The 144,179-nt window shown below is 43.4% G+C and overlaps 1 protein-coding gene across 1 annotated transcript; it reads left to right on the forward strand.

Annotated features, from left to right (window-relative positions):
- Positions 1-3,034: 3,034 nt before the first annotated feature.
- On the forward strand, positions 3,035-64,876 carry PIP4K2C (phosphatidylinositol-5-phosphate 4-kinase type 2 gamma). Its single transcript, XM_040425750.1, has 10 exons — positions 3,035-3,379; positions 11,437-11,534; positions 30,261-30,357; positions 37,220-37,366; positions 50,261-50,407; positions 53,463-53,501; positions 57,430-57,543; positions 61,136-61,385; positions 61,541-61,644; positions 64,582-64,876. The coding sequence occupies exons 1-10, from the start codon at positions 3,035-3,037 to the stop codon at positions 64,660-64,662; spliced, it is 1,422 nt and encodes a 473-aa protein (XP_040281684.1). The 3' UTR covers positions 64,663-64,876.
- Positions 64,877-144,179: the final 79,303 nt, after the last annotated feature.

Consider the following 144,179-nt stretch of genomic DNA (forward strand, 5'->3'; position numbering starts at 1 on the left):
CATCCTTTTCTTCCCCCAACGTATAGGTTAAACATAGGGCAAAAACAGGACTTAAGCAACCCAAAACAATAGTCACAAAACCATCTATTGGGGGTCATTCACTAATGCAAAACTGATGTAAAAAAAAAGTATTTTATGATGAGGTGCGCGCCTTGTCATAAATTATGCACATCCTCTGGGATAGCAGGGGGAATCAAAGAACGGTGTAAAACAACAGTCTTTGAAAATGTCCCCCATTGTGTGGTATTTTTTACAAAATCTACAAGGAAGTTCCTGATGGATCCTCTAAGTACAGATGTGCCCGAAACCTAACATGAACTTCTGTGCATGTAATCAGTCCCCCCATCAGTCAGAGCACATGGGGTGGGGGGGGGGCTTCTAGAAAAGGACTGAGAAAACGATCACTTGCCATCTAATCCCCTCTGCGCCGCATTACACTGTTTTATTAACTCCACGACCCAGAGATTTACCAGCATCCAGATCAGATTAGTTGCACCAAACACACAGACATCAGGAAAGTCTCCATGTTACACTGTCCTCCTGTCCATAAGGTATCTAAGTGTAAAACCTGCGGAGTGCTTCCCTAGCGATACCAGTTACAAGCTGCAGCAATGGTGACGATCCCTAGAGAGAAAACCTGACAGATAGAGGAGATTTCCGTAATTCAGAAAAGACAATTCTTTCACTATTGCCATAAACCATCGTCTTCAATTAGTTTTACAGGGCAAACTGGGCTGTTGCATAGGGCCGCGCATTTCGGGGCAGCAATGAAAGGAGAGGAAGGATATTTCACTGCTTTGTAGTTATTTGCTTCTCCATAACGGCTCATTCATTACACTGGCTCACACATAATGCCGGGGCAGCATTTTATATTAAAATCAACTGGGAAAAAATAGTTTTATTAAACAAAAAGCAAAACTTAAAATATGATCAAACCATTTGCAACGGGCCGCCACCGCCTAGGGCCCTCTATATAGCGTCCCAGGTTTAGTAGGAATGCAGAGTGGTGTGATGCGGCCTAAATGTCTCTTTATGTGTGTCACGGTGCTCCTACCTGGATACGGCTGGACCCCAGGCATTGGCTCTGAAGCAAGAAATAGGGGGAATAATTGAGGAATTTGAAAGACCTTGTATGTAGTTGAACAGCAGCTTTACTTTGCATAAACATTCTCCAAAACGGTTTCCAGACTTTGTCTTGGTTCCAACAGTCTTTAGCATTAAACTGGCAGGCAATGTCACAGGAATCAAGATAGAGCGGAGGTGCACCCCTTGAGCTGCCACCCGATCCTCTGTCCCTGCCTACTTGCACCACCCGCCCTAGGTGACGGAGCGCAACTGGGCGACAGTCCCTAACCTACTAAGTGCAAGCAGAGGGAAAGAGACAGCAGGGAAGAGGACAGCCACTGAGAAGTTACAATAAGCGGACAAGAGGTAGACCAAAAACGGAAGACGAGGCGGGTCAACTAGCCGAGGTCAGTCCAGGAGGTCACGTCAGAACAAGGGAAGAGGCAAAGACAAATCCGTAAACAAGCTGTCAAAATCCGAGAGGTAGCGTCCAGGTACAGGGAGCAGGCAGAAGAGGTGTCAAGAGGCGGATTGAGGTTCAATTCCAGAGGTAGCTTAATAACAATAAAGTACACAGCCTATAGGACGAAAATCACAGGCAACCTGTAGCCAGCAGGCCGTCTGTATTTATAGTGGGGAGTGAGGGTCATGTGACGTGGCCAGCGTCACATGACCGACAGACAGACAGACAAATCGAGTACCGAGTGATCAGCTCGGCGCTCAAGGCAGACCTAGGAGCAGGGAGCCTCCCAGCTAGCAAAGCCGCCCTGGGAACGAGGCCAAACACAGATCCTCGCTCCCGAAGCTAAGCAGCAGGTCTGCGGCTGATGGGAGACCGAGTGCGCCTTTGGCACCCCGTTACAGGCAAACTCGACTCTGCTACATCTGTTCCTCTCTGGCTTTGCTGTGCTGACTGTATGACTTTGCTTCTTCTGTATGCTGCACTTCTCTTTGTATGGTCTGTCTCTAGATTAGGCCAGGTAACTTGGCTCCTAAGGCTCAAAGCTTTGACCTCCATGGCCAGCAGAGCTGAGGGTGCTCTGGCTAGCTTGGGCACATTCAGCAGAGACATGCCCCTGCACACCTGTCCTGTAGCAGGGGGTAAACTAGATTAACTAGAAACTGGTCCCCACCCTTCCTGCAGGAAGTGGGACTAGCCCAATTCTCCACAGAGAGGGGTTAGAATGGAATGTTCCATTCTACCTAAGATAGCTCTGCCTTGTTTGCTGCCACCTGCTGGTGAACCAGGCACATTACATGAACACAACAGTTGCAAACAGATTAGGAATGCACATTGTGGAGGACCTGGAATAAATGCATAAGATGACATTATATTAGACCAATAAAGACAGTAGCAGGGTGCAGGAGTGGCAACACCACTCGGGGGTGTTACACATTGGCGTATTACAGTACCAGCAAAGTGTATGAGATTACACTAATCTCTTGTACACTTTGTGGATTTTTTCCGTCCGGAAAATTGACTTGCATTGCGGATTTCAAATGAAATAGCATGTCAATTATAGTTGCGGTTTTTAGCTGCGGATTTCAAGATTGTGTTAAATCCGCAACAAAAACCGCGGACAGACATTGCAATTTTTGTTGCAGAAATCCTCACAGAAATCTGCATGGATCTTATGTGCGTTCACCCACACCTGTGTGCAGGTGGCCTAGTTGTGAAGCACTGTGGGTTTTGTCGTATGTACATCTGTGGCAAATCTGCAGGGTATCTGTTCCGTGTAAACTTTTCCCTAAACTCCCGTTCACCCTATAACATCTGGGGACTGCACAGCCGCCATGTATAAGCATAGTAGGGCATTTCAAAAGCAAGGGTCAAAAGTCTGTAGAACAACCACATGAGAATGTGACATAACATTGCCCTCAGTCAAGATGGTTTCCGCGGTATGACATTCCAGCAAGGATAAAATCTCCATGGTGACGCGGGAGCGCCGAGCGCGCGGTCACGTGACCGATGAGCCGGCTGGGTGGAGGTGGGGAGCTATTGCGCAGCCGCGCCCGGAGCCCAGGTGTGTTAGAAGGGGCGGAGAGAGCCAGCGGCCCGGGCGGGCGGGGGAGCACCCGCTTGGGACAGCCGAAGAAAAAGAAGAGAAGGTTCGGGGGTCGTGGTCGCTGGCAACACCGAGAAGCTGCCATGTCTTCCAGCGGGGCGCCCGCTACTTCTGCCGCTGTCAGCATTCTGTCCACCTCTACAGCCAAGACTAAGACGAAGAAGAAGCACTTCGTGCAGCAGAAAGTGAAGGTGTTCCGGGCCAGCCACCCGCTCGTCAGTGTCTTCATGTGGGGAGTCAATCACTCGGTGAGGCCCGGCCTGCTGGGCACCTGTAGAGCAGCGAGCGCCCCCCGCAGGGTGACAGGCGGACTGCACCTACACACATCCGGCTGCAACCTGCTGCTCCCCCTAGTTGTAGAACTACAAGTCCCAGGTGTCAGTGCAGGCCGACAGTGGTGTCTGGTGATACAGCAAGTGTGCATGTGTGACATAGTGCAGTGTGTGTGTGTATATATATATATCTATATACAGGGGCTAATGTAAGGTGAGGGCGGCTGTGCCCTGGCTTACCATAGTGCACCCCGCTATATGGTTATGTAGTCATAGTACAGTGCACCCCGCTATATGGTTATGTAGTCATAGTACAGTGCACCCCGCTATATGGTTATGTAGTCATAGTACAGTGCACCCCGCTATATGGTTATGTAGTCATAGTACAGTGCACCCCGCTATATGGTTATGTAGTCATAGTACAGTGCACCCCGCTATATGGTTATGTAGTCATAGTACAGTGCACCCCGCTATATAGTTATGTAGTCATAGTACAGTGCACCCCGCTATATAGTTATGTAGTCATAGTACAGTGTACCCCGCTATATAGTTATGTAGTCATAGTACAGTGCACCCCGCTATATGGTTATGTAGTCATAGTACAGTGCACCCCGCTATATGGTTATGTAGTCATAGTATAGTGCACCCCGCTATATAGTTATGTAGTCATAGTACAGTGCACCCCGCTATAGTTATGTAGTCATAGTACAGTGCACCCCGCTATATAGTTATGTAGTCATAGTACAGTGCACCCCGCTATATAGTTATGTAGTCATAGTACAGTGCACCCCGCTATATAGTTATGTAGTCATAGTACAGTGCACCCCGCTATATGGTTATGTAGTCATAGTACAGTGCACCCCGCTATATAGTTATGTAGTCATAGTACAGTGCACCCCGCTATATAGTTATGTAGTCATAGTACAGTGCACCCCGCTATATGGTTATGTAGTCATAGTACAGTGCACCCCGCTATATAGTTATGTAGTCATAGTACAGTGCACCCCGCTATATGGTTATGTAGTCATAGTACAGTGCACCCCGCTATATAGTTATGTAGTCATAGTACAGTGCACCCCGCTATATGGTTATGTAGTCATAGTACAGTGCACCCCGCTATATGGTTATGTAGTCATAGTACAGTGCACCCCGCTATATTGGGAGCCTAGTCTGTATAGGTGCTGCTCAGTTCTCGATCTATAAGTAGCTCTGCAGCAGGAAAGGACAAATCCACTATAGATTATTATTTCATGCACTTCAATACATAATACAGGACACGCTACGGCCCATTCTAGGATTTGGGCCGAAGCAGTTGAAGAAGACTAGGATGAGCTGAAACGCGTCCTGTATTCTGTATTGAAACCTATGAAATAAAAATCTATCAAGAATATACCACAGCTGCTGGGAACGTTCTAAATATTGGGTACCTAGTCTGTGCACCCCGTTATCTTATGGAGAACCTTGTCATAGTATAGTGAACCCGGTTATATGACAATCCTGTTCATACTATAGAGCCCCTATTATATGGAAAACGTAGTCATACTATAGTATTATATGGGGGACTCCTTCATTGTATAATGCACCCCATTATATGGAGGCGTAGTCATAGTATGCCCAGTTATATGGGCGACCCATTCATAGTATAGTGATAGAGCCACCCATTATATGTAGGTGTAGTCATAGTATGCCCGGTTAGTCAGAGCACACGGTTCTCATATTATAAATCTTGTCATAATATAGTACACCTCATTACATTGTAAATCTATATAATATAGCTTCAGATATACAGTAGCATACTATATAGTGGCTTTTGGGTAGTAAAATTGGTTGTACCATGGTGCTTTGGGGGCATTGCAGCTGTTTGTATCACGTCGCTGGGGGTGGGGAGGTGTACCTGGTTGTACCGTGGAGGCTCAGGGGTTGGCGTATCTGATTGTATTGTGGAGACTTCTGGGGCAGTGTACCTGGTTGTGCCGTGGAGGCTCTGGGGGCGGTGTACCTGGTTGTGTCGTGGGGGCTCTGGGGGACGGTACCTGGTTGTGCCGTGGAGGCTCTGGGGGACGGTGTACCTGGTTGTGCCGTGGAGGCTCTGGGGGCGGTGTACCTGGTTGTGGCGTGGAGGCTCTGGGGGCGGTGTACCTGGTTGTGGCGTGGAGGCTCTGGGGGCGGTGTACCTGGTTGTGGCGTGGAGGCTCTGGGGGCGGTGTACCTGGTTGTGGCGTGGAGGCTCTGGGGGCGGTGTACCTGGTTGTGGCGTGGAGGCTCTGGGGGCGGTGTACCTGGTTGTGGCGTGGAGGCTCTGGGGGCGGTGTACCTGGTTGTGCCGTGGAGGCTCTGGGGGCGGTATGTGATGTTATACAGAATTTGATATACCGGATGCTAATTGGATGAGTTAAGAAGATTCTTCCCTCCTGCGAGGTCAGGGGCCCGGGCTGCTCACAGCATGGTCAGGTGGCAGTACCCCGGTTGTACAGCACACTGTCTGCAGCTGGTACTTCTCTTGTCTGTTACGGAGGCCGTTGGGCACTAGGCTTGGCAGGTGCCCTTTGCTTAGTATCCTGTATTTCTGTTCTGATATTGCCCGGCTGGTGGCCTCTGTTACTCAAGGTTACAGGACAATCTCTGGGTCAACCATCTACATTTTTCCAATGGCTGTTTCACAGTAAACGTTCATTCACTGGAAATAATCACTTCACCGAGCCGCAGGGGGGTTACTGATGGGGAAGGGGGGCGCAGGGATGCATAGCTGGCAGTCAGTGATCCGGTCACTTCCTGACATGGGCCTACTTGTATGTGTACAGCTTCCCTCTCAGTTTTGTCTGGTTCAGTGGTGCCTGGGCCAGCTCGTCAGTGTAAATCCTCAATCACACGTCAGTGTGCTATAAGAGTTCTCCACAGACTACACACATTAAAATGAATGGGGCCGTGTGCTGTCACACATCAGTGTTGTAACACGGATGCATCAGGCCCATTATAGTCTATGGGTCCATGAAAACCACTGATTTCACGGATCATTAGGAAAAGATGCTTTGAAAATGATTTTAAAGCTGTGCAGTTTTCAGTGAAACACGGATAACACAGACAGCAAAAAACGGACATACGGACCCTTCATGGATGTATCACTGACCACTTTCTCACAGATTTGGACACGGACGTGTGAATGAGGCTTATCTTAGTGCCTGCTCTTGTTACAGTCGTGCAGATAATCTCTTCCTTTGCCAGCCATTAGCATCATCGGTCTAAATGCTTGGACGTTTTCCCGGCTACCAATGGTTGGCTCCATAAAGACCACTTACCACCTGCCCACCACCACCCGGGGAGCCAGAAACATGTAGAATGCTATATAATCTTACGTAGGTTCGCCTCGGTGCTGTACCCGGTGGCATAAGCTGGAAACCTCCCAGTGAAAAATGGGCGATGTGTAAGTTTAGGGGGTTCACTTGGCAGTCCTAATCTTTCCTACTTCCTGCCGGCTCCTAGATTTCTCACTCCATAAGGCTACATGCACATCCTTTTTAAATTTATTTATTATATTTTTTTTTTGCGGATCCATTTTAACAATGCCTAAAACGGACAAGAATAGGACATGTTCTATTTTTTTGCGGGGCTACGGAACGGACCTACTGATGCAGACATCACACGCTGTGCTGTCTGCATTTTTTGCGGACCCATTGAAATGAATAGGTCCGCATTCCTATCCGAAAAAAAACCCGGAACGGACACGGAAACAAACAACGTTCGTGTGCATGTAGCCTAACATGGCGTTACGTTATCCACCCAGAGACTCCTTTATGTTACTGCTCTGCAGACTTGTCATACGCTTTGTATATCGTTTACTCCTTTTCAGGATCTCTACGTCTTGTGGCTGATTGATTTAAAGTGATTTCATTTTTATAACTAATATTGATATAACTTATAATATAATAACTGATATTTGAAGTCCTAGCAGGACCCTCTAACAAAGGCCTGTGTGGCATGTGGATGTCATAGATGAGGGGACCCCACCTAGGCAGAGCCTCTAACAAGGAGAAGCTTGTTGAGGTCATTTATTTGGTGTTTTTTGCCACAACTTGCAAATTTGTTGCACAATTGTCAGTAGGGAAACATGTACATAAGTTTGTCTCTCTTCGAGCCTAGGGTCACCAGATCTGGGTGCTAATAACACCTTCATAGTGGGCATTGAACGCAACTGATCTGAGAGGGGAACAGGGGCCTGTAAGAAATTCTTTAATACATGATCATTTCATTTTCATCACAGGCACTTCATCAGGACAGTAATTGTGGGAATTTTTTATAAACTTTCCTTCACATCTTACGTTTCGAAACACCTCCCTAAATTCTTCAGAATTTTCCAGCAGATGTGGAGTTTGCTTTGGCTGTTAATTCTCTATGCAGCAGTGCCGGGTTTTCTTTTTTAGAAAAGACAAAGAGAAATGAATAGGAAGGAATGCAGGTGGGAATTGACGGAAATCTTTACCTCCCTTTTTGGTTCTGTTGGGGTGACAACCCGCATAGCACAGCCCAGTAATGCACAAACTATGCATAAAAGGTAAAACCAACGAGATCTTCTAGATAAAGACCATACATGTTATACTGTTGTTGGTCAATTTTATTAGGGTCAGACTGCCATCAAATGTTCTGTATAGGGTGTCCTGCCTTAACCTGTAACCGGCATTTTGTGTATAGAGCTGAGGACATTGGCTCCTAGATGGCCGCTAGCACATCCGCAATACCTGTCCCTGACTCATCTCACGTACTGGACTCATCTCAGGTTAACTTGCATATGTATCAAATCAGGTTTTTTTATACAATAAAAGCACACAGAGAGCTACGTATAGGGAACTGGGTATTGGGGATGTGCTAGCGGCCATCTAGCAACCCATGTCCTCAGCTCTATACACAAAATCCCAGTGACAGGTTCCCTTTAAAGATGCACCAAATTTGTGAAACATTGTGCACCATTTAATAAAACTACAAAACTGACCTATCCACCTATCCTCAAAGTCGGTCACCAAAATCTGATCAATAGGGGTCAAACACCCATCACTCTAGCCAAGCAGCTGTTTGAAGAGGCTGCAGCCCTCCAGTGAGCACTGCAGGCTCCTCGCAGCTTACCTAGCACACCTCTGTCCATTGAATAGCAGCTGTGCTTCGTATTGTAGCTCAGGCACATTCACTGCAGTTTGTTTAAACTGATGATCTATCCAGAGGATAGATCATCCGCATCTGATCGGCAGGGGTCCGACACCCGGGACCCCCGCCGATCAGCTGTATGAGAAGGCAGCGGCGCTCCAGGAGAGCCGCGGCCTTCTCACTGTTTACCACAGGCCCAGTGACGTCACGACTAGTATAAACTGGCCTGGGCGGGGCTAAGCTCCATTCAAGTGAACAGAGCTTAGCCGCGCCCAGGCCAGTTGATACTAGTCGTGACGTCACTGGGCCTGTGGTAAACTGTGAGAAGGCTGCGGCGCTCCTGGAGCGGGGGTCCCAGGTGTCGGACCCCCGCCGATCAAATGCTGATCCCCTTTAAATGAAACTGATCTGCGCCTAGACTGATAAACGAGATGTCACAGGCCTTGGTTCTGGAGCGCTGCACCTTATTTAAACTGCTGATCGGTGGGGGTTCCAGGCGTCAGACCCCCACCCTTCAGATATTGATGACCTATCCTGAGGATAAGCCATCCGTATTACACAACGCAAGACCCCTTTAAGGACACGGCCATATTTCACCTTAAGGACCAGGCCATTTTTTGCAAATCTGACCAGTATCACTTTGTGTGAATAACTTTAAAACGCTTTTACTTATCCAGGCCATTCTGAGATAGTTTTTTCGTCACATATTGTACTTAATAACACTGGTAAAATGGAGTCAAAAAATTAATGTTTATTTATAAAAAGAATAAATACCAAATTTACAAAAAATTTGGAAAAATTAGCAAATTTCCAAGTTTCAATTTCTCTACTTCTATAATACATAGTAATACCTCCAAAAATAGTTATTAATTTACATTCCCCATATGTCTACTTTATGTTTGCATAATTTTGGGAATGCAATTTTATTTTGTGGGATGTTACAAGGCTTAGAAGTTTAGAAGCAAATCTTGAAATTTTTCAGAAAATTTCTAAAACCCTCTTTTTCAGGACCAGTTCAGGTCTTAAGTCACTTTGTGAGGCTTACATAATAGAAACCACCCAAACTACACCCCTCAAGGTATTCAAAACTGATTTTACAAACGTTGTTAACCCTTTAGGTGTTCCACAAGAATTAATGGAAAATAGAAATAAAATTTAACTTTTTTGGCATTTTCCATTTTAATAATTAGTTTCCAGTTTCAAAGCAAGGGTTAACAGCCAAACAAAACTCAATATTTATGGCCCTGATTCTGTAGTTTACAGAAACACCCCATATGTGGTCGTAAACTGCTGTACGGGCACACGGCAATGCGCAGAAGGAAAGGAATGCTATACGGTTTTTGGAAGGTAAATTTTGCTGGATGGGTTTTTGACACCATGTCCCATTTGAAGCCCACCTGATGCACCCCTAGAGTAGAAACTCCAAAAAAGTGACCCCATTTTGGAAACTACGGGATAAGGTGGCAATTTTGTTGGTACTATTTTGGGGTACATATGATTTTTGGTTGCTCTATATTACACTTTGTGAAGCAAGGTAACAAGAAATAGCTGTTTTGGCACAGTTTTTATTTTTTGTTATTTACAACATTCATCTGACAGGTTAGATCAGGTGGTATTTTTATAGAGCAGGTTATTACGGACGCAGCGATACCTAATATGTCTACTTTTTTTTATTTTATTTATGTAAGTTTTACTTTTACATAATTTCATTTTTGAAACAAAAAAAATCATGTTTTAGTGTCTCCATAGTCCGAGAGCCATAGTTTTTTCAGTTTTTGGGCGATTATCTTGGGTAGGGTATGATTTTTGCGGGATGGGATGACTGTTTGGCACTATTTTGGGGTGCGTATGACTTTTTGATTGCTTGCTATTACACTTTTTGTGATGTAAGGTGACAAAAAATGGCTTTTTTTTTTTACACCTTTTTATTTTTTTACGTTATTCACCTGAGGGGTTAGGTTATGTAATATTTTTATAGAGCAGGTTATTACGGACACGGCGATGCCTAATATGTGTAGTGCATTTTTTTTTATTTATTTTTTTTAATCAGTGATAAATGTTTTTATTTTTACATTTTTTTTTTTTTTTTTTTTTTTTTTTTAACCAGACCCACTTGGTTCTTGAAGATCTAGTGGGTCTGATGTCTGTATAATATAGTACAGTACACTATATAGTGTACTGTACTGTATTTTCACTTTACAAAGTCTGAGAAGTCTGCCTTTAGCAGAAGTCTGATCAGCACCATGGACAACCGGAAGCATTTGAAGGCGTCCGTTTGCCATGGTAACCATCACCCGCTGCCACAACAGAGCAGCGGGTGATGGGGACGGAGGGGGGCCCCCTCCCTCTGTGATCCTGTCAAGAATCGGGGGCTGAAAAGGCACAGCAGCCCCTGATGGGAGAGGGAGGGAGCTCCCTCCCTGTTAACTCCTTCCATACAACTCCTTCCCTACGGACCGCAGCATGGAAGGGGTTAAATGGCGATAGCACAGATGTCAGCCATTTCAAGCAGAGTGTCAGCAATGTGCTGACACTCTGCTTGCTAACCGCTCGGCCATCCTGGAAATGAGAGGGGGCGGGCGGACCGCGAGGATCAGAAACTTCTGACAGCGCTGCAAACTGCAGGTCTGAATTGACCTGCAGTTTGCAGCAATCGCCGCTACGGGGGTGATCGTAAATACACATGGCGTACCGGTACATCGTGTGTCCTTAAGTACCAGGACATCATGACGTACCGGTACATCATAAGTCCCTAGGAGGTTAAAAATCCCCCACATGGTAACCCCCCCAATATTTATTTTCTACAGATTTATTAATCAAACTAAAATTGAATCCCTGAGTGGTTCCATTTTAGACGGTTATCTTCACTGCTGCTGACACATGTCTGTATTGTTTTTCAGGTCAATGAGCTCAGTCATGTTCCTGTTCCCGTGATGCTTTTACCAGATGATTTTAAGGCGAACTCCAAAATTAAGGTCACTAATCACCTCTTTAACAGGTTGGTTGAAAATGCCGCAGTTGTCATGTGCTTTGAAGTATATTTGCTTTTCCACTTGGTTGCAGTAGATGACCAGCACTTGTCATATTTATCATGTTTTAATCAGAGATGATCCTAGACGGCTGTTGGATCTAAGAGCTGCTTTGGACCTGTTCAGCCTGTGCTAATATTTGAAGAGCAAAAGCAACTTTAACTATTTCCAGAAGTACAAATACTGTATATTGCCACACAAACCTCTGCTGTTTTCCAGGAACGTGCTGTAGTGGCACAAAACTCATGTAAAAGGGGTCGTCCACCTGTTAAAGGATGGCTTAGCCTCCGGATAGGCCATTACTAGCTGATTGGCCGGGGTCCAACACCCCTCACCCCTGTCAATCATCTCTTTGGCAATAGCTCCAGCACTAGAAGCAGACAACCTTATTATGAATTGAGCTGCTAACTGCAGCATTGTCCCCATCAACTGCTTCCAGCTCTGCAGTGACAAGCTTGGTCCTCTACAAAGTTGGAGCTGTCTGCTGCAAGAGCTATTGCCCAACAGTTCATTGGCCGGAGTGATGATCTATCCTGAGGGTATGCCATTACCTAATAAAAGGTGCACAACACCCTTAACCACCTCCCATCTGCCCGTTGACTATAAACGTCTGGGAGGTGGATCTCTATCTCTGGATGGACGTTCCCAGGTGTCCCTGCTTTCTAGATCGCTGTATACACAGCGCTGTGCGCTTCCTGTCCCGGCCTGGCGGTCATGTGACCGCCGGGGCCGGGAGACTGAAGGAGCTGTCGGATCTTCTACAGACCGATCAGCCCTGCACTAAAGCTGTACGGTGTTGTATAGTGCTGTATAGCCTCTCTGGGGGGTGTATTTCCCCTGTAACTGGGGCTACTATGTCAGCCCCAGTCACAGGAGAAATCAATAGTGGGGGGTGAAAAAAAGTGAAGTTAAATGTCCCCCAGAGGTCTTGTATGACCTTATGGGGGACGCAAAGTGTCAAATAAAAAAAATAAAAAAGTGTTAAAATAAAAAAAAAGGTTTAAAAAATTCCCCAAGTAAGGAATTAAAAAAAATATTAAAGATGGGAAAAAAATAAGTAAAATAAACATATTTGGTATTGCCGCGTCCGTGACGGTCGGCTCTCTAAATATATCTCATGATCGACCCAGTCCGATAAACGCCATAAAAAAGAAATTTGAAACTGTCAAAAAAAGCCATTTTTGTCACCTTACATTACAAAAAGTGCAACACCAAGTGATCAAAAAATGAGTCCCTACATAAGAAAATTGCTCAATAAATAAAAAAAAATAGCTCTCAGAACATGGACACATTAAAACATAATTTCTTTTGTTTAAAAAATGCTATTATTGTGCCAAAGTAAAAAAAATAAAAAAGTATACATATTAGGTATCGCCTCATCTGTAAGAACCAGCTCTATTAAAATATCACATGACCTAACCCCTTGGGTGAACACTGTAAAAAAACTAATTAAAAACTGCCAAAAAAGCCAATTTTTTTGTCACCTAACATCACATAAAGTGCAACACCAAGCGATCAAAAAGCCGTATGCTCCCCAAAATAGTACCAATCAAACTGTCACCTCATCCCACAAAAAATAAGACCCTAACTAAGACAATTGGTCAAAAAATAAAAAAAATATGGCTCTCAGATTATGGAGACACTAAAACATCATTTTTTTTTGTTTCAAAAATGCTATTGTGTAAAACATAAATAAATAAGAAAAAGTATACATATTAGGTATCGCCACGTCCATAACAATCTGCTCTATAAAAATGTCACATGACCTAACCCCTCAGGTGAACACTGTAAAAATAAATAAAAACTGTGCTAAAAGAACCAGTTAAAGTGTTATAATGAATGATTAAAAAATCATATGTACCTAAAAATGGTACCAATTAAAACATCAACTCTTCCTGCAAAAAACGAGCCCCTGCACAAGACGATCGGCATAAAAATATGGCGTTCAGAATATGGAGACACAAAAACATAATTTTTTTTCAAAAATATTTTATTATGTAAAACTGAAACAAACAAAGTAGACATATTTGATATCATTGCGTCCATAACAACCTGCTCTATAAAAATAGCACATGATCTAACCTGTCAGATGAATGTTGTAAAAAATAAAAACCGTGCTAAAACAGCCATTTTTTGGTTACCTTGCCTCACAAAAAACTTAATATAGAGCAATTAAAAATCATATGTACTCCAAAATAGTACCAATAAGGCTACTTTCACACGAGCGTTCGGAGCGGATCCGTCTGTTTCATCAGACGGATCCGCTCCGATAATGCAGACGTTTGCATCCGTTCAGAACGGATCCGTCTGCATTATAACTTAGAAAATTTTCTAAGTCAGAAAGTAGCCTGAGCGGATCCGTTCAGACTTTACATTGAAAGTCAATGGGGAACGGATCCGCTTGAAGATTGAGCCATATTGTGTCATCTTCAAGCGGATCCGTCCCCATTGACTTACATTGTAAGTGTGGACGGATCCGCTCGCCTCCGCACGGCCAGGCGGACACCCGAACGCTGCAAGCAGCGTTCAGGTGTCCGCTCACTGAGCGGAGGCTGAGCGCTGGCAGGCGGATGCATTCTCAGCGGATCCGCCTCCACTGAGAATGCATTAGGGCCAGACGGATGCGTTCGGGGCCGCTCGTGAGCCCCTTCAAACGGAGCGCACGAGCGGACACCCGAACGCTCGTGTGAAAGTAGCCTTAAACTGGCACCTTATCCCCTAGTTTCCAAAATGGGGTCACTTTTTGGGAGTTTCTACTGTAAGGATGCATCAGGGGGGCTTAAAATGGGACATGGCATCTAAAAACCAGTTAAGCAAAAACTGCCTTCCAAAAACCATATGGCTCTCCTTTTCTTCTGCGCCCTGCCGTGTGCCCTTACATCAGTTTACGACCACATGTGGGGTGTTTCTGTAAACCGCAGAATCTGGGTAATAAATATTGAGTTTTGTTTGGCTGTTAACCCTCGAGGTGTTAAAAAATATTAATGGATTATAATGGAAAATCTGCCCAAAAAAGTTTCATCTCAATTTTCCTTTAATTCTTGTTGAACACCTAAAGGGTTAACAAAGTTTGTAAAATCAGTTTTAAGTAACTTGAGGGGTGTAGTTTCTACAATGGGGTCATTTATGGGGGGTATCCACTATGTAAGCCCCACAAAGTGACTTCAGACCTGAACTGGTCCTTAAAATGTGGGTTTTGGCAATTTTCTTAAAAATTTTAAGAATTGCTACTACTCATCTGGGACTGTGCTGTCGTCTGTTAAAAACATAAGCCACAGCTCTGAGGTGTACAAAGCCTAAAGACTGGCTTACATGACCTGATAGTCTGGCCAATTATCGGGAAAGATAACATTCTAAAGTTGCCGCAGATCACCCAATGAATGAGCAAAACGGTTGACACCTCAATCATCGTTTCTAAGCAGCAGATTGTCCAGTGTGAATTTATAGGAGGACACGTGATGGCAGCAGCCATCGCTCGTCCCTATACAGTGGAGGTGATTGCTCTATGTATATGCAGTTCTTCATTTCCACTGAGGACCATGCAGTTATAGGGAACAAACGCTTCCTTCCCCGTAATTGTCTGCTCGTCAGCACAGTGTTAAATGCGACTTAAGTCAATGCCAGGCATCTGCTTGGTAAAGCGATAATAGTAGGAACTGATGCTGAATGGCCAGTGTACTTTATTCTGATTTATGGAGCATCTGCCCAGGAGCTAAGTTTCAGTATGGAGATTTTGTTAAAAAAATATGATTTCATATTGGAAGAGCTGATCAGCCTGTCTTTTTGTTGTTCGTTCACAGCTCAGTGGAAAGTCCAGGAATACTTTACTTATCATTCTGTTGTCTGCCAAGATGTCTCTTCCAAAAATGTTAGGAATCCAGAAGCAGGGTTCATGATCTGAAACGCCAGTTATACACACACTGACAAGTGGATGTACCAGTCTATCCTGAGATTTCCATGACTGGCTCTTGTCCTTTTATTTCCTATGTAAAGTAACACTATTCACAGGGTCTTAGATGCATTATTATGTGGCAGCACATGTCAGACTGCATTAACAGAGTACTGAAAATATTTAGGTATATTTGCATACATTGGCAATCAAAATATAGCCCTTGGGATAATCGCTAGTGATGAGCGGCAGGGGTCATATTCAAATTCGCGATATTTCGCAAATATTTTGTAGAATATTCGTCGAATATTCGCGAATTCTATAATTCTTTTTTTTTTTTTTTTTTTTTTTACTCGAAAAATCGGAAAGGTAATGATTGTGTAATATGCGAATTTTCGGATTCAAATTTTTATTGCGAATTTTTCAACTTACAACTATTAGACAAAGAAGATTATAGCACTATATTAGCTAAATTGCTCTATTCGATTTTTTTCGAATATTCTCTATATTGCAAATTAACAGGTTGTGGGTAGCTTATTTCATTTGGTTTAAAACTTAACATTTAATTATGTCAATCATAAAAAGATAGGCCCTTAAATAGACACTTAAGAAAAGAATATATCTGTAACCACTGGTTACACTAGTCTCCTGAAAAAATAGACTGAGACGGGAAGGAACCATAAACAGGGATAGCGTAAGGAATAGATAGGGTGAAGGGTACGTGAGTACCAAGACAGAGGGACACACTGCTGGGACTATACCCTAGATGTCCCTAATCTGTCTAAGTCACACCACTATCTAATGCAAAATACCTGCATTCGCCCTCCCTAATGATGGACTGCCCAGCTTGGCCCGATAGAGCAATTCATTTCATCACAGGACCATCTATTCTGTCTATCGGGTATGGGCACAAAAGTTGGCAAAAAGGACGTAGTGATTGGATTCCAGGTAGGATGGCAATGCCGTTGTAAGGGATCGCAGAACCTGGTCAATATCAACCACAAACAGATGGTAATAATCAGAATAGATACAGTGTCCCGACGCGTTTCCTCAGTGATGTCTGATTCATCAGGGGACAAAATTATATATAAGAGGCTCCCTGATATAAGGGTACCTCTTCCAACCAAAGCACGTGACACAGGATGGTATCTAGTTCAAAGTCTTGAGTCCTGTGTAGACCCCGACTATATACCAACCACCCAAAGACCAATGTCCTCTCCCACCAGCCCAGGAACAAATTAGCATACGACGGGGAGTTCATGTGCCCCGTCGTATGCTAATTTGTTCCTGGGCTGGTGGGAGAGGACATTGGTCTTTGGTGACACTCCCAACATACACACCCCATGCATCGTTACTTGGGCAAGGTTTATTGACGATGTCTTTGTTGTCTGGAAAGGGGGAGAGCAAGATTTCTGTGATTTCGTTAAAAATCTAAACGTGAATGACATCAACATGAGATTTACTTCAGTCTTTGAGAAGGACACCCTACCCTTTCTTGATATATTGATCTCAAGAGACAAGGAAGACACGCTACAAACAAGCACTTTTAGGAAACCCACCTCCACCAACTCACTCCTACATTGGAGTATGGCTCGTATTTAGCACTGTACAGATCACTAACCTATGCTGGGGGTTACAACTAGCATGGATCTGTTACACTGCAAACGAAATTGACACCTTGACTCATTGTGATTTATATGTAATCTTATATGTGGTGTATTCACTATACTTGGATTTAAGTCACAGCAGTCTATGTATCTTTATAACCGCTGTGATTAAGTGACACAGGATTGCTCTTGACTCACTATCCGGATTGTGACATATAACCGGATGGTGGTTGGTATATAGTCGGGGTCTACACAGGACTCAAGACTTTGAACTAGATACCATCCTGTGTCACGTGCTTTGGTTGGAAGAGGTACCCTTATATCAGGGAGCCTCTTATATATAATTTTGTCCCCTGATGAATCAGACATCACTGAGGAAACGCGTCGGGACACTATCTATTCTGATTATTACCATCTGTTTGTGGTTTATATTGACCAGGTTCTGCGATCCCTTACAACGGCATTGCCATCCTACCTGGAATCGAATCACTACGTCCTTTTTGCCAACTTTTGTGCCCATACTCGATAGAGCAATTCATTTCATCACAGGACCATCTATTCTGTCTATCGGGCCAAGCTGGGCAGTCCATCATTAGGGAGGGCGAATGCAGGTATTTTGCATTAGATAGTGGTGTGACTTAGACAGATTAGGGACATCTAGGGTATAGTCCCAGCAGTGTGTCCCTCTGTCTTGGTACTCACGTACCCTTCACCCTATCTATTCCTTACGCTATCCCTGTTTATGGTTCCTTCCCGTCTCCGTCTATTTTTTCAGGAGACTAGTGTAACCAGTGGTTACAGATATATTCTTTTCTTAAGTGTCTATTTAAGGGCCTATCTTTTTATGATTGACATAATTAAATGTTAAGTTTTAAACCAAATGAAATAAGCTACCCACAACCTGTTAATTTGTTCTAGATCAAAAGGGTTTAGCTCGCTATTTAGTGATTGTAGCCTGACCCGCTGAAATACGGTTCTGTAAACTATATTCTCTATATTGCTATAACTTAGTTTTTTCGAATATTCGTAATATTTTAAAAAAAGAATATATAGCAATATAGCGAATATTCAAAAAAAAAACGAATATAGAGCAAAATTCGCAAACACTACTACTCCTAAAGTCAAGTATATTGCAGCCTTCTTATTGGCCCACAAGCTAGAAGCAGTGAGGGATCATGTGTACTGATAAAAAATATTCGTGATCAACACTAATAATCACCACATGAGAAATGTCATTTGCTGAAGTGAGACAACCCCTTTAAGGGATACTTCTAACAAAAAAAGACTTGCCATAGGTCCCGAAACTTTTTGGCAATTAGCCATGTTCAGCCATGCATTTGCCCTGCAGAAGAAATGTAGTATTACATGGTTGTCATTCAGATGAATCGTCATGCATATCATACAGGGATGGCTCTAGTGTGCCAGAGTGGAAGCCACTCCTACAGAGACAGGAAGCCCCCTCTATGATGTGCATATGCCCTAAGAGTTGTCTTCATGAACTGACCACTTTAAGCAGTCCGTGGATGTAATGATCTAATGATTTTACATTACTTGCAAATAATTTACGTCTATGGTACGAAAATCGTCGTTTCAAACAGTAGAGGCCCGCGGATAATGTCCGCGACTGGCAATAATGCCGATCGCAGTCATTTAAGCCTTTAGATGCCGTGAGCAAGTGCGACCACGACATCTAAATAGGCGATCAGGGATGTCGGTCATTCTAATACGCTGAGTCTCTCTGAAGAGACTCAGCGTATTAGAACTGCAGTTCCTATGTTGGGCAGGATATCTGCAAAATCAACTTATACTGTCATTAAATGGGAATACAGTGGAAGTTCTCATCAATCTGAGCACTGTATTTTGTAGCCTCTTAGAGGGGCTATAAAAGTTTTTTTTTTGTTAAATATATTAAAATATAAAAGTTTTAATAGCCCCCTTTCCCTAGTTTAAAAAAATGTAAAACATTAACAAAAATTTTTTTAACATCATGGGCATCACCGTATCCAAAACTGTCCATTCTATAAAAATATTTATCCCATATAGGGAATGGTGTAATTGAAAAAAAGTATCAAAATCGCCACTTCACCATTTTTTCATCTCTTCTCTTACCCCAAAGAATTTAATAAAATGTGATCCAAAAGTCACACACTCCAAAATACACTGCTCAAAAAAATAAAGGGAACACTTAAACAACACAATGTAACTCCAAGTCAATCACACTTCTGTGAAATCAAACTGTCCACTTAGGAAGCAACACTGAGTGACAATCAATTTCACATGCTGTTGTGCAAATGGGATAGACAACAGGTGGAAATTATAGGCAATTAGCAAGACACCCCCAATAAAGGAGTGGTTCTGCAGGCGGTAACCACAGACCACTTCTCAATTCCTATGCTTCCTGGCTGATGTTTTGGTCACTTTTGAATGCTTGCGGTGCTTTCACTCTAGTGGTAGCATGAGACGGAGTCTACAACCCACACAAGTGGCTCAGGTAGTGCAGCTTATCCAGGATGGCACATCAATGCGAGCTGTGGCAAGAAGGTTTGCTGTGTCTGTCAGCGTAGTGTCCAGAGCATGGAGGCGCTACCAGGAGACAGGCCAGTACATCAGGAGACGTGGAGGAGGCCGGAGGAGGGCAACAACCCAGCAGCAGGACTGCTACCTCCGCCTTTGTGCAAGGAGGAGCACTGCCAGAGCCCTGCAAAATGACCTCCAGCAGGCCTCAAATGTGCATGTGTCTGCTCAAACGGTCAGAAACAGACTCCATGAGGGTGATATGAGGGCCCGACGTCCACAGGTTGGGGTTGTGCTTACAGCCCAACACCGTGCAGGACGTTTGGCATTTGCCAGAGAACACCAAGATTGGCAAATTCGCCACTGGCGCCCTGTGCTCTTCACAGATGAAAGCAGGTTCACACTGAGCACATGTGACAGATGTGGGAGTCTGGAGACGCCGCGGAGAACGTTCTGCTGCCTGCAACATCCTCCAGCATGACCGGTTTGGCATTGGGTCAGTAATGGTGTGGGTGGCATTTCTTTGGAGGGCCGCACAGCCCTCCATGTGCTCGCCAGAGGTAGCCTGACTGCCATTAGGTACCGAGATGAGATCCTCAGACCCCTTGTGAGACCATATGCTGGTGCGGTTGGCCCTGGGTTCCTCCTAATGCAAGACAATGCTAGACCTCATGTGGCTGGAGTGTGTCAGCAGTTCCTGCAAGACGAAGGCATTGATGCTGTGGACTGGCCCGCCCCTTCCCCAGACCTGAATCCAATTGAGCACATCTGGGACATCATGTCTCCCTCTATCCACCAACGTCACGTTGCACCACAGACTGTCCAGGAGTTGGCAGATGCTTTAGTCCAGGTCTGGGAGGAGATCCCTCAGGAGACTGTCCGCCACCTCATCTGGAGCATGCACAGGCGTTGTCGGGAGGTCATACAGGCACGTGGAGGCCACACACACTACTGAGCCTCAATTTGACTTGTTTTAAGGACATTACATCAAAGTTGGATCAGCCTGTAGTGTTTTTTTCCACTTTAATTTTGAGTGTGACTCCAAATCCAGACCTCCATGGGTTGAAAAATTTGATTTCCATTTTTTTATTTTTGTGTGATTTTGTTGTCGGCACATTCAACTATGTAAAGAACAAAGTATTTCAGAAGAATATTTAATTCAGATCTAGGATGTGTTATTTTTGTGTTCCCTTTATTTTTTTGAGCAGTGTGTATGTGTGTGTGTATATGTATGTATATGTGTATATATATGTGTGTATATATATATAATAATCACAGCACAATGTGCTGCGGTGTATTTATTTATTCTGGATTCGACACAGTGGTAGAGTGTTGACATCGCTGGCACCCAGTACTTGTTACAAGGTGTGCTGCCCTGAACTCTCGAAAAATTAGAACATTGTGCAAAGTTAATTTATTTCAGTAATCCAACTTAAAAGGTGTAACTAACATACAGTCCTGATCAAAAGTTTAAGACCACTTGAAAAATGGCTAAAAATCATATTTAGCATGGCTGGATCTTAACAAGGTTCCAAGTAGAGCTTCAACATGCAACAAGAAGAAATGGGAGTGAGACAAAACATTTTTTGAGCATTTAATTTAATGAAAACAACGAATAAACTGAAACAGGCTGTTTTTCAGCTGATCAAAAGGTTATGACCACACCTCCAAAAAAAAAACTAGACCTCTGCCCCCCCCCCCCCCAAAACAGAAATCCAACTTCCAAACGTGAACTCGGTAATGAGTAGCTCCGCCGTTATTGTTTATCACTTCAAAAATTTGTTTCGGCATGCTTGATGCAAGCGTTTCCATGAGGCGAGTGGGAACATTTCTCCAAGTGGTGAAGACGGCCGCACGAAGGCCATCTACTGTCTGGAACTGTTGTCCATTTTTGTAAACTTCCCTTGCCATCCATCCCCAAAGATTCTCAATTGGATTTAGATCAGGGGAACGCGCAGGATGGGCCAAAAGAGTGATGTTATTCTCCTGGAAGAAGTCCCTTGTCCTGCGGGCATTGTGTACTGTAGCATTGTCCTGTTGAAAAACCCAGTCATTACCACACAGACGAGGGCCCTCGGTCATAAAGAATGCTCTCTGCAACATCTGGACATAGCCAGCGGCCGTTTGACGCCCCTGCACTTCCTGAAGCTCCATTGTTCCACTGAAGGAAAAAGCACCACAGACCATTATGGCGCCCCCTCCACTGTGGCGCGTAGAAAACCTCTCAGGTGGGATCTTCTTGTCATGCCAGTAACGTTGGAAACCATCAAGGTAAAAAAAATTCTCAGAGAATAAAACTTTCTTCCACCTTTTTGAATGTCCCATGTTTGGTGCTCTCTTGCAAAGTCTAAACGAGCAGTTCTGTGGTGTTCAAGGAGACGAGGTCTTTGAAGACGTTTTTTGTTTTTGAAGCCCTTCAGTCTCAGATGCAGTCTGATGGTTATGGGGCTGCAGTCAGCACCAGTAAGGGCCTTAATTTGGGTTTGAGGATCGTCCAGTGTCTTGACGGACAGCCAATTGGATCCTCCGGCTCAGTGCTGATGAAATTATTTTGGGTCTTCCACTTGACTTTTTTTTGTTCCTTAACCCTCAGGATCATTTAAGAAATTCCAAATGACTGTCTTACTGCGTCCCACCTCAGCAGAGATGGCGCGCTGTGAGAGACCCTACTAATGCAGTTCAACAACCCGACCACGTTCAAAAAGGGGGGGGGGGGAGGGGTTTGCCTTTGCCATCACAACGTGTGACTACCTGACAGAAAATGACAATGAATCCACATCTTTGCACAGATTTGGCCTTTTTAAAGGCATGTGGTCCTAAAATTTGGATCAGCTGAAAAACAGCCTGTTTCAGTTTAATCGTTATTTTCAATTAATTGAATGCTCGAAAAATGTTTTCTCACTCTCATTTCTTCTTGTTGCATGTTGAAGTTCTACTTGGAACCTTGTTAAGATCCAGCCATATGATTTTTTTGCCATTTTTGATGTGGTCTTAAACTTTTGATCAGGACTGTATGAGATACTCATTACATGCAAAGCGAGAGATTTCAAGCCTTTATTTGTTATAGTTTGGATGATTATGGTTTATAGCTTATGAAACCCCAAATTCGCAATTTTGAGGTACCCTTTGCTCAGGGGATATGGATTAATTAGCTGACTAGAGTGTGACACTTTGAGCCTAGAATATTGAACCTTTTTCACAAAATTCTAATTTTAAGCCGCATTAATGCGATTCCTTTTTAATTTGCATTACTGAAATAAATGGACTTTTGCACGATATTCTAATTTTTCGAGTTTCTCGCGTGTGTGTGTGTGTGTGTGTGTGTATGTATATGTGTGTGTGTGTGTGTATATATATATATATATATATATATATATATATATATATATATATATATATATATATATATATACACACATTTTTTTTTTGTATTTTTCAAAGTTTATCTTTTCAGTCTTAAAACACAACGAAAACCTACACATATGTGGTATCGTTGTAATCATACTTACCCAGAGAATGAAGAGCATAGGTCATTTTTTCCGCATAGAAAACACCATAGGGAAAAAAAAACATAAAACTGGCTTAAAGGGTAACTGTCATGTTTTCATCATAAAAATCAATTTTAGCATGTGTTACTGCTGCAGCATTATGCATAAAGCAATCTTTAGTTTCTTCACATACCACTGTTTTCCTTGAGTTTTTCCCTTAGTTATGGCTGTTTAAACACTTACTATGTGAGGACCTTCTCAAGATGGCTCCTCTGCCAGTTCTGAGGCCAAAACTGCTTTCCCTGTTTTGATAACAGCGTCTAATATACCTGCTACCTGGTCCTCTGGTGGACCCCTTTGTTTGGATCGACCACCAGAGGACACAGGCAGCTCAGTAATATGTTGCACCAAGCACCACTACACTACACCCCCCCCCCCCCCCCCCTGTCACTTATTAACCCCTTATTCACCCTTGATCACCCCTGATCACCCCATATAGACTCCCTGATTACCCCCCTGTCATTGATTACCCCCCTGTCATTGATCACCCCCCTGTAAAGCTCCATTCAGATGTCCGCATGATTTTTACGGATCCACTGATAGATGGATCGGATCCGCAAAACGCATACAGACATCTGAATGGAGCCTTACAGGGGCGTGATCAATGACTGTGGTGATCACCCCATATAGACTCCCTGATCACCCCCCTGTCATTGATTACCCCCCTGTAAGATCCATTCAGATGTCCGCATGATTTTTACGGATCCACTGATAGATGGATCGGATCCGCAAAACGCATACGGACGTCTGAATAAAGCCTTACAGGGGCGTGATCAATGACTGTGGTGATTACCCCCCCTGTCATTGATTACCCCCCCTGTCATTGATTACCCCCCCTGTCATTGATTACCCCCCCTGTCATTGATTACCCCCCCTGTCATTGATTACCCCCCCCTGTCATTGATTACCCCCCCCCCTGTCATTGATTTACCCCCCCCCTGTCATTGATTTACCCCCCCCCCTGTCATTGATTTACCCCCCCCCCTGTCATTGATTTACCCCCCCCCCTGTCATTGATTTACCCCCCCCCTGTCATTGATTTACCCCCCCCCCCCCCCCCCCCGTCATTGATTACCCCCCCCCTGTCATTGATTACCCCCCCCTGTCATTGATTACCCCCCCCCCCCTGTCATTGATCACCCCCTGTCAGGCTGCATTCAGATGTCCGTTTGATTTTTACGGATCCACGGATACATGGATCGGATCCGCAAAACACATACGGACATCTGAATGGAGCTTTATAGGGGGATGATCAATGACAGGGGGTGATCACCCCATATAGACTCCCTGATCACCCCCCTGTCATTGATCACCCCTCTGTAAGGCTCCATTCAGACATTTTTTTGGCCCAAGTTAGCGGAAATTATTTTTTTTTTCTTACAAAGTCTCATATTCCACTAACTTGTGTCAAAAAATAAAATCTCACATGAACTCGCCATACCCCTCACGGAATCCAAATGCGTAAAAATTTTTAGACATTTATATTCCAGACTTCTTCTCACGCTTTAGGGCCCCTAGAATGCCAGGGCAGTATAAATACCCCACATGTGACCCCATTTCGGAAAGAAGACACCCCCAGGTATTCTGTGAGGGGCATATTGAGTCCATGAAAGATTGAAATTTTTGTCCCAAGTTAGCGGAAAGGGAGACTTTGTGAGAAAAAAATAAATAAAATCAATTTCCGCTAACTTGTGCCAAAAAAAAAAAATTTCTATGAACTCGCCATGCCCCTCATTGAATACCTTGGGGTGTCTTCTTTCCAAAATGGGGTCACATGTGGGGTATTTATACTGCCCTGGCATTCTAGGGGCCCTAAAGCGTGAGAAGAAGTCTGGGATCCAAATGTCTAAAAATGCCCTCATAAAAGGAATGTGGGCCCCTTTGCGCATCTAGGCTGCAAAAAAGTGTCACACATCTGGTATCTCCGTACTCAGGAGAAGTTGGGGAATGTGTTTTGGGGTGTCATTTTACATATACCCATGCTGGGTGAGAGAAATATCTTGGCAAAAGACAACTTTTCCCATTTTTTTATACAAAGTTGGCATTTGACCAAGATATTTATCTCACCCAGCATGGGTATATGTAAAATGACACCCCAAAACACATTGCCCAACTTCTCCTGAATACGGAGATACCAGATGTGTGAGACTTTTTTTGCAGCCTAGGTGGGCAAAGGGGCCCATATTCCAAAGAGCACCTTTCGGATTTCACTGGTCATTTTTTACAGAATTTGATTTCAAACTCCTTACCACACATTTGGGCCCCTAGAATGCCAGTATAACTACCCCACAAGTGACCCCATTTTGGAAAGAAGACACCCCAAGGTATTCGCTGATGGGCATAGTGAGTTCATGGAAGTTTTTATTTTTTGTCACAAGTTAGTGGAATATGAGACTTTGTAAGAAAAAAAAATAAAAAATCATCATTTTCCGCTAACTTGTGACAAAAAATAAAAAGTTCTATGAACTCACTATGCCCATCAGCGAATACCTTAGGGTGTCTACTTTCAGAGCAACCAAATATAGAGCAACCAAAAATCATATATACCCTAAAATAGTACCAACAAAACTGCCACCTTATCCCGTAATTTCAAAAATGGGGTAACTTTTTTGGAGTTTCTACTTTAGGGGTGCATCAAGGGAGTCTTCAAATGTGACATGGCAGCTTAAAATTTTCCCAGTGAAATCTGCCCTCCAAAAACCATATGGCGTTACTTTCCTTCTGCGCCCTGCCGTGTGCCCGTACAGCAGTTTATGACCACATTATGGGGTGTTTATGTAAACTACAGAATCGGGGCAATAAATATTGAGTTTTGTTTGGCTGTTAACCCTTGCTTTGTTAGCGAAAAAAAATGGTTAAAATGGAAAATCTGCCAAAAAAGTGAAATTCTGAAATGTTATCTCCATTGTCTATTAATTCTTATGGAACACCTAAAGGGTTAATAAAGTTTGTAAAATCAGTTTTGAATACCTCAAGTGTAGTAGTTTCTAAAATTGGGTCATTTTTGGGTGGTTTCTATCATGTAAGCCTCACAAAGTGACTTCAGACGTAAACTGGTCCTTTAAAAAGTGGGTTTTGGAAATTTTCAAAAAAATTTCAAGATTTGCTTCTAAGCCTTCTAGCGTCCCCAAAAAATAAAATGGCATTCACAAAATTTTTGTGGAAACTTGACATGTCACTTTGTGTGGTGATAACTTTGTAATGCTTTTACTTATCCAAACCATTCTGAGATTGTTTTCTCGCGATACATTGTACTTCATGATAGTGAGAAATTTTAGTAAAAAATCCAAAATTTACAGAAAATTTGGAATTATTTGCAATTTACCTTACATTCCCCATATGTCCACTTTCATGTTTGCATCATTTTGTAAATGTAATTTTATTTTTTTGGATCTTATAAGGCTTAGAATTTTAGAAGCAAATTTTTACGAAAATTTCCAAAACCCTTTTCTTTTTTTTCTTTTTTTTTAGGATGCCTTCAGTTATGAAGTCACTTTGTGGGGCTTACATAGTGGAAACCACCCATAAATGACCCCATTGTAGAAACTACTCCCCTTAAGTTATTCAATTCAGATTTTTACAAACTTTTTTTAACCCTTTAGGTGTTCCACAAGAATTAAAAGGAAAAGGAGATGGCATTTTTAAATTTAACTTTTTTGGCAGATTCATTTTTTATTTTTTTTCCTGTAACACATCAAGGGTTAACAGCCAAAAAAAACAGTTTACGGAAACAGCCAATATGTGGTTGTAAACTGTTCTACTGGAACACGGCAGGGGGCAGAAGGAAAGGAATGCCATATCGATTTTGGAGGGCAGATTTCACTGGAATAATTTTAAATTGCCATATGACATTTAAAGACCCCTGATGCCCCCCTACAGTAGAAACTCCCAAAAAGTTACCCCATTTTTGAAAATTATAGGGTATGGTGACACTTTTATTGGTACCATTTTGTGGTATATATCACTTTTGATTGCTCTATATCGTGCTTTTTGTGAGGCAAGGTAACCAAAAAATGGCTGTTCTGGCAGTTTTTATTTTTTGTTTTTTTACGGTGTTCACCTGACAGGTTAGATCATGTGCTATTTTTAAAGAGCATGTTGTTATGGAGGCGACTATATCGGATATGTCTACTTTTATTTTTCTTTTGTTTCAGTTTTACATAATAAAGCATTTTTGAAAACAAAAATCATGTTTTTGTTTCTCCTTTTTCTGAAAGCCATATTATTTTTTGTAGGGGCTCCAGATTTTGCGGAATGAGGTAACTGTTTGGTACTATTTTGGGGTACATACTACTTTTTGATCGTTTGGTATGATATATATATATATATTATATATTATATATTATAATTATATATATAATTTTTTTTTTTTTTTTTTTTTTTTACGGTGTTCACCGGACGGGTTAGCTCTTGTGATATTTTTATAGAGCAGGTTGTTACAATTTTTTTTATGTCTCTTTTTTTATGGGGAATGTGCTTTTTTTTTTTTTTTTTTTTTTTTTTTTTTATCCCACTAAAGTACTTCAACATTTCAGGGCCTGATCCCTGTTTCAATACAGCACAATACGTCTGTATTGTGCTGTATTGAACTGTCAGTGCCTTACGCTCGAAGACGCTGACAGTTGCCTAGGAGACCCAGCCATGGGGCTGGATCCCCTGGGCTTCCGTAGCTGGCAGTCCCAATGCCTGTTCAAGGCATCGGGGGAGCCATAGCAACAATCAGGTCCCCGTCACCGCAGCACGGGGACCCGATGGGCATGTACAAGCTGCCACAAACCCCCTGCATGCTGCGGTCAGCGTGACCGCAACATACAGGGGGTTAATCCAACGTCATAGGTGTTTTCACCTATGCTGGCGAATACAGCAGGGGCCCGGCTGTCAGTATCAGTTGGGCCCCTGCTGCTGATCGCGGCAGCGCATGTGGGGTAGCCGGTTAACGTTAGGACGAGCATTCTCGTCCTAGGTCAGCAACCTGTTAATAGTGTTATTTCTAGTGATAGAAACACTTTAAATAAATTTTTCCTGTAACACAGCAAGGGTTAACAGCCAAACAAACCTCAGTATTTATGTAAACTGCAGAATCGGGTTAATAAACACCCCATATGTGGTCAAAAATTTCCTCATGGGCACACCACAGGGCTCAGAAGGAAAGGAGCGCAATATTGTTTTTGGAGGGCATGTTTTGCTGGAATGGTTTTCAGGTGCCATGTCACAAGAGACCCTGAGGTACCCCCATAAAGAAAACCCCCAAAAAGTGACCCCATTTTGGAAACTACACCCCTCAAGGAATTGATCAAGGGGTGAAATGAATGTTTTGACCTAATACGTGTTTCATAGAATTTAGAAAAACTTGGCTGTGAAAATGTTAAATTACATTTAGTTCAAATAAAATGTTGCTTTAGCCCCAAATTTTTCAACGGGTGCAACAGCTTGGTTCTACTCATGTCTAGATGCTTTCAGCGATGAGGGCTGCCCACACTTCAGTAAGTGTCAGCATCTGGAAATCCTCTAAGGGTCCATTGAATTCACACATTAAATATTTTACATGTATTCTGGAACAGGTTTTGTGCAGAAATCAGCATAAAATCTGCTAACATTCAGCATCCTATGAATGTGAATGCAGTTTCCCTAATCCTATGTATATGCTATGGAAAATCTCTTCACAGATTTTTGTCTGGACAACACTAAGAAAAAGAGTAATGCCAGGTTTACCAGGGGGTAAGGAGCTGATTATCGGGATAAAAGCTTTCCTTCCTGACAACTGGCTGCTCGTTCAGTGGAGGTGAAGCTGTGTATTTACATGCGCGGATCGCCTCCACAGTATGAGGACGAGGGATCGCTATAGATATGGCTCGTACTGCTGTATGGTTTCTGGGCAGCAGATCACTGTTTAGACAGCACGAGCAGCTGCCCAGAAACTATAATTTAGGCTACTTTCACACTAGCATTCGGGTGTCCGCTTGTGAGCTCCGTTTGAAGGGGCTCACAAGCGGCCCCGAACGGATCCGTCCAGCCCTAATGCATTCTGAGTGGACGCAGATCCGCTCAGAATGCATCAGTCTGGCAGGGTTCAGCCTCCGCTCCGCTCAGCAAGCGGACACCCGAACGCTGCTTGCAGCTTTCGGGTGTCCGCCTGGCCGTGCGGAGACAAGCGGATCCGTCCAGACTTACAATGTAAGTCAATGGGGACGGATCCGTTTGAAGATGACACCATATGGCTCAATCTTCAAACGGATCTGTCCCCCATTGACTTTCAATGTAAAGTCTGGACGGATCCGTTCAGGCTACTTTCACACTTAGAATTTTTTTTTAACTATAATGCAGACGGATCCGTTCTGAACGGTAGTGTGAAAGTAGCCTTAGGTGCCTGCAGGAACAACCGTTTCACCCAATGAGCAAGCATTTTGCAGCACCTTTAGACGAGCAGATTGTCGGAAATGTGTATTTACTGGCACGTTTGTCCCCGATAATCTGCTTAACAATCAGCCCTTGTAAACCCGACAGCGCTTGCTAGTTATTCCCGCAGATTCAGTATTGGGAAAGTCTGCAGACTAGCTCCAGTTACTGGGACTGCTCCTCATGCAGATCTGCAGCACAAAGCAGAGGCTCGGCTGTACTAATCCTAAAGTAGGCGTAACCTTAGATAGGCCGTCTAGACCTGCACCAGATTTATCACAGGGGCTCTGGCTGGGGGATAAATGTGGTGCAGGAATAGACACTTTTCTCTGACTACCAGCTGCAGTTTGGCTTACTTTGAGACAGATTTTACACCAGATTTGACGCTAACAGATGTATTTTAGGCCCTGCCCCTTTCTCGTGAGGCCTCCCCCTGGTCAAGCATGTCAGAAAAAAGGAGAAACCCTAGATGCGCCAATTTGCACCACTTTTTAGTTCGATTTTTGGAGCAGACCCATTAGTAACTCTGGGCCACAGTGTCGTCATCCTGTAGTAATACTTGTATATGTAATATGCAGATCTGACGCATGAACAGGCATAACTTGGCTGTGCAGTAGTTTAGTTGTGCATATTTGCTGCTTTGTCTTGTAGTAGGATTTCATATGTAATGAGAAAATTAGAATCTGCATTTCCTCGGTTGTTTGACTTTGCCGACTATCTTTTTGTATTCTTATATTTCAGGGAGAATTTACCTAGTCACTTCAAGTTTAAAGAGTACTGTCCACAAGTTTTCCGAAATCTCCGAGAGCGTTTTGTAATAGATGACATTGACTATCAGGTAAGCTGATTAAAATTCCCACATCTCTCATTATATAAACCAGGGAATTTGCTATAGAGGTAAGTTTTTATTGCAAAATACATTTGCAACTTGAATGGCAAAAAAAAATAAACGTACCACGTAATTATTACGTCACATTTCATAAGTGTCCCTAAAGCATCATTGGGAGGTAACACTTCCTGTTTTGTTAGGTTCATTTCTCAGTAGGCGCACAATCAAAATGGTTGTGCAGGGGTTTTACATTAAAGGGCTATCCTCAGGATAGGCCATTAATATCTGATCAGTGGGGGTCTGACACCCGGCACCTCCGCCGATCAGCTGTTTGAAGAGGTGGCCGATGTGTAATCAATATAAAAGCCCTGCACAACCCCTTTAACATCTCAAGATTAGAATGTCTGGTAAAGATCCCTTTACATGGGACGACAGAGCAGCAGATTATCGGCAAGGAAGCGTTCCTTCCTGACCATCTGCTGCTTGCTAGCGGAGGAGACTGCTGCATTTGCGTATGGGGAGGAGCGATTGCTAAAGCTGAGCTCTGGTTACTATAGGCAACAAGCCCACCTTTTACTTTTCGACTGTTTTAATCAGGCACCTCCATCTTTTTCTGATGCAGCTTTCAATGCCCATGTGGTTACTGTAAAGCAAGCCTCTGACCTGCACTTCGCAGAGCAGGAGATCTGGCAAGATGGCTGCCCCCATAATGATGTCAAGAAATTAGAATTAAAAAAATTATAATCACAAAAGAAAGATTTGACGAAGAATTTGTATTTCAGGATATAGTTTTAATTGGTAAAAAAATAAATAAAATAGGGGATGCATTCCCTTGAAGGAGTCCCTTGGGATTTCTTAGTGTTTTCTTGGTCTTGGTTCGGGGAGTGTGGAGATAAGATGACCTTGCTGCAATTCCAAAGAATGAAAAAAAAGAAAAACTCCATTTTCCCACAGCAGCTATGCTCAGCTTCCCCAAAGTATATGTATGTATAAGTATTATTATTATTTTCTTTTTATAAACCTGGTAAGTGTTGTAGGTAGTCGAAAAGAATTTAAAAGGACACTGCAGTAGTTAAAGGGGTCGTCCGTCGATGTGGGGCAAACCCTGTATAAGCTCCTTTGTGAGTCTGAAAAGGCGGAGTTCATAGCTGGTAGGGATAAAGTTCTTCATGGGGTTTATGTTCTCATTGAGTTTTAAAGATGACTAAAGCTGGATGCCAAGTAGTTTATATTCATGAGACTCTTACTTTTTTGGAAAATAATCCATAAAATCCTCCTTTTATTAAAGCAAATCTGCTTATTGCTGTGTAATGAAAAGTCTGAACTCCTAAAGGCTGCAATGTGAGAGATGCCGACTTCTGAGGACGAATACAATTTGTACATATCCTACCGCAATAGTAATCCATGTGCAGTCATATAGTGTATGCCGCCTCTGTATTATTCAGGGTGGGATGACTCCCCTTGTTGTGACCCTCTCCTCATCTCCACTGGTTAATATAGGAAGTTTCTTATTTTGCGTTGGCACGAAATCCCTTTGATCTCCCATTATAGCTGACAGACTAGGCCACATTCATAGGGAGCTGTGCAACTGTTCAGTCCTCCTCTGATAATGATAGAGCACTGGAGACGTGAGCACCCATTATGAAACATTAACCCCTTCACTGGCCTAGCTCCACGTCTTTTAGGGAATCGCTGTCCACATCTGCTTTTACCATGCAGCACACTATATAATGAAAATTGTGGGACGTAATTTATATCACCTTGATAAACTGCCAAGGAAGCAGCATTTTGTCCTGTCAGGTATCCAGGAAATCAACACCAGTGTGCCATATTTATCCAAAGTTTTATCGTCTGGATCAGTGGTGGTCAGCCTGACATTGTGGGGTGCGACAGTGTGGCATCTAATCCGGCCAGGGCTGTGCATTGCATCTCATTTTTCTTACACACTTGCATTTATGACCAGCGACTGTTGGAAAAATATACGTGAAAAGAAAACCAGTCACAACCATATAAAATCCCATCTATACACTGCGTGCAGAATTATTAGGCAAATGAGTATTTTGACCACATCATCCTCTTTATGCATGTTGTCTTACTCCAAGCTGTATAGGCTCGAAAGCCTACTACCAATTAAGCATATTAGGTGATGTGCATCTCTGTAATGAGAAGGGGTGTGGTCTAATGACATCAACACCCTATATTAGGTGTGCTTAATTATTAGGCAACTTCCTTTCCTTTGGCAAAATGGGTCAAAAGAAGGACAGGCTCAGAAAAGTCAAAAATAGTGAGATATCTTGCAGAGGGATGCAGCACTCTTAAAATTGCAAAGCTTCTGAAGCGTGATCATCGAACAATCAAGCATTTCATTCAAAATAGTCAACAGGGTCACAAAAAGCGTGTGGAAAAACCAAGGCGCAAAATAACTGCCCATGAACTGAGAAAAGTCAAGCGTGCAGCTGCCAAGATGCCACTTGCCACCAGTTTGGCCATATTTCAGAGCTGCAACATCACTGGAGTGCCCAAAAGCACAAGGTGTGCAATACTCAGAGACATGGCCAAGGTAAGAAAGGCTGAAAGACGACCACCACTGAACAAGACACACAAGCTGAAACGTCAAGACTGGGCCAAGAAATATCTCAAGACTGATTTTTCTAAGGTTTTATGGACTGATAAAATGAGAGTGAGTCTTGATGGGCCAGATGGATGGGCCCGTGGCTGGATTGGTAAAGGGCAGAGAGCTCCAGTCCGACTCAGACGCCAGCAAGGTGGAGGTGGAGTACTGGTTTGGGCTGGTATCATCAAAGATGAGCTTGTTGGGCCTTTTCGGGTTGAGGATGGAGTCAAGCTCAACTCCCAGTCCTACTGCCAGTTTCTGGAAGACACCTTCTTCAAGCAGTGGTACAGGAAGAAGTCTGCATCCTTCAAGAAAAACATGATTTTCATGCAGGACAATGCTCCATCACACGCGTCCAAGTACTCCACAGCGTGGCTGGCAAGAAAGGGTATAAAAGAAGAAAATCTAATGACATGGCCTCCTTGTTCACCTGATCTGAACCCCATTGAGAACCTGTGGTCCATCATCAAATGTGAGATTTACAAGGAGGGAAAACAGTACACCTCTCTGAACAGTGTCTGGGAGGCTGTGGTTGCTGCTGCACGCAATGTTGATGGTGAACAGATCAAAACACTGACAGAATCCATGGATGGCAGGCTTTTGAGTGTCCTTGCAAAGAAAGGTGGCTATATTGGTCACTGATTTGTTTTTGAATGTCAGAAATGTATATTTGTGAATGTTGAGATGTTATATTGGTTTCACTGGTAAAAATAAATAATTGAAATGGGTATATATTTGTTTTTTGTTAAGTTGCCTAATAATTATGCACAGTAATAGTCACCTGCACACACAGATATCCCCCTAAAATAGCTAAAACTAAAAACAAACTAAAAACTACTTCCAAAAATATTCAGCTTTGATATTAATGAGTTTTTTGGGTTCATTGAGAACATGGTTGTTGTTCAATAATAAAATTAATCCTCAAAAATACAACTTGCCTAATAATTCTGCACTCCCTGTAGATACCTAAACGTCCAGCGCTTTGGGCCCCTAGACCTGCATTGTGTCTGGCTCCTGTGTGCCTATTTATTGGGGTGATATATGACCGTCTTTCTTTGATTCTGACGGGAACGAGGCCCAGGTCTGGGGCTGCTCCGCTCACTTTCTACAATTGAATAGTGAGAGTAGTGATACTAAGATGGGGCTCTTTTTATAGGGGTTGTCTCACTTCAGTAAATGGCATTTATGTCGATAAAGTTAATACAAGGCACTTACTAACGTATTGTGATTGTCCATATTGCCTCCTTTACTGTCTTGACTCATTTTTCAATCACATTATACACTGCTTGTTTCTATGGTTATGACCACCCTGCAGTCCAGCAGCGGTGGTCGTGCTTACACACTGTAGGAAAAAGTGCTGGCCTCTGTGGTTTGCGGGAGTGCGCATAGGCTGGCGCTTTTTCCTATAGTGTGCAGGCACGACCACCGCTGCTGGATTGCAAGGTGGTCATAACCATGGAAACAAGCAGTGTATAATGTGATGGAAAATGAGTCAAGCCAGTAAAGGAAGCAATATGGACAATCACAATACATTAGTAAGTGTCTTGTATTAACTTTATCTACATAAATGCCATTTACTGAAGTGAGACGACCTCCTTTTAAAGGAAATGTGTTACTATCTGATTTTAACTGGCAGATAAAGTTTTTGGTGACACATCTCCTCCTTTTTTCTTATCTGTTTTTACAGATTTATTCTGTTTCCTGAACATGGGGGCGGCCATCTTGCCTGAGCTGTCCTTAACAGCATTTAGAAAGCATTAAGAAAATTGCTTTACGGCAGCCCCATGGTCCATAGACACAATGGTCAGGAGGGGACTTCATTGACTTCTATGGGAGAGTATTGTAGGCATGCTCTGTGACCCGTGCAGAGGGCATTGTACAAGGAAGGAATAGAAAAGCTTTGACAATCACCTATTGCAAGTGGTAGATCCTGTCTTATGTCATTCTAATCCTGCCTGTAGTGATATCACCTCTGTGCATAGATAGATAAGCAGATGACTGCAGTAATGTGATCTGTACAGACCAAGAAGCGGCACCTATTATTTGGATTAGTGGCTTACTTTGTTTTTTGTTTAAATTTAGAAATTGACAAAATTTTAAAATAACATCATGAAAAATTATTTAAACAAGGTCATGTTACCAGTGGGGTTCCACAGGGATCTGTACTGGGACCGATTTTGTTTAATATCTTCATAAGTGATATTGCAAAAGGCCTCGCTGGTAAGGTTTGTCTTTTTGCTGATGACACAAAGATATGTAACAGGGTTGATGTTCCTGGAGGGAAACGCCAAATGGAAAAGGATTTAGGAAAACTAGAAGAATGGTCAGAACTCTCGAAACTGAAATTTAATGTGGATAAGTGCAAGATAATGCACCTGGGGCGTAAAAACCCAAGGGCAGAATATAGAATATTTGACACAGTCCTGACCTCAGTATCTGAGGAAAGGGATTTAGGAGTAATTATTTCAGAAGACTTAAAGGTGGGAAGACAATGTAATAGAGCAGCACGAAATGCCAGCAGAATGCTTGGATGTATAGGGAGAGGTATAAGCAGTAGAAAGAGTGAAGTGCTTATGCCGCTGTACAGAACACTGGTGAGACCTCACTTGGAGTATTGTGCGCAGTACTGGAGGCCATATCTCCAGAAGGATATAGATACTCTAGAGAGAGTTCAGAGAAGAGCTACTAAACTAGTACATGGATTGCAGGATAAAACCTACCAGGAAAGGTTAAAGGACCTTAATATGTATAGCTTGGAAGAAAGAAGAGACAGAGGGGATATGATAGAAACTTTTAAATACATAAAGGGAATCAACTCGGTAAAGGAAGAGAGCATATTTAAAAGAAGAAAAACTACCACAAGAGGACACAGTTTTAAATTAGAGGGGCAAAGGTTTAAAAGTAATATAAGGAAGTATTACTTTACTGAGAGAGTAGTGGATGCATGGAATAGCCTTCCTGCAGAAGTGGTAGCTGCAAATACAGTGAAGGGGTTTAAGCATGCATGGGATAGGCATAAGGCCATCCTTTATATAAGATAGGGTCGGGGGCTATCCATAGTATTCAGTATATTGGGCAGACTAGATGGGCCAAATGGTTCTTATCTGCCGACACATTCTATGTTTCTATGTTTCTATGTTAAACATGAAAACAGTAGGTCAATTCTTATGAAACCGTATTTGTCATCTTGTAACCTATTTGGCTCATGTAATGTTCCTAATCGGGATATTAGCATGTCAAGGATGCCTAGTGATAGAAATGTAAACCTCTTTACTTGATGGTTATCATGTATATAGGGGTATTCCCATCTGAAAAGGTATTTTCTGCTACTTGATCTGGAGAACAGAGGAGCAGAGGGCCCTCCAGCATTTCATTTACTGCGGCACGGATCCATTCAGTTGATAGCAGCTTGTGTCTTAAAGTGTCACTGTTCAGAGCAGGAGCTGATGCCGTTACTAGTGCTGTTGCCCCTTCGTTCTAGGTTTGATGGGAGTCCCTTGAATCATATCTCCAATGATCAGACAGTAGTAACCTATTCTAGCAGTAGGCCATCACTTTCTGTAGTTATGTCTCTGTAAAAGTGGCTGTTTTTTTACATGAAGCGTTGTCCAGGATTCTCCTTTGCAAAATCGAAAACTATCAGTTAGATTACAATGTCCAGTTTTTATCTTCTTACGCTGTGCCAATTATAGGGGTTATGAAATTGCAAAGTTAACATTTTGAAATAAAATGCCATTTTTTTATGATGAGGTATGCTGGCCGTACCAGTCCCTAGTTGGTTACAGAAGCACCCCCACAAAAATGTTTATTCTGACCTATTAGAAAGGTACATTATGTAAACTGTGGTGAAGGTAATTTTTCCAATGACTATTTGTGAGTTATAACCTTCCTTCTGATCCTCAGCTGTGTCATGTGACCAACATTCTGACCCTCCAAATAACACAGCATCTTATTTGTGGATAGGAAGCCAGTTTCCCTATACATTCCTATAGGAATGAAAAAGAGAAGTAACTGACTTTCTGTCCTGTGTCAGTTGGAGATCAGTGTTGGTCACATGACACGGCTGAGGATTAGAAGGGAGGTTATAAATCACAAATAGTCACTGGTGAGAAGATTACATTCACTATAGTTTACATTATGAACATTTATAATAGAAATAATTTTATTGGAGTGCTTCTTTAACATTGACTACCATGTGGCCCCTCTTTTGTACATTATTACAAGTACTCTACAGCTGATCTCTAAACCTTATTTTAGCTCTCTCTGACACGTAGTTCCCCATACACTGAAAATGAAGCTCATGATGGACGGTTTCTTCTGTCTTATGACAAGACTTTGGCAGTGAAGGAGATCTCCAGTGAAGATGTGGCCAATATGCACAGTATCCTTTCTGACTACCATCAAGTAAGTAACACTGAAAATGTAAAGGGAGTCTGTCTGTAAATTATCACACAACTTGTACAGCCTCTGATGATGACTGGCACATGCGCAGTGAAGTTGTTGACCAGAGCAGGAAGCATACTAGGCATGCACTAGGCCGAGAACGAACGGCGCATGCTTGAGATTTCAGTTGGGATACCGGTGACTTTGAAGAAGGCGGGCGCTGTCAGTCCAGACAAAGGGGGAGGCACTGGGCAGGGGTTACAAGCAAAACCTGGAGCACTTGCAACATGATTTGTGTACCAGATTACAGTTAATTTTCTTGGCAGTAAAGCTACGTACAGCCACAGTTACAGTATGTGTCGACGGGTTTATATGTCCCCTCCCAAGCCTTAGGAGTTATTTGGTAGGCATAATTAATCTGACACTCAATTTAACATGGAACATACTGGTACTGCTGTCTGATCCATTGATATTCTGTGTTGTGGCAGCATAGGTAGGACGGCATATATATGTTTCTGTGGTTTAATTTATGTAAAAAGCTATCTAAAGGATAACTGTCATATTTCTATTTTATTTGCTAGTATATTAGAGCTAGGCATACATACCTGAGTTAGTCTGTCAATGATTGCTAAAAGATCTGTAATTACCTTATAGCTTAACAGCTTTCATTAATGTCTCCTGTCCCTTTCCACTGCTCCATTAAAAGACCGTTGCTAGGGCTCCTCTGTCTCAGGCTAGGAAGACAAAGGGGCGGTCCTTCACACTGCATGCCTGCATTAGGCTTCAGAGTGAGGAGGCGTGTCTCTCAGTAATCCAATCTGATTGGCTGGCAGGAAGCTGCTCGCTACAGAAAGTGTGTATTGGAAGTGAGAGAGAGCAGTTTTGGCCTCTGAGAACTGGCAGAGGAGCCATCTTAACCACCTCAGCCCCTATAGCTTAAACACCCTTAATGACCAGGCCACTTTTTACACTTCTGACCTACACTACTTTCACGGTTTATTGCTCGGTCATGCAACTTACCACCCAAATGAATTTAACCTCCTTTTCTTTTCACTAATAGAGCTTTCATTTGGTTGTATTTCATTGCTGCTGACATTTTAACTTTTTTTGTTATTAATCGAAATTTAACGATTTTTTTGCAAAAAAATGACATTTTTCACTTTCAGTTGTAAAATTTTGCAAAAAAAACGACATCCATATATAAATTTTTCTCTAAATTTATTGTTCTACATGTCTTTGATAAAAAAAAAAAATGTTTGGGTAAAAAAAAAAATGGTTTGGGTAAAAGTTATAGCGTTTACAAACTATGGTACAAAAATGTGAATTTCCGCTTTTTGAAGCAGCTCTGACTTTCTGAGCACCTGTCATGTTTCCTGATGTTCTACAATGCCCAGACAGTACAAACACCCCACAAATGACTCCATTTCGGAAAGTAGACACCCTAAGGTATTCGCTGATGGGCATAGTGAGTTCATAGAACTTTTTATTTTTTGTCACAAGTTAGTGGAAAATTATTATTTTTTTTTTATTTTTTTTTCTTACAAAGTGTCATATTCCACTAACTTGTGACAAAAAATAAAAACTTCAGCGAATACCTTGGGGTGTCTTCTTTCCAAAATGGGGTCACTTGTGGGGTCGTTATACTGCCCTGGCATTCTAGGGGCCCAAATGTGTGTTAAGTAGTTTGAAAACAAAATGTGTAAAAAATGACCGGTGAAATCCGAAAGGTGCTCTTTGGAATGTGGGCCCCTTTGCCCACCTAGGCTGCAAAAAAGTGTCACACATCTGGTATCTCCGTACTCAGGAGCAGTTGGGCAATGTGTTTTGGGGTGTCATTTTACATATACCCATGCTGGGTGAGAGAAATATCTTGGCAAAAAACAACTTTTCCCATTTTTTTATACAAAGTTGGCATTTGACCAAGATATTTATCTCACCCAGCATGGGTATATGTAAAATGACACCCCAAAACACATTGCCCAACTTCTCCTGAGTACGGAGATACCACATGTGTGACACTTTTTTGCAGCCTAGGTGGGCAAAGGGGCCCACATTCCAAAGAGCACCTTTCGGATTTCACCGGCCATTTTTTACAGATTTTGATTTCAAACTACTTACCACACATTTGGGCCCCTAGAATGCCAGGGCAGTATAACTACCCCACAAGTGACCCCATTTTGGAAAGAAGACACCCCAAGGTATTCGCTGATGGGCATAGTGAGTTCATAGAAGTTTTTATTTTTTGTCACAAGTTAGTGGAATATGAGACTTTGTAAGAAAAAAAAATCTAAAAAAAAATCATAATTTTCCTCTAACTTGTGACAAAAAATATAAAATCCTAGGAACTCTCCATGCCCCTCACGGAATACCTTGGGGTGTCTTCTTTCCAAAATGGGGTCACTTGTGGGGTAGTTATACTGCCCTGGCATTTTCCAGGGGCCCTAATGTGTGGTAAGTAGGTAAATGACCTGTGAAATTCTAAAGGTACTCTTTGGAATGTGGGCCCCTTTGCCCACCTAGGCTGCAAAAAAGTGTCACACACGTGGTATCGCCGTATTCAGGAGAAGTTGGGCAATGTGTTTTGGGGTGTCTTTTTACATATACTCATGCTGGGTGAGAGAAATATCTCGGCAAAAGACAACTTTTCCCATTTTTTATACAAAGTTGGCATTTGACCAAGATATTTATCTCACCCAGCATGGGTATATGTAAAATGACACCCCAAAACACATTGCCCAACTTCTCCTGAGTACGGCGATTTCAGATGTGTGACACTTTTTTGCAGCCTAGATGCGCAAAGGGGCCCACATTCCTTTTTATGAGGGCATTTTTAGACATTTGGATCCCAGACTTCTTCTCACGCTTTAGGGCCCCTAAAATGCCAGGGCAGTATAAATACCCCACATGTGACCCTATTTTGGAAAGAAGACACACCAAGGTATTCAATGAGGGGCATGGCGAGTTCATAGAAAAAAAAAATTTTTGGGCACAAGTTAGCGGAATTTTTTTTTTTCTTTTTTTTTTTCTCACAAAGTCTCCCTTTCCGCTAACTTGGGACAAAAATTTCAATCTTTCATGGACTCAATATGCCCCTCACGGAATACCTGGGGGTGTCTTCTTTCCGAAATGGGGTCACATGTGGGGTATTTATACTGCCCTGGCATTCTAGGGGCCCTAAAGCGTGAGAAGAAGTCTGGAATATAAATGTCTAAAAATTTTACGCATTTGGATTCCGTGAGGGGTATGGTGAGTTCATGTGAGATTTTATTTTTTGACACAAGTTAGTGGAATATGAGACTTTGTAAGAAAAAAAATAATAATTTCCGCTAACTTGGGCCAAAAAAATGTCTGGAGCCTTACAGGGGGGTGATCAATGACAGGGGGGGGATCAGGGAGTCTATATGATCACCCCCCTGTCATTGATCACCCACCTATAAGGCTCCATTCAGACGTCCGCATGTGTTTTGCGGATCCGATTCATGTATCAGTGGATCCGTAAAAATCATGCGGACGTCTGAATGGAGCCTTACAGGTGAGTGATCAATGAAAGGGGGGTGATCAATGACAGGGGGGTGATCAGGGAGTCTATATGGGGTGATCACCCCCGTCATTGATCACCCCCCTGTAAGGCACCATTCAGACGTCCGCATGATTTTTACGGATCCGATCCATGTATCAGTGGATCCGTAAAAATCATGCGGACGTCTGAATGGAGCCTTACAGGGGAGTGATCAATGAAAGGGGGGTGATCAATGACAGGGGGGTGATCAGGGAGTCTATATGGGGTGATCACCCCCGTCATTGATCACCCCCCTGTAAGGCTCCATTCAGACGTCCGCATGATTTTTACGGATCCGATCCATGTATCAGTGGATCCGTAAAAATCATGCGGACGTCTGAATGGAGCCTTACAGGGGGGTGATCAATGACAGGGGGGGGGGGGGTGATCAATGACAGGGGGGTGATCAGGGAGATCATATGGGTCAGGGGTGATCAGTGGTTCATAAGGGGTTAATAAGTGACAGGGGGGTGTAGTGTAGTGGTGTTTGGTGCTACTTTACTGAGCTACCTGTGTCCTCTGGTGGTCGATCCAAGCAAAAGGGACCACCAGAGGACCAGGTAGCAGGTATATTAGACGCTGTTATCAAAACAGCGTCTAATATACCTGTTAGGGGTTAAAAAAATCGCATCTCCAGCCTACCAGCGAACGATCGCCGCTGGCAGGCTGGAGATCCACTCTCTTACCTTCCGATCCTGTGAACGCGCGCGCCTGTGTGCGCGCGTTCACAGGAAATCTTGCGTCTCGTGAGATGACGCATATATGCGTGACTCTGCGCCAGGCTGCCGCCTCCGGAACGCGATCCTGCGTTAGGCGGTCCGGAGGCGGTTAAGAAGGTCCTCATGTAGTAATTGTTTAAACAGCCGTAACTACGGGAAAAACTCAAGGAAAACGATAGTGTGTGAAGAAACTAAAGATTACTTTATGCATAATGCTGCTGCATCAGTAACATGCAAAAATTTTATTTTTTGATTTAAAACAGGTTGTTCCCTGTGATTACATGTTTTAAACGTAGCCTTTAATCTAATTTAAACATAAAATAACAAACTCCGTCTCCCACAGACACACCTAGAAAAGAACAAAAAAAAGAAAAGATATATCCTTCATGACATAGGAGATAATACTGCAATCGTCCAATGACACGGGTCAGTGATAGACGGGGTGGACAGTCATGGAGTCTGATCTGGCCCTAGGCTGGATAGCCCTGCCTAAGAACGGAATAGCCACCCTGATAAGGACGATCCCGTGTTCTGGAACCTCCTTGTGAGACCTAAATAGATCCTATAATCCAGGTGGGTCCCTACTGCGGGGCCTGCTCTAGGTACACAGAACACAACAAAAAAACCAAATATAGATTGACAGTATAGGGAGCAATAGACCACCCACACTCATGGATGCTGCGTCTTGTGGGTGGACAGTTGCTAGCAAAGATTGTCATGAAAGGTGCACAGACAACCAGGTGTGATTATCTATGAATACGTATCATCAGATAGGCGATATCAGTGTGTAGCCCTCACACACTAGATTCAATGTGTGATGTTCATACACCGAAAGTCGCCGTACACATTTGTACATGCAAGTGTATAATTAAGATGTATATACACGCTAGGCACCAGGAGCACTGCCTATGGTAGCATGCAATCAGGTGCCAGTGTCCCAACGCGTTTCACCCTAATTGATTGTCGGGTTCCTCAGGGGACATATATAAGTACAATGCTGTTTTTGGCATCAGTAAGAGGTAACAGAGCAGTCAGCAGGGTCCTCAATTATGATGACACAGTTGACCAGATCATTTACTGGTCTTATTACGTTCAGTCGTTAAATAGCTTTAAACGGTCAGATTCAAGGACCATATTAGAGGACCTTTCGGGGGAGGCACTAAGTGAGTGAGTCACTCGCCAGTGTGGGTATAGAGCATGAGTTACAAGTTACCACACAGATATACAGGCTTATGCAAACATGGATGGTTCCCACATAGGTAATCAGAGTGACGACCTCCTAAAACAGCCACATATGTGTGATAAGCATAGCAAACAAGTAACCATATACTACTTGCGTGTCCGGATGCAGCCAAAGGGGCCCCTGGCTGTCTGTGGAGTTAGTATGTCCACTGTCACTCCAGCCATAGCCCGTGTACATAAGATAATGGTGCCACACTGGTCCTGTGTGATGGCTGCACACTGATATCGCCTATTTGATGATACATATTCATAGATAACCAGACCTGTGGTTGTCGGTGCACCTTTCATGACATAATCTTTGCTAGCAACTGTCCACCCACAAGACGCAGCATCTATGAGTGTGGGTGGTCTATTGCTCCCTATACTGTCACTCTATATTTGGTTTTTTTGTTGTGTTCTGTGTACCTAGAGCAGGCCCCGCAGTAGGGACCCACCTGGATTATAGGGTCTATTTAGGTCTCACAAGGAGGTTCCAGAACACGGGATCGTCCTTATCAGGGCGGCTATTCCGTTCTTAGGCAGGGCTATCCAGCCTAGGGCCAGATCAGACTCCATGACTGTCCACCCCGTCTATCACTGACCCGTGTCATTGGACGATTGCAGTATTATCTCCTATGTCATGAAGGATATATCTTTTCTTTTTTTTTGTTCTTTTCTATGTGTGTCTGTGGGAGTTTGTTGTTTTATGTTTAAATTAGATTACTTCAAAATATTTTTATTGTTTTATAAATATAAAAATGAATACTCGCCGATAGGCGTGAAAAGATTAACTTTGACCATCATATATAAATCGGCATGCTTGAGTTACAGCTGTTACAATAGTTGTACAGATATTGATATAATCGGTATATCACCTTTCTTGGTAAAACATAAATTTGGAGAAACATTTCCAAACGTGGAAAAGGAAGGAGGGGGGGGGGGGGGGGGAGTCAGAGGGGAGGGGGATAATGTGTATCTAGAAAGACTCATGATTCCACATACCATGCAATAGTCCTACAATTCCCAAATGAAATCCTAGTTTAATCAGTAAATCTTCTAAACTTCTTCCATGGGCCCCAAATAACCGAGAAACGTTGAGGTGTTCTGGCATCCCAATGTGCTATTTGCTCCAATCTATAGATCTGGTCACATTTCATAAACAAATGCTGCAATGATGGGGGGTCTATTTTTCTCCAGTATACTGCCACTAGAAGAGGTGTGCTGCTGCCAATAGTATCTTACACAAAGTGTGAACCTCTCTTGCTTTAGTACTGGTTAACTCTCCCGTTAGGCCAAAAAGGCATAATTTAGGTGACGCTCGGACTGTTATTCTGCATACCTGGGATAGGACCTTACATACCTCCTGCCAATAGTTTTGAATTTTAGGACATGACCACCAGACATGACTTTGAGACCTAATATTAATCTCACACCTCCAGCAAATGGGACTGACCTCTGGGAACATAGTGTGTAACCTTTGTGGTGTATAATACCAGCGTGTGAGGACTTTATAACTATTCTCCTGCAATTTTACACATCTAGAGACTTTCCCTGAAGCCATTAACACTTTCGGCATCTCCCATTGATCAAATTTTATGGCTAGTTCCTCCTCCCATTTATCAATAAACGCACATCTATTTGTATCATTTGTGGAAATGAGCAAGGAATATAAATGGGATATCTTCTTTTTAGGTTCTAGTTTTTGCAAGGCCATTTTTTCGAATATTGTATGATCTGTGCCCCATATTTAGATTAAAGGCTACGTTTTAAAACAGGTTGTTCCCTGTGATTACATTTATTATACATATACACCACCTGTGGTTATCACTCCCTCTGACGGGATATCGTCTTAGCTGTGATTACTTTGATTAAAACATGACAGTTACATTTTAAAAGGTTTGTCCAAGATTATCAAAATCTCAGACAAGCCCCCGAGTCGTCTTAAAAAAATAAAATAAAAAATGTTATCCTTACCCTTTTCTCCATTTCCATTCTCTGGTCCACAGGTGAGGTCCTACTGCCGCAGATTGTTTATTTAAAGAGGCCCTTTCACTTGTATAAACTATGTGAACTGAGTATGCTGCCATATAGAGCGGCGCCCGGGGATCTCACTGCACTTACTATTATCCCCGGGCGCCGCTCCGTTCCCCCGTTATAGGCTCCGGTACCTTTGCTCCTTAAGTTATAGTAGGCGGGTCTTCCCTTGTCCTGTGGGCGTCTCCTTCTCCTAGGCTGCAGTGCTGGCCAATCGCAGCGCACAGCTCACAGCCTGGTAGTTTTTTTTCTCCCAGGCTGTGAGCTGTGCGCTGCGATTGGCCAGCGCTGCAGCCTAGGAGAAGGAGACTCCCACAGGACAAGGGAAGACACCGCCTACTATAACTTAAGGAGCAAAGGTACAGGAGCCTATAACGGGGGAACGGAGCGGCGCCCGGGGATAATAGTAAGTGCAGTGAGATCCCCGGGTGCCGCTCTATATGGCAGCATACTTAGTTCACATAGTTTATACAAGTGAAAGGTCCTCTTTAAACACTGCAACGGTGACGTGCCAATATACAACACGTGACCACTGCAGTCAATCACTGTCCTCAGTGGTCTCCTGTTTAGGACAGTGATTGGCTGCAGAGATCATGCGTCTTTCGCTTTAACCACTTCCCGCAACTGTAACGCCGAAAGGCGTCATTGCGGCGGCTCCCCCAGGCTACGCTAACGCCAATAGGCGTCATCTCGCGTGAGCCGAGATTTCCTGTGAACGCGCGCACACAGGCGCGCGCGCTCACAGGAACGGAAGGTAAGAGAGTTGATCTCCAGCCTGCCAGCGGCGATCGTTCGCTGGCACGCTGGAGATGTGTTTTTTTTAACCCCTAACAGGTATATTAGACGCTGTTTTGATAACAGCGTCTAATATACCTGCTACCTGGTCCTCTGGTGGTCCCCTTTGTTTGGATCGACCACCAGAGGACACAGGTAGCTCAGTAAAGTAGCACCAAGCACCACTACACTACACTACACCCCCCCCCCCCCCCGTCACTTATTAACCCCTTATTAGCCCCTGATCACCCCTGATCACCCCATATAGACTCCCTGATCACCCCCCTGTCATTGATCACTCCCCTGTCAATGATCACCCCCCTGTAAAGCTCCATTCAGACGTCCGCATGATTTTTACGGATCCACTAATAGATGGATCGGATCCGCAAAACGCATCCGGACGTCTGAATGAAGCCTTACAGGGGCGTGATCAATGACTGTGGTGATCACCCCATATAGACTCCCTGATCACCCCCCTGTCATTGATTACCCCCCTGTCATTGATTACCCCCCTGTCATTGATTACCCCCCTGTCATTGATTACCCCCCTGATAGATGGATCGGATCCGCAAAACGCATCCGGACGTCTGAATGAAGCCTTACAGGGGCATGATCAATGACTGTGGTGATCACCCCATATAGACTCCCTGATCACCCCCCTGTAAAGCTCCATTCAGATGTCCGCATGATTTTTACGGATGCACTGATAGATGGATCGGATCCGCAAAACGCATCCGGACGTCTGAATGAAGCCTTACAGGGGCATGATCAATGATTGTGGTGATCACCCCATATAGACTCCCTGATCACCCCCCTGTCATTGATCACCCCCCTGTAAAGCTCCATTCAGATGTCCGCATGATTTTTACGGATGCACTGATAGATGGATCGGATCCGCAAAACGCATACGGACGTCTGAATGAAGCCTTACAGGGGCATGATCAATGACTGTGGTGATCACCCCCCTGTCATTGATTACCCCCCTGTAAAGCTCCATTCAGATGTCCGCATGATTTTTACGGATGCACTGATAGATGGATCGGATCCGCAAAACGCATCCGGACGTCTGAATGAAGCCTTACAGGGGCATGATCAATGACTGTGGTGATCACCCCCCTGTCATTGATTACCCCCCTGTAAAGCTCCATTCAGATGTCCGCATGATTTTTACGGATGCACTGATAGATGGATCGGATCCGCAAAACGCATCCGGACGTCTGAATGAAGCCTTACAGGGGCATGATCAATGACTGTGGTGATCACCCCCCTGTCATTGATTACCCCCCTGTAAAGCTCCATTCAGATGTCCGCATGATTTTTACGGATGCACTGATAGATGGATCGGATCCGCAAAACGCATCCGGACGTCTGAATGAAGCCTTACAGGGGCGTGATCAATGACTGTGGTGATCACCCCATATAGACTCCCTGATCACCCCCCTGTCATTGATTACACCCCTGTCATTGATCACCCCCCTGTAAAGCTCCATTCAGATGTCCGCATGATTTTTACGGATCCACTGATAGATGGATCGGATCCGCAAAACGCATCCGGACGTCTGAATGAAGCCTTACAGGGGCGTGATCACCCCATATAGACTCCCTGATCACCCCCCTGTCATTGATTACCCCCCTGTAAAGCTCCATTCAGATGTCCGCATGATTTTTACGGATGCACTGATAGATGGATCGGATCCGCAAAACGCATACGGACGTCTGAATGAAGCCTTACACGGGCGTGATCAATGACTGTGGTTATCACCCCATATAGACTCCCTGATCACCCCCCTGTCATTGATCACCCCCCCTGTCATTGATCACCCCCCCTGTCATTGATCACCCCTCTGTAAGGCTCCATTCAGACATTTTTTTGGCCCAAGTTAGCGGAATTATTTATTTTTTTTTCTTACAAAGTCTCATATTCCACTAACTTGTGTCAAAAAATAAAATCTCACATGAACTCACCATACCCCTCACGGAAACCAAATGCGTAAATTTTTTTAGACATTTATATTCCAGACTTCTTCTCACGCTTTAGGGCCCCTAGAATGCCAGGGCAGTATAAATACCCCACATGTGACCCCATTTCGGAAAGAAGACACCCCCAGGTATTCCGTGAGGGGCATATTGAGTCCATGAAAGATTGAAATTTTTGTCCCAAGTTAGCGGAACGGGAGACTTTGTGAGAAAAAAATAAAAAATATCAATTTCCGCTAACTTGTGCCAAAAAAAAATAATTTCTATGAACTCGCCATGCCCCTCATTGAATACCTTGGGGTGTCTTCTTTCCAAAATGGGGTCACATGTGGGGTATTTATACTGCCCTGGCATTCTAGGGGCCCCAAAGCGTGAGAAGAAGTCTGGTATCCAAATGTCTAAAAATGCCCTCCTAAAAGGAATTTGGGCACCTTTGCGCATCTAGGCTGCAATAAAGTGTCACACATCTGGTATCGCCGTACTCAGGAGAAGTTGGGGAATGTGTTTTGGGGTGTCATTTTACATATACCCATGCTGGGTGAGAGAAATATCTTGGTCAAATGCCAACTTTGTATAAAAAAATGGTAAAAGTTGTCTTTTGCCAAGATATTTCTCTCACCCAGCAAGGGTATATGTAAAATGACACCCCAAAACACATTCCCCAACTTCTCCTGAATACGGCGATACCACATGTGTGACACTTTTTTGCAGCCTAGGTGGGCAAAGGGGCCCATATTCCAAAGAGCACCTTTAGGATTTCACAGGTCATTTACCTACTTACCACACATTAGGGCCCCTGGAAAATGCCAGGGCAGTATAACTACCCCACAAGTGACCCCATTTTGGAAAGAAGACACCCCAAGGTATTCCGTGAGGGGCATGGCAAGTTCCTAGAATTTTTTATTTTTTGTCACAAGTTAGTGGAAAATGCTGATTTTTTTTTTTTTTTTTTTTTTTTCATACAAAGTCTCATATTCCACTAACTTGTGACAAAAAATAAAAACTTCCATGAACTCACTATGCCCATCAGCGAATACCTTGGGGTCTCTTCTTTCCAAAATGGGGTCACTTGTGGGGTAGTTATACTGCCCTGGCATTCTAGGGGCCCAAATGTGTGGTAAGGAGTTTGAAATCAAATTCTGTAAAAAATGACCTGTGAAATCCGAAAGGTGCTCTTTGGAATATGGGCCCCTTTGCCCACCTAGGCTGCAAAAAAGTGTCACACATCTGGTATCCCCGTACTCAGGAGAAGGTGGGGAATGTGTTTTGGGTGTCATTTTACATATACCCCTGCTGGGTGAGAGAAATATCTTGGCAAAAGACAACTTTTCCCATTTTTTTATACAAAGTTGGCATTTGACCAAGATATTTATCTCACCCAGCATGGGTATATGTAAAATGACACCCCAAAACACATTCCTCAACTTCTCCTGAGTACGTAGATACCAGATGTGTGACACTTTTTTGCAGCCTAGGTGGGCAAAGGGGCCCACATTCCAAAAGCACCTTTCGGATTTCACTGGTCATTTTTTACAGAATTTGATTTCAAACTCCTTACCACACATTTGGGCCCCTAGAATGCCAGGGCAGTATAACTACCCCACAAGTGACCCCATTTTGGAAAGAAGAGACCCCAAGGTATTTCGTGATGGGCATAGTGAGTTCATAGAAGTTTTTATTTTTTGTCACAAGTTAGTGGAATATGAGACTTTGTAGGAAAAAAAATAAAATAAAAAAAATCATCATTTTCCGCTAACTTGTGACAAAAAATAAAAAGTTCTATGAACTCACTATGCCCATCAGCGAATACCTTAGGGTGTGTACTTTCCGAAATGGGGTCATTTGTGGGGTGTTTGTACTGTCTGGGCATTGTAGAACCTCAGGAAACATGACAGGTGCTCAGAAAGTCAGAGCTGCTTCAAAAAGCGGAAATTCACATTTTTGTACCATAGTTTGTAAACGCTATAACTTTTACCCAAACCATTTTTTTTTTACCCAAACATTTTTTTTTTATCAAAGACATGTAGAACTATAAATTTAGAGCAAAATTTCTATATGGATCTCGTTTTTTTTTTGCAAAATTTTACAACTGAAAGTGAAAAATGTCATTTTTTTGCAAAAAAATCGTTAAATTTCGATTAATAACAAAAAAAGTAAAAATGTCAGCAGCAATGAAATACCACCAAATGAAAGCTCTATTAGTGAGAAGAAAAGGAGGTAAAATTCATTTGGGTGGTAAGTTGCATGACCGAGCAATAAACGGTGAAAGTAGTGTAGTGCCGATTTGTAAAAAAGGGCCTGGTCTTTAGGGGGGTATAAACCTGTGGTCCTTAAGTGGTTAATGTCACAGGGACATGTAGGTGTACAGGATGTGACTCCTGTAACCAATCAATCACTGTCCTCAGCTGTAGACTGCTGAGGACAGTGATTGGCTGCAGCAGTTACGTGCCATATATTGACACAGTAACTGGAGCAGTTTGTAAACCAGCAGCAGGACTGCACCAGCGGTGCAGAGAATGGTGCTGGAGAAAGAATAATCATTTTTGTATTTCAGACCATTTGTGGGCCTTGTCCAAGATTTTTACTTGTATCGGACAACCCTTTTTAATGATTTTCCTCTTTGTCTTCCAGCATATTGTGAAATGCCATGGTAGCACACTCTTGCCTCAGTTTTTGGGGATGTATCGTTTGAGCGTAGACAATGAAGATTTTTACATGCTAGTAATGAGAAATATGTTCAGCCATCGCCTCACCGTTCACAGGAAGTATGATCTTAAGGTGAGCTTGTGTTTTATGTTTTTTAAATAATTGTTCCTTGAGTTCCTTTTTTTTTTTTTTTTTTTTTTTTAAAGCATATATGTATTTTTTTTACTGGGTACGATCTCTACAGACCGCAGTAAACGGCAGCCTTTAGGCGAAGGCTACATGGCAACTATGGTAAGTTGCACACAAGTCACGCAACCAAAATGTGTGCAATTTATTTGCGACTTGCTGTATTACAGGTACAAAGCTGTGCACTTGTCCCATGTGAGTCATTGTGGCATGCCACTTTCATTAACTGAAATTGTTAAAAGCCCATAAATGGTAACATTTTATACATGGAAGCCTAAGTGATCTTGTACTGTACCCCATCTTTGAATGTGAAGGGCCCCAGCTTTCCTAATATTGGCGATGTCATGCAGCAAGCGTAAATACTCTGCTTGTTTCTGGCTTCTCCACTCTGGCGCAGGCACTGAACACATACAGGGGATTATGCTGCCTGTATCTGTGCCGGCTCTGGACGCGTCCAGTTACTGTTCAGCGCCTGAGCTGTAGTGGAAGAAGCCAGGAACAGCCTGGATTGGTCAGGTGAACAAGTCACGTGACTGCTGCCCTCTTGCATACTATGGAAGCAGATGATTCAGGTAGCTCTGATGTCGCAGATGCTGGGGTAGCAGGGTCTTCACGTTCAGTGCTGGGGTACAGTACAAGATCACTTATAACTGCATGTACTAAACATTGCATTTTATGGGCTTTTTTACAACTGTAGGTATAGACTGGCCAATCCTTTCAAGGACTTTGGTGCAAGTTATTTGTTATCAAAATGGCTTTGCATTTTTGCAACTGTTAGGTGTTGCAGTGCATTCATTATGACACTCATTAGATGCGGTATTGCACTGGAAGTCATGCAAGCAAAGTTGCCATATAGCCCTATCCTCAGTCCCATTTTGTAAATCTTTTAACCCCTTAAAGGGGTTCTCTTTCTAATGTTTTTCCACAGACCATGCTTACCTGATTCCGTCCACTGTGTTCCGGCCCTATCTCTGCCCCGACTTCTCTGCAGGTCCCAGGTTTCCCCGCATCAACATCCGTTTCAATGCGGGGCACGTGACAGCTGCAGCCAATCACTGGCTGTAGCTGTGACGTGCCACCCGTGCGGCACATGACCCAGTGATGTGCTGCAAGAGTGACATCTGATTGCCAGTGATCCATCAAAATGGATGTTTTGTGGGGATGTTGATGTTGGGAGACCGAGGACCGGCAGATCCAGCTGGGCAGCGATGGAGCCCGAACACAGTTGCAGGGATCAGGTAAGTATGATCACCAGCGCAGGTGCAGCCATGCTGTAGAGTCTGTTGATAAATGCTAGAAAGCTGAACAACCCCTTTAATGCCAAAGGGAATACAAGTACATATACGGGATGTACTTACTGCTGATGTACATCAATCTCAATGTGATCACTGTGGTAGCTCTAGCTGACAGCCTGTGTCCCACTACGAGGGCAAGTCTAGGAATATGGTAATTTTGATCCCGGCTGTTTAACCACTTAGATACCATAGTGAATATTGTCATCTAAAGGGGTTTGACTACAGTGTATTATAGAATGGATCTAAAGGTTGGTTGGTCAAGTCCCGCATTTGGACTAAGAAACAATAAAGGGGTATTCCTATCTGGGATATCTCTCTATTTTCAGAAGTCCGTGGTGTGCTTTCACCTCGGTGCTCCTGTTCTGGAGATCGGAGCAGGTCCCACCTCTGGGATCCGCTCCTATCTGACGTTAATGGCTTATCCTAGCGATATGCCATCAATGTCCCCGATGGGAATACCCTTTTTATAAGGATCTTTGATAACATTTTTTAAGAAGTTTTTATTAAAGGGAGTCTCTTAGCAGATTAGGCCATGCATAGCTGCTATCAGTGCTAGGTAGGGGCTTGGAGAGCTGTTAAAATATACCTATTGAGAACCTTTTATCAGTAGTGTGATTTTTATTCTGCTCCTGCAAGTGCCCAGGAGGTGGAGCTTCACTGTGAAGAGCCCTCCTCAGCCTTCTGCATTGAGCTGATCCACAGCCCCACCCCACTTCCCGATTTACGTTCATCCCACCCGTCAAAAAAAAAAAGCAGTCCGTCATATGTACCCCAAAATGGTATCAGTGAAAACATTGACTTATCTCACAAAAAACAAGGCCTCATAAAATGATAGAAAACAAAAAAAGGTGTTTAGCCCTTAAAGGGGTTGTTCTACCAAGAACCTATGTTCGGGATAGGAGTTAGTTTCTAATCATGTGGAACCCCCACTGTTCTGCTATGACTGTTGGAACCCCCACTGTTCTGCTATGACTGTTGGAACCCCCACTGTTCACAAGAATGTGCAAGAGTGGTGTCCGGGGACTTTGGCACCATAGTCTTGTGCTTGATACCAGCGGTCAGACCCCCACTGATCAGACACTTATCCCCTGTCTTGCTGGATGCAGAGAATATTTTGTTTTAAAAAAAGTAAATGTACACCACCTTTCATACTAGCGTTTCTATTTTCCGGTATTGAGATCCATCATAGGCTCTCAATACCGGAAAAAAAACACTTCAGTTTTGTCCCCATTCATTGTCACTGGGGACAAAATGTAACTTAACAGAATGCTCCAAAATGCATTCTGTTCCGTTCTCATACCGGAGAGCAAACCGCAGCATTTTGCGGTTTGCTTTCCGTCCTGGGATGCGGAGCAAAACGCATCTTTTCTCTGACACAATAGAAAACGCATCCGTCCCCTATTGACTTTCAGTGGAGTTCATGACGGATCCGTCTTGGCCATGTTAAATATAATACAACCGGATCCGTTCATAACGGATGCAGACGGTTGTATTATCAGTAACAGAAGCGTTTTTGCTGAACCCTTCCGGATCCAGCAAAAACACTGGTGTAAAAGTGGCCTAAGTAATCCGGGCTACTTCTTGGTGCTCTTTTAGCAGTATAGGATAACAAGAGTAAATAACTTCTAATTTGTGAAGTCTTGCACTATAAGAGTTTTCTGCGTTACTGGAGGTGCCATTCTCTAATTTTTTTACATCCTTTACAGGGATCCTTGGTTTCTCGAGAGGCTAGTGATAAAGAGAAGGTACGTTTCTTGTCTGTTTGAGATCACACAATGTATTTCTGGAACCATTGTCCTTGTGTTTTCCTTCCATTGTTGCATGGCTTGAAAAGATGGCTTTTGCTCTAGTCTGAATCAGGGATACAGAAATAATCTAGTATTTTGCTGTTGATTGTTGTTAATGTCCCCTGTCTGCTTTCAAAGATCTGATGGAACTTCTAAAGGTTAGATCTAAGAAATAGAAATGTAAGAGTGTCTAGGTGAGACACTTTACTCTATGTCCTCTGGAGCCCATAATGTATTATTAATTGCATGTTTGGTGTAGTTCTTGCTAGAAGTCATTTTGTTTATTTTGGGTATAACTTATTGGCTTGTAAGGTTGGAGTGTTGTGGGCATGCTCTGTGACGTTTGCAGGATGGCAGGGCTGAGCTGTCTACATCACCTATTATCGATGATGAAATCAGAAAGGGTCAGTCCACTGTGAATAACGACAGTGTGAAAGCTGTAGTGTATTTCAAGATATTTGGGAAGATGGCGACGTGGAAATCTTAAGATAACCTTTTAACTTTTTTAGATTTGCCATTCTACTCCCTGTTCATATGTATTCATGTAGAGCAAGCCGTGTGTCAGTAGCTGTACTTTTATACATAGGGTCTTGTGCATCCTTTTTGCGGTCCACAAATTGCGGAACCACAGAATATGGATGCTGTATGTATTGCATCTGCATTTTTTTGGCGCACTCATTTACTTAAATGGATCCGTGGTCCACATTTTGAGGACCAGTATGAGACATGTTCTATCTTTTTGCATTCCACAAAAATATAGTCTGCCCTCAAAATGCAGACCATGGACCATTTGAAAATAATTGGTCTACAAATTAAACGCAGACAGCACTGTATTTTACTGATCCACAATTTGCGGACCGCGAAACAGATACGGTCGTGTGCATGAGGCCTAAGTTGTACTTACAAATGTTCAAATCTTGAAGCATTTGTAAGTTGTCAGACGGGTATGTCTCCGCATGCTAGATTCTGGTCGCAGTCTTCCTTTTCCTCTGCTGCTTAGGATAAGTGACTCGGATGCCTTATTTGGCTGTCAGAGTTTGCAAGCGTTGAGGCCGCACTGCTATAAATGTAACATTACATGAATTCCAGAAATCGCTTTTTCCTTTTAGGAATATTTTATGGGGCTAGAAACAGCTGCTGCTGTCATGTTGTAGCTGTGTCTATGCTATAATTTCTTTTTCTCAGATAAGGGCGCGTTCACATGTGTCGGTTTCTCCTGAACGGCGGCTTTGTAGTACAAAACAGGACAAAATGGAAACGTATGCTGCGCTACTCTGTCCTGTAAAATCCAGGCTGACATGACTGAAACCCGATAGACTCCATTACAGTCAATGGTGTCCGTTGTACCTCATTTGCCTCCGCCATCGTGAACAAGGCTTGAAGTGAATAGTTACAGAATATTCTAGTCAGCACACAAAGTCTTTCTTCCTTGGAGCTGTTTCACACGAGCGGATGCCATGCGTGGAATCCGCAGCGTGAATGACAGCCAAGCCCTGCTCCGGACAGCAGAGACACGGAGCAGTAACATGATTGATAATACTCTGTGCCTCTCGGTGATCTTTTTACTACAAAATCACAGTGAGATAAAGTGGTCACCATGATTTTGTAGTAAAAAGATCACAGAGAGGCTCGGAGCATCAATCATGTTACTGCTCCGTGTCTCTGCTGTCCGGAGCGGGGCTTGGCTGTCTTTCACGCTGCGGATTCCACGCATGGCATCCACTCGTGTGAAACCGCCCATAGGCCTCAGTCAGGCAGGTTCATATTCCAGATGTGACACCTCTGTCTCCTACTTCTGACATGTCCAAGATGATGGCATTTATCAAACGTGACCGGGGTGTTCTCTACTGCACAGGTGATGAAAGCGTTCAGATGCAGACTGCAGAACCACCTGCATCCGCGCTGTACGCTTGTAGCACCTGCACAGTAGAGATTGCTTCCGGGCAAGTGGGTTATATAAAATGACTGCTACCATCTTGTATGCTATGGGCACACCAATCTGATTACATGCTTTATCCATGGGAATTCCCTTCCCATGGATAGAGTATGTAATCAGATTGGCGTGTGCTTCTATGGGTGTGTTGGGGTAAGCAATTGGCCACTTTTGTTTCATGCTTATTAATTTAGAGACATGTTATACACTGACATGTCATTAGAAAGCCAACAACCCCTTTGATGTCTACAGAACGCCAACAAGAAAGCAGTAACTTGTACATCTAAGGTTCAAAATTTAGTAAAGTGAAGCATGACTTGTGTCACTGTGGTGAATACAGTACAGTGAGCAGAAGAAATGCTAAGTGACAATCTGCCCCTGGAAGAGCATGAGATCTGTGAGATTTAATAGTACACACACCTAGAGCTTTGGTCTTGTAGACAAGTGGTCCTCTCAGAAGAATGGTCAATATACGGACTAATATGGAAGTGGTGGTCTTGCTTTAGTTGTCTGCTTCTCTGTAGACCTAGAGAAGGAGAACATTAGAAATCGTCTTACACCCAGATGACGTCAGAGCAGCATTTAACACTTTTTTGGGACATCACTGTCACAAATCTTAATGTTGAGAAGTTTTCATGTAGGCAGCTTTATCTACTAGGATGTGTCCTGCAGAAGGGTGCTAATGTCAGGGAACTCTCTAGAGAGGTGATCTGCCCCTCTTTACTCCAGCTGTTTGTAGCTTAGTTCACACATGACAACTGGGTGAACGATTAGCTGCTAATCGTTCACCCAGTTGTCATGTGTGAACTAAGCTACAAACAGCTGGAGTAAAGAGGGGCAGATCACCTCTCTAGAGAGTTCCCTGACTTTAGCACCCTTCTGCAGGACACATCCTAGTAGATAAAGCTGCCTACATGAAAACTTCTCAACATTAAGATTTGTGACAGTGATGTCCCAAAAGTGTTAAATGCTGCTCTGACGTCATCTGGGTGTAAGACGATTTCTAATCATTAGCTAATCATTAGCTTGTCCTATGGCCTTCCACTGCAGGCGTGTACATATCAACACCCAGTTCACTCTTTTCTCCTCAGAGACCCTTGGATCTGCAAGGTTTGGGCCTTTTGCAGAGCTCTTATGTACTGCATCTGTGGAGAGGTTGACTAGAGTTTTTAACTTATAGAAGTAGTATATTAGAATCCTAAGAACCGTTTTACAATTAAAGATGCCCGGGTATTTGGGCAGTGAAGTAGTCAATACTGACCAGTGTGCTTGGAGAGCAGTGGAAACCCACCTGGTGTCCTCCATGGGTTCACATTTTGCTTATTTTTATGGCCAGATGTTACGTTAAATTCTTTAGTGCAGTATTAACCACACTACATACAAAGCGATTTTGCGTTGAGGTTCAGTGTTTCTGGATAGTCAGCAGTGAAGAACCAGAGGCAGTGTTATTTCCTATACATCAAGGAGGGGAGTGGGGACGTAACCTCCTATTTGGTGTATGGGGCATCACACAGGCAGGTGATGAACACCAGCAGCATGGTGCTGTAACTGCATGTGACACAGGCGTACAGAGGCATCCCTGCTACATTAGTAAGGGTCGTCTTACACAGCCTGAGGCTGGGCCGTAACAAGCGTCGATTGACGACAGTCAATGTCCTGAACAACGGACATAGTCAAAGTGCCCTAAATAATAACTGTGTGCAGATGAAGTAAAGGCTTTTACTGGCCAATAATCGCTAACAAGCGATCGCTCTTCCCCATGCTGCGGAGGAAATTGCTGCGTGTAATGGCAACGGTCTCCTCCGCTAGATAGCGGGCAACACTTCCCTCCTGACAGTCGCTTGCTGATCTGCCCGTCTAGACTAGTCGGGGATTGGTAAACGCTCGTTGTGCCGCAGATACGTAGCGTAACATTTATTCATTTTGAAATCCTCCTCTTTCATTTGTCTTCAGATTAAGGAACTTCCAACTTTGAAGGACATGGATTTTCGAAACATGAGCCAGAAGGTGTACATTGATGAGGAACAAAAGAAAGCCTTCATGGAGAAGCTGAAGCGGGATGTTGAGGTAACGTGTTTGTTTTTCGTCTTGTACCATACTTGTTCCTTATGTTTTGGCCATGTTTACATGCAGCACATATGTCGATTATACTCCAAAAACCGCCAGTATGGTGATACCTTGCATGTAAATGAGGTTGTTCACAACTCCATTCAGACACTGCAAATTTTTCAAATCCATACTATTCCTTTCAATTTCACTCTTTGAAATTCAAATGCTATAATCTGCAGAAGGGAGCAGCACACTACACTACTGGTGGGGGGGGGGGGGGGGGGCTAATGAAAACCTTATTAAATTGAGCCGAGATGGTAGTGTGAACAGAGCTTTAATTGATATTCAGCTGATATAGTAATGTCTTGTTTAATGACCTGCAGCTATTTGAATGTGTGAACGTCTGAGGTCTATACTCCGTTGCTGCTTATGACTCTTGGCGTAAAGCCCTACTGTCCATAATTTCTGGAAGGAGGAGAAAAGGTTAGATTTCTTGTTGAAGTAGGGAGCATAGTTAACATTTTCTTTAATGGCTCTATGAGCTGGTTTTTCCCGTTTTGTAAAAGAAAACATTGTCCATCACGTTGTTCTTTTTCCAGGTCCTCTGGCTAATTTTATGAGTTTTATCCTGAGAACAGAATGTTCTTCCATGACTAGTTTAGAACCTATAACACCAGTGTCTGTCTAGTCTTGTGATGTGTCTGATCCGCACTCCTGTCACATGCACATCTGCAGTTTTCCTCTTGACTGTTCCATCTCCAAGCAGAATGTAAATGTGGATGTTTTGCCATTTAGGTTTGTTGCATGCCTCCCGTAGTCTCACAGTTGGTGTACCTACATGGGGCACAATGGTGTAGAAGATGGCAACTCCATCATTGTACCGCAGCAAAAAATACAAGACTGTGTAGGAAAACTGCCATTGCTGTAAATCTGATGCAAAAAGTGCAAAGGGTATAAAGATGCCAGTAATTAATATTTCCCATAGACTTCAGTAGAACATCTAGAACTGTCATTTTGTTTTGCCTAAAAAATGGGGGGGGTCGAAACTTGCAGCAACAAAAACACACCCAAAAGTGCAAAATGCCCAAAAAAAAGCATCTGCATGACACCAGCTGTTATCCCTGGTAGAAGAATGTTTGCCTGCTGCAGATTTGTATCATCACCGCGTACAATCCCCTCTGACGTTCATATGAACTAATAGGGCAAAAGGACCGGGCTGGTCCTGATAGGACAACAATTTTAAAGGGTTGGATAATAATGGGAAACATGGCTGCCCTTTTGTTCGGGTAAGGCACGCGGATAAGAGTCGTTCTGGGGGGTGAAAGAGCAGCCATGCTTTTCTAAACGTACAGCACCTGTAAGACGAGTGAGATGCATGCTAATGTACCCGACCATTTTTATTAGACTTATAATTGGCCATTGTTTCCATATTGTAGATCCGGTCTCCTTCAATCCACTTCTGTGTTTCCCCTAAACTGGTTTAGTCACTTCACTTGTGTTTTTCCTCCTGTACCATCAGTTGTGAATGGAGCATTGCCAGATATTTCTATATTAACCTTATGAGCAGTAACTCAAAATCATGATTAATTGAGCATTTATCTTGGTTAATGAATGATTATTTTGTTAGAGATATGTGGGGCTGGTGGCAGTCACTTCGCTTCTGTTTCCATCCCAGCGGGCAGCGATGTCTCTGGCATGCCAGCGAAGCGACAAAGTGTGGACAGACTCAGCAGGTCCCCCGAAATATCGCTAGCACTGCTCCTTTCAATGGCATAGCCATCTGTCCCAAGAGAACACGAGTCAATCAGTGGGCTGTGAGCAGCGTGGCTTAGGAAACAATAGCGGATGTGGTAGGAGCACCTCCACCAGCTGAATGTTAAGTTAAATGTTTTCAGCAGGATATTACAGGACCACCACCACTGACCTGAGCTGCTTTCTGTGGGAGAAAGTGGTTTTCTGACATTCATAAAGTGTATTAGAAAAAGGTGTTTATTGTAATAAACTTTGCACCATTACATTTTTGTAATTACAATTACTGGAAAAAAAATATATTTTTCCTTTTATCCTTTAAAAAAAAAAAAGAAAAGAAAAGCAGACCAAAAACCCTATACAGTGTACTGGGATATAGATAGCTGTAGATACCAGTGTATTACATATGTGAATACTATTGAGGTCTTTAGTCACAGAAAATCTTTCCATTGACAACAGGTGAATGTGTCGCTCACTGGTACAGTTTCGGCCTCCCTTATACCAAGTCTTGAGTTTAGGACCTGGCAGAGAACATGTGAAAGAGACAGAATTAAATATAGGGGAAGGGGGGTTCTCTGCAAGCACTGTCAGAATGCTTGAAGGCCCCTCTCCCAAGGCATCCCCCTTCATTTTCAGAGTGCTGACCCTGGGAGCAGTGTAGGGACTCCTTAAAGGGGTTGTCTCACTTCAGAATATCAGCAAAGAAGAGTGTCCCACGGCGCAAGAACCACCCGGTGGTTTGGTTAAGATGCCGGGTTTTTTATTAACCAAACCACCGGGTGGTTCTTGTGCTGTGGGACATTTTTCTTTGCTGATTGACCGGCTTTCTGAGGGACCCCAGGCATCCCTGACCAGAAGTTCCTGCACCCCTGGCTGCATACCATCCGCTACAAGGGGTCTTTAACAGTCCCATACCGTGCCTACACTAGAGTTGTGCCTACACCTAGCACAACCCCCCTTCCCAAGGTGAGCCTTCATTTTTGGAGACATTTCTATTACTTTATCCAAACGTTATCACCCTATGGTATGCCGTTTTTATGTTCTACAGTTGAACACAGCCTGTACAAACCATTCACTTCAGCATATGACATTTATCATGTAGAGAAAGTTAATACAAGACACTTACTAATGTATTGTGATTGTCCATATTGCTTCCTTTGCTGGCTGGATTCATTTTTCCATCGCATTATACACTGCTCGTTTCCTTGGTTACGACCAGCCTGCAATTCATAAGCGGTGGCCGCGCCTACACACTCTTGGAAAAAGTGCCGGCCTCTCTTGTGGCCTGGACTGTAGGAGCTTATATAGGCTGGTGCTTTTTCCTGTAGTGTGCAAGCACGGCCACCGCTGATGGGTTGTAGGGTAGTGGTAACCATGGAAATGAGCAGCGTATAATGTGATGGAAAAATTAATTCAGCCAGCAAAGGAAGCAATATGGACAGTCACAATACATTAGTAAGTGCCTTGTATTACCTTTCCCTACATGATAAATGCCATTTGCTGAAGTGACACAAACCCTTTAAGGCACAGCTAGGTACTCTATAGATTACAGCAGGGAGTGCTTCCTTACAGCACAGCATAGGATTCCCAGAGCAGGGACTCTTTACTGCATATCAGAGATTCAGGGACTCCTTACATTACAGCAGAGAGCATGTAACCAAACAAACTTGAGCAAGATTAGGTTGGATAGGGAGTCTGCATTTCAGTTTCGATTATGTTGCCTGGCCTTAGACTAGCATTATATGTCCATTCCTGCATCTTATTAGCCTTGTTGTAGCCTTAGTAATGTAAAGTTGGGATATCTTGTGAAATGACTAATCCGTTACAGTGGAATAATGGTTTATTGTTTTTTTTGTTATAGTTTCTGGTGCAGTTAAGAATCATGGATTATAGTCTCTTGCTGGGAATTCATGATGTCCTCCGAGCAGAGCAAGAAGAGGAAGAGGAGATCGAGGAGGAGGATGCTGAAAATGAGGGAACAGTTCATGCAACTGTTGGTTCCTATGGGACTTCTCCTGAAGGAATAGCTGGCTTCCTGAACTCCCAAAGACCTCTAGGCCCTGGAGAATTTGAGCCAATGATTGATGTTTATGCCATCAAAAGCTCAGAATGTAAGGATTTGATTTTCCTTTTGGTTGGTGTTTGTATTTTGTTTTTTGTTTTTTTATGTTTCTTAGAATTGCAGCTATGCATTTGGAGACTGATCAATCTTTCAGCATTTTCTACAAAAATCCATCTTCCTAAGTTGTGGGATTTTTTTGTACAGGTGCTCCACAGAAAGAAGTCTATTTCATGGGACTCATTGACATTTTGACACAGTACGATGCAAAGAAGAAAGCCGCTCATGCAGCCAAAACTGTAAAGCATGGGGTAATTATTGTACTGATCTTAACTAGTGAATCTCTGTACTTAAAGGCATGTGCTAGGACTTTGCTATTGATCGCCTATTGTTAGAATATGTCATCAGTATCTAACTGGTGGGGGTCAAACACCCAGCTCCCCTACCAATCAGCAGTATCATAATGTTTTAATCGCATTAAATCGCACTAAGCAGCACTGGTGTTCATGGTAGGTCTGATCTTCTGTGGCCTTCTGTTCTGCTTTAGGCTCAGTAACTAAATTGTAGTGTTATCAGGAGTAGTGTGAATATCAGGTTTTATTCTGCACCTGCAGGTGCCATGGCAGTGGGTCCTTACTGTGAACAGCCCCTCAAACCTCACTTTTTTCCCCATGGATTTATTGGTCTGAATGCCTCTTCTGAATACCGACCTTACTTCATGTGGTCTCCTGGAACTTTAGACCCCCAAAAGTTGAAGTCCCAAAGTGGGACAAAAAAATAAAGTGAAAAAAAAAGTTGAAAAACTAAAGTTCCCCCCCCCCCCAAAAAAAAAAATTAAGTTTCAAGTAAAAATAAACAAAAACATAATTTTCCCCCCAAAAAATTGGTAAAAATTAGGGGGGGAAAAATTGACATATTGGGTATCGCCGCATCCGTATTGACCGGCTCTATAAACATATCACATGACCTAACCCCCCAGATGAACACCGGAAAAAATAAAAACATCACAAAAAGTACAACAGCAAGCGATCAAAAAGGTGTATGCCAACCAAAATAGTACCAATCTAACAGTCACCTCATCCCGCAAAAAATGAGCCCCTACCTAAGACAATCGCCCAAAAAATAAAAAAAACTATGGCTCAGAATATAGAGACACTAAAACATCATTTTTTTGTTTTAATAAAGCTGTTATTGTGTAAAACTTAAGTAAATTTTTAAAAAAGCATACATATTAGGTATCGCCTCGTCCGTAATAACCTGCTCTATAAACATATCACATGATCTAACCCCTCAGGTGAACACCGTAAAAAAAAACTAAAAAAAAAAAAACTAACAAAAGCCATTTTTTTTGTCACCTTACATCGCAAAAAGTGTAATAGCAAGCGATCAAAAAGTCATACACACCCAAAAATAGTTCCAATCAAACCCTCATCTTATCCTGCAAAAATCCTACCCTACCCAAGATAATCGCCCAAAAACTGAAAAAACTATGGCTCTCAGACTATGGAGACACAAACATGATTTATTTTTGTTTCAAAAATGAAATCATTGTGTAAAACTTACATAAATAACAAAATAGTATACATATTAGGTATCGCCGCGTCCGTGACAACCTAGTCTATAAGAATACCACATGATCTAACCTGTCAGATGAATGTTGTAAATAACAAAAAATAAAAACTGTGCCGAAACAGCTATTTCTTGTTACCTTGCCTCACAAAAAGTGTAATATAGAGCAACCAAAAATCATATGTACCCTAATTTAGTACTAACAAAACTGCCACCCTATCCTGTAGTTTCTAAAATGGGGTCACTTTTTGGAGTTTCTACTCTAGGGGGGCTTCAAATGGGACATGGTGTCAAAAAACCAGTCCAGCAAAATCTGCCTTCCAAAAACCGTATGGCATTCCTCGTGGTTTACGACCACATATGGGGTGTTTCTGTAAACTACAGAATCAGAGCCATAAATATTGAGTTTTGTTTGGCTCTTAACCCTTGCTTTGTAACTGGAAAAATATTATTAAAATGGAAAATCTGCCAAAAAAGTGAAATTTTATTTATATTTTCCATTAATTCTTGTGGAACACCTAAAGGGTTAACAACGTTTATAAAATCAGTTTTGAATACCTTGAGGGGTGTAGTTTGTAAAATGGGGTCATTTTTGGGTGGTTTCTATTATGTAAGCCTCACAAAGTGACTTCAGACCTGAACTGGTCCTTAAAAAGTGTTTTTTTGGAAAATTTCAGAAAAATTTCAAGATTTGCTTCTAAACTTCTAAGCCTTATAACATCCCCAAAAAATAAAATGTCATTCCCAAAATGATCCAATCATGAAGTGGACATATGGGGAATGTAAAGTAATAGCTATTTTTGTAGGTATTACTATATATTATAGAAGTAGATAAATTTAAACTTGGAAACTTGCTAATTTTTAATAAATTTTGGCAAATTTTTTATTTTTTTTTATAAATAAAAATGAATTTTTTTGACTCCATTTTACCAGTGTCATGAAGTGCAATATGTGACGAAAAAACAATCTCAGAATGGCCTGGATAAGTAAAAGCGTTTTAAAGTTATCACCACATAAAGTGATACTGGTCAGATTTGCAAAAAATGGCCTGGTCCTTAAGGTGAAAATGAGCCCGGTCCCTAAGGGGTTAAAGAGGACTTTTCACATGGGTTTGTAGTAAGTGAGATAAATATCTGTACCTGCTGGGTAGCCCCCTGCTGTGCTGCCACCCTGCCTGCTTTTTTAAAATGGCACTCCTGCGCCCTGTTATGGCCGCTCACAAATTTTGCGCTCAGTATGTTAATACTGAGCATCGGAGCAATGGGGAGGAGGTTTTTTCTCCCTGGCTGTGACTCTCTGCGCTGCGATTGGACAGCACTACAACCGGGGAGAAGGAGACACCCACAGAGAGACCGTGTCTCCTCCCCACTGCTCCGATGCTCAGTATTAGCATACTGAGCGTGAATTTTGCGGGGGGCCATAACGGGGCGCAGGAGCTTTATTTTAAAAAAACAGGCAGGGTGGCAGCACAGCAGAGGGTATCTCACTTACTACAAACCCATGAAAGGTCCTCTTTAAGCATTAACTTCTACAAAGTTACATTTATGGCTGTGAGTCCCGTTTTATATATCTCATGGTTAACTATGCAGAATATTAACTTTTAGTCTGGCATTATAAGACATGAATGCATCAATTGTTTTCTATGTACACTAATTTGTAAAAATGTTCTTTTATTTTAGGCTGGTGCTGAGATTTCTACTGTGCACCCAGATCAGTATGGAAAACGATTCCTGGAGTTTGTCACCAAAATATTTGCGTAAAATGTCAACCCTCACTTTTTTCCCCATGGATTCATTGGTCTGACTAAATTGAACAAGAAAACCTCCTCTGAATGCCGACCTTACTTCATGTGGTGTCCTGGACTTTATTACAGCACTTGGAGGCAAAATAAACCAAACCATGGGTGCTAGAGTTAGAGCAATAAAAAAGTTTATTGACCATCTAAAGGGGAAAAATATCTGTTTCCAGTGGTACCAGGCTTGACCGTCTTTGTACAAATTACCAACAGCTAGGCACGCAATTAAAGCAGTTTCACACCTTTTTCATATTGTTACCACAATTTTCCCAAGCAGGTTAGGCAACAATACGTGTCACTAGAATCTGCCATTAGAAATATTATCTGAGTTTTTAAGTAGATTCTGCTCAGAATTATTGCCTTCACTTCAGGCAGGTGTTTGGCCTGACCATATAGATAACCAAATGAGGGACCATCTATGGAAACTGTTCCATGATTACAGTATGAGGCGGTCTCCACCTTTCAGTCTGCTTTGGGTTAGTGCCTTGTTTTCCTCCTACCCTATGGGAGACCTCATTTCAGTTTTCAGTGGGAAAAAATGAACAGGAGTTTGGGCCAAAATGCAGCTGCAAAGACCATTAGCTTTTCTAAATGCCCTCCTATTTCCAGTTTTTCTATATACCTGTACACTGGGTTTTAGTACACAGAGAACAAACAAAATTCTTATCTGCATTTCTAGGATCTTAGTGAATGCTACTTGTTTATACAGATGTATACATTTAAATTTCATTATTTATCGTTGTGTGCATATTTTGGGTTCATTACTTGGAGCTGACTTGTGTATTTTTAGCGGATAAAAACTTATATTTATTTTGTGCGTTTCTTGTATTAATTTTTTTTTTAAAAGGTTTCCATTTCTACTAAAATATTAGGTTTCAAGGGTTGGGCCAAGTTTTTAAATATTCCCTGTCCACATGATGGGGGATATCTAGTTGATCGCTGCAGGTATGACCATTGGGACCCCCAGCACTCACAGGAATGGGGGAATGGGGATCCTTCCCCCCCCCCCTCCCCCGTTCTGATGGAGCAGCAGGTCATGCATGCGCATTGGCGGTCCATTCGTTCTCTGTGGGAGTTCCGGAGACGCAAATTGGGGATAACTTAAAAACCTGGTACAATCCCTTAAAGCCAGCGTTTCACCCCAGTTAGCCAGCGCACGTAAAAGTTTTCAGCTGACACCTAATTTTATTTTATTTTTTTCAATTTGCTTTTCAACTTTGCTGATGTGGGGGGAAAAATCCTCCCAGAGAAATGCAATTGGCTGTACGTTATTCTGTCCACCTACGGTAGAAGCAACAAATGATGTGACAAGATTGTAGTCTGTGCACTACTTGAGCTATAGTATGGGCTGCATTACACACATTTATCAAAACTGGTATGAAGGAAAACCGGCTTAGTTGCCCATAGCATCCAGATTCCACCTTACATTTTTCAGTGCTCCTTTGGAAAATAAAATTTGGAATCTGATTGGTTAATATGGGCAACTAATCCAGTGTTCCTGTCCACCAGTTTTGATGAATCTCCCCTGTCATGGTAGAATTTTTGAATGATCCCTAAACAAGGGATCTAACAATGTTGTCTGCAATATTCCAAATCTTAACATTTAGTCTAGAGGTAAAAGAATGAGAAGACATGACTCATTGTGGTATTTGAGTCTTCTTCCACCTCTTCCAATTCCTAACAGCACAATCCTTTTGGCAGAAGACCATCTTTATTAGCAAAGCCCTGGGTGTCACCCTTACAATCTAAAAATACAAATGAGCCAATAGGATTGTGACGTGTGTTAGCATAGAGTGACGTATATATCCTCATAGTATACATCTGGACACAATTGGGATACTCCAGGCGGGAAAACCAGAAAAGAGGACTTCCTTAGTCTAGAAACCTGACGTCCCCTCTGTATCCATCTAGCTTTTATACCAAATGGTGTAACCTAGGTATATCCACTATTTAATTATGTTTAAATAATCCAACTATATCGCAATCAATTTTTTTCAGCAGTTTTTAATGCTTTTAAAAAAAAAATATAACAATTCCTTTAAATACGTTTTGTTTTTTTAAGAGCTCTTTAGGGGATTTTTTTGTAACATTTTAAACATGCATTTTTAAAGTCCTGTAGAGGATCCTGATTAGAAACTGCCAGAAAAAAAAAAAACATAGCGCAAGCTGCATTTTGGTAAAAAAATGCAAATCAAAACAGTTTTTAAACTTTTTGAAAAAATTTTCAACGTTAACATTAAACCTGGCCACTTTTTTTTTTTTTTTTTTTTAACCTATGATGCACCAACATGTGCTGTTGGCAGGAGGTTTGGGACATTCCTAAGCACATAAGATGGTTGGCCTGTCTGACTCGTCCAGCTGATATTCAGCTAATGTATATGGCCACCTTTAATCACCTGCTGTAGCTGCCATGTCTAAAACTAGCAGAACTATGCACAATAATTTTTTTAAATCTCAAGACTATTTCACATGTCGTGCTTTCTCATGAGCCACTGTACGTGAGTAAATGAGCATGTGAGGGACCTTTTGAAAGGACATGTTTTTCTTCCCAACCTGATGAATTTTTTTTTTCAGCTGGTCTTTTTCTTGAGGCCGTGTTGCATTTTAGCTTAGTGCCTCTTCATTTATATTCCATGTATGCAGTACTAAAACGTAAAGTACTAAAACTTAAATGGGGAAATATTCCATGTATATAGAGGGAGACAAAGGAAAGGTTTTTCTCTGGTTCATTCCCTACTATGTCCAAAAATATTTAGATGAAACCAGGAACAGAAGTACAGCCATGTGTAAGCTCCCCTTTTGTAACTGCCTAATATGTTCCAGACGCCTATTGATCAGGGTGTTCTGGCCTCTACTTTTCCCTGCAAGACAATCTAGCACAATGCGACAATGTCTTCTAGTGTTATGATGGCAATCTTCACCTTATCTCCATATTATGTTATGTTGTTGCGTTTCTTCTCTTTACAAATACAAAAAATTGGAACAAATTTATGTTGTGTTTTTTTTTTTCCCTTTCCTGTTTAAATAGGACCTGCCAGTAGTGTTGAGCGAACCGAGCTTCGAATGCTTCATCTGAAGTCGCTTCGTTCAAAATGAAATTCGTTCACGCTTCGTTATTCATTCAGTTATTCAGAGGCATTCCGTCATAATAGTCTATCGCCTGCATAACTGATCCGTCCCGTTTCCCTTATGCAGGGGAGTCCTCTCCTGCATAACTGAAACCGGACGGATCCGTTTTGCAGCCCGTCCGGTTTCAAAATATGAAATTCAAAATATGAAATTCGCTCATCTCTAGTTCAAAACTTCAGAATAATACTGTACGGAGATGGTCTCCGTACAGTATTAGAATGTGTGGGCTCCAATGAGCTGAAGTTAGTTATTCACGAAGTCATGCGAGACTTCGTTGAATAACTTCAGTAGTTGATTTTTTTTTATGTGGAAAAGTACTTTAAAACTTGAAACTAAACTCTGTTCTTCTGTTAGGCGGGGTTCACACACGGGTGTTGCGGGAACATGCGCGATTTTTCCCCACGAGTGCAAAGCGTTTTAATGCGTTTTGCACGCGCGTGAGAAAAATCGGCATGTTTGGTACCCAGACCCGAACCTGGACTTCTTCACAGGGTTAGGTGTAGATTTTATTATTTTCCCTTATAACATGGTTATAAGGGAAAATAATAGCATTCTTCATACAGAATGCTTAGTAAAATAGTAATGGAGGGGTTAAAAAAAAAATAACTCCACTTGTTCGTGCAGCCCGGCTTCTCTTCTTTCTTTTTCTTATTCTTTGAGAAAAAGGACCTGTGGGGACATCACTGCGCTCATCACATGGTCCATCAACATGGTGATGGTTCATTTGACGAACCATGTGATGAGCGCAGTGACGTCACCACAGGTCCTTTTCCTCCTGGACAGCAAAGAAGAAGACAGAAGAGAAGCCGGGCTGCGAGAACAAGTGGATGAGGCGAGTTCAATTTTATTTTTTTTTTTAACCCCTCCAGACCTATTTTACTAAGCATTCTGTATTAAGAATGCTATTTTCCCTTATAACCATGTTATAAGGGAAAATAATAATGATCGGGTCCCAATCATCTCCTAGCAACCATGCGTGAAAATCGCACTGCATCCGGACTTGCTTGCGGATGCTTGCGATTTTCACACAGCCCCATTCACTTCTATGGGGCCTGCGTTGCGTGAAAAACGCACAATATATAGCATGCTGCGTTTTTCACGCAACGCACAATTGATGCGTGAAAATCACTGCTCATGTGCACAGCCCCATAAAAATGATTGGGTCCGGATTCAGTGCGGGTGCAATGCGTTCACCTCACGCATTGCACCCGCATGGAAATCTCACCCATGTGAAAGGGGCCTTACTTCTAAAAATGTATAAATAAATTAACAGGGTGTAACCATTCCCCATGAGAGTGGGGTGTGTGCTTAGTCTGACATTGTCCAGTTAGTGTTGACTGTAAGAGACTGGAGGTACACCCCCTACTGACAGGGAATAAAAACATCCAGTTGTCACAGAGGTTCAAAGCAGAATACTAAGAAGAGTCACTTCAGAATTGTTATTTTATGGTGGTTTTAAGTATGACTAGTTAAGTGCCAGTCCTTTAATTCATTTTTACTGAGGGCATGTTCACTCGGCTTTTCTGCTTGTAATCTGCCTCCCACCCACTGTTCTCAGTGGTAAATCTGCACCATGGTGGGTGTTCACACACTGATTACCCCATTGAATGGGACCAAATCCACAGGCAGATCTGCGACATGCAATATGCAAAACTACATCGGAAATCCCAGGGTCAGGCTCAGCTTTCTGCTACATATTTCAAGGCAGATACATTTAGGGTATGCTCACTTGCATACCATGCAAGTGTTATTCTGACACCAGTACTGTATTTGCAGGAAGCAGATCCTGTTATTTTTCAAACTGTTCGATGGGGATAAATATCTGATCAGAGGAGGTCTGATATGGTGCACCGCTTCGTTATGTGGATGGCTGATCAGTGGGGATCAGCCATCCACAAACTGTTTAGTAGACAAGGCTGGTTACAGCTTATCTATTGCCTGTTCAGATCCCCATCAATCAGCCAGAAGCTGTGGGACTCAAATGGCAGCAGCAAGGAAAGGATTAAGAACCCTAGAGGTAACTATTCTTAGCACGTTTTAGGCGGGTGTTGGTCTTGGGGTACTTTCACACTAGCGTTATTCTTTTCCGGCATAGAGTTCCGTCCTAGGGGCTCAATACTGGAAAATAACTGATCAGTTTTATCCTAATACATTCTGAATGGAGAGCAATCCTTTCAGGATGTTCTCAGTTCAGTCTTTTTGACTTTTCAGGACGGAGATAATACGGCAGCATGCTGCGGCTTTATCTCCTTCCAAAATTCGGCAAAACGGATCTGGCATTGCGGTCTGCGCATTCTCAGACCGCAAAAAAATTTGAAAAAATAAATGCCGGATCTGTTTTTCTGGATGACACTGGAGAGACAGATCCGGCATTTCAATGCATTTGTCAGACTGATCAGGATCCTGATCTGTCTGACAAATGCCATCAGTTTGCGTACATTTTGACAGTTCCGGCGACGGAACTGCCTGCCGGAATCCTCTGCCGCAAGTGTGAAAGTACCTTTATTCCTGAAAAGGCCTTTTTTAAGTTTTTGGGTGAAGACTATGCATGTGTAAGATGGCTGTGTACTTTACTTTGGATTCTATGGTTGTTCTTTATTACAAACTAGTACCTGGCAGAAGGATTAACCCTATTAAACCAGGCATACTGCCCTGTAGGGTTGGAACATTGTATTAAATTGCTAAAATAAAAAAAAGCTCTCCATGCATCAGATCGTTACAGTAGTGTAGGTCCCATCACACTGGATGATATTACAGCAGATTGTCAGGAAGGAAGTGTTCTTTCCCGACAATCTGCTGCTCTCTGGTGGAGGAGACCGATGGATTTACATGCAGCAATCTCCTCCAGAGTATGGGGAGGAGCGATCACTAATGTCATCATTTTTCCCCACAACTATGTAACCCTTAGGCCCCTTTCAAAAGGGCTGAGTTTTCTGCGCATTCTTTAATACAGAATGCTTAGTAAAAGGTCAATTGAGGGTTAAATATTTTTTTTTTTTATTAACTCGCCTCCTCCAATTGATCACGTAGCTGCCGGTCTCCTGTTCTTTCTTCAGGACCTGTCAAAGGACCTATGGTGATGGACCATGTGATGAGCACAGTGACGTCACCCCAGGTCCTTTGACAGGCCTTGAAGAAAGAACAAGAGACCAGCATCTACGTGATCAATTGGAGGAGGTGAGTTTATTTATTGTTAACCCTCAATTGACCTTCTACTAAGCATTCTGTATTATTAAATGCTATTATTTTCCCTTATAACCATGTTATAAGGGAAAATAATAAAATTTACAGAATACTGAACCCAAACCCGAACTTCTGTGAAGAAGTCCGGGTCTGGGTACCAAGCATGACGATTTTTCTCACGCGCGTGCAAAACGCATTAAAACGCTTTGCACTCGTGGAGAAAAATCGCGCATGTTCCCGCAACGCCAGTGTGAACCCAGCCTTAGAGTTCTGGAATGTATTGGATTAAACTGACAGAATTATGTCAGTGTTCATAGTAACACTCGTTTATCGGGTAATTGGATTGGTAGTGCAGCACAAAAATCCTTGTTGCCTGGTGGCAGATTGTGCCGTGTAAACATGGTCTGCTGCCAGGAAACGAGTCTGTATGGGGAAGAGTGATGGCATTAGCGATTGCTCCTCCCCATATTCTGTTGGAGCTGGAGGAGATCGCTAGCGATCAGCAGGGTGTCTGGAAGGAATGCTTCCTTCCCTACAATCTGCTTGTACATCGTCCCGTGGAAAGGGACCTTTTAGGATCCTTTTACGTGTAGAGATGATCTGGCAGATTCGGGAACAAAGCAGAAGCTCCCACTAATATTTACTAATCATCGGTCAGATGGCTGTTTATACACACATCTTTTGTTATACACACCAACTATTGGTCTGATTGAACTGAAATTGGGCATATAATCTGTTGGTGTAAATGCAACACTGCTAGATCATCAGTGGAGATGAGGGTGGCATTTACTTTTTAGCAATCAATATAGCGATTGCTTGTCCCCAAAGAAAATCATTGTTCCTCCCCAGCAGATCGTTGTTTAGACGGCATGATCTGCTGCACAGGACCGATGATTTTTGGTGCCTGCAGAACGACACGATCACTGAATAAGGGCTCATGCACACAGCTGTGGCCGTATTGCGGCCCGCATATGGTGGGTCCGCAATACACGGGGCACTGCTGTGTGCACAGCGCATCATTCACTTGAATGGGTCCGCAAACCCGGAGATGCTGTGTGGAAGCACGGATCAGAACCCTGCGGAAGCACGGATCAGAACCCCACATAAGCACTACAGAGTGCTTCCGTGGTGTTTCTGGCCGTGCCTCTGCACTGCAAAAAAAAGTAGTGCATGCACTACTTTTTTGCGGTGCGTACCATCCGAAGCGGATCTCATACCCCATTAAAGAGAAGGGGACCGCGATCCGCATGCGGCTGCCGCACGGTCGGTGCCAGCACGGGCACGGAGCCCTTACGTTCGTGGGCATGAGCCATAAATGAGCGTTTGCTTGTCCATTGGGTGATTGCTGGCACCTTTTACACAGGCCAATTATGGGGAATGAGTGTCCATCTCTGATAATCTCTGATAATTTGGCCGATAATAAGCCTCTGTAAAAGGAGCTTCAAAATGGTCTGTTAGGTGACGGAGGAAACCCACGCAAACACGAGGAGAACATGCAAACTTCATGCAGATGTTGTCCTTGGTGGGATTCGAACCTAGGACCCCAGTGCTAACCACTGAGCCACCGTGCTGCACCATCAATCACATATGTATGTAGTAATGTACACGTTCAACCCCCAAGTGGTGGCTTGAGGCAGCCAGAAGATTCTGAAGATATATTATAAAAGTTAATATGCACAGACTGGTTTAGATTTAAAAAATGTATACAACCGTTTAACATCCCGATTTAGGCTACATGCACATGACCGTGCCGTTTTTTGCGGTCCGCAAACCGCGGATCTGCAAAAAACGGAAGTCACCCATGTGCCTTCCGCAATTTACGGAACGGGCGGCCCATTGTAGACATGCCTATTCTTGTCCGCAAAACGGACAAGAATAGGACATACTATATATTTTTTGCGGGGCCACTGAACAGTGCAACGGATGAGGACAGCACACAGAGTGCTGTCCGCATCTTTTGCGGCCCCATTGAAGTGAATGGGTCCGCATCCGAGATGCAAAAATGGCGGCTCGGATGCGGACCCAAACAACGGCCGTGTGCATGAGGCCTTAATCTGAGAGCATCTCCTATTTCCCTGTGACAAGCAGGTACCTGGGAGACTCTCCTGTTTTCCATAGCAATGCTCACTTTATGTATTGATCATTTCAGCTGCTTGTCCCCCTCAGATGGCTTGGACTGACAGTGTTCTTCTGAAGTCTTTAGCAAAAGCGTTCTATACATCTCCACTAAAGGATGTGCAGTAGATTCATGCTCTTGTTATGTGCACATGCAAATACATGTAATGTTAAGGGTTAAGTAATTTTAAAGTGTTAATTTTATTTTAAAGGGATATTCCAGTTACACATTATCCCCCGATCTACTGGGTAGGGCATAACTGTTATATTTGGTGGGTGTCTAACCAATGGGAACCCCCACCAGACATGGGAATGAAGCTGTGGTCAAACATGGCCACTGCCATTTCATTCTGTATGGGAGTGGTATCCCCAGGAGTGCCGCAGAGAGTGGCAGCGCGCATGGTCAACCACAACCTCCACTCAATAAGGAAGGGGGGGGGACACTAGATACCCAATGCTCTAATAGTTATTCCCTCTCCAGTGACTAGGGGGTAACTTGTTACTAGAATACCTCTTAAATTACTTGTTTGTGATGTTCTGGCCATGATAAGCTGAGGTGTTCAGAATTAAAACAAGTGAAAATGTAGTCTATTGATATTCTTTAGCGCCATCTGTTGGTTCAATGTGGTACAATGGTGTTTAAGGTGCACATTTTTTGCACTGTACTTTTTTTTTTTTTTTTTTTGTGCTGTGGGACAAATATGGGAACTGATATGGGACTTCTTTAGGGCTTGTCAAGGGTGTGAAATTGGAAAGAATATGTAGTATTGTTTTTATGGATGCATTGTGATACTATATACAGTTGTGTTCAAAATAATAGCAGTGTGTTTAGAAAAGTGAATAAAGCTCAAAATCTTTCTGATAGCTTTTATTTCTATACACACAAATGCATTGGGGACACTGCACATTCTGTTCCAAATCAAAACATGAAGGAAAAAAAAATCTAATTTGTGTTCCTCTAAAAAAAAAAAAAAGGAAAAGAAAAGTGAATATTAGACTGAAAGATTTTGCTTTCCTTTGAATCACTTAACAAATATTTAGTTGTATAACCACTGTTTCGGAGAACTGCTGTACATCTGTGCTGCATGGAGTCAACCAACTTCTGGCACCTGTGAACAGGTATTCCAGCCCAGGATGATTGGACTACATTCCACAGTTCTTCTCTATTTTGCCTCAGAAGCTGCATTTTTTTATTATTAAGATCCGGGGATTGGGCTGGCCACTCCATAATGTCAATCTTTTTGGTCTGGAACCAAGATGTTGCACGTTTACTGGTGTGTTTGGGGTCGTTGTCTTGTTGGAACACCCATTTCAAGGGCATTTCCTCTTCAGCATAAAGCAGCATGACCTCTTCAAGTGTTCTGATGTATTCAAACTGATCCCTGGTATGCGATAAATAGACCCAACACCGTAGTATGAGAAACATCCCCATATCATGATGCTTGCGCCACCATGCTTCACTGTCTTCACAGTGTACTGTGGCTTGAATTCAGTGTTTGGGGGGTCGTCTGACAAACTGTCTCCGGCCACTACACCCAAAAAAGAACAATCTTACTTTCATCAGTCCACAAAATGTCTCTTTAGGCCAGTCAATGTGCTCTTTGGCAAATTGTAACCTCTTCAGCACATGTCTTTTTTTCAACAGTGGGACTTTGCAGGGACTTCTTGCAGATAGCTTGGCTTCACATAGGCGTCTTCTAATTGTAACAGTACTCACAGGTAACTTTAGACCTTCTTTGATCCTCCTGGAGCTGATTGTTGGCTGAGTCCTTGTCATTTTGGCTATTCTTCTATCCATTCGAATGGTAGTTTTTTGCTTTCTTCCACATCTTTCAGGTTTTGGTTGCCATTTTAAAGCATTTGCGATCATTTTAGCTGAGCAGCCTATCATTTTCTGCACTTCATTATATGTTTTCCCCTCTCCAATCAACTTTTTAATTAAGGTACGCTGTTCTTCTGAACAATGTCTGGAATGACCCATTTTCCTCAGAATTTCAGAAAGAAATGCACTGTAACCAGCATGTACAACATTTTCTGCCTTCCTTCCTTAAATAAGGGCAATAATTGCCACCTGTTTTTCAAAGAATGAATAACCTCCACACTGCTATTATTTTGAACTTGCCCCTTTCAATTAGTGATTCAATTACACAGAATCAGCAGCATTCATGTCATGACTGTTGGATTTCTATTACTCTACTACACCTTCTAGTAAATTATTTGCCATGTAGAAATATAATTTCTACCAAAAACAGTGATTGATCAGGTTAGTGATGTCTGACTGCTATTATTTTGAACACAACTGTACTTAGTCTGGTATAGGGCACACTTTCCATTTATAAAGAGTTTGACCCGCCCTGGAAGGTGTAGTGTTATAATATACCTTCCAGCGCGGGTCGAACCCCTTATCCTTTTTTATATTAATCTAACTTGGAGGTTATTTTGGCAATTAACCCTTCGTCGACCCAGCAGCGGCGCACTCCCACGGAGTGTGAAACTGTGTAGTATCACCTCTTCCTCTGTACGGCAGTGCGGGTTCCAAAGCTGAATTTACTTTCCATTCACTGTTCCACTGAACTCTTTTCTTTGTGCAAATCTATATAGTATAGTAATCAATAAGGTAATTTAGAAACCAGGGTCAGCTCACCCGACTTTTCGGCTTTAATAAATAGTCATATTTCTTATATTATGACAATTCTGCATAGTTACTACTATAAAATATGCAAAACTGTTCATGGCTCAGCTTGAAAGTGAGTGCCTATCCTGGCCCATTAAGCTTTTGGTTTACTACCGTTACATTGATTATATCATCTGGACTGAATAAGAACAACTAAAAACATTCCATGAACACGTCAATTGGTTTTATCCCACCATTAATTTAACTCAACTACTCTTTTACTGCAATATAATTTTTGGGCATCATCAAGATTCAGAAGAATAAAATAGAAATACCATTCTACCAGAAACCAACTGGCTGCACAACATACCTCAGATGGGACCATTTCCACCCCAAACACAAAAACTCCACTATCTACAGTCAAGCTATCTGATATAACTGCACATGTTTGAACTCTACAGCTTAAGCTTAACACCATGGAAGCCTCAGAAAGACATTTTTGAGACAGGGATACCATCCAATTACAGTGTAAAACCAAATTGCCAGCCACCAGATAACCAAGAAGTGAGCTCCTATGATACAAAACAAGAAAACCATTGAGTACCTCTAGTAGGGTTACTCTGAGATTATATCCAATGCTGCAAAAAAGTTGAACGTTTGAAATAATTTTTCCAGCCCCATTCTCCTGGGGTATAGGCAGCCCCCTATTCTGAAAAACATTGTTAGAAGCCCACTGTCTTCTCCAACAACAAAAGGAACATTCCCTTGCAACCAGATAATATTAGACCTGTCCTTACATAATGACCACCGACAAGATGCAGGTCCCCAATACATATCAGGACTACAAGATCCCAGGTAACTTCACCTGTGCCAAGCCAAATGTGGTCAACATAATTATATGTACCAAATGTCCTTCTAGAAGTCTCTACGTAGGGGAAACTGGTCAAAAGCTTAGAACAAGAATTAACTTATATCGCTCACAATAAAAGAAGGAAATATCTACCCATACTGAGACACTTTTGTAGCTATGACCGCAACATCATCACAGAGGTGAAAGGCTTGCTTTTAAAAGGAAATTTTAAATCTCAGAGAGACGGGCAGTAGAAGTAGAAGCTCATGACAACCTTTGATGCACACAGATCAGGAATTATGTCGCATGGATTTATGTCCTACACCTTGCCCCCCAAACCTCTTGGGATAATCATATTTATGGACTAGATCTCTATGAGGAGATAATAAAACATTCACGCTCCTTGTCTAAAATTGCTACAATAATTTGTTTACTCCATAGCTCATACTGATCTGCTTTGCATCACTTGTCTCATCTACTTCAATGTTTTTATGTACTTTTGTGTATAAATATGTAACTTCAGATAATTTGTGTTAGGCCATGCCTGATAAGTCTACCTAAGTAGTCTCCAAAGCTTGCAATTATGTCATCTTTTCAGTTAGCCATTAAAGAGGTTTTCCGATCAGCTGTTCGAGAAGGCAGCGGTGCTCACAGTAGCGCCATGGCCTTCTCTCGGTTTTTTTTAGGCCAGTGACAACACGTTCATCAGTCACATGGCCTAGGCACAGCTCAGCCCATTGAAGTGCGATATCAAGCACAGCTGCTATACAATGTGTGGTGCTATGCTTGATAAGCTGCGAGAAGGCCGTGACGCTCACAGAAGCGCCAGTGCCTTCTCAAACAGCTGAAAGGTGGGGGTCCTGGGTTTCGGACCCCCACCGATGTGATATTGATCCAGAGGAAAGGTCATCAGTATTAAAATCTCGGAAAACCCTTTTAAAAGGTATAAACTACTAAGGAATCTTATTTTTTTATATACTATACTTTCAAAACCTGGTAGAAACCCTTTTGTTAGCGATTATCTGGCAGATTCTTGGCCTTTGTAAAGGGACAACCCCTATAAAAACCGAATTAAGCCTCATTCACACATCTGTGTCCACGCTCAAATCCATGAAAAGGTGGTCAGTGAAGACCTCTATGAAGGGTCCGTTTGTGGTCCATGTGTCTGTTTTTTGCGGTCTATGTGTCATCCGTGTTTCACAAACACTGCAGCTGAAAAATAATTTTCCATGCATCTCTTCCTTATAATCTGTGAAACACGGATTGCATCCGTGTTGCATCTGTGGTTTTCATGGACCCATAGACTTTAATGGGTGTAATGGATCAAAATAGAACATGCTTCTGTGCTAAAACCACGGACCATGGTAAAACACGGATTTGTATAATGAATGAGTATGTGCTGTCCTTGGAAAACACAAACGGCACACGTATGTGGAACACTGACGTTTGAATGAGGCTTTAAAGATAGCATTAAAAGTCTCTTATACTTGCTATATTGCCAGTAGAACCCTCTGATGTTCTGTGCTTTCTATGTTGGTGCCTATGTCTTTCATTGAGAGACTTATAATCCCTAGACTTGGCCTCCTCTGGAGAATAATTTATTTATGGAAATATTGTATAACCAATTCCATATAGTAGGTATACAGCTTACACGGTCATATCCCCTTTACGGCTCATGCACACACCTGTAGCTGTTTTTGCGGTCTGAGTGCTCTCCGCCAGTGTTCCCTCTAAACTGCGCAGGTGCGCGGCCGCGCAGCAATTATTGTGCCCCCGCTCACAAGTTTAATAAGTCCGCTCAGCTGCCGCTCACCCTGCTTGCAAAAAATGCCCACACTTGCCCATACTCATGATGAGTCTGACTTCTTCAAAACTTCCAGCTGTGCAGCTCAGCGGGGCGTCGCCTACGACATATTCCGGCGCTACTGCTGCCTCCTCCTTCTTTTTCTGACCAAAGAGGAGGAGCAGCAAAGCACAAGGAGAGGTAACGTGGAGGCGGCTTTGGCGGCGGCGCCATCTTAGAAGCTAGACTCTATCCTGAGACTGAGAGCTGCCTGCTATATAAGTATGCTGGGGACAGACTTGGAGGCAGGGCCGGGCCGACGCAGAGGCTGGGGAGGCTCCAGCCTCGGCGCAGGCCAGCTCCCCAGCCTCTGGGCGGCAGGCAGGCCACTGACCACGTCGCTGCTGCTGCCGCGCCTGACGGGCTGCCGGCCGCGCTGGAGGACGGAGGGAGTAGTGAGCACTTGGCACTGACTTACGTACTCCCTCTCCGCTCCGCCTCCTGGCTCGGCCGCTCCGCTGCTCTGGTCTCTGCTCAGTCGCTTGCCTGACTGGCTGCGTACAGCGCGCACTTTGACCTGACGCGATGTACGCAGTCAGGTCACATGTGCGCCCTCTGGAGACCGCGGGCAGCAGCACAGCACTGTGTCACGACCCAGCCCAGGCCCCAACAGGGATAGAGCATGAGAGTCTGCCCTGAAGTGAAGTAAGATAGTTCTTAAATAAAGATAATATTCTTTTCTCACATGCCACTTAATGGACTCAAATCTTCATAGCTTTCTGAAATTCTGTGTGTTTAGTCAGCTGGAAAAGTGTTAGCCAATGCAGAGCAGTGCGAGGCCAGTATTATCACTTTATGCTTTCCTTCCGTTATCATGAATACCTCCCATGATGTATGCAGGTAGTGATGATTTCACTTCTCCTTTTACATATTTTAAAGGTAGATTCTAGACAATAGAGTGCGACATAAATGACATGACTCGCACGACAGTGCAGGTGAGCGTAAACCTCAATGAGGGAATCATCATTTACTATGTGTAGTGTAGTAAAAATGCTGTCATTTCTTACAGAGAATTTGGAATAAAATGTGACAGTCAGACTGTCATATTGCTTGCACTAGGAGGTAGTAGGGTGATTAACAAGCCCTCCCACAGTGCAGGAGTGACACCAGACCGCAACTGTGGTGTTCACTATCTATTGTTTTTCAACCTCATTTATTTATTATTTTTCCCATTTTTGGCCCCTCGTCCCCTAATGACTCTGGGGGAACCCATCAAGACGAAACGTGTTGAGACATTTTTTGATATTTTTCTTTTAGGACATTTTTGAATATTTTTCTATCAGGGAGGGTTTCTGATAGCTATTGGTATTTTTTAGGGCTTGGCAATAGGGTAAGGTTCCGGATGAGGCTGCCCTTGTTAGGGCAATGACTCAGTATTTAGGAGGCCATTAGGGCATAATAGACCTGACAGGGTAAGGTAGGGATAATATCCAGAAACAGCATTTTCCCACCCTCCCCGTACCAGCATCACCCCAACCGGTCCGGCAATCAAGTGCATATTGATTTATCGACATACCGGTAAGACTATTACAATATTTGTATATGGTTTTTTTGCATCTTGTCTATATAATTTTTTAGATACTAACAAAATAAAAGTTACCATACGTTTTATTATTTGTTAGCATCACTACCCTTTTTTTTGTTGCTTAATAAAATTATTTTAACACATTGCTCTTAAAAGGACTTTCCCATTCAGGGACATTGATGATATATCACTAGGATATGCCATCAATGTAAGATAGGTGAGGACCCCACCACTGGAACCCGCTCCCGTCCCCATAATGGCCCCCCGAAATTAACATTGGAGTTCTGAAAATAGCAAATTGCTGGCTCCGCTATTTCCAGCAGTCCCATAGTAGTGAATGGAGTGATGGCTGCTCTTGTGCGATGTGCTGAATCTTCTGAGCTCACTCGGCTATTTTTGGATTTTGTGGTGTGCTCTCCTTCACTATAGGGGCCCTGTTCTCTAGATAGGACCCGCACATATCTCACATTTGGTTATCCGCATTTTTTTAATGATCCTTCCCATGTGATTAAGCACTTGAACAGTGATAACGTTTAAAATATTACTACCAGGCCAGGGCTGCGCTCCCCGGTGTGGACACTTCCTGGATCACATGCCTTATATTCGGCATGTAATCCTAGCCTGGTTATAACCCGTAATGTATGTGGGTTGCACCTGCGCAGTCAGGCAGCCTCAGGCTGTTCCCAAAGCTGCTGGACAGCGCAGAAGCAATCTACATACATCGCAGGTAACATACCAAATGTACAGCATGTGATCCAGAAAGTGCATGCAACCTAATTACAACAGGGTGCGCAGCGCTGGCCTGGTAGGAATATTTTCAACATTATCACTTTTAAATTGCTTAATTACATGAAGGAAGGGGACCATAAAAATTTTTAAATAACCCCATAAATGATAAAGCATGCACACTGATAAAGATTCTCGAGTACAGTGATGGCCTATCTTCATCAGTGCCATATACAATGAATAAAGTGGCAGCATGCGAACTTGACTACCACTCCATTCAGCTCCTCCTGACTATGGTCTTGCGGCTGGACAGAACAGGAGGACATGGGAACCCCATTCTGATGATTGTTGGGATCCCAGTGGTCAGAATCCCACCAATCTAGCAGTTGTCCCCTCTCAGATAGATAGGAGATAACTTGTAATTATTTTAAAACTGCTCCATATATTGCAGCTTTGTGGCATTTTGCTGTATTTTTCTTCATTTACATAAATAGTAAAACTACATCTAATTCAGTGTAAATGCCACATAACCTATCAAAAGCTAAATCAAAACTGCAGTGTGTAAACAAGGTCTTATAGTCCTCAGCATGTTGAGTGATTAACCCAGCATTCTAATCTAACCTATACAGGGATAATTTTATAGAAAATGGGATCCTGTAATGCAAGTAAACCAGTGCCCCGCACATCTGCATGCCATGTAATAATCTTTTATATATTATATACTATTATTTAAAAAAAATTGGATATTACATAGTAAAAAACTAATTTACAATTCTGCATGAGCCAGTCACCCGCCAGTCTCTATGTATATACAGAAGGGCATTAGGGTGCCAGAAGCAGGGGAGATACTGTTAAATGAAGGGATGAGGAATAATGATGATAAAAAAGACAGCAGAAGTGTTTTAGAAATGGTACAGCACAAAAAAAGTCTTGAGAATAGAAGGACTGATTAGGGAATAAGATCAATGAACTTGAGTCTATAATGGCATCTGAGAATATAGATTTAGTGGCTGTTACTGAGACATGGTTCAATGAGATTAATGACTGGGATATAACAATACCAGGGTTCTCTCTATATAGGAAAGACAGAGAAGGCAAGAAAGGGGGAGGGGTGGCCCTGTATGTGAAAGATAGCATAAAATCTAATTTAATACAAGTTAGCGAGACCAATTTAGAGTCAGTTTGGGTTACCTTGCAGCTTGATAATCATAAGGTAACTCGTGTAGGTGTGATATATAGACCACCTAGCCAAGTCAAAGAATTAGATGATCTACTAGTTGAGGAAATATCTAAAATGACATTGAAAGGGGAAGTTATCATTATGGGAGACTTTAATCTTCCTGATGTAAACTGGAAAACCAAAATAGCTAGTTCTGCCAGGAGTACAGATATTCTAAATTCCCTACTAGGATTATCTCTACAGCAAGTAGTTGAGGAGCCAACCCGGAAGGAGGCCATTTTAGATTTAGTATTCACAAATGGGAATTTGGTATCTGATATTACTGTAGGGGAAAGCTTGGGATCTAGTGATCACCAGTCAGTGTGGTTTACTATAAGTACAGTGACTGAGTCACACGACACAAAAACTAAAGTTTTAGATTTTAGAAAAACAGACTTTTCTAAAATTAGATTAGTGGTATACGAGTCCCTATCAGATTGGAACAGTTTCAATGGAGTCCAGGAGAAATGGGACTACTTAAAAGTGGCACTAATGAAGGCAACAGAAAATTGCATTAGGCTTGTCAGTAGAAGCAAAAAAAAGGAAGAGACCACTGTGGTAGCAGAAGTGGCCAAAATCATTAAAAACAAAAAGGAAGCATTTAGTAATTATAAAAAAAAAAAAAAAAAAAAAGAGGATGACAGGCAAATTTATAAGATTAGGCAGAGAGAGACCAAACAAGTTGTAAGAGCTTCTAAAGCACAGGCAGAAGAGAAATTAGCTCAGTCAGTGAAAAAAGGCGATAAGACATTCTTCAGATACATAAATGAAAAAAGGAAACTAAAACAAGGAATTAACAAATTAAAAACAAGAAGAAGGAAGGTATATGGAAGAAGATAAAGAACTAGCGGACTGCCTCAATGAATACTTCTGTTCAGTCTTTACGAAGGAAAATGAAGGAAAAGGACCTCAGTTAGGAAGGAAGACTAATGAATCTTTTGATGCATGAGGAAGAGGTTCTAAGTCAGCTGTCTAAAATTAATACAAATAAGTCATAGGGGCCTGATGGGATACACCCAAAGCTATTAAAAGAGCTCAGCGGTGAACTAGCAAAACCATTAACAGATTTATTTAACCAATCACTGGTAACAGGAGTCGTCCCAGAAGATTGGAAATTAGCAAATGTTGTGCCCATTCACAAGAAAGGTAGTAGGGAAGAATCGGGCAACTTTAGGCCAGTAATCCTGACATCAATAGTGGGGAAATTAATGGAAACCATACTTAAGGAGAATCCCATGGATTGAAAGATGAAAAACAGCATGGGTTTACTTCAGGGAGATCATGTCAAACTAATCTTATTGATTTTTTTGATTGGGTGACTAAAATAATAGATGGCGGAGGTGCAGTAGACATCGCTTATCTAGACTTTAGTAAGGCTTTTGATACTGTCCCACATAGAAGGCTAATTAATAAATTAGAGTCTTTAGGCTTGGACTCCCATATTGTTGAATGGATTAGGCAGTGGCTGAGGGACAGACAACAGAGGGTTGTAGTCAATGGAGTATATTCAGACCATGGTCTTGTTACCAGTGGGGTACCTCAGGGATCTGTTCTGGGACCCATATTGTTTAATATCTTTATCAGCCAAATTGCAGAAGGCCTCGATGGTAAGGTGTGTCTTTTTGCTGATGACACAAAGATTTGTAACAGGGTTGATGTTCCTGGAGGGATACACCAAATGGAAAAGGATTTAGGAAAACTAGAGGAATGGTGAAAAATCTGGCAACTAAAATGTATTGTTGATAAGTGCAAGATAATGCACCTGGGACGTAAAAACCCAAGAGCAGAATATAAAATCAGTGATACAGTCCTAACCTCAGTATCTGAGGAAAGGGATTTAGTGGTCATTATTTCAGAAGACTTAAAGGTAAGCAGACAATGTCATAGAGCAGCAGGAAATGCTAGCAGAATGCTTGGGTGTATAGGGAGAGGCATTACCAGTAGAAAGAGGGAGGTGCTCATGCCCCTCTACAGAGCACTAGTGAGACCTCATTTGGAGTATTGTGCTCAGTACTGGAGACCATATCTCCTGAAGGATACTGATACTTTGGAGAGAGTTCAGAGAAGAGCTATTAAACTAGTACATGGATTGCAGGATAAAACTTACCAGGAAAGATTAAAGGACCTTAACATGTATAGCTTGGAAGAAAGACGAGACAGAGGGGATTTGATAGAAACGTTTAAATACATAAAGGGAATCAACAAGGTAAAAGAGGAGATAATATTTAAAAGAAGAAAAACTGCTACAAGAGGACATAGTTTTAAATTAGAGGGGCAAAGGTTTAAAAGTAATATCAGGAAGTATTACTTTACTGAGAGAGTAGTGGATGCATGGAATAGCCTTCCTGCAGAAGTGGTAGCTGCAAATACAGTGAAGGAGTTTAAGCATGCATGGGATAGGCATAAGGCCATCCTTCATATAAGATAGGGCCAAGGGCTATTCATAGTATTCAGTATATGGGGCAGACTAGATGGGCCAAATGGTTCTTATCTGCCGACACATTCTATGTTTCTAAGGACAGGGGCGGATTGAGAACCTAAAGTGGCCCTGGAAAAAATACCTAAAAGTGGCCCCATATTTTAGGAGGATCTAAATTGACAGGAGGCGGGGCAACAAATATAGGGGGGTCAGCAATACCATAACACAAAATACCACATACCACAGTGCCTCACAATATACTGCCCCAAAAGTTGTCCCTCTGAGTTGGCCATCAATAGAGGCCATCTTCTCTTCTCCTCTTCCAGTTGTCTCTGATTATGATATGGAGCAGGGGGCTTAGGAGGTAAGATGCCGGACATAGTTGAATTCAGGAGGGCATGTCGCTGATTCTCACAGAGTTAATTACCACTAATAGCTTATTATGTACCCAGCCAGCTGCAGAGATAGGGGCTTGGCCGGCCCCCTGGGCAACAGCCCACCAGGAAATTTCCCTATAGCCAATCCGCCCCTGTAGAAGGAGATTCAGGTTATGGAGGAGGTTAACCTTAGATGGTTGTCAGAATGTAGAGCACGTGTAGGGTGGTAGACAGGAGATATACATATGCCACTGCATCACTGTGGAGAGCTTTGTGAGTGAAAGTGATAAGTTTAAATTGTATTCCATCATGAATGGACCATCTACTGTAGTAAAGTGACTGGAACAGGGGACGGGCATCAATGAAACAGTTGGATGGTAAGATGACCCTGGATAAATTGAGGGGAAGACCGATCAGTAGTGCGTTACAGTAATGAAGAGGAGAATGGATCAGAGCAACAAGAAAAGGTTGGATTCTGGAGATGCTTTGAAGTGTAGGTGACTTGAGCGTGCAAGTAATTCAATGTAAATGCTAGAGGATAGATCTGGGTCAAACCCCAAGATAGCCTAGCAGTTATGGGACTACCACACACATTAAAAAGGAAATGTCATCTTTAGGCAAATTAGTAGATGGTGGAAACACAAGAGGTCTGTTTTTGAAAGATTTTCTATTAGTTATAGATGTTAGAGGCAGTGGACAGATACTAACTGGTGTTTTGAGGTAGTGCAGGGGTGATGTCATTGGAAGAGGTATACAGTTGGGTGTCATCAACATAGGGATGGAACTGAAATCCAAATCTGCAGTCATTTTGTTTCTTCTAATGTTACAAACAGTAATAAAATAATACTGCCATATAGTATACAATAATACGGTTACCATATAATGCCATATATTATACAATACTGGAAATCAGTGCTCAAATTAAACTTCTATATGGTGACCACATAATTCTTACATTCAGATCTGTGCAGATCATAACATGGAGAAAACGGAGCAGCCATGATTTAACAATTCCTCCACCATAGAAAATGGCCTTGAGCCTTAGAGGGGTTGTCTAGAATGGTGTAAAATAACAAACTGAGTAACAAACTCACCTTACCAGTCCACCTCCACTACCCAGGTGCCCTGCCAGTCTCTGTATCCTGGCCTCCAGCAATGATGTTTCAGCACAGACACTGGCTTATCTAGGCCTATCAAGACAACAATACAGCTATCATACTGTCATTCTAAATTCTACATCTACTATTACATTAGCAGATAACATCTTTCCCTCACATCAGCAGTAAAATGATGATGAGATCCCTACCGATCAATGAGATCTATGTTGACTGCTACAGAAGCACAACATGTTTGTATTCAATTTTGAGTGGTATAGTACTGCCAAAATGAAAAGGAAAACTTTGGTAACCACTTGTTTTCTGCGAATGCTGAGTTTAAAAAAAACACTCCTTTCTGATGGAAGTCTCCATTTAAATAACAACTAGCAGAAATGTGGATGCACCTCTGGGTTATAATACAAGCTATAACTCAGGAACAGTGCAAGATAATTAAAGTGGAGCTGAACCCTATACTAAATGCCATAAAATGAATTTATGTAATATACTTTTTTTTTTTTTTTCCTGTACCTTATGAAAAAGGAACCTGAAGTTCAGGTGTCTATTGCGCATTCAAATCCGTACACTTGTACACCGCTGACATGTCGGCAGTGTACTGGCGTATGGATTGCACTGAGGGGGCGCAGTGAGCGATGTACAGGCAGGAGCACACATCGTTGCTCTCTGCTAAGGCCTGGCATAGGACCTCCAATGTGCCATGTCAGGCTTTACCGGAGCGGGTACAAGCAGCAGCAGCGATGTGCTATGCCTGCGCCCTCTCCTCTCTGCTAATATCTATATAATATGCTGAGGCCTGCATGAAACATACAGCATTTGGCCTTACTGGAATTTCTTACGGGTGCAGTTTCTAATAAATGTGACTCATTATATCCACATCTCATCATAAACAATGATCTCATTCTCCTAAATGCTCACATCATTACATTTTTCACTTACACTTACAGTTTACCATAATAAAAATGAGCAGTGGAAGCAATAAAGCGTATTTACTGACAGGATGCGAAGGACAATCCGTTCAATAACCGCGCTCTCCTGTGCAATTTCATAGACTGTATTTTTCATAGCCAACAGGAAAGCCTATTAATTGGGAAAAGACACATAACGGTGGGGACGAATGGCTTCCTGCTACTCTGTTCTGCTTACTGTGTTCTGTACTATCCCTAATAATATTCTCATTATATAATAAATCCCCCCCCCCGTCCTGCAATCTCAGGATAGGACATCAATATCATATCAGTAGGGTTTCCACTCGTAGCACCCCTGCTGCCGATTAGCCTTTTGAAGGGGTGCCGTGCTGTGGTCCACCTACATGAAGGTCCATCTATGTGAACATCCATCTATGTGCTTGTCGTCTGCTTTGAAATGGCAGTCCAGGGTATTGCAGCTTCCTCCTGATCACTTGAATGGGATGAAGCTGTAATATGCTGCTTTCCTGCTGCTAAGTAAATGGCGTGTAGGTAGATGGACCCATGTCAATGAGGAAGAGGCCACAGCGCTATCACAGCCTCTTCAAAAAAAGCTGATCAACAGAGGTGTGAGCAGTCAAACCCCCACCTATAATATTGATGGCCTATTCTGAGAATAGGCCATCAAATATTTATTTAAAGAGCATCGGTCACCATGTACCTGAGTAATAAATCAAATAAACAGGCAACTTCATTACAGTCTCCTGAGTCCTGATTCAAACATTGTTGGCCCCCTGCAGATCAGTGCCTCCGCTGCTGAGAAATTAAGCCTTTTGTATTATGCAAATACGCTGTTTGGTGCAACAAGGGTGTCACCGTTGCACCTCATCGCACCAACAACTCTCTTCCCTATTGTGCTTAGTTCTGCTCCCAGCTCTGAGTGACAAAACCAGGCAGTACGATGTAATCTTGCCTGGCGGTGCGCCTGCACACCATTGCTTCCGGAATCGGCGCACGTGCAGAACATCCCTGATACTTGTCAGGTCTGAAGTCAGTACTAGGCGGCCCTAGCAATCTCAGGATAGGCCATCAATATCAGATCGGTAGGTCTTCAACTCGTAGCATTCCTGCTGTACTGCCAACACATGGGACAGAATGCAGGGCTAGGTAAGATTAGATCGCCACTGCCTGGCTCTGTCCTCAGACCTGCGGAGGTAAGCGCAATAGAGAAGGGAGCTGTTGGTGCCATGAAAATTATTCTACAGTTTTTAAATAAGCACCTGGATCTGAATACTTTGCATGTAATTAAAAATTTAGTATAGCCACTGAGTTATTCAATAAAATGTATCTGTATAGCGCCACCTGCTGTTTTTTTTTTCTTATTTCTTTGTCCGACTCACTGAGGAGGCCGCACATGCTCAGCAATTGCCTCCTGAGCTGTGACAGGGAAAGAGATGCAGCAGAATGGACACGCCCCCTTAGCTGTAGCAGAAAAGACACGCCCCTTGAGCTTCCAGCTGCCAGATGCCTGCTGTTTTTAACCCTTCATATGCTGTGGTAAAATGTGACCATGTCATCTGGAAGCGCGTGCTTCCAGGTGTATTCCGGCTTCCCCCGGCTGAGATCGGGGGAGCCAGAGTGTGTGACAAGAGGCTGCTGCACATTAGTTACTATGGAGCCCCTGGCTATGGCAGGCCTCCATGAGAACATAGTATAATTCTCATAAACTGCCATGCTAATGCTAATGCACTGGAGTCCATGGGAAAAGCCATCTAATGAATCTATAGTTCCCTAGCCTAGGGGAACTATAAAAAAAAAGTATTTTTATTTTATTTTTTTATATAAAAAAAAAAAAATTCAAATCATCTCCTTTTCCCCAAAATAAAAATAAAAGTACATAAACCAGCCTCCGTAGTAGTAAAATCTAGAAATATTTCTCATACGGAAAACGGCAAAACTGAAAAAAGTCTAAATGTCAGATTCGTTGTTTTTTGGTAGTTTTAGCTCCCACAAAATTTTTTTTTAAGCAGTGATCAAAATATAATACACACCCCAATTAGTATCAATGAAAAGAACAAATTGCCCTGGAAAAAATGAGCCCTAACAAAGTTATAGGATGAGAATATGGTGATGCAAAGAAAAAAATGAGTTTTTTCCCAATTTTTTTTTTTCCCCAGTATTAAAACAGAAGAAAAACTATGCATGTGGGGTATTGTTGTAATTGTCCTGACCCAGAGAATGTAACTAATAGGTCAGTTGTACCGCATAGGAAATGCTGTAAAAACAAAACTCTTAAAACTGTGGCAGAACTGTGTTATTTTTTAATTCCACCCAATTTGGATTCCCCCGCCCCCGCTTCCAACTACATTGTATGCAACCATATATCGTGCCATCAGAAAGTACAACTTGTCCCACCAAAAACAAGCCCTCATATGGCTATGCGAATGGAAAAATAAAAAAAAGTTATGGCTTTGGGAAGGCTGGGAGTAAAAAACGAGGGGTTAAATAGCTTGACAGTTCTAACTGTGAGGGTGGCTAACCACTTTTTCTCCACATGTAGAGTACCTCCCATCCCATTATGGGTTGCCAAACTTTTCTTTTTCTGGGCAACTTATGCAAAAAACATCAACAGCCAGGGGCAGACTGGGACGGGGGGCAGGGAGGCAATTGTCCCCCAGGCCGCCATAAAAAAAAATGGTCATCTTTAACAATTGTGTATGATATATCGGAATGGCTCACCCTCCAAGTTGTAATGAAAAAGGGTGCTCCCCCTAAAAAGGTTACCCCAAACCTTAAAAGAGGATAAAATGTATAATAGAATAGGAGGGGCACACCTACATCTAATTCACATCAACCACTACACAGTAATATATTAATAAAATAATTTATTAAATAAACATACGGTACCTGATAAATTTATAATACATCTAAAATACATAAAATACATAAATCTATACTGTAAATAAATGAATATATATAGTAATGCAAATAAAATGTAATAGTACTAAGGGTTAAAGACGTCATGCATTAGATTTTTGGTAGTGAAAGTCTCTAGTGGGATTGCTGAAATAATGGATAAGAAAGCAGTCACTATATTGGTCCGCGGTATGCGATTCTTCCAAGAGGGAAAAAGGTATATGGATGCGTTAATCTTTCAATATAGGGAAATGTATTGTCCTTTACGTATGAGTACATACATTCCTTTTTATAATGGAAACTTTGTTTCACTGTTGTAGCTCCGCTAGTACACTGTGATACAATATAGCAAGTACTCACTGTTTGTAGAAGCGGTAAAATGTTCAGGTCGTTGCGCTTAACGTGGCGTCCCACGTGTTGTCAGCGTAGATGATTGTGCCTCCAATCTACTTTATCGTGAGTTGTAGACTTGCATTGAATGAACTTGCACAAAAAATAGGAAGAGAAACAGTCCGTTTGGTGAGCTAGGGTCAGTATGAATTCGGCCCTACTTGAAATTCGCCATTGCCTTGTATCTTTTTTGCACGGCTGGACTTTCGTTTCTTTACAGATTGGTTGCAAATTCAGTTAAGATGCGCAAATGATGTTGCGATTTCTTTCCTTCTGTTGAGACTTGTCTACACCATACGCGTTTCGGAGTTAGCACGACTCCTTCCTCAGTGGTCAAGTCTCATCTAACATTTGCCTCTTTATATAGGGCTACATCCATTACCCATTTAGAGCTATTACGTCATTTAGTGCAGCACCTGAAGATTGACGCCCAGCTTGGTTGATCATTTAACCTCTTAGTCACAGTGTTGCAGAAATATATGTATATAGTATAAAACTGGACAATAGTGGTAGTAGTTCCCAAATATACAGTTTTTTCAGAATCTTTGTGAACATAAGATAGAAATAGCCTAATAAAACAACTATAATTTTAAAGCATGATATTTTAAACTACTCTAATCATACATTTATATTATAAAATCTTCAATATATATATAGAGATATATCTAAAAACAAAAAGCATATATCTAAATATTCAACTACTGTTTATTCATTCAATGTGCTTTTCCAATGCGGTTCTTACTGCGATTTTCAAAATGCCGCAATTGTTAACAATTATACATTCTTTCAATGCAATAAAATATGCTCCTAAAATATTTATAGATCTTTATCATAGCGTTTTATATATACATGGCAGGGTAATATCGTACATTGTAGACATATACATACACAGGCCCTCCCCTCTCCGTATGATGTGTAGACAGGCCTCAACAATAGAATTTCAGCTGTACAGTGTTTGTTGGGAGTGGCCTCTTATGTGTAGGAGGGGCTTTAAATAATGGGCGGGGCTAAAAATGGGCCACTTGACTGTATTTGCCCCCCAGGACTAAGGCTGCCAGCCCTCCCCTGTCAACAGCCAATATTTTTTAAGAGAAAATTGGTAAAAAACAAAACAAAATGAATGCTCATAGATTGTAAGCTCTTGTGAGCAGGGCCCTCGCCCTTGACTTGTTGACTAAAGAATATTACTACTGTATAATGCTAAAGATTATCGGTAATATGTGCCTATAGCTCAGATACAGATATGCACTTGATTACAGTCACAGTAATCTGAACTTGCTCCCTCAGCTTGAAAAAATTCACAGATGCATCCGTTTTTTTACAGCATTGGAAAAAAGTCCCCCTTTTTATGGACTATCCAGGAATTTATAGATGGTTGGCAACTGACCCCATTTAGTAATGTAGTTACCAGCTCATTTTTTAGCTTTCCTATATTTTTCTTACAATCTGGAATACCGGATTCCAGATGCAGTCTTACAAGAGATTCACAGGGCATATTATATTTGGATTATGTTTTTTTATTTCTCTTTATGGTTCAATATTTTAAATCCACAATACAGAAAGAGAGGAACATGAACAAACAGAACAATGTAATAAAGATATGTAATTGAGAAATAAACTCCATCATGATCAAACAGACCTAGCAAATTGTTTTAGTATAGGCTTGAAGCTGGGCAGGGGAAAAATCTGGAAGGATAATGAAGGACAATAAGTAATAAGGAGAAGAAAAAGAGGGGGCAGGAAGAAAAATTATTTGATAAGTGCTTACTCTGTAACCTTTAAGATTTTCTATAGGACATTCCTGCAATTATAAGTCATTGGAGATTAGTCCGGACTGGAATGAGCTGAATTCCTTATATAATAATCAGGGCTGCCAGATCTTGAAGTATTTGTCAGCTGAAATCTGTAGCCTTCAGTTCTTCCCTCCATCTAACTGCCATAAATGTATCAAGCCATTCTCAGACAGAAGGGATCGTTGTGGACTTCCAATGCGTAGGTATGACCAGGCCTTAATGAAGACATGCAGAAGTTACTTCTTAGGTTTAAAAAAAGATCCTGGTAAAATGGCGAAAAGGGCTATGCCTATCGTCCACATCATCTGAGAACCACAGACCCGGTTGTTAGGAACCAAAACAGTCTTCTCTTGGTGCAGTCCTACCAAATATGAGATATGCTGCCTAGCTCCTGTCGACACCTCCTCCAAGCATGGGGTCATTCTGGGAAAATACTATGCAGGATTCAGGTGTCCTATACCAATTGGATTTTATCTTACATTGAGGGGCGGACTGGTCATAGACCCTACAGGGAAATTTCCTGGTGGGCCGTTGCCCAGGGGACTACCTGAGCCCACCTAATGGCCGCCGGCCGGGCACGTAACGATATGATGTTCTAAGCATTAATAAATGCTAGGAACATCAGGTACAGTACTTATATACCTGGCCAACAGCCGCAGGTGTCCTCCTGAACTCAACTGTATAACTGTCCCCAGGTCGGTGATACAGTTGAATACTGTGGTGAAGCTGACATTATTTTGTGCTGCACCTTGGTATTTACCTCTACTGATTAAGTACGGTATATTGTGCTGCACTGTGCTATTTGGTTCGGCCGGGATATATAAGTTCCCAGTCCACCCATGCTTACATTTCTAGCCTGCAGGATATAGGTCTTCAGCCAATCATCTGTAGAGACAGAGTACTGGAGTTATCTCCCACGCCCTCAGGGGTGAGGATACAGGTCCAATCCATTCCAGGTGCAGCTCATAGACAAGAGATACCGAGAGTGAAAGTGGGGAGCACTGAGAGCAAAGTGACTAAAACTGGGTGAGATCTTGTGACATCTGAGCCAGAGAGCCAAGAGAGTGGATGGAACTACAAGGTTGTGTATGAAATAACCATCTCCCCCTGGACCTGTTCCCTGGAAAATAAGTCAAAGTTGAGTGGAGATTCCTAAATAAAATGGCAAATGTGTCTTTTATTTAATTTTTTTATTGAACCCATTGTTTGACATCCTTATGAGGAAAGAGTTGGGCAGCTAGATGACAGGAGAGGATATTGGGTCCTGCATGTAGGAATTTTTTCAAATAAAAAAAATGGAAACTAAAACTACCCCAATATAGTCACATGTTGTGTTACATGTAGATGAATGGGAATTTATGAATTAAAGGGGTTGGCACGTTGTTTCTAATTACAGTAATGCCATACACTAGCCTATGATGGCACTAGCAGCATCTAATTGGCTTCTTGACTTACGTTAGCCCACATGCAGATGCCCCCCATAGGTTTCCATGGTACCAGAGTAAACAATCGCTGCCATATGCTGCAAGGCCCGAAGGAGCAGGAGCGGAGGATGAGAGTTGTAGTGGCTCGTGCTGCAATACTTATTCACAGTGGATATCCTCACACCGATGATCCCTAGGGCCGTGCAGTGATAGGAGGTCACACCCTGATGTTGGGGGTTCCTGCCTGATGGTAGTTTGGGTGCCTTTGGTGTTACCGTTTTGTATGGCTGCAAGGCAGGTCATGTAGGTGCAGTGGCCAGCGAATGATGCAGGAGTCAGTAACCAGGCCAGTTGCAAAATGGACATCTCTCTTTGTGCAGAATGGGAGTTGTGCATCCCACAGTTTCAAAACACAGTTCCAAATAATTCACACTGCAAAATTTTCCCACATACCGTAGCAATGTATGAATATATGCCAGGATGGGGATTGTAGTACTCCTTCCCTCCATCTCTCCAAAGTTTCTTTCTGCAGAATCTAAAACTGACCATATTATTCTTGCAATGGTGGCTGTAATTCCCAGCTGAGGAGTGCAGGATTAACATACGATGTGCCTGACATGGTCCAGGTATGAATGGTTATCAGCAATGACCCTCTTACTTCAGTAATGCCTCTATCAGCCTTAGGGCTAATGCACACGAAAGTGCCGTGTTTTGAGGTCCGCAAATTGTTTTGTGGCCCATTATAGAAATGCCTATTCTTGTCTGCAAAACGGACAAGAATAGGACATGATCTACAGTGGGATGCGAAAGTTTGGGCAACCTTGTTAATCGTCATGATTTTCCTGTATAATCGTTGGTTGTTACGATAAAAAATGTCAGTTAAATATATCATATAGGAGACACACACAGTGATATTTGAGAAGTGAAATGAAGTTTATTGGATTTACAGAAAGTGTGCTATAATTGTTTAAAACAAAATTCGGCAGGTGCATAAATTTGGGCACCACAAAAAAGAAATGAAATCAATATTTAGTAGATCCTCCTTTTGCAGAAATTACAGCCTCTAAACGCTTCCTGTAGGTTCCAATGAGAGTCTGGATTCTGGTTGAAGGTATTTTGGACCATTCCTCTTTACAAAACATCTTTAGTTCATTCAGGTTTGATGGCTTCCGAGCATGGACAGCTCTCTTTAAGGCCTCCTGCACACGACCGTTGTGTGCACCTGTGGCCGTTGTGCTGTTTTCTGTTTTTTTTGGGGGAAAAATCGGAAAATGCACCGTTTTGCAGCCGCATCCATGATCCGTGTTTCCTGTCCGTCAAAAAATTTGACCTGTCCTATTTTTTTGACGGACAACGGTTCACGGACCCATTTAAGTCAATGGGTCCGTGAAAGAACACGGATGCACACAAGATTGGCATCCGCATCCGTGGCCGTAGGTTACTTTCATATAGACGGATCCGAAGATCCGTCTGCATAAAAGCTTTTTCAGAGCTGAGTTTTCACTTCGTGAAAACTCAGAACCGACAGTATATTCTAACACAGAGGCGTTCCCATAGTGATGGGACGCTTCTAGTTAGAATATACTACAAAACTGTGTACATGACTGCCCCTGCTAGCCTGGCAGCACCCGATCTCTTACAGGGGGCTGTGATCCGCACAATTACCCCTCAGGTGCTGCACCTGAGGGGTTAATTGTGCATATCATAGCCCCCTATAAGAGATCAGGGGCTGCCAGGCAGCAGGGGGAAGACCCCCCTCCCTCCCTCCCCAGTTTTAATTTCATTTGTGGCCAGTGCGGCCCCCCCCCGGCACCCCCCTCCCTCTATTGTATTATTTTCATTGGTGGCACAGTGTGCGGCCCCCCCCCCAGCCCCCCTCCCTCTATTGTATTATTTTCATTGGTGGCACAGTGTGCGGCCCCCCCCGCCCCCCCTCCCTCCCTCTTTTGTATTATTTTCATTGGTGGGGGGGGCCGCACACTGTGCCACCAATGAAAATAATACAATAGAGGGAGGGAGGGGCCGCACTGGCCACCAATGAAATTAAAACTGGGGAGGGAGGGGGGTCTGCCCCCTCCTACCTGGCAGCCCCTGATCTCTTATAGGGGCTATGATATGCACAATTAACCCCTCAGGTGCAGCACCTGAGGGGTTAATTGTGCGGATCACAGCCCCCTGTAAGAGATCGGGTGCTGCCAGGCAGCAGGGGGCAGTCATGTACACAGTTCTAAGTATTCTAACTTGAAGCGTCCCATCACCATGGGAACGCCTCTGTGTTAGAATATACTGTCGGATCTGAGTTTCACGATCTAACTCATATTCGATGGTATATTCTAACATAGAGGCGTGCCCATGGTGATGGAGACGCTTCAAGTTAAAATATACCATCGGATTGGAGAAAACTCAGATCCGATGGTATAGGGACTCCTGACTTTACATTGAAAGTCAATGGGGACGGATCGATTTGCAATTGCACCATATTGTGTCAACGTCAAACGGATCCGTCCCCATTGACTTGCATTGTAATTCAGGACGGATCCGTTTGGCTCCGCACGGCCAGGCGGACACCAAAACGACTTTTTTTTCATGTCCGTGGATCCTCCAAAAATCAAGGAAGACCCACGGACGAAAAAACGGTCACGGACCTACGGACCCCGTTTTTGCGTCCGTGACCGTAAAAAAAAAGGGTCGTGTGCAGGAGGCCTAAGTCACACACAGATTTTCAATTATATTCAGGTCTGGGACTGAGATGGCCATTCCAGAACGTTGTACTTGTTCCTCTGCATAAATGCCTTAGTGGATTTTGAGCAGTGTTTAGGGTCGTTGTCTTGTTGAAAGATCCAGCCCCGGCGCAGCTTCAGCTTTGTCACTGATTCCTGGACATTGGTCTCCAGAATCTGCTGATACTGAGTGGAATCCCATGCGTCCCTCAACTTTGACAAGATTCCCAGTCCCTGCACTGGCCACACAGCCCCACAGCATGATGGAACCACCACCATATTTTACTGTAGGTAGCAGGTGTTTTTCTTGGAATGTTGTGTTCTTTTTCCTCCATGCATAACGCCCCTTGTTATGGCCAAATAACTCAATTTTAGTTTCATCAGTCCACAGCACCTTATTCCAAAATGAAGCTGGCTTGTCCAAATGTGCTTTAGCCCACCTCAAGCGCCACTTTTTGTGCTGTGGGCGGAGAAAAGGCTTCCTCTGCATCACTCGCATACAGCATCTCCTTGTGTAAAGTGCGCCGAATGGTTGAACGATGCACAGTGACTCCATCTGCAGCAAGATGATGTTGTAGGTCTTTGGTGCTGGTCTGTGGGTTGACTCTGACTGTTCTCACTATTCGTCGCTTCTGTCTATCCGGGATTTTTCTTGGTCTGCCACTTCGAGCCTTAACTTGAACTGAGCCTGTGGTCTTCCATTTCCTCAATATGTTCCTAACTGTGGAAACAGACAGCTGAAATCTCTGAGACAGCTTTCTGTTTCCTTCCCCTAAACCATGATGGTGAACAATCTTTGTCTTCAGGTCATTTGAGAGTTGTTTTGAGACCCCCATGTTGCTACTCTTCAGAGAAAATTAAAAGAGGAGGGAAACTTACAATTGACCCCCTTAAATACTCTTTCTCATAACTGGATTCACCTGTGTATGTAGGTCAGGGGTCACTGAGCTTACCAAGCCAATTTGAGTTCCAATAATTAGTTCTAAAGGTTTTGGAATCAATAAAATGACAACAGTGCCCAAATTTATGCACCTGCCTAATTTTGTTTAAACAATTATAGCACACTTCCTGTAAATCCAATAAACTTCATTTCATTTCTCAAATATCACTGTGTGTGTTTCCTATATGATATATTTAACTGACATTTTTTATTGTAACAACCAACGATTTATACAGGAAAATCATGACGATTAACAAGGTTGCCCAAACTTTAGCATCCCACTGTATTTTTTTAGTGGGGCCCCGGAACGAAACAACGGATGAGGACAGCACATGGAGTTCTGTCCGCATCTTTTGCGGCCCCATTGAAGTGAATGGGTCCGCATCCGAGCCGCAAAAACCGTGACTCGGATGCGGAACAAAACCACGTTCGTGTGAATGCGCCCTTAGGGCTCATGCACACGAACTTATTGTTTTCTGCATCTGATCCACATTTTGTGCAGGTCAGATGCGGACCCATTCACTTCAATGTTACCTTAAAAGAGGTATGCCCGTTCTGTGGCACCCACAAAAAAAATAGAACATGTCCTATTCTTGTCCGTTTAACGGACAAGGATAGGACAATTCTATAGTGGCGAAGACGTTCTGTTCCACAAAATGCAAAATGCTCACGGCCAGTATCCGTGTTTTGTAAATCCGCAATTTGTGGATCGCAAAAACGGCTACAACAGTGTGCACGAGCCCTTAAACAGTAAATATCTTACTGACTGACTCCAGTACCCAGCCATGCAGCTTCTGGATCTTCCAGGTTCTTTCTTTTCTCTCTTTCTGGAGCACTGTAAAGTAGTGATAGCTTGTTTGATGAAAATATCCTCAGAGACAGTGATTCTGTGAAACTAAGAGGAGCGAATACATGTCAAAACCTTTCACCACCTCTGCTAACTGTAGACTGAGCTAGGGGCAGACCTAAGCCCACACCTAACTTCCTGTTAACCCTGACCGATCTATACAGAGATATGCTGGTACATTCCAATACATTTAAATATGAGATAACATTAGATATTGCATAACAAGAACAGTTTGCAAGTACCCTGCTCATTTCCAAGCATAAGGCTACTTTTAAACTGTGGGCAGTGGCGGAGTTCCGGCGAGGCACGGCGAGAGACTGCCAGAATAAATGTCGGACATGTCGTACTTTTATTCCGGCAGCCTCTTGCCGTCCGCTGCCGTGCCTCGCCGGAACTCCGCCCCCATTATAGTCAATGGGGACGGAGCGGCAGTCCGGAGGAGGCACACGGTCACTAGCGGCAGGAACAGCCTGCCGGAGGTCCGTTCCGCTAGTGTGAAAGTAGCCTAACAGTTTCATTCTTGTACTTTTGTGCTGAAAACAGTCAGCGCAGGCGCAGATACAAGATGTCCAGCGCTGCCCTGATGTCCTATATCTGCGCCTGTGACAACCACTGCAGGCGCAGCGCAAGAAGAAAAGTGCCATCTTGGAAACTATATGGATGGCAGCAATTGTTTACACCACTACCCTGGACACCAAGGGGAGCACCTCCTTCCCCAGATGCCAGTTAGCAGTTGCTAATGCCATCACATGTTACTATATAGTATTACTGTAATTTAGCAGCAAAGTGGTCCACCTCTTAGACATTAAAACACAATGCTGTGCTTGCTTCTGTTTCATTTTTAATTGCTGCAGGGAGAGTTCACCAAGAAAGCTTAGCTTTATATCCATTAGAAATGTGAAATAAAAACAATTAACATTGGTTAGTTTCCAGGATGAAAACTTTAACATATCACTATAACGCCAAAACTACGAGTGAGCATCATGTATGGTTCTTAAAGGGGTTGGACATATCCCCATTTTCACCCAGGCAGCCCCTCTGATATGAGCATGCTCCGATGTTCTCCTTTGCCCTGTGCTTTATCGTGCAGGGCAAAGGCTTTTTCTGGAGATCAGGTGACGTACCGGGCTCTCCATGAGTAAAGCTAGGCGGAGGCTTCCACTTAGCAGTGCTGCTGGTGACATCACCGGCACTGGCGGGAGGGCTTTAGCACTGCCCTAGCTGTTTTACAGGCTAGGGCACGTCACCGAGCTCACTGCTAGGCAGAAGCCTCCGCCTAGCTTTACCCATGGAGAGCCCGCGGAACGTCACCAGATCTCCAGAAAAAGCCTTTGCCCTGCATGATACAGCTAAGGGCAAAGGAGAACATCGGAGCATGAAATGCTCTGATGCTCATCTCAGGAGGGGTTGCCTGGGTGAAAATGGAGATAAGTCCAGGTTCAGCTCTGAACCCGTACAACCCCTTTAACTGCAACTGCTATCAGTGACAGAGAGATAGTACACAACACAAAGGAATGCAGCACTGGTATAGTGGATATTTACAGGATATAATATCATCGCGGGCCTGTTCTCTCCCATGGGTGCCATACTACCAGAAGGTAATATATCTAATAAATACACTGTACGGTTATGAGAACAATGAAATATAAAGATTCATATGTGGATGATCAAAGTTAATTTTGCTTCGAGCAGCATTTGCATTTACTAATCATAACCATGATTCTTATGGTGGCAGGAATGATGAAGATAAATGATATTTTTAATATAAATCATTGATGTGTTCTGCTTCATTCACACTGGCCAATTATCATTATGCTCAAGGCTTTATGGAGTACACTTCTGCTATGTGATTTTTTTGCCGCACTGTAAAAACCAAGCTGATAAAGCATCACTATTCAAGAGAGAGAGAGAAAAAGATCATGAACTATTCCAAACTACTCACTTAAAGGGAACCTGTCACCTCAAAAATGCATCTACACTCGCCAGCAGTACCTCATAGTAGCCCGCAGCCTGTTAATAATCATATGTTTCATCCTGTTATCGGATGCTGCGTAAGTTAAAAAAAACTGTTTTATTCTCCATCAGCGCTATAATGCCAGCCAGCTTGAAGTCAAGGGGGCAGTAGCCTCCTTGCTTTAAGTCAAGGTAACCACGGCCCCTAACCGTCCTCTCTTGCCTGAGAGTGACAGCCTCAAGTCTCACACATGCGCGGTGCGCTCTGTAGTAATGTGAGATCCCATCTCCTGCTGCCTTCTGTTCCCCTGTTTCACAATGTTAGGTATATGCATAATGTCATCTGGTATAAGTTTGCATCATTTTCCTCTACAATGTGTATTTTGCAGGTCTGTTGCATTGTATTTATGCTGTAATATTCATGTACACCAGCAGGTGGCAGCAGTATGTAGCAGAACCAAGCTAGTTAGTATATCTAGACTGGAATAGACCATTCCAGGCTAGCTTCCCCCCTATCTGAGGAGGAGTGGACTGTTCTCACATCCTACTTCAGAGGGAGGAAAGAAAGTTCTAGGCCGTGTACCAGCCACCCCCTGTTGGGGTAGTGTCACAACTAGACAGCTGAGAAGCTCTGACAGGAGCTTTACAGATCCTCCTCCTTGAGTTTCTTTGTTTTGGTTAAGTTCCTCATCTCGTTAGTCTATCTCAGCTGTCATGCAGTTGGACTGATTGCTTCCCTTTAAGTTCCTCCCCATGATGCATTAGGTTGCGGCTTATACAACTTCCTGGAGTGTGTGTGCATGCTGTTTCTATTCCTCAGTCCTCTGCAAGATGAGTGCTGTTCCTTTATTTGTGACTTTCTGTCTGCTGGATTTTCAGGTGACCCTGACTCCCTCCGTGTCTTGTGTAGGGAGCCGGTGGTCATGTCCCCTCACTATTGTAGGGTCTTCAGGTATTAGATAGCCAAGGTACGTGGATATGCGCCCATCCACCTTTGGGGTGTTCACATAGGCTGAGCAATTAGGGAGAGTGGCAGGTCTCATGTAGGGGTCTCCCTTTTGTTCCTTAGTTGTGGATCCAGTGAGTCATTAATTGTATTGCATTGTCTTGTTTCCTGTACACCATCCGTGACATTATAAGGCGCCAAAACCGTCTCAAGCATGGATCCGGTTTCACTTTTGGCTGAGCGCTTCCAGGGTCTTTCATTGGAGGTAGCTGATCTCCGTAAGACTTTTTCTCAGTTTCAAGTGACCGGTTCAGCTTGCGTTCATGGAGTTTGTTCTGAGCCTAAGATCTCGCTCCCGGATACGTTCTCCGGGGGTAGTGAGTATTTTGTGCGTTTTAGAGAGGCTTGCAAACTCCATTTTCGCCTTCTTCCCCATTCCTCTGGTGATGAAAAACGGAGGGTGGGGATCATTATATCGCTGCTCAGGGGTAACGCTCAATCCTGGGCCTTTTCGCTGCCGGAGGGGGCACGGCCCCTCCGTTCAGTGGATGAATTCTTTTTAGCCCTGGGTCAGATATATGATGATCCGGATCATATTGCTCTGGCTGAGTCTAGACTACGTCTGTTATGCCAGGGTAAACAATCCGCAGAGATATACTGCTCAGAATTTCGGAGATGGGCAGCTGATACTGGTTGGAATGATGCTGCACTCCGAAGTCAATTTTGCCATGGTCTTTCAGAGGGATTGAAAGATGCATTTGCCTTTCATGAGAGACCTACCTCCTTGGATTCTGCTATGTCTCAGGCCGTTCATATTGACAGGCGTCTTAGAGAGAGAGGAGAGATCTCTCCTTCCTGTCATACTCGGTCCCGGGACAGTGCAGGGGTCTCAGTCGCTGTCAGCCCCTTCTGAGCAGGAGCCCATGCAGGTGGGGTTGATTGCCTCTGACAATAGAAGATTCAGCCCGCATGGGAGGGTTTGTTTTTGTTGTGGAGGTATAAATCATTTGGCAAATGTTTGTCCCTCTAGGAGATTCAGGCAGTCTTCTGGGAGTAATAAAGAAACAAAAAGGAAAAAATCTTTTAAAAATGTTCCGTCTGTTACTATTGGCAGGGTTGAGGCGGAAATTGAAGGTTTTCCGTTTGCTTGTAGTTCCCGTTTTGTCTTGCCTGCTAGGGTGGCGCTAGAGAGCAAGAGCATTTTTTGTGAGATTTTTGTGGATAGTGGAGCAGCTGTCAATCTCATTGATAATCAATTTGCAATAACTCATGGTTTCCAGGTATGCACTTTGGGAAAGGATATTCCTGTTTTTGCTATTGATTCCGCTCCACTTTCTCAGAAATCATTAAAGGGCATAGTTCACAATATTCGTTTAATTGTGAGTGATGCTCATGTTGAGGATGTGTCATGTTTCGTCCTTAGCGGTTTGCCTACTCCTCTAGTGTTGGGGCTACCCTGGCTCACTAAACATAACCCCACCATCGATTGGCAAGCGAGGCAAATAAATGGTTGGAGTGACTTTTGCAGAGAGAATTGCCTCATGACATCTGTTTCTGAGGTTTCTACTAAGACTGTACCACCTTTCCTCTCTGAATTTTCGGATGTCTTCTCTGAGAGTAGAGTTCAGGATTTGCCCCCGCACAGGGAGTACGATTGCCCTATTAATCTCATCCCAGGCGCCAAACTGCCTAAATCTCGTTTATACAATCTTTCCCAACCTGAGAGGGTCGCTATGCGTGCTTATATCTCTGAGAGTCTGAGAAAAGGACACATACGACCCTCGAAGTCGCCTGTTGCCGCTGGTTTTTTCTTTGTTAAGAAAAAAGATGGTTCTTTAAGACCTTGTCTGGATTTCAGGGAGCTGAACAGTATCACTATTCGTGACCCTTATCCGCTTCCTCTGATCCCGGACCTGTTTAACCAGGTTGTTGGGGCTAAAGTCTTTTCCAAATTAGACCTAAGAGGGGCATACAACCTGGTCAGGGTCAGAGAAGGAGACGAATGGAAGACGGCTTTCAATACCCCTGAGGGCCATTTTGAGAATTTGGTTATGCCTTTTGGTTTGATGAATGCCCCAGCCGTTTTTCAGCATTTCGTGAACAGCATTTTTTATCATTTAATGGGAAAATTTGTATTAGTGTATTTGGATGACATTTTGATTTTTTTCTCCTGATTTCAAGACTCATAAGGAACACTTACGTCAGGTCTTGCTCATCCTGCGGGAGAATAAATTATACGCGAAACTGGAAAAATGTGTGTTTGCGGTTCTAGAAATTCAATTTCTGGGGTTTCTTCTCTCCGCTTCTGGTTTTCGCATGGACCCCGAGAAGGTCCGCGCTGTGCTTGAGTGGGAGCTTCCTGAGAATCAGAAGGCGCTGATGCGTTTTTTGGGCTTTGCCAATTATTACAGGAAATTTATTTTGAATTATTCCTCTGTTGTTAAACCACTCACTGATATGACCAGTAAGGGGGTAGATTTTTCTTCCTGGTCGGTAGAGGCGTGTAAGGCCTTTTCTAATATCAAGGAGAGTTTTGCTTCCGCTCCCATCCTGGTACAACCTGATATTTCGTTACCCTTCATAGTTGAGGTTGATGCTTCTGAGGTAGGGGTGGGTGCGGTCTTGTCTCAGGGTTCCTCTCCTGCCAAATGGCAACCATGTGCCTTTTTCTCGAAGAAACTCTCCTCCGAAGAGAGAAATTATGATGTGGGAGATAGGGAATTGTTGGCCATCAAGTTGGCTTTTGAGGAATGGCGCCATTGGCTAGAGGGAGCCAGACACCCTATTACCGTGTTTACTGACCATAAAAATCTGGCCTACTTGGAGTCAGCCAAGCGTCTGAACCCGAGACAGGCCAGATGGTCTTTGTTCTTTTCAAGGTTTAATTTTGTTGTCACGTTCCGCCCTGGGGTTAAGAATGTGAAGGCAGATGCCCTGTCACGTTGTTTTCCGGGAGGTGGGAATTTTGAAGACCCGGGTCCCATTTTGGCTGAAGGTGTGGTGGTCTCTGCTCTTTTTCCTGAATTGGAGGCAGAGGTGCAGGCAGCCCAGTCAGAGGCTCCTGATCTTTGTCCTCCTGGGAGGTTGTTTGTGCCTCTCGCTTTGAGACACAAGATTTTTAAGGAACACCACGATACGGTCCTTGCTGGGCACCCGGGGGCAAGAGCCATACTGGATCTCATCGCTCGGAGATTCTGGTGGCCTGCGCTTCGTAAGTCGGTTAAGGGTTTTGTGGCAGCTTGCGAGACTTGCGCTCGTGCCAAAGTCCCTCATTCACGGCCATCAGGTCCTCTCCTTCCCTTACCCATTCCTTCCCGTCCTTGGACACATCTGTCCATGGACTTCATAACGGACTTGCCTCGTTCCTCGGGGAAGACTGTGATTCTGGTGGTGGTGGACCATTTTAGCAAAATGGTGCATTTCATCCCTTTTCCTGGTTTGCCCAATGCTAAGACGCTGGCGCAGGCATTTATTGACCACATTGTCAAATTGCATGGTATTCCTTCAGACATGGGGCCAGATTTATCATTAGCTCAGGTCAGAATAATGGTGTGAAAAAGTCCCAAAAAAGTCCCAAACGCTAAAACTGCGCACAAATTTGCGACTTTTTTCTGCTCTGCACTATGCTCGCCAGTTTTCTGAAAGTGGGCGTGTTTTCTTATGTAAATGAATCTCTAGACAGATTTACTATTGGGACTATTTAAAAAAGTCGCAAAAAAGTCGCAAAAAAGTCCCAATTTCACTCCAGTGAGGACCATGCTTATCTTATGAGACTTTTTAATAGAACATGCGACTTTTTCATAAAAACGTGCGACTTTTTCGTAAAGATGTGCGACTTTTGTAAAGCTGCTTACTGACGGATAAACTGCTACCGTCAAACCACATTTATTACAGTCTTAAAGGGCCGATCATAAATCTGACTTGGCTAAAACTGACTTTAGCCATATGTGAAAGTGGAGTGAGCTGTCAGAGTAATGATAAATCTGGCCCATAGTCTCTGATAGGGGCACGCAGTTTGTTTCCAGATTCTGGAAGGCTTTCTGTTCTCGCTTGGGGGTTCGGTTGTCATTCTCTTCTGCTTTCCACCCGCAGTAGAATGGCCAGACAGAGCGCGTCAATCAGAATCTGGAGACATATCTGCGCTGTTTTGTGGCGGAGAATCAGGAGGATTGGTGTTCTTTTTTGCCCCTTGCTGAGTTTGCTTTAAATAACCGTCGTCAGGAGTCCTCTGATATGTCACCATTTTTTGGTGCATATGGGTTTCATCCGCAGTTTGGGACTTTCTCGGGAGAGGGGTCTTCTGGTTTACCTGATGAGGACAGATTCTCCTCGTCTTTGTCATCTATTTGGCAAAAGATTCAGGATAATCTAAAGAGCATGAGTGAGAGATATAAGCGTGTGGCAGATAAGAGACGTGTGCCTGGTCCGGACCTGAATGTTGGTGATCTGGTGTGGTTGTCTACCAAGAATATCAAATTGAAGGTTCCCTCCTGGAAGTTGGGTCCTAGGTTTATTGGGCCTTACAAGATCCTGTCTGTCATCAATCCTGTTGCCTACCGTCTTGATCTTCCTCAGACTTGGAAGATCCATAATGTTTTTCATAAGTCCTTATTGAAACCTTATGTTCAACCTATTGTACCCTCGCCTTTGCCTCCTCCTCCGATTATGGTTGATGGAAATCTTGAATTTCAGGTCTCTAGGATTGTGGATTCTCGTCTTGTCCGCGGTTCCCTCCAGTACCTCGTTCATTGGGAGGGTTATGGTCCTGAGGAGAGGATGTGGGTCCCAGTGACGGACATTAAGGCCACTCGTCTCATCAGGGCTTTCCATAGGTCCCATCCTGAGAAGGTGGGCCCTGAGTGTCCGGAGTCCACTCGTAGAAGGAGGGGTACTGTCACAACTAGACAGCTGAGAAGCTCTGACAGGAGCTTTACAGATCCTCCTCCTTGAGTTTCTTTGTTTTGGTTAAGTTCCTCGTCTCGTTAGTCTATCTCAGCTGTCATGCAGTTGGACTGATTGCTTCCCTTTAAGTTCCTCCCCATGATGCATTAGGTTGCGGCTTATACAACTTCCTGGAGTGTGTGTGCATGCTGTTTCTATTCCTCAGTCCTCTGCAAGATAAGTGCTGTTCCTTTATTTGTGATTTTCTGTCTGCTGGATTTTCAGGTGACCCTGACTCCCTCCGTGTCTTGTGTAGGGAGCCAGTGGTCATGTCCCCTCACTATTGTAGGGTCTTCAGGTATTAGATAGCCGAGGTACGTGGATATGCGCTCATCCACCTTTGGGGTGTTCGCATAGGCTGAGCAATTAGGGAGAGTGGCAGGTCTGATGTAGGGGTCTCCCTTTTGTTCCTTAGTTGTGGATCCAGTGAGTCATTAATTGTATTGCATTGTCTTGTTTCCTGTACACCATCCGTGACAGGTAGGCTGTGTGAATAGGAGCTCCCAGAAACAGGGATCCCAACCAAGGATTCAGGCCTTTGCTGAGGCCCAAAGCAGCCTTCCCAGCCTGAGTTCCTTACCTCAGCTGGTAGACAAAGAAAGCAACAACTTCAGAACTACTAGATCTCCAGGAAGCAACCACCATTCCCTGCGAGCAGTCCTGTAAGTACAGATTCCAAATACAAGGAGAAGATAAGTACCTCCATAGCTAGTCAGGCCCAAACAAAGCAGAAGATAGACAGAGCAGAAGACAGATACCTGCCAGATTCTTAAAGGCGTATGTACTAGATGCAGAATATATATATATAATTCCTGACACATATTGCCAATACCTGCTGGGACCCTAGACTATTGCTGTAACATTGTATGGATCTAGAGCTGCATAATATAACCTCAAGTAAAGACAAGTTGGACCCTATTCTCTGTGTGGAATTCCATCATTCCTCAGTTACTCCTATTTACAACACTCAATTTTGTTGCATGTGAGCAAGGATACAGGAGTCCAGCCGTACTAAGGTAGGAGACACCGTTGACACAATACAGAGACAATATCCCCCTCTGGCATTCCTAACCTAGTACATGAGCTATACCATCTTAAAGGGCCCTTTTACAGTACCTGCGCAAGCTGGAACTGGCATCACGAACTTAGTTACACCTAAATCTGACCCACTGCATAGCAGCCCCAATGACCCAGTGTCCTGCTCATTGCACATGCGAGAAACTTGAGGAATCGCAGCCTATGGTAATAAGGTAATACCATAATTAGCCTATGTCAAAACTGATGAAAGGTCCTCTTCAAACCTACTGTTTCCATAGAATGGAACTAGAGGAATTACAGAGTAATAGACAGTCTGGTTAGACTAAAAGTCAGAGATATGAAAATTCTTCTAATGCCACAGCGCAAAAGGCACTTCATAGTGCTGCGCCTGCCGCAGTCTTTACTGAGGCCCTATTTAGTTCTCACCCTCACTGCTTAACATGCGGTTGATATTTCCTGCTGAAGTTGGTTGAGCTGGTGTGTTGTTGCTTTGGATCTCCTGCTCCTCCATTCTGCTTTAAGCTAAATGCATTTTGTCTTGCATTTTGTTGTTTGCATGTGTATGATGTTGTCTAGGCCTCAGGGAGATGCTGGTTCCTTCATCTGGGAAGGAACCAGTAGTCTCATTCCCTGCCACCATTCCTAGGGCCTTCCACGGTCTTCAGGGCCTAGGTTTCGGTGTATGAGTATTTCCACCTTTAGGTTCTACTCATACTGGCAGGAGTCAGGGAAAGGTCTAGCGAATCCTAGGAGGTCACCATCCCTCTACCTTAGCTTTGAGGCCTAGACTCCGGTCTATTTATTCTGTGTGTCATTTGGTGTTATCCCCCTCCAATACCCATGACATTATCAAACGCCCAAAAAAACATCATTTTGTTTGTGTCAGTGCAGCGATGGATACTGTTTCTGCACTGGTCGATCGTATGCAGGGATTGTCTTTGGAGGTGGCTGACCTCCGCACGGCCGTCTCGCAGTTTCAGAGACCACAGGCGACGGCTTCCAGCAGCGGGAACCAGGCCTGCCCGGAACCTAAGTTCGCTCTCCCGGATAGGTTTTCCAGGGGAAGTGACAACTTTGTTTGGTTCAGGGCGTCGTGCAAACTATATTTTAGACTACGTCCTAACTCTTCTGGGGATGAGAGTCAAAGAGTGTGGATTATTATTTCGTTGCTGAAAGGTGAAGCTGAGTCTTGGGCTTTTTAGTTGCCGACCAGATCACAATACCTCCGGTCAGTAGATGAATTTTTCAGAGTTCTGGGGCTTATCTATGATGACCCAGATCGGGTCTCCCTGGCCGAGACTAAGTTGCCTGGTTCACGGCAGGGAGAGCATTCTGCTGAGTCCTATTGCTCTGAATTTAGGAGATGGGCAACTGATACTGAGTGAAATGACCCAGCCCTCCGTAGTCAATTCTGTCAAGGGTTATCCAAGAAACTGAAGGACTCCTTGGCATTTCACGAATATCAGTCTCTGGCTGTACGTATTGAGAGGGACGCACTATCATATGGGGAAGCGGCCTCTTCTGACACTTTGGGTAGGGAGGCACTGTGGCCCACCGAGCATGAGTTCTTGGCCTGTTTTCTGGGGGACTCGGAGCTCCCTTTTATTCAAACAAATAACTGTCCCTTCTCTCCCTCTTCCCCCACATCCAAAACCAGACCACCGCCATAAACTTCTTAGTCCCTGACCCATAGGTGACAACGATCACTGGCCTCCATGACACTTTATATAAACATGCCTGTATAATGGACAGCTTCAAAGGGGTTTATTACTTCATAATAGGGGCACGCTTCCAGAGGGTGGGGGCAAGATGCTCTCCACACCTCTCTGTCATTTGGAAAATCCAAAAATCTTACTCCTGTCATAACTTGAAAATACAGCTCAATAGAGATTATTGAGGTACGCCATTTTAACAGTCAGGAGATGACGGTGCCACACATACCAAAAACCACCCACTTATGTTAAATCCTGGCTCAGAAAATCAGTTCTTCTGATTGGGGTCACATGGACACCCCGTGTTTGGTACCCCTGTGACCCCAATACTGAGAGCTGAAAAATGAGCCCACGATTATCAGGCGGGCATTCTCCTGTGTAGAGTTATGGGCAGAAATCCATTTTAGACCAGATGTCAGCGTGACTGACCGGTCATAAAAGTCACAGCCAACCCATATGTCACGCCCTAAAGGCGGGTTTACAGACTGCCTGGACCAATTCTTATAAATTGGACAGAGCAGATTGTACCGGGTTCCCCATTTTGAGGCCAATCTGATTGAATGAGGATCCGTGTCTTCCTGTCTTGCCTCAGGACCTGATAGGTGCAAGTCTCTGTGTGAGTAAAGTAGGCGTCAGTTTTCTTTCATCCTTTTTATTTTAAAAACTGTTCTGTGTATATTTGTATGCTTCTGTTTTTTTTACATCTTTCAATTTTTATTAAAACCAATTTTTTTCTCTCCGGAGATTGTCCTTTTCCATATCTTTAATGATACACCTAAACCCAATTTGATCGTGGATGTGGCCCTTTTGGTCTCCTTGAGATGCCTTCTGAGGCAATGGTTAGAAAAGCGAGTCCCTTTGCTTCAAGAGGTTTTATCTGAAATGTCTTATTTCATGTATATTGACAAAAAAACGACAAAGTTTTTAAATAAATGGAGGCGCTTTATTGTAAATCATGTCACTCAGTCGGACATCACGAAAATCGTGCAGACCTTTCAATACACAGAATGGTATGCCGCAGAAGCTCTAAGAGGTACCTTGCGGAAGCTCAATATAGGCGATTAATGTGAAGGGACCTTTGACTTTGAATTTGAATTAGTAAAATTTGGGAAATTTTGGTGAAAAAACAGACATCCTAGGGGGCTAGGGAGGGTGGGGGGTGGGAAAGGTTCTAACTTTAATATGTTATGTAGAAAAAGAAGGCTCAAGCACTCGTAGTAAAAGTTTTCCGGTCCTGGTCTTTATTTCACCAAACTTGTAATGTACAAACACAGTGGCACTCCTCCCCACTCCCCCCCAGATTTACGCGTTTCGAACACTTCTGTTCTTACTCCCAGTAAGAACAGAAGTGTTCAAAACGCGTAAATCTGGGGTGGAGTGGGGAGGAGTGCCACTGTGTTTGTACATTACAAGTTTGGTGAAATAAAGACCAGGACCGGAAAACTTTTACTACGAGTGCTGGAGCCTTCTTTTTCTACATAACATATGATGTCTGGACTGGCTTGGGTCTGTTCCATGCACAGATTCACAGGATGAATACGGGTGAGCTGGATAATCTCCAATTTTAGTGGTATGTTGCTTTTGCTTACCATTGACTCTCTGAAAGTGACACTAGGGAGGCTCATTTCTGACTCGGCCTGCTATTGGCTGCCCCCCCCCCCCCCCCCCCACTGGGGCATAAGTATTATCTGTATGTGGTGCCTTGACATTTTGGGGGGCATAATAGGGGTTAGATAGCCCTTTTAACCCTTAGGATACCGGAGGTTTTTTCATTTTCTATTTTCTTCCCTATCTTCCTTGAGCCATAACCTTTTTATTTTTCCGTTCACATAGATGTATGAGGGCTTATTTTTTGCGGGAGACATTGTACTTTAATATGGCATACAATGTAGTGGGAAGCGGGCAAAAAAATCCAAATGGGGTGGAGTTTGAAAAAAAAAACGTAATTTCTCCATCGTTTTACGGGTTTTGTTTCTACAGCATTCCCTTTGTGGCAAAACTGACCTGTGCCTTTCATTCTCTGGGTCAGTAGGAATACAACGCGGGGGGGTGGAGCCAGGGCAGGTGGTGGGATGGGCCAGGGGTGGGTAGTGGGCGGAGTTAGGAGGCCTAATTCGAATTTTTACTATGGGGCCCAATGATTTCTATGTACGCCCCTGCTTGTGTACTTTGGTTCATTATTTTGTTGCATCACCTGTTTGTTTGGCTTTATGTCATGGACCACTGCCCTTACATTCCCCTGTAAAATGTTGTGATAAATCTTACATTTCTTGTTCTCACAATGATCGAAATGCGTCCAGGCCCTAAGGCAGTGACGTAGCCCCAAACCATCATGCCTTCTCCACCATTTTTCACAGTTGGGATGAGGTTTTGGTGTCCAGTGCTTTTTCCTCCAAACTAGGGTTGCACATTTGTGCTAGAAAGTTCCATTTTTATCTCATCTGTCCATAGATCATTTCCCAAAAGAATTTTGGAACATCCAAGTAGTTTCAAGCAAACTTGAGATGGGCTTCAATTTTTAGTTGACAGCAGAGATTTTTTTATGGTGTTCTTCCATGAATACCATTATTGTTCACAGTTTTTTAAATAGTGGATAAACAAACAGAGGTTTTGCAGTCAGTAGATTTGTCTGTAGGTCCTTTGCTGTTACCCTTCTTTCTCACCTCTATCAGGATTGCCCATTGTGCTCATGTAGTAATCGTAACAGGATACCCCTCTTATGGTGAGCAGCAATAGTGTTGAAATTTGTAGATAATTTGCTTAAGGCCTCATGCACACGACCGTTGTTGTGTTCCGTGTCCGTTGTTCCGTTTTCCGTGATTTTCTGCGGACCCATTGACTTTCAATGGGTCCGTTGAAAACTCGGATAATGCACCATTTGTCATCCGCGTCCGTGATCCGTGTTTCCAGTCCGTCAAAAAAAATGACCTGTCCTATTTTTTCCACGGACAACGGTTCGCGGACCCATTCAAGTCAATGGGTCCGTGAAAAAACACGGAGGCACACAAGATTGTCATCCGCGTCCGCATCCATTTTTTTCCTATCATTTGCAAGGCAAACTTGACTTTGATTTTTTTTTCACTTTTCATGTCTGGTGATCCTCCAAAAATCAAGGAAGACAAAAAGGGAAACGGATCACGGAACAACGGAACCCCGTTTTGCAGACCGCGAAAAAATACTGTCGTGTGCATGAGGCCTAACTGTGGATTCATGTACACCCAGGTCTTTAGCAATGCAGCTTCATGCATCTCTATAATATGACTGGTTCAGACTAACCAGTCTTTCTTAAGAAGAACAGATTTGCCAGTGACCAGACTTTGTGTGCCTTTATTTAATGGGCAAAGCTCCTGTGAAACCTATAATTCCACTCTCATATCCTTGGTGGAAAAACCTTTTGCCAATTATGTAGCTCCTGGAGAAATCATTAACACAGAAGTTCACTTACTTTGTTCTCACTGCACTGTGGGTATTTCACCAATGTGCTTAATAAAAGACATAAAAGTTAACTTTCTAGATTTTAGATTGTTAATTCCAAATAATTCACTTCACTTCTTGCAAGTATATAAATCTGCTTAGCTCCTCCTGTTCTATGACATGTTGACGTTAATTTCTGCATATTTATGAGTTATAAAAGGAATATAATAAAAGAAAGGACCCACTACACCAGTCTTTGTAATGCTCATCTTTTATTAATACCATAAGCAAGTAGTAATCCTCTGCAGTGCCTTCTCCCAAGCAGCAGTAGAATGCTATTGATCAGACATAAACTTATATGCTAATAATAACCACTTTCCGTCCGCCCATAGGATATAAACGTCCTATGGGTGGATCTCTATTTCTGAACGCACGTTTTAAAACGTCCGTTCAAAAAGTGCAGCTGCACGCTAATCGTGCAGCTGCTGATCGGGTTGCTGTCAGTGACAGCAGGGCAACCCAGAGAGAAGGCAGGGACAGTTCCCAGGTGTCTCTGCCTTCTGGATCGCTGCATATGCTGTGTATGCAGAGCAGGAAGCGCTATGCGCTTCCTGTTCCGTCCCGGCGGTCATGTGACCCCCGTGACCGGAGCGTGCAGGGGCTGTGTGAGGTCTTTCACAGACCTCGATCAGCCCTGCACTGAGACTGTACAGCACAGAATTATGCTGTACAGCCTCTCTGGGGGGTGCATTTCTTCTGTAACTGGGGCTACTATGTCAGCCCCAGTTACAGGAGAAATCAACAGTGAAAAAAAAAAAAGAAAAAGTAAAGCAAATGTCCCCCAGAGGTCTTGTATGACCTTATGGGGGACGAAAAGTGTAAAAAAATAAAAAAATAAATAAAGGGTTGAAAAAATATAAAAATAAAAAGTTTCACATGTAAAAAAAAAAAAGTCCCTAAGTAAGGAATAAAATTTTTTTTTTAAAAATAGAAAAAATTAAATAAAATAGACATATTTGGTATTGCCACGTCCGTAAAAACTAGCTCTATAAAAATATCACATGACCTAACCACTCGGGTGAACACCGTAAAAAAAAAAAAAAAACTGTGTCAAAACAAGCAATTTTTGTCACCTTACATCACAAAAGGTGCAACACCAAGTGATCAAAAGCGCGTATGTCCCACAAAATGGTACCAATAAAACCATCACCTCATCCCGCCAAAAATGTGCCCCTACATAATAAAATCTCTCAAAAAATAAAAAAACTATAGCTCTTAGAACATGGAGACACTAAAACATCATTTTTTTGGTATCAAAAATGCTATTATTGTGTTAAAGTGAAACAAATAAAAAAAGTATACATATTAGGTATTGCCGCGTCCGTAAAAACCAGCTCTATAAAAATATCACATGAGCTAACCCCTCAGGTGAACACCGTAAAAAAAAAAAAAAATGTGTCAAAACAAGCAATTTTTGTCACCTTGCATCACAAAAGGTGCAACACCAAGTGATCAAAAACGCGTATGTCCCACAAAATGGTACCAATAAAACCGTCACCTCATCCCGCAAAAAATGAGCCCCTACATAAGAAAATCTCTCAAAAAATAAAAAAACTATAGATTATTCTACAATCTGATGACACGCCCCCTGAGCCCCGCTCTGCTGTGCAGCCAGTTCGTCCATGGCTGCACGCGACATGGAGGAGCTTCGTCCATGCCTGCAGAGTAAATGCGCATGTGCTGCTTTTCCTCATCCTCGCAGCGCATGCCCAGTCTGCCACTGGCGCCCCAGCCTCACGTAACCCTAACCCCCCCAATCCGGCACTTCTACTGTGTCCAGGGTCGGTGCCTGGAGCTGACACATTACCGGTAGGGATGTCCCGATACCGATACCAGTATCGGGACCGATACTGGACGTTTGCAGAGTACTTGTACTCGTGCAAATGTCCCCGATACCACTGCCGATACCTGCTGGCCGCTTGCGGCGGCGCTCTCAGCAGTTCGGCGTGGGGGAAGGAATTCTGTGACTCGCATTCCTGGCACCCGACTTCTGAGAGGACGCTGTGATCCGCGCAATTAACCCCTCAGGTGTAGCACCTGAGGGGTTAATTGCGCGGATCACAGCGTCCTGTCAGAGGTCGGGTGCCGGTACTGTTCTTCAGTCTTTGCATTGGTGGCAGTGGGCAGTGCGCCCCCCCTCCCTCCCTAGTATTAATCATTGGTGGCAGTGGGCAGTTCCGATCGGAGTCCCAGCAGTGTAATGCTGGGGCTCCGATCGGTTACCATGGCAGCCAGGACTATAAGCATTAGCAATGCGCAGCACAGACAGAAGAAGGAACGCCCGGCGGCCACGGCGCACGTGAGTATAATGCTGCTCACTAACATACCATGGCAGCCAGGACTTCAGTAGCGTCCTGGCTGCCATGGTAACCGATCGGAGCCCCAGCATTACACTGCTGGGACTCCGATCGGAACTGACCACTGCCACCAATGATGGAGGGGGAAGGACCCTGATTAATACTGAGGGGGGGGGGTGAGTTACCAGAGGGGGCTGATAAGAGGGAGAGGCTGGGGGACTGATCAGAGGCTGGGGGGCACATGAGAGGCTGGGGGCTGATCAGAGGCTGGGGGGCTGATCAGAGGCTGGGGGGCACATGAGAGGCTGGGGGGCTGATCAGAGGCTGGGGGACACATGAGAGGCTGGGGGGCTGTTCAGAGGCTAGGGGGCTGATCAGAGGCTGGGGGGCACATGAGAGGCTGGGGGGCTGATGAGAGGCTGGGGGCTGATGAGAGGCTGGGGGGCACATGAGAGGCTGGGGGCTGATGAGAGGCTGGGGGGCTGATGAGAGGCATGGGGCTCTTATCTGAGGTCAGAGTGGGGGTTATTCACATTGGGGTCTGAGCTGAGGTCTGATTGTGGGTCTGATCTGAGGTGTCATGAAAAAAAGAAAAATCTTATTGTCCCCCTCTAAAACCTAGGTGCGTCTTGTAGGGCGAAAAATACGGTAGATAGAAGATAGATAGCTAGATAGATAATAGGAGATAGATATTAGATAGATAGGAAGATATGGGATAGATAGATATTAGATAGATACATATGAGATATAGATAGATAGATAGATAGATAAATATATAGATACGAGATAGATATGGGATAGATATTAGATAGATATAAGATAGATACGAGATAGATACAAGATGGATAGATTGATGATAGATATTAGATAGATAGAAGATAGATAGATAGGAGATAGATTATATATAGATAGATATGAGATAGATAGATAAATAGACAGACAGATGAACCATAGATATATATATATATATATATGAAATAGGAGATACAATATAGATATATAAGAGATAGATGATAAATAGATAGGCAGATAGATAGATATTTCATAGATAGACTTAGGCTACTTTCACACTGGCGTTTCTGGGTCCGCTTGTGAGATCAGTTTCAGGGCTCTCACAAGCGGCCCAAAACGGATCAGTTCAGCCCCAATGCATTCTGAATGGATAAGGATCCGCTCAGAATGCATCAGTTTTCCTCTGTTCAGCCTCCATTCCGCTCTGGAGGCGGACACCAAAACGCTGCTTGCAGCGTTTTGATGTCCGTCTGACGAAACTGAACAAAACGTATCCGTTCTGACTTACAATGTAAGTCAATGGGGATGGATCCGTTTTACTGACACAATATGGTGCAATTGAAAACGGATCCGCCTCCCATTGACTTTCAATGTAAGTCAAAATGGATTATTGTTTTTTCTTCATGGTAATGCAAACGGATCCGTTCTGAACGGATACAAGCGCTTGCATTATAGGTGCGGATCCGTCTGTGCAGATACCAGATGGATCCGCCCCTAAACGCAGGTGTGAAAGTAGCCTTACATGTTTGTACTGTACTGATCACTTTATTTTCTGTGAACGGTAATAATCTTTATTCATTGCTGGTAATGGGAGATTCTCATCATTATGCTGACTTGTCTGTGATAAATGACACCTAAGTTGCTGTTGTTACTATGGTATCACAGTTGGCCAGGGATGTCATGTGACCACTCCTCTGAAGATGCTTGCTGTGATGCATGCTGGGATTTTAACTTTCACTTTGCTGCTTCTCCACCCACACAGACTGTCATCTATGAGAGCATACTATGCTGAACACATTAGAAAAATTATACATACACAGTATATCTCTCATTATACTAATACCTCTTGGCTTTAGTTATTATCTGGGACAATTTTTATTTTTTTTTGCGTATGGTGGCGAACCTCTTTAATAATACATTTACATGACCTTTTTAACCTCTCCAATATGCATCAGTATTAAGGGTTTCTTTCTGACATTTTACTTATCCATAATCTAGACATGTTGGAGTCACCATCTCCTACTGTCTTCTTAAATTCATGATAATGGACAAAAGGACAATGGTCCTTTTACTTGGCATCTGGGTATATATATTTAATTTGTCCACATGGCCGACTAATAACATTCAGCTCTCCTCATGAAATCTAATTAGTAGGAAGATAACTTCAATACTTTCTAAACCTTAAAAAGTTATATCCAGTCAGTGAGATACACATGGCATAAAATATATATTCTAAATCAGGGGTCTGCAACCTTTAAGACATAAAGAGCCACTTGGACCCGTTTCCGAAGGAAAAAATAAACCTGGGAGCCGCAAAACCATTGCGACATTTAAAACAAATATAACACTGCATATATTGTTTCTTACCTTAATGCTATATACAGGATCGTGCAGTCAGCTGTTAATCTGAAGAAAAAAAAGGACTTTTTTACTTAACAATGTAAAATATATTTTTGCAAATTAATAGCTAATTAAAATATTTAATTTACCTTTACCAGACCCCCCCCCAATCATGTGCCAATAATACCAGACCCCCCAATCATGTGCCAGTAATACCAGACCCCCCTCCAATCATGTGCCAGTAATACCAGACCCCCCTCCAATCATGTGCCAGTAATACCAGACCCCCCTCAATCATGTGCCAGTAATACCAGACCCCCCTCCAATTATGTGCCAGTAATACCAGACCCCCCTCCAATCATGTGCCAGTAATACCAGACCCCCCTCCAATCATGTGCCAGTAATACCAGATCCCCCTCCAATCATGTGCCAGTAATACCAGACCCCCCAATCATGTGCCAGTAATACCAGACCCCCCTCCAATCATGTGCCAGTAACACCAGACCCCCCTCCAATCATGTGCCAGTAATACCAGACCCCCCTCCAATCATGTGCCAGTAATAAGAGACCCCCCTCCAATCATGTGCCAGTAATACCAGACCCCCCTCCAATCATGTGTCAGTAATACCAGACCCCCCTCCAATCATGTGCAAGTAATACCAGACCCCCCCAATCATGTGCCAGTAATACCAGACCACCCTCCAATCATGTGCCAGTAATACCAGACCCCCAATCATGTGCCAATAATACCAGACCACCCTCCAATCATGTGCCAGTAATACCAGACCCCCCAATCATGTGCCAGTAATACCAAACCCCCCAATCAAGTGCCAGTAGTAATACCAGACCCCCCCAATCATGTGCCACTATACCAGACCCCCCCAATCATGTGCCAGTAGTAATACCAGACCCCCCCAATCATGTGCCAGTAGTAATACCAGACCCCCCCCAATCATGTGCCAGTAGTAATACCAGACCCCACCCCAATCATGTGTCAGTAATTCCAGGGCCCCCCCAAATTCCCCAATCATGTGCCAGTATAATACCAGGGCCCCCCCATTATGTGCCAGACTGCCAGTTAAAAAAAAAATTAACACTTATACTTACCTCTTTGGAGCGATGCGATGCAGGCCTCTTTCGGCCTGTGTCCCGACTACAGAGCTGTACGGCTCAGGCGGCGCGATGACGTCATTGCGCCGCCTACGCCGGCCTCTGATAGGCTGCCGGCCTAGTAGTGCCGGCAGCCTATCAGAGGAACAGGAAAGGGACACACCTCCCTGCCCTGCTCCTCCGCACAGCCTTCTGTTTGTATCGCTGTCCTGAGGACGGCGATACAAACAGATCACTATGGAGATGAGCGATTCGCTTCCACAATGGAAGCGCTCATCTCAGTGCCTGCCCAGCCGCCGCACAGTGCCTGCCCCGCCGCCGCACACACACTGCCGCTGGCCTGGGCGGGATTTGATACCCCACTTTCTATGCCCATGCCGGAGCCGCGGCAAGGGTTCAAAAGAGCCGCGGGTTGCCAACACCTGTTCTAAATTATATACAAAATGGTACGATATATATAATATATATATCAACACACTGTTACACATAAATTACACATTATATAAATCATTGGCTAAGATATGTTGCAAATCTAAATATACCACACGGAAAAATATATAGAACATAATCATGCATACATGAATGGGACATTCACACACCAAATGTTTTCCATAAGGCATGACTTCCTTAATGATTTTGTAATGAAGTCAAGTAATACATTGCTATTTAAATGGTTTGGTTCTCTCTCACAGACACATGTCTGTAGGACCCATCATAGCATTAACAGATACACTACATCTGCTCACAATTATTTTTAAAAGACAATACACTCTATGTCCCTACAAACATTTTACCCAAACTGAACTCAGCATAACCTCATCTCGGCCTGTTTCAATCCTACAGAAAGATATTAGACTCTGGTTCAGTCTGACTTTACACTTAGAGAAAATGAGCATTGATATTTAGACTGTAATATCTTCAGATGAGACTGTACACTTATGAAAATGCACGACAAATCCCCCTTTATTCCAAAATGTTCCATAAAATGTGAATATATTTGGAATGTTTAAAAGGACTTTTCATTAGAGATGTCGCGAATAGTTCCCGGCGAACATAGCTTGTTCGCGTTCGCCGCGGCGGGCGAACATATGCGATGTTCGGTCCGCCCCCTATACATCATCATTGAGTAAACTTTGACCCTGTACCTCACAGTCAGCAGACACATTCCAGCCAATCAGCAGCAGACCCTCCCTCCCAGACCCTCCCACCTCCTGGACAGCATCCATTTTAGATTTATTCGGAAGCTGCATTCTTAGTGAGATGAGGGAGAGTGCTGCTGCTGCTGATCTAATAGGGAAAGCGTTAGCTAGGGCAGTGTTCTGTGTCCACAGACTCATCTGCTGTAAGGACAGCGTCCTGACAGCACCCCAAAAAGCCCTTTTCAGGGCTGGTACATCAGTCTGCTTTTTTTAATTTATTTTATATTTATATATATTGCAGTTGCCTGCCCGTGTTATGTGAGAGGCTGCAGGCTCAGTCACAGACAGTACTGTGTGCACACCATTCATACAGGGTGTGACAGAAAATACCTTGCAGATAAAAAAAATTAAATTTATTATTTCTCTCTGATATAATAGCAGTTGCAAGCCAGTGAGTGACTGTCTGGCCTACAGACAGTACTGTGTGCACACCATTCACACAGGGTGTCACTCACACATAACTTTTAGATAAAAAAAAATCAATTTAATATTTTTCTGTGATATAATCCCAGTTGCAAGCCAGTGTGTGTCTGGCCCATAGACTGTACTGTGGCCACTGGCTAGCCCACCACTCATACCGTTACAGGGTGTCACTCACTCACAAATACCTTGCAGATAAAAAAAATTATATTTAATATTTTTCTGTGCTATAATCCCAGTTGCAAGCCAGTGTGTGTCTGGCCCACAAACTGTACTCTGGCCACTGGCTAGCCCACCACTCATACCGTTACAGGGTGTCACTCACAAATACCTTGCAGATAAAAAAATTCAATTTAATAATTTTATGTGATATAATCCCAGTTGCAAGCCAGTGTGTGTCTGGCCCACACAGACTGTACTGTGGTCACTGGCTAGCCCACCACTCATACCATTACAGGGTGTCACTCACTCACAAATTCCTTGCAGATAAAAAAAAATTCTATTTAATAATTTTCTGTGACATAATCCCAGTTGCAAGCCAGTGTGTGTATGGCCCACAGACTGTACTGTGGCCACTGGCTATCCCACCACTCATACCGTTACAGGGTGTCACTCACTCACAAATACCTTGCAGATAAAAAAAAATCAATTTGATATTTTTCTGTGATATACAGGGAGTGCAGAATTATTAGGCAAGTTGTATTTTTGAGGATTAATTTTATTATTGAACAACAACCATGTTCTCAATGAACCCAAAAAACTCATTAATATCAAAGCTGAATATTTTTGGAAGTAGTTTTTAGTTTGTTTTTAGTTTTAGCTATTTTAGGGGGATATCTGTGTGTGCAGGTGACTATTACTGTGCATAATTATTAGGCAACTTAACAAAAAACAAATATATACCCATTTCAATTATTTATTTTTACCAGTGAAACCAATATAACATCTCAACATTCACAAATATACATTTCTGACATTCAAAAACAAAACAAAAACAAATCAGTGACCAATATAGCCACCTTTCTTTGCAAGGACACTCAAAAGCCTGCCATCCATGGATTCTGTCAGTGTTTTGATCTGCTCACCATCAACATTGCGTGCAGCAGCAACCACAGCCTCCCAGACACTGTTCAGAGAGGTGTACTGTTTTCCCTCCTTGTAAATCTCACATTTGATGATGGACCACAGGTTCTCAATGGGGTTCAGATCAGGTGAACAAGGAGGCCATGTCATTAGATTTTCTTCTTTTATACCCTTTCTTGCCAGCCACGCTGTGGAGTACTTGGACGCGTGTGATGGAGCATTGTCCTGCATGAAAATCATGTTTTTCTTGAAGGATGCAGACTTCTTCCTGTACCACTGCTTGAAGAAGGTGTCATCTAGAAACTGGCAGTAGGACTGGGAGTTGAGCTTGACTCCATCCTCAACCCGAAAAGGCCTCACAAGCTCATCTTTGATGATACCAGCCCAAACCAGTACTCCACCTCCACCTTGCTGGCGTCTGAGTCGGACTGGAGCTCTCTGCCCTTTACCAATCCAGCCACGGGCCCATCCATCTGGCCCATCAAGACTCACTCTCATTTCATCAGTCCATAAAACCTTAGAAAAATCAGTCTTGAGATATTTCTTGGCCCAGTCTTGACGTTTCAGCTTGTGTGTCTTGTTCAGTGGTGGTCGTCTTTCAGCCTTTCTTACCTTGGCCATGTCTCTGAGTATTGCACACCTTGTGCTTTTGGGCACTCCAGTGATGTTGCAGCTCTGAAATATGGCCAAACTGGTGGCAAGTGGCATCTTGGCAGCTGCACGCTTGACTTTTCTCAGTTCATGGGCAGTTATTTTGCGCCTTGGTTTTTCCACACGCTTCTTGCGACCCTGTTGACTATTTTGAATGAAACGCTTGATTGTTCGATGATCACGCTTCAGAAGCTTTGCAATTTTAAGAGTGCTGCATCCCTCTGCAAGATATCTCACTATTTTTGACTTTTCTGAGCCTGTCAAGTCCTTCTTTTGACCCATTTTGCCAAAGGAAATAATTATGCACACCTAATATAGGGTGTTGATGTCATTAGACCACACCCCTTCTCATTACAGAGATGCACATCACCTAATATGCTTAATTGGTAGTAGGCTTTCGAGCCTATACAGCTTGGAGTAAGACAACATGCATAAAGAGGATGATGTGGTCAAAATACTCATTTGCCTAATAATTCTGCACTCCCTGTAATCCCAGTTGCAAGCCAGTGTGTGTCTGCCCCACGCAGACTGTACTCTGGCCACTGGCTAGCCCACCACTCATACCGTTACAGGGTGTCACTCACTCACAAATACCTTGCAGATAAAAAAAATTCAATTTAATATTTTTCTGTGATATAATCCCAGTTGCAAGCCAGTGTGTGTCTGGCCCACACAGACTGTACTGTGGCCACTGGCTAGCCCACCACTCATACCGTTACAGGGTGTCACTCACTCACAAATACCTTGCAGATAAAAAAAAATTAATTTAATAATTTTCTGTGATATAATCCCAGTTGCAAGCGAGTGTGTGTCTGGCCCACAGACTGTACTGTGGCCACTGGCTAGCCCACCACTCATACCGCTACAGGGTGTCACTCACTCACAAATACCTTGCAGATAAAAAAAATTCAATTTAATATTTTTCTGTGATATAATCCCAGTTGCAAACCAGTGTGTGTCTGGCCCACATAGACTGTACTGTGGCCACTGGCTAGCCCACCACTCATACCGTTACAGGGTGTCACTCACTCACAAATACCTTGCAGATAAAAAAAATTCAATTTAATATTTTTCTGTGATATAATCCCAGTTGCAAGCCAGGGTGTCACTCACTCACAAATACCTTGCAGATAAATTTGATACTCCTTCTGAGTAGTTTTCAGATCGTAGTATGTTTTAGTACTCACTGCGGCTTTCTCTATATTCTTCTGGCCAAACGCAAAAGCATGCTGAAGAAATTTTCCACATATTGATGCGATGTAGTAGCATTTATCAAATTATGATCTGTTGTCCGGTATAATAAATGCTGGGGTAACACCATCTTCCTTTCTGTGATCATCTCGAAGGGAAAAAGTTTGGTTGATGCGCTTGGGGTGGCCCTGATGGCCATGAGGACCAACGGCAACTTGACATCCCAGTCTTTACCGGATTTATTGACAAACTTTTTTAGAATATTCACAATGTATTGGTTGTAACGCTCCACTCCACCACTAGAGGCTGGCTGATAAGCTATGTGTAACTTCCTCTTTACCCCCAGTATTTCCCACATCTTTGTCATCACTTCACTAGTAAAATTACTTCCACGATCGGACTCGATGCGTTGGGGAAGACCAAACCTGGAGAATATGTTGTTAATGACCAGAGATGCACATACGCTTGAACTGCATGTTTTGCACGGCAAACATTACACCCATTTTGTGAACAAACAAGTTATGGTTAACATGTATCTGTTGCCTTTTGATGACGTGGTTACTGGCCCAATGAAATCAATTTGGATGTCTGACCATGGCATGGACATCCCCCTTTTCATCAGCAGTGCACAAGTGGGTCTTTGTGGCTGGAATTGAGGGCATATTAGACATCCTTGGCAATATGTTTACACGTCTTGTAACATATGTGGCCAGTAAGCGTAGTCCCGAAGTAACTCGTATGTTAGTTTCTCACCTCGATGTCCAGCTGTTGGGGCATCATGGGCATGTTGTAGCATCAGACCTCGATACGCTGCGGGTACTACACATTGCGTGATACCGTTCTTTGAGGTCCTTATCAGCAATCCATCCTGTAATGAGAATTGGGACTTACTCTTCATCAAAATCCGTAACTCCTCTTTGCCATCATAGTCTTCCGTGATTATGGGACAATTCTGTGGATCTTCAATGTGTTTATAAAAGATACCAATAACTGGATCCCCCTTTTGACTCGCAATGAGATCCTCACTAGGGGAATCTTGGCTCTATTGCAACACATTAGCTTCAGTTCCATTTTGGGCCTGATTCCTTGTCGTTGCGTCCACATGGATAGTTCCCATGAGATCATCCACGTCCAAGACTTCTCCATCAATGGCTGCTTGTTTGGCGAGGGAATCTGCTAGATCATTCCCTTCCTTATCCATACCTGGATATTTTGAATGACCCTTTACCTTTTTCCAGTAAATTGTAAGACTGTTGGTAATAACCATCTCGTCAATCTTACAAAACATCTTACCATGCTTGACTGGCTTGTTGTTGCTTCTCATCATGTTGGATCTTTTCCATCTGGGGAAATACTCCACAAAGCTATTTCGAATATAATCAGAATCTGTGATTATGACAAACTCTTTAAAGGGCTTCTGTCACCCCACTAAACAGTTTTTTTTTTTTTTTGGTTACTTAGAATGCCTATAATGCGATTTTTGCATACATACTGTAATTAATCATTTCTGTTCAGCAGATTTTGTTAAAAACGTAGTTTTAAAATATGCAAATTACCTTGCTACCAGCAAGTAGGGCGGCTACTTGCTGGTAGCAGCCACATCCTCCTATCCTAAAGACGCCCCCTCCGCATGCTGATTGACAGGGCCAACGGACGGGATCGTCCTCTGGCTGGTCCTGTCTGCTATCAAGATCTCGCGCCTGCGCCGTAACGGTATTCAGTCGGCGCAGGCGCACTGAGAGGCGGACGCTCGCTCAGCTGCTCCATCCTCAATGCGCCTGCGCCGATGACGTCACATCTACACCCGGCGTAGGTGCATTGAGGAAGGAGCGGCCGAGCGAGCGTCCTCCTCTTAGTGCGCCTGCGCCGACTGAATACCGTTACGGCGCAGGCACGAGATCTTGATAGCAGACAGGACCAGCCAGAGGACGATCCCGTCCGTTGGCCCTGTCAATCAGCATGCGGAGGGGGCGTCTTTAGGATAGGAGGATGCGGCTGCTACCAGCAAGTAGCCGCGCTACTTGCTGGTAGCAAGGTAATTTGCATATTTTAAAACTACGTTTTTAACAAAATCTGCTGAACAGAAATGATTAATTACAGTATGTATGCAAAAATCGCATTATAGGCATTCTAAGTAACCAAAAAAAAAAAAAAACAGTTTAGTCGGGTGACAGAAGCCCTTTAATATCATAATCGATAGCAATTTGTACAGCTTTGTACACAGCGGCAAGTTCTGCGACTTGGCTACTTTTGGGACCGATTTTGTATCCGACGGACATCTCTGGGAACATATTATTCCACACGATTCCGACACCGGCAACCAGCATACGCTAATTTCTTATATCTGTATGGGAAGAACAACCATCTACTTACACACATGGTAATGATTTGCAGTACTCCTCTTCGTAAGATTTATATGGGGATGATGATTGTTCCTCCAGGAAATCATTTTCCTGTGACTCATGTTCTGCATTGGTACAATCATGGAGTTCTGCTAATCCTTATTATTTTGTTTATACCTGATCTCCAACGGCCATCCCATTAAGGACATCGTCCAGGCGGTTATCCTGCTATTTGACAGGTTTCCATCCCTTATCCGATCACTCTGTAATTATTGCAGAGGTTGGTGTGCAGTCTCCACAATGATCCTTTCACCTTGGATAAAACTCCTGAAATATTGTAAAGCCCACACAATTGACAGTAAGGCTTTCTCACAGCTATTGAATTTTACCTCTACTGGTGACAAGGACTTGCTGGCATAAGCAATGATTTTGTTCCGGTTTTCCTGTTTTTGTAAAAGGACTGGACTCGTGCTTTTGTCAGTGAAACCTGTTTCCACGAAGAAGGGTTTTCCCGCTTCTGGATAGGCAAGGCATGGAGCCTGGATAAGTTTGGCCTTGAGTTCATTCACAGCTTGCTCATGACGCTCATTCCATTCCCATTTTACTCTTTTCAAGATGGGTGGTGACCATGGCGGCCATTTTGAAGTCGGCCATTTTGAATCCAACTTTTGTTTTTTCAATAGGAAGAGGGTCATTTGACACATCAAACTTATTGGGAATTTCACAAGAAAAACAATGGTGTGCTTGGTTTTAACGTAACTTTATTCTTTCATGAGTTATTTACAAGTTTCTGACCACTTACAAAATGTGTTCAATGTGCTGCCCATTGTGTTGGATTGTCAATGCAACCCTTTTCTCCCACTCTTCACACACTGATAGCAACACCGCAGGAGAAATGCTAGCACAGGCTTCCAGTATCCGTAGTTTCAGGTGCTGCACATCTCGTATCATCTGAAGGCAATCGTCTATGCTGTGAAGATACGAGATGTGCAGCACCTGAAACTACGGATACTGGAAGCCTGTGCCCCAAGTCATGCAGCAGTCTCTTCTGCTTTTTGATGACTCTGTTAGCAGGGTTTCCCAGGGCCATCCACCTAGCCCTGCCCCAGAAGTGGAAGAGATTGAGTGCACCGATGCCCAACCACTTATTTTTCAAGATGAGTACATGGGAGGACCATCGCAGCATGTCTCGGATGATGACGAAACACAGGTGCCAACTGCTGGGGCTTTCGAAAGCGTGCAGACCGACAAGGAAGTCAGGGGTGAAGACTGGGTGGAAGATGATGTGGAGGACGATGAGGTCCTCGACCCCACATGGAATCAAGGTCATGCGAGTGACCGATGTAGTTTGGAGGAAGAGGTGGTGGTCGCACAGAGCCACCAGCACAGCAGAAGAGGGAGCAGGGTGCAAAAGCGGAGCGGCCATCCTCTAGACAGTACGCCTCCCCTCCGCACACCCCAAAGGCCAGCCGGCAGGCCCCCTTCCCGGCAGGGCCCTCCGCTCATTCCGCCCCAGGCTCTGATCGCACAGCGTGCAAACCACTCGTGTCTTGTCGCCAGCACATTGTCTGAAGAACTGCCACGCCAGGGAGCTCCTTGGAGCTGGCTTTGGTGTGCTCGGTCCCTTGCTGCAGTGGGCAGTAGGAGGCGTACTGTCTAGAGGATGGCCGCTCCGCTTTTGCACCCTGCTCCCTCTTCTGCTGTGCTGGTGGCTCTGTGCGACCACCACCTCTTCCTCCAAACTACATCGGTCACTCGCATGACCTTGATTCCATGTGGGGTCGAGGACCTCATTGTTTTTCTTGTGAAATTCCCAATAAGTTTGATGTGTCAAATGACCCTCTTCCTATTGAAAAAAAAAAAAGTTGGATTCAAAATGGCCGCCATGGTCACCACCCATCTTGAAAAGTTTCCCCCCTCACATATACTAATGTGCCACAAACAGGAAGTTAATATCACCAACCATTCCCATTTTATTAAGGTGTATCCATATAATGGCCCACCCTGTACTATGCCTGTACTTGTTCAGGCCTCACCATTCGTAGAGCAGCATTAGGCCCGACCAAATACTGCTGCAGGTTTTGTCGCCTACTCGCACCTGAGGAAGGGGTTTCACTTTTGCTTGTAGCTGGCACAGATCGACCACGTCCTCTCCCTGCAACAGGAACTCCACCAGCAGCAACACGACCTGGGCCACGTCCCTTATTTGACGCTCTCCTCATATTTTTTTAATTTATGATCTTACCCTAAATGGGTGTTTAATTAATAGTAAAAAAGAACGACAGTATGTAATGGGTGTATCTCACACGGCCTGAACCAGACTAGGCCTCAATTAAAGATTTCTTTGCCCAAAATGGCTGTATTTCAAATGGCTAATTCAAACCCCTGTATGTAGAGGTAGTATCTCAGAGGGCCTGAACCTCTGTAGGCCTGAAGTAAATATATCTTTGCACAAAAAGGCTGTATTTCAAATGGCTGTATTTCAAATGCCTAATTCAAACCCCTGTATGTAGGGAGGTATCACACACGGTCTGAACCTGTGTAGGCCTGAAGTAAATATATCTTTGCACAAAAAGGCAGTATTTCAAATGGCTGTGTTTCAAATGCCTAATTCAAACCCCTGTATGTAGGGGGGTTTCTCACACGCCCTGAATCAGTGTAGGCCTGAAGTAAATATATCTTTGCACAAAAAGGCTGTATTTCAAATGGCTGTATTTCAAATGCCTAATTCAAACCCCTGTATGTAGGGGGGTATCTCACACGGTCTGAACCTGTGTAGGCCTGAAGTAAATATATCTTTACACAAAAAGGCTGTATTTCAAATGGCTGTATTTCAAATGCCTAATTCAAACCCCTGTATGTAGGGGGGTATCTCACACGGTCTGAACCTGTGTAGGCCTGAAGTAAATATATCTTTGCACAAAAAGGCTATATTTCAAATGGCTGTATTTCAAATGCCTAATTCAAACCCCTGTATGTAGAGGTGGTATCTCACAGGGCCTGAACCTTTGTAGGCCTGAATTCAATATTGGTGCACCAAATGGCGGTATTTAAAATCTCTGAATGTAACCCAAATGTAGTAAGGGTTTATCTCACAATGACATCTGCATCAAAGGCTGCCAACTAAATTTTTGGAGCCCAAACGACTGTTTGTTTAACAACTGAATTTGACAGCAGTATATAAGCCTGTAATTTCACATGTGCTGATGCTGCAAGGCCTGAAAATAGTGTTTTTTGTCAATTAAGTGTGTTTTTCAAACCCCAGAAAATGATGGGTGTATTTCTAGCTTAAATTGCACACTGACTAATACATATGTTGTAGATTGCACAAAAATTCTTTTTTTGCTAACAGAATATGAATGCTTTATATATTAAACTTGAATTTAACACTTGCAGATCTGGAAAATACTGTTTTTTGAGGGGGAAAAAGTGTGTTTTTCAAACCCCAGAAAATGATGGGTGTATTTCTACCTTAAATTGCACACTGACTAATCCATATGTTGTAGTTTGCCCCAAAAAAATGGTGATTTGTAATGTCCCAAAAGCTCAGATGCAGTGCTGGTGCACTGAGCATGCATAAAATGGCCGCCGCCGCCACCCACCTAACTAACAGAATTCTAAAAGTTAGTATTTTTGCTCAGGGCAGGGTAAATCGATAGTGCCCTGCACCCACACAACTATTTGTCTGTAGATCGCTGAGTTAGATTCTCTCCTATGCTCTCCCTGAAATCACAAGTCCAGCAGCATCCTCTCCCTACACTTGTAACAGCAGAGTGACGTGCAGCGCTACGTGACCCAAGCTTATATAGAGCCTGGGTCACATGCTGCTCTGGCCAATCACAGCCATGCCATTAGTAGGCATGGCTGTAATGGCCTCTTGGGGAAAGTAGTATGACGCTTGTTGATTGGCTGCTGTGCAGCCTTTCAAAAAGCGCGAAGAAAGCGCCGAACACCGAACCCGAACCCGAACTTTTACGAAAATGTTCGGGTTCGGGTCCGGTGTCCAAAAATCCTAAAGTTCGGTACGAACCCGAACTTTACAGGTCGGGTTCGCTCAACCCTAGTTATCACTCATAAATGCTATTCTCTGCTACCCTCTGTATTGTAAGACACACATATGCTATTTCCTAAAGTTAAACAAAAAAATAAATAAATGTAAATGTGGAGATGCCCTGATACAGAGTTTGGACTAGTATTTCAGGTGTTTTCTCTGAGATTTCAAATGCTACATCTATTGTCTGGTTGGTAATACACGTGTTTTGAAATTATTCCCCCCACCCAACCCCTGCACTGTTTTACTAGATTTGTTTGATACAAAACTAAAAAGGTTCAGGTTTGTCTGCTGGCTGAAATTTGACAAAATTTGTAACAAACCCGGTTTGTTGCGAACTGGTACGTTCATCTCTACCCTGAGAAAGTGCACAACTCCTGAGCTGCCAGCTTGAAATAAATTAGAGCAAGTGGGGCAATGAATGGGCAGATCTCTGGATCCATGTGAGGTACAGGGCTGGTTTTAAGTTAGAAATCGTCATGTACTATATGATGTCTGATTTGCATTTTTTACATTGCTCATGGGATAACATATGAGCTACAACAAAATCTGACTAAACCCTCACACTGATGTTAAAAATGAGACTTTAGCCAATATATTCTTATATGAAGGACATTCCGGAGCCCGTGCACCACGTCATGGTATCTCAGGTGGCACGGAACCTAACGCTAACCTACCTGTGCCATATGGGCAGTACCAAGGGCCAGTGGGCAAATTATAGATGTGTAAGGTCCGAATCACAGCAAACAGCTCCCCTGGTACTGCCCATATGGCATAGGTAGGTTAGTGTGAGGTCCCGTTCGACCTGAGATACCTTGATGTGGTGCGAGGGCTCCGGTATGTCCTTCATATAAGGATATATTGGCTAAAGTCTCATTTTTAACATTAGTATGAGGGTTTAGTCAGATTTTGTTGATTGAATCCACCACAGTAGTGCACCTATTCTTCTAAATGTTTATTTGATATAGTCGACTACATCCACACATTTTGCACAAACCATGTGCAATGAGCTGGACCGGGGTATGCACTCCGACGCCAAATTATGCAATGGCTGGGTCAGATGTAGGTGATAGTCTATAGTTTTGTTCGTGACGCCAATTGCAGTGTGCGCAAGGTACTGTCGCAGGGCCCTTTAAGGTGTTGTAACTCACGCACCAGGTTAGGAATGCCAGAGTGGTGTAATGTCTCTGTATGGTAGTGGGTATAGTGTCAACGGTGTCTCCTACCTGAGTACGGCTGGACTCCTGGATCCTGGATCCCTTGCATTAAATTGAGTGTGGTGCTAGTAGGAGTAATAGAGGGATTTGCAGCAGTAATTGAGATCCAGACCTTTGGTAAAGTTCAAACTTGTCTTTACTGATGGTAAATTTCATCCAAGCAAGATGCAGCTTTAGTCTTAGGTCCCAGCAGGTATTGGCAATGGTTGGCAGGAATTTATGCTTCTGCTCTCTCATGTACCTGGAGCTTGCAGGAAAGGACGTCTGCTTGTTAGCTCTATACTGTGGCAGGAATTTGGCTTCTACACTTTCTATCTTCTGCTTTATGGGGACTGACTAGCTGAGGAGGAATATGGCTTCTCCTGGGTCTCTGGACTGTACTCACAGTTATCTTCACAGTGTATGCTTTCTTCCTGGAATTCTGGAGTTGTCTGCTTGCTTCTTCCAGCTGAGGCTGCAAGGCTCAGGCTGGGGATGATGATCAATGTCTTAGCCGAGACAAGATCCTGGCTTTATTCCCTATATCTGGGAGCTCCTACACGCACAGCTTTACCCTAGCAGGGGGGGGGGGGGGGGTGGCACACTGACTTAACTTCCTTCCCTCACCATGAGGCATGATATGGACACATTTCTACACAACAAGGTCTGCAGCTAGTATGGACAAACATGACCGGAATGCTCAATAATTCAATACAACAACAACCAAGAGAGTATATATAATTCCATCAATATAAAATATATATTTATTGATAATTTTTAAAAGAGTGTACAAAACACTGTCATAAACAACATAAAGTACGAGTTTCCAAAGTTGTAGTACCACATCTATAGCGTCAAATTACTTGTGCAATAAAGCCACAACTTTGTAAACTCGTACTTTATGTTGTTTATTGTTCTGTCCCCACATGAAGGCGAATGAAGATGTAACTGATAATGACTTTGTGACTGTCCTACCTTCGTATCCAAGCAGTGGAGCAGACCAGACCGGCAGATGCTCAGGTTAGATGGATCCAGACGTAGACATGAGGATGCAATCAAACGTGGGTTTATTTGATCCAGAGCAGTGAAATACAGTGATACAATACAGGAATGCAGTAGCAGAGCAGATGCTGTGATGTGGATGTCTTTCCTGAGGCTAACTGCTGGTCAAAAACTGATGCCTTCACAAGCCAAGGTGTGTGTCTCCAGTCACAAAGGAATGCAGCACTGAAAATGGCTACAGGAAGCGACAAGGACCAAGGCTGCTAAAACCACGCCCAGAGAAAAAACTTTATAGACAACGAACAAGGCGTGCAGCATACGAATTCCGGCCAGCAGATGGCAGCAGAGAACAATAGATTTAAACAACATAGGTAAAAGAAGAAATAATAATACAGTGCAGAAATTCAATTTGACAAGAACAGCACACTCCCCGTCTGAAATTCACTTAGGGGATTTCACTATGACGAATGTCCATAAAATATAAACAACCTGTAAAAGAACATGTTAGAATTTTTAGAATATTTTCCAACTTGGAATGAAGAAGATCTGCGAAGCTAAATACAGTCCTGTTCACCCATCAGGGACGTTCTCGATGGGTCTCATCCAACTGGAGAAACGTTCAAAGCGCTGACAACCGAAGCTGGCGTTTTGCTTTGTTCCAGTGACTAATGCACTAACTTCAGCGTGGATTTCTGGATCATTATCCGGATCCTGGATGCTGAAAACTTCCTGTACACATTCGTCTGCCTCTCCAAGCAGAAACTCTGGACCTGTAAGCCAAGTAGAGTTAGTAAAGGAACCTATAGACATAGGCCTAGTGGCATGATCTGCTGGATTAAGTTCAGATGGTACGTAGTGCCATTGTTCAGGTTTTGAGGACCTCCTGATTCTCTCTATGCGGTTACTAACATACACATAAAATCGCTTGGTCCGATTGTGGATGTAACCTAAAACGACCTTACTGTCGGTGTAATACTGGACTTCAGCTATGTCGACACCCAGTTCTTGTTGTACGAAATCTGCAATCTCCACTGCCAACACAGTCCCACAAAGTTCCAGTCTGGGAATAGTATGATCGGGCTTGGGGGCTAACTTAGCCTTACCAAAGACGAATCCAACGTGATTTTGGTTGTTGGGTTCTGTCACCTTCAGATAGGCAACCGCTGCGATGGCCTCTGTGGAGGCGTCCGAGAACACGTGGAGTTCTTTCTTTATGCTAGAGGAAAGTGAAGTTTTAATATAGCATCTCGGGATGTGGATCTCATCCAAGGCACACAAAGATCGCTTCCAGGCTTCCCATTTTTGCTCTTTCTCAGAGGGAAGTGGGGTATCCCAATCCTTGACTGTTTCAGAAAACTGTCTCAGTAGAGATTTACCTTGTATGGTAATGGGCGCTACAAATCCCAGCGGATCAAATAGGCTGTTTACTACTGATAGGACGCCTCGTTTTGTGAATGGCTTGTCTGCACAACTTATCTGAAAACCGAAGGAGTCAGCCGAGAGATCCCATCTGAGGCCCAAGCTCCTCTGCACAGGTGGACTGTCCAGTCCCAAGTTAATGTCCTTGAATCCTGGTGCATGATCGCCTGATTCGAAGGCCCTAATAACGGCCAGGCTGTTTGAAGCAATTTTGTGTAGTCTAAGTTTAGCTTGGTACAACATACTTTGAGTCCTTTTGAGCAGATCGATAGCCGCTTCTTCAGTCGGTAGTGATTTGAGTCCATCGTCTACGTAGAAGTCCTTTTCTACAAAGTCTCTGGCGTCTTTACCGTACTCGGATTCTCCCTCTAATGCAGTGCGCCGAAGGCCGTAAGTTGCCACGGCAGGTGAAGGGCTGTTTCCAAATACGTGTACCCTCATTCGATATTCTGCCATCTCTGCGTTGGTGTCATTATTCTTGTACCACAGAAACCTGAGGAAATTCTTGTGGTCCTCTCTGACTACGAAACAGTGGAACATCTGTTCAATGTCAGCGGTGATGGCAACGAGCTCTTTTCTGAACCTCATCAGCACTCCAACTAGGTTACTCTTCGAATTAGGACCTTTGAGAAGGACATCATTAAGAGATACACCTTGATGTTTGGCACTTGAGTCGAAAACAACCCTAATTTAATTAGGTTTCCGTGGGTGATACACTCCAAATGAAGGCAAGTACCAGCACTCGTCGTTCTTCCCTAAGGAAGGAGCTGGTTCTGCATGGTTGTTGCGGAATATTTTGTCGATAAAGGCAACGATGTGTTCTCTCATCTCAGGCTTACTGTTCATGGTACGCTGAAGAGAGTTAAATCTAGACAGAGCTTGTTCCCTATTGTTCGGGAGTCTCACCCTGGTAGCTCGGAAGGGTAATGGAGAAACCCAGTGATTGGTTTCGTCTTTAAGGAACTCATTGTCTATTATCTTGATAAATTCTCTGTCCTCTACTGACAAAGCTACTTTATCATCGTCCTTGCTTGTGTGAAAGACAAATCTTCCCAAGTTGTCAGCAAAGAAGGGAGGAATGTCGTCAGGTGGTTGTATGAGGTCTGGAGGCTTCTCTTTCACCTCATAGTGATGAGGGCAAGGCTTAATGCAAGTTGTGCGTCCATCTCCACGCACGTACGTTTTGAAAGAGCGGATTCTTGGATGATCCAAGCATACATTTCCTATGACCACCCATCCCAAGTCCAGTCTCTGGGCGTATGGTGCATAGTCGGGACCATTACACTGTTGTAGCACCTTGTGTACCCTTAGATTGTCTCTGCCAAGCAGGAGTAGAATCTCGGCGTTGTTGTCCATAGGTGGGATAACGTTGGCTAGGTGCCTTAGGTGTGGATGGTGATATGCAGCTTCTGGGGTAGGAATTTCATCCCTATGGTTGGGTATTTGATCGCATTCGATCAGCGTCGGTAGAGGTATTTCCGTATTTCCACTGACGGAACAAGCGATGAATCCTTGTGCCCTCCTGCCGCTAGTCTCTATGCAACCCGAGCAGGTGTTTAAGATGTAGGGTTCTGACGGTCCCTTTATTCCAAAGGCTTCAAAGAATTTAGGTCCTGCTAGGGAACGGTTGCTTTGGTCGTCAATGATGGCATACATTTTTACTGCCTTTTCTGGTAGCCTCTCCGGGTAGACCTTGATTAGGCATATGCGGGCACAACATTTCTCACTCTGGCCCTCCCCACATACGTCCAAGCATGAGCAGGAAACAGCAGTGGCTGTGTTAGCGTGGTTCTGGGGCTCCCCACCATGACTTTGAGCAGGACTGGTGGTGACAGCAGGTGGTGAATCCCTTGCGAGTGGAGTTGGGTGCATAGCTGAGGCATGTCTTTCACTATGACACTCCTCACACTTAATAATGGATTTACAGTCCTTAGCCATGTGCTCCAATGAAGCGCAGCACCTGAAACATACCCCAAGCTCGGTGAGGACTTTCTTGCGCTCCTGTATGGTTTTGGATCTAAATCCTCTGCATTTGTTCAGTGAGTGTGGTTTTTTATGAATGGGACATTCACGATTGAAGGCCTTGTCTCCTGATGAGGTAGTGTACTGTTTACCAGTGGGTACTGCAGATGATGGTAGGTTAGTCTTTCTAACATTCACGCTGCTCTTAAAGTCTCTGTGTTTATGTACAATACTTTCATACCTTGATGATGGTGTCACTGAGGCTGTAGTATTGAACTCCAGGAAGTCGAGGCTGGGGTCATTCCTCATCTGGGACTGTTCATCGATGAATCTACAGAAATGAATAAATGGGGGAAAAGTGACGTCATGCACTCTTTTGTACCTTGAGACTGATGCTGCCCACTTTTCTTGCAGGCTGTATGGTAACTTCACGACAATTGGGTTCACCCCATGGGCTGTATCTAGGTAGCACAGCCCGGACAGACGAGGGTCTCTTTTGGCAAGCTCCAGTTCCATGAGCAAATCACTTAAATCCTGAAGCTTATGGACATCCTTGAGACTGATCTTGGGGACGTTCTGCAGTCTCCTGAATAGTGCCTTCTCTATTGCTTCTGCACTGCCAAAGGTGCGTTCGAGTCTCTGCCAGGCTGCAGCGAGACCTGCTTCTGCTTGTCCCACATAGACAGTTCTAAGGCTCTTGATGCGATTTGTGGAGCCTGGGCCCAGCCAGTTGATCAAGAGGTCGAGCTCCTGCTCTGCGGTTAGGTTGAGGTTGGCGATGGCGGCATTGAAGGTTGCCTTCCAGGCTCTGTAGCTCTCCGCACGGTCATCAAATTTTGAGAGACTGGTGTTAATTAGCTCTCTGCTCACCATAAACCTGGCAAACTCAGACAGATCTGATTTCTCACTGCTTGTTGCCATGACAACTTGTGATGCCCCTGGGGCGTATAGGCTGCGTGGCGTGAAAGGGTGAGATGCTTCCGGGTAGAATGATGTTGCTGCAGGGTTGAGCTGTGGTCTAGCCTCTGTAGATTCTGATGACTGCTGCTTGAGCTGTGGAGGTAGGCCAGGAAACACCTGGTAGCCATCTTGCTGTAATAACTGCCCTTGAGAGGGCGCGTCTGGGCGACTGTTATTGGATTGCTCGGGTGCTGTGGGTATCGCTGGCCCTGCAGGTAGAGCTGACTTGGAGGTTTCAGTGTTGTTGGCTTGGACAGTACTGCACACTGGGGGTGGTGCAGATAACTGTTTCAGTACGTAGTCGCTGGTGCAATCAGCTGGATCGTCTATCTCCTCTGGTGGTAAGCAGACTGAATCAAGGCCTTGGCTCAATGCTTGCTCAAGTAGTCTTACTTTTGCTAATGCAATTTCCTCTTCCCTCTCTGATTCAAGGATCTTTATTCGAGCCTCTGCTTCTGCCCTCTTGGCTTCTGCCTCCGCTTCTGCCCTCTTGGCTTCCGCTTCTGCCCTCTTGGCCACCGCCTCTGCCCTCTTGGCTTCTGCCTCCGCTTCAGCCCTCTTGGCCGCCGTCTGTGCTTCTGCCCTCGCAAGGACTTCTTTTTCGGTGAAGGAACGCCTCACTTTGGATTGCTCTGCATTTATGCGGGCCTCTAGTAATCTGTCGCTCAGGGTGGAGCTTCTAGAGCATGATGATCTGTAGGACCGCGAGGAATGTTTGGAGGAATGCGATCTGTGTGATCTAGTTTCTTGCAAATGAGAGATGCGGAGTTCCACTTTATCTTTAGCATCCAGCACCATGGCGTCTCTTTGTCTGTCTATTGATTCTGCCTTGCACAATTCTGACGGGGGTTCTTCAATATTAGAGTCTTTTAGAAAGGTTATATACCTTGTGGACAGTCTCTTGTATCTTTCATGGGCTGCGTTCAGCCGCCCGAGGGCAACTTGTAAGCTGGTGACATCGCCTGAGGAGGACTTAAGTCCTGATATGAGGGAGGAAACTCATTCCCATAGCTCTTCCAGGTTGTCACATAGCTCATCTTTCATGGTGTGATCGTTTTCTGTGATCTTTATAGTTGGTTTGAGAGAGCGCCTTGGTCGCGTGACTTGGTCTGCTGGAAGTGTGGGTTCTACCTCCAGCTCTTCATAATGATCAGTATCAGGTTGCATTTGCTTTATTTCATCACTGGGGAACTGTACGAGGTCCTTTTCGGCCATTTTGATTTAAGGTGCGCTGTCTCTTTAAGAAAATGAACTTTTGAATTGGGGGCTGAAAATTGCAGTGCGGCTCAGATGAGGCACCCCGATGAGTTTCCCAAGGTGTTTTGAGTGAATTGCGGGGTTTTGGTTTGAGGGAGGCCCCGCGTGCGTAAACAGTTCTTATATCATGCGAGCAAGGGTTAATATAGGATGTAGAAAGTGGCTTGGCGAGTAGTGGAGGACTTCCAGGTGGGAGTATATCTACTGCGGACACGCCGTGCTTCTCCTTAGGCTTATGGGACGTGCACTGTTGCTGGGCAGATTTGCTGGGAGTGGGCCTGTTGCAGGGGAGGTTCCTGAGTGTGGCACTGGGCTCTGAGGGAACCTGTAGCCGGGCATTGGACATTCAGACGGATATTGACTGGGGTATAAGACTTTAAGGCAGTTTTTGACTGTTCTGTCCCCACATGAAGGCGAATGAAGATGTAACTGATAATGACTTTGTGACTGTCCTACCTTCGTATCCAAGCAGTGGAGCAGACCGGACCGGCAGATGCTCAGGTTAGATGGATCCAGACGTAGACATGAGGATGCAATCAAACGTGGGTTTATTTGATCCAGAGCAGTGAAATACAGTGATACAATACAGGAATGCAGTAGCAGAGCAGATGCTGTGATGTGGATGTCTTTCCTGAGGCTAACTGCTGATCAAAAACTGATGCCTTCACAAGCCAAGGTGTGTGTCTCCAGTCACAAAGGAATGCAGCACTGAAAATGGCTACAGGAAGTGACAAGGACCAAGGCTGCTAAAACCACGCCCAGAGAAAAAACTTTATAGACAACGAACAAGGCGTGCAGCATACGAATTCCGGCCAGCAGATGGCAGCAGAGAACAGTAGATTTAAACAACATAGGTAAAAGAAGAAATAATAATACAGTGCAGAAATTCAATTTGACAAGAACAGCACATTTATGACAGTGTTTTGTACACTCTTTTAAAAATTATCAATAAATATTTATTTTATATTGATGGAATTATGAATTATATATACTCTCTTGGTTGTTGTTGTAAGGATATGGACACAGTCCACTCTGCTTACAGAGGGGGGAGCCAAGCTGGAATGAACTATTCCAGCTCAGAAATACTAAACTGAACCTAGCTCCTTGCCAGAACATTGCTGCCACCTGCTGGTAAACATGAAGAATGACAACAATATACATTTAACAAGGCTTATAATGCACAGTTGTGAGGTTATTATGTAAAATTACATCAGATGACAAAGTTAATTCTCTTAGCAGATTGTAGCGGGGTAAAAGGGTTTCGTAACACAACTCTTGGGAGTTACACATGGGGAAAGTTTAATGAATCATAAAATAGTGTCCTGCATTTTGGAATACAGTATGAAGGCCTCACGTGTCCCGTGATGTGGATAGCCACTCTAAGGGTATTCTAGACGGCTGTATGGGGAATTTAGGCGAGACGGCATCTGGATGGTGTAGCCCCCAACTTTGCAGTAAATGGAGTCCTTTTTCCAGGGAGGTGATGAGGTGCTGATCTCCATTTTTGGTCATGATAAACTTCTTTGGGAAGCCCCACTACGGAATCTCGTGGTGACAAAGGCTTTTGGTGAGGGGTAGTAGTTTTCTCCTTGCTGCCAAGGTGTGCTGCGAGAGGTCTGCAAAGAGTGTTACCTCTTGGAAGGGGTCAGGTAGCTTGCCTTTCTTTCTCACCGCCTGCATGAGCTGCTCCTTTATGTGATAAAAGTGGATACGTGAAATTGTATCCCGTGGTACTGAGTCAGGGAGAGATTTAGGCTTTGGTAGCCTGTGGGCCCTTTCAATAATTACATCCGTATCTGTAGCATGGAGTGTAGTGATGATCAGTTTCTGGAGAAATTTGACCAAGTTGGCTGGTGATACGGATTCTGGAATGCCGCGGAATTTTACATTGTTCTGCCGATTGCGGTCTTCTTGGTCCGCCATTTTGGATTTCATGGACTCCATTTCCGCCTGTCTCGCGGTGGCGGGATTGCGAGCGCCATTGTTTGCCGTTGAAAAAAAGCTATAAGAAGCTTAGGAGCTTCTTTCTTACCCCGCTTGGGCATCTTTTGTGGAGTGGGGTTCTTAAAGGGGTTGATGGTTGCCAAGTTTTTGGTGAGCCACTGCTTAATAAGTCGCTTTTGCAGGATGCCTGAAGGGAGCTCTTGAGCTAAGCAGTTATTGCGCTCCCAGTCCAGGCCACGCCCCCCGTATATATATATATATATTTAACGTGTATAAATATATATATATTTACAGTTCATGTGTATAAATATATACATAGTAGAAAATAATAGACTGTAAACTTTGTATTGTTTTAATAAATTTATTTAATCATAATACCGTATATAGAGTTTTCAGTCGCCGCCACTGTAGTTCAGTACAGACACACAGTTCAGAAAGGTAAAGGAACAGAGAGATAGAGATAGGAAGTAGGCAGAGTCAGTAGTAGTTGCCTATTTTTTTATATTAATTATTAATATTAAATCCCAAATATTAATAATTGATATGTCCTATAACAGGGGCACTGTAGGGTGCTCTATTACTAATGAATGGAAATATTATTGGTGGGGCTTTGAGGAGCACAATTACTATAGGGGGAACTATGTCTTTGGCACTATTATTTCTTCTGGATAGTATTTGGGGGTATTGGGGAGCACAGACAGCAGCAAGATAAATCTTGTGGAACTTGAGGATGGGGAGAATGATAGAAAAGTGAGGAACCTAGGATGTCTATGCGTTAATCTCTGCAGAGATGGGGCACGGCTGAAATAAGTTGTGTAGGAGAAGATGAAAGAAAACATCTACATCAGAGTAGACGTCACCTGGGAGGCTCTGGATGTGAGAAGTATGTGCTGCTGTATAGTCCTGTATGTTTGATAGTGTCTATGCAGCAAGTAAAGCAATTAAGGCTACTTTCACACTTGCGGTAGCAGGGTCCGGCATTCTGTTCCAGTGGGGGAACAGCCTGCCGGATCCGTGCTAACGCTAGCCCACCATGCCACCAGAAGTCTGCTCCGGCCCCAATCACTATAATGCCTGCCGGACCCTGCTATCGCAAGTGTGAAAGTAGCCTAAAATCTTTAGTGCTAGTGCGAGCGATGGGGTGTCGACTGGAGCCATATGCATTGGGGCTTGGGCCCTGGATCTTTTGAGACCCCAGCAATGCCCCTGATTGGTGGTGTTTTATAATTTTTATACATTTTTTTATTTATTTTTTAAGATTTCTTTTAATTGCTGATTTCTCCTGTAACAGAGGCCAACATATTAGCCCCAGCTAAGGGGCAATACTGCTTCTGCAGCTGCATGATGTCCTTGCAACTGCTAAGGCTACTTTCACATCTGCATTTTTGCTGGATCCATCATGGATCAGCAAAAACGCTTCCGTCATGATAATACAACCTTCTGCATCCATTACGAACGGATCCGATTGTATTATCTCTAAAATAGCCATGACGGATCCGTCTCTAAAACCATTGTAAGTCAAGGGGGGGCGGATCTTTTTTTTGTGTCAGAGAAAACAAATCTGTCACAATTGAGAGTCATGACGGATCTGTCTTGCTCTGCATCCCAGGACGCACTCAAAAGCTCTGCTTGCAGTGTTTTTGTGTGCGTCATTGGAACACAATGAAACAGAACGGAATGCATTTTGGTGCACTTTGTTCCCTTCAGTTCAGTTTTGTCCCCATTGACAATGAATGGGGACAAAACTGAAGCGTTTTCCCCACTTTTGAGATCCTATGACGGATCTCAATAGCTGAAAGTGAAAGTGCAGATGTGAAAGTATCCTAACTTTGCAAGGACACTCAGAAATGTCCTTGTGTTGTTAAATGCAACACCCCCCCCCCCCCAGATGTATATAAATAGGCAGTCAACAACTGGTTAACATTGCCCAGTTTAATGAAGGCATTCTTCATAAGACAATTAACGCGATCATCTAGTTCAAGTAGAATTGCCTCTCCACTCATTTTAAGGGTCCCCGCAGGGGATTACAATAAAGTAATATGGCAATATATTGTAAGATTACAATAAAGTCACATACAGCATGCAAAGAGCATGTAGTATTGAACATGGTAAACAACTTATTAGAATGCAAGCAGTCAAATTCAAGCGATATGTGTCCTTGTCTTCTGTCTTCTTGGAATGTGGGGGTGTTGATGGTAGGTTCGACGGGTCCTGAAGATATGAGGTCTTCTTGTTAAAAAAGTTTTTATGCGTATATAATTATAATTTTCTCAAGCACAACAGAATATATTATTAATATGAATGAAATTAGATTACAGGCAGGCAGGGTATCAGAAATAATTTATTTCTTTAAAGTTTTTCACCATTTTGATCATTACATTATCACACATATGTATTTCTCAATGATTTATTAGCTAACTATCTATCCTACCTGTCTAGAAAAGGCCCCTTAGACTGCCTGTACTGCATGAAGTATACAGATAAGCTGCATAGATCATGGGATGTTAGACATCCATTCCTGGCCGCCTCATAGTAGCCATTTCATCTGAACATTCACACATCTTTATGGAGTTGTTGACAACACACACACACATAATTATCTACCTAAAAGGATGACGACAGCCAGCCAGAGATGCATCCCAACACAAGGACCACCCTGGAGTAATCCCCGGTGAAATCACGCTTTTAGGGCATTGACTCTTCTTGTAAGAGTGGTGCTCAAACTGCTAGGGTGCATCTGTGGGACCCTCTTTCAGAGATGATGTCCTCCACCCAACTCTCAAAAAGCTGAGGGGTCTTCAGGAGAGGTGGGCAGTCGAGCTGGGCTATCAGACGGTCAACTCTGTAGCTGTGATGTCATCCTTCCTACAAAATGGACATATCCACGCAATCAACTAGGAATATAACATATTAATCATTTCCAGTCAATAATTGAATGTTATATCAATAGAGGAGAAGCAGGAAAGTGGAAATAAAGCAGACATGAACCAAAACTCTGATAATGATTGATACAAGAAATCAGAGTTAATTCTTTCCTGCCACATTTTCAACTCTTTTGATCATTACATTATCACTCATATATGCATTTCTCATTGATTTGTTAGCTAACTATCTGTCCTAGCTGTCTAGAAAAGGCCCCTTAAACTGCATGTACTGCATGAAGTATTTAGGTAAGCTGTATACATCATGGGATGTTAGATATCCCTTCCTGAAAATCTCATAGTAGCCATTTCATCTGAACATTCCGCTTCTTTATGGGGTTATTGACAGCACACACTTCATTATCTACCTAAAAGGATGACGACAGCCAGCCAGAGATGCATCCCAACACAAGGACCACCCTGGAGTAATCCCCGGTGAAATCACGCTTTTAGGGCATTGACTCTTCTTGTAAGAGTGGTGCTCAAACTGCTAGGGTGCATCTGTGGGACCCTCTTTCAGAGATGATGTCCTCCACCCAAATCTCAAAAAGCTGAGGGGTCTTCAGGAGAGGTGGGCAGTCGAGCTGGGCTATCAGACGGTCAACTCTGTAGCTGTGATGTCATCCTTCCTACAAAATGGACATATCCACGCCCTCAACTAGGAATATAACATATTAATCATTTCCAGGCAATAATTGAATGTTATATAATAGAGGAGAAGCAGGAAAGTGGAAAGAAACCAGACATGAACCAAAACTCTGATAATGATTGATACAAGAAATCAGAGTTAATTCTTTCTTGCCACATTTTTTCCTCTTTTGATCATTACATTATCACTCATATATGCATTTCTCATTTGTTAGCTAACTATCTTTCCTACCTGTCCATAAATGGCCACTTAGACTTCCCGTACTGCATGAAGTATCCAGATAAGCTGCATAGATCATGGGATGTTAGACATCCATTCCTGGTTGTCTGATAGTAGCCATTTAATCTAAACATTCACAAATCTTTATGGGGTTATTGACAGCACACACCTACATCATTATCTTATAGAATGATGATAGTCAGCCAGAGGTGCACCCCAACACAAGTACCACCCTGGAGTAATTCCCCAGTGAAATCACTCAGGGAATTGACTCTTGTAGGAGTGGTGCTCAAACTGCTAGGATGCATCTGTGGGACCCTCTTTCAGAGATGATGTCCTCCACTCGACTGAGGGGGTCTTCAGGAGAGGTGGGCAGTCAAGCTAGGCTATCAGACGGTCAACTCTGTAGCTGTGATGTCATCCTTCCTACAAAATGGACATGTGCACACCTGCAAGGAAGAATACAACATATAAATCATTTCCAGGCAATTGTGGAGGCAATAGAGAAGAAATATAAAATTTGATGTAAACTAGAAATAAAACAAAACCCTGATAACGATTGATGCAATAAATTATTTCAACTACTAGAACAATGGTCTCCAACCTCTGGCTCAGCAAGTGCTGCTGTAGAAATACAACTCCCATCATCCCATAATAGCCAGCAACTGTCAGAACATGTTTGGAGTTGTTTTCCACTCACTAAACATCTCAGGGGAAATTTATCAAGAGCAGGGGGGATGCATTTAATTTATCATGAAGTTCACGCCTGGTTACAAATTAAGTGCATCCTCTGACAGTCTATGCGCCCTGAATGAATTCTTGGCCAGCTCACAGCTGCCATAGATTTCGGTCATCATTTACAGCAGAAAACTGGCATACATCAAGTAAATCTTCTGGGGCTAATGTCTAAGTCCACCCCTTTCAAAAAATGAAGAGGCTGTCAGTAAAACGCCATTTACAAACATTTTAAACAAAATTTTCAACTTTTGTTTATCAGTTTTCTGGTGTACAGGAATGATAAATCTCTCCTTGTGCTGTGAACTACCAAAAGCAGTGGACTTAATAATTTGGCTATTTTCACACTCGCGTTTGGTGCGGATCCGTCATGGATCTGCACAGATGGATCCATTCAGATAATACAACCGTCTACATCCGTTCTGAACGGATCCGTTTGTATTATCTTTAACATAGCCAAGACAGATCCGTCTTGAACACCATTGAAAGTCAATGGAAGACAGATCCATTTTCTATTGTGCCAGATTGTGTCATAGAAAACGGATCCGTCCCCATTGACTTACATTGTGGCTCAGTTTCGTCAGACGGACACCAAAGCAGAATGGAGACGGAACGAAGGCAAACTGAGGCATACTGATGCATTCTGATCGGATCCTTTTCCATTCAGAATGCATTAGGGCAAAACTGATCAGTTTTGGACCGCTTGTGAGAGCCCTGAACGGATCTCACAAACGGAAAGCCAAAACGCCAGTTTGAAAGTAGCCTTAATCATCGCCTCTCCTTACCTTGGTGTTATCATGGTTGCTATTGTTTGTGTGACCAGTGACAGTGACCAGTGAAATAGGGGGAACATTAAAGGGGTTATCCGACTTAAATAAATCTATTCTAATTGCTTTTATTGTAGACCAGTGAAAGTTTATTAAAATCACTTTCATCACCTATCTATCACTGTTTGGCCAGTTCAGTTCAGGGTCATGTTACACCTGACGTCAGTAAGCCTGCTCTGCTGATGACGTTTCGTTTACAAGCTTCTCCCTGCTTGAGGGAGTGTCCAGGCTGTGTAAACGAAACGTCAGAGCCTCTGGTGCCCTCCCCCCTCCAGCTCTCCTCACACTGCCCGGCTCTGCTCTGCTGATGATGTTTCGTTTACAGCCGTCTCCCTGCTTGAGGGAGTGGCCCGGCTCTGTAAACGAGACGTCAGAGCCTCTGGTGCCCTACCCCCTCCAGCTCTCCTCACACTGCCTCGGCTCTGCTATGCGATCACTCATGTGCAGTACATACCAGAGCCGAGGTGATCTCTTCTCCAGCAGCACAGGGTATGTTTGTCCCTCCTGCATTCACTGGGGCTAGAGGTGGCAGTTTGTAAACGTTCCCCTCTGCATCTGGGGATCGTTATTACAGCCCTGGC

The sequence above is a fragment of the Bufo bufo genome, chromosome 3, assembly GCF_905171765.1.
Source record: "Bufo bufo chromosome 3, aBufBuf1.1, whole genome shotgun sequence".
In the NCBI taxonomy this organism is placed as follows: Eukaryota; Metazoa; Chordata; class Amphibia; order Anura; family Bufonidae; genus Bufo; species Bufo bufo.

What these genes read in the sequence shown, in the direction of transcription:
- PIP4K2C (XM_040425750.1), top strand. Translation starts at nt 3,035, where the DNA reads ATGAGCCGGCTGGGTGGAGGTGGGGAGCTATTGCGCAGCCGCGCCCGG. An exon ending in ACTAATCACCTCTTTAACAG is followed by an intron (nt 11,535 to 30,260) that starts GTTGGTTGAAAA and finishes CTTATATTTCAG; the next exon opens with GGAGAATTTACCTAGTCACT. An exon ending in AGGCTAGTGATAAAGAGAAG is followed by an intron (nt 53,502 to 57,429) that starts GTACGTTTCTTG and finishes ATTTGTCTTCAG; the next exon opens with ATTAAGGAACTTCCAACTTT.